This window comes from Myodes glareolus, chromosome 13 (assembly GCF_982192425.1).
Source record: "Myodes glareolus chromosome 13, mMyoGla1.1, whole genome shotgun sequence".
In the NCBI taxonomy this organism is placed as follows: Eukaryota; Metazoa; Chordata; class Mammalia; order Rodentia; family Cricetidae; genus Myodes; species Myodes glareolus.
This window is the reverse complement of record NC_142038.1, coordinates 77,604,234-77,748,412: the sequence shown is the minus strand read 5'-3', so window position 1 is coordinate 77,748,412 and position 144,179 is coordinate 77,604,234. Positions and strand designations below refer to the sequence as shown.

At 39.6% G+C, this 144,179-nt stretch overlaps 1 protein-coding gene and 1 long non-coding RNA gene across 2 annotated transcripts; one reads left to right on the top strand and one right to left on the bottom strand.

Moving 5' to 3' along the window:
- Positions 1-22,979: 22,979 nt before the first annotated feature.
- Positions 22,980-125,083, bottom strand: LOC146891851 (uncharacterized). Its single transcript, XM_085676507.2, is given in 12 exon segments — positions 22,980-23,231; positions 25,951-26,406; positions 39,707-39,823; positions 42,253-42,429; positions 82,552-82,725; positions 83,438-83,552; positions 89,922-90,115; positions 96,677-96,841; positions 97,282-97,430; positions 100,078-100,137; positions 124,426-124,520; positions 124,995-125,083. Coding segments are annotated over 12 exon segments (2,043 nt in total).
- A 2,531-nt stretch (positions 125,084-127,614) lies between these two features.
- On the top strand, positions 127,615-134,837 carry LOC148120067 (uncharacterized). The gene is made up of 2 exons (XR_015734755.1): positions 127,615-132,808; positions 134,205-134,837. It is a non-coding gene; the product is annotated as an uncharacterized LOC148120067 (long non-coding RNA).
- Positions 134,838-144,179: the final 9,342 nt, after the last annotated feature.

Sequence of the window (144,179 nt, the reverse complement as noted above, 5' to 3'; positions counted from 1 at the left end):
TTCCCAGGCTTTCAGCACCAGTTGCGGCGCGCTTCCTGACCAGCAGGAATGAACGCCACGAAAAACGAGAATTCCTTCCCTGATCACGTCTTTATTCGGAGCACTTGATTGAGGAAAATTGGGGGAAGGGAAGAGAGAGTGAAGGGACGAGAGAAAGCTTAGAGAGAGGAAGCAGAGCCCAGAGGCAGCTGCTTTTAAACGGTGGAGAGGCTTGAATGCTGACCTGATTGGTTAATGCCATTCTGCTAGTCTGCGCATGTGCAGGCAAGGGTCCTCAGCCGCACGTGGCTAAGCCAGGTATTGACTTGTATACCTCCAAACTGCAGGACCACCTGTGCCTTCAGGTGGCTCCCTACACACCTTCTTATTTAGCTTCTCTAGGATCACGAATAATAGGCTCAAAGACCTTTAATTATGGCTAGAATCCACTTATGAGTGAATACATACCTTATTCCTCTTTTTGGGTCTGACTTACCTGACTCAGAAAAGCGTTTTCTTTTTCTTTTTTTTTATTTTTCTTTTTATTTATTTATTTATTTTTATTTAATTTTTACTGGGAACCCTTCAATAATAAAGTCTCTTGCAAACCCTAGAATGGCTCTCTTAGTTGTGATATAAACTTCCCCTCTCCCATAACCATCCTTCCTCCATCCCCCCTCCCATTCCCCCAAGCCGTCCCCAATTCTCGCCCTCTCCCCTCACCCTAACCATCTTCCCTTACTTCCACCCCCCTACCCCCACATGCACCCGACTTTGCTTGGCAACCTTGCCTAGTTCTATTATCCAGGAGGATAACTATATAAATTTCCGTCAGGTTCACCTTCTAATCTATCTTCTCTAGGATCACTAATTATAGACCCAAAGACCTTTAACTATGGCTAGAATCCACTTATGAGTGAGTACATACCATATTCCTCTTTTTGGGTCTGGGTTACCTCACTCAGTAAAGCGTTTTCTATTTCCATCCATTTGCATGCAAAATTCAAGATATCATTGTTCTTTACCGCTGAGTAAAACTCTAATGTATATATGTTCCACATCTTCTTTAACCATTCTTCTATTGAGGGGCACCTAGGTTGTTTCCAGGTTCTGGCGATTACAAATAGTGCAGCTATGAACATAGTTGAACAAATACTTTTGTAGTATGATAGGGCATCTCTTGGGTATATTCCCAAGAGTGGAATTGCTGGGTCCTGAGGGAGGTTGACTCCCAGTTTCCTGAGAAACCGCCACACTGATTTCCACAGTGGCTGCACAAGTTTGCATTCCCACCAACAATGGATGAGTGTTCCCCTCATTCCACATCCTCTCCTGCATAGGCTATCATTGGTGTTTTTGACTTTAGCTATTCTGACAGGTGTAAGATGGTATCTCAAAGTGGTTTTGATTTGCATTTCCCTGATTGCTAAGGAGGTTGAGCATGACCTTAAGTGTTTTCTGGCCATTCGAAGTTCATCTGTTGTGAATTCTCTGTTCAGATCAGTACCCCATTTTTTAATTGGGTTAATTAGAGTTTTAATGTCTAGTTTCTTGAGTTCTTTGTATATTTTGGAGATTAGACCTTTGTCTGATGAGGGGTTGGTGAAGATCTTCTCCCAGTCAGAAGGCAGCCTTTTTGTCTTACTGACAGTGTACTTTGCTTTACAGAAGCTTCTCAGTTTCAGCAGGTCCCATTTATTCATTGTTTCTCTTATTGTCTGTGCTACTGGGGTCCTACTTAGGAAGTGGCCTCCTGTGCCTATATCTTGTAGACTACTTCCCACTTTCTCTTCTATCAGGTTCAAAGTGGACAGATTGATGTTGATGTCTTTAATCCATTTGGACTTGAGTTTTGTGCATGGTGATAGATATGGATCTATTTTCATTCTTCTACAGGTTGACATCCAGTTATGCCAGCACCATTTGTTAAAGATGCTTTCCTTCTTCCATTGTATACCTTTAGCTCCCTTGTCGAAAATTAGGTGTTCATAGGATTGACGGTTAGTATCCGGGTCTTCTATTCGATTCCATAGGTCAACTTCTCTGTTCTTATGCCAATACCAAGCTGTTTTCAATACTGTTGCTCTGTAATAGAGTTTGAAGTCAGGGATAGTAATGCCTCCAGAAGTTCCTTTATTGTATAAGATTGTTTTGGCTATCCTGGGTTTTTTGCTTTTCCATATAATATTGATTATTGTTCTTTCAAGGTCTGTGAAGAAGTTTGATGGGATTTTGATGGGGATTGCATTGAATCTATAGATTGCTTTTGGTAGAATTGCCATTTTTACTATGTTGATTCTCCCAATCCAAGAGCAGGGGAGGTCTTTCCATTTTCTGGTATCCTCCTCAATTTCTCTTTTCAAAGGCTTAAAGTTCTTGTCAAATAGGTCTTTCACTTCCTTGGTTAGAGTAACCCCAAGATATTTTATGCTATTTGTCGTTATCGTGAAAGGTGATGTTTCTCTGATTTCCCTCTCCGCTTCTTTATCCTTTGTGTATAGGAGGGCCACTGATTTTTTGGAGTGGATCTTGTATCCTGCCACATTACTAAAGGTGTTTATCAGCTGTAGGAGTTCTTTGGTAGAGTTTTTGGGGTCACTTATGTTCACTATCATATCGTCAGCAAATAACTAACGTTTAACTTCATCCTTTCCAATTCGAATCCCCTTGATCTCCTTATGTTGTCTTATTGCTATTGCTAGAACTTCAAGCACTATATTGAAGAGGTATGGAGAGAGTGGACAGCCTTGTCGTGTTCCTGATTTTAGTGGAAAGGCTTTGAGTTTCTCTCCATTCAATTTGATGTTATCTGTCTGCTTGCTGTATATTGCTTTTATTATATTTAGGTATGATCCTTGTATCCCCAGTCTCTCCAACACCTTTATCATAAATGGGTGTTGAATTTTGTCAAATGCTTTTTCAGCATCCAATGAAATGTTCATATGGTTTTTTTCTTTCAGTTTATTTATATGATGGATTACATTGATAGATTTGCATATGTTGAACCATCCCTGCATCTCTGGGATGAAGCCTACTTGATCATAATAGATAATTTTTCTAATGTGTTCTTGGTTTCGGTTTGCTAGTATTTTATTGAGAATTTTCACATCGATGTTCATGAGTGAGATTGGCCTGTAATTCTCTTTCTTGGTTGTGTCTTTATGTGGTTTTGGTATTAGGGTAACTGTAGCTTCATAAAAGGAGTTTGGCAGTGACTCTTCTGTTTCTATATTGTGGAATACATTAAGGAGTATAGGTATTAGCTCTTCCTGGAAGTTCTGGTAGAATTCTGCATTGAAACCATCTGGTCCTGGACTTTCTTTGGTAGGGAGCTTTTTGATAACAGCTTCTAGTTCTTCACAACTGACAGGTCTATTTAAATTGTTCACCTGGTCTTGGTTCAACTTTGGTATATGGTACTTATCTGAAAAAATGTCCATTTCTTTTACATTTTCCAACTTTGTGGCATATAAACTTTTGTAGTAAGATCTAATGATTCTCTGAATTTCCTCTGTGTCTGTGGTTATGTCCCCCTTTTCATTTCTGATCCTATTAATTTGCAAGTTCTCTCTCTGCCGTTTGATTAGTTTGGATAGGGGATTGTCAATCTTGTTGATTTTCTCCAAGAACCAGCTTTTTGCTTCATTGATTCTTTGGATTGTTTTCTGTGTTTCTATTTTGTTGATTTCAGCCCTCAATTTGATTATTTCCAGTCTTCTACTCCTCCTGGGTAATTCAGCTTCTTTTTTTCCCTAGAGCTTTCAAGTGTGTTGTTAAGTCTCCAATGTGTGCTTTCTCTGTTTTCTTTAATTGGGTACTTAGTGCTATGAACTTTCCTCTTAGCACTGCTTTCATAGTGTCCCATAGGTTTGAATACGTTGTGTCTTTGTTTTCATTAAATTCAAGGAAGACTTTAATTTCTTTCTTTATTTCTTCCTTGACCCAGGGGTGATTTAGTAGTTGACTGTTCAACTTCCATGAGTTTGTTGGTTTTTTGGGGGTAGCATTGTTGTTGAATTCTAATTTTAATCCATGGTGATCTGACAAGACACAGGTGGTTACTAATATTTTTTTGTATCTGTGGAAGTTTGCTTTGTTACCAAGTATGTGGTCAATTTTCGAGAAGGTTCCATGAGCTGCAGAGAAGGTATATTCTTTCCTATTTGGGTGGAGTGTTCTATAGATGTCTGTTAAGTCCATTTGATTCAGTACCTCCAATAAATCTCTTATTTCTCTGTTAGGTTTCTGTCTGATTGACCTGTCCATTGGTGAGAGAGGAGTGTTGAAGTCTCCTACTATTAGTGTGTGTGGTTTGATGACTGCCTTGAGTTCTAGAAGAGTTTCTTTTACATATGTGGGTGCCTTTATATTAGGGGCATAGATATTCAAGATTGAGACTTCTTCCTGATGAATTGTTCTTGTTATGAGTATGAAATGTCCATCTCTATCTCTTCTGATTGATTTTAGTTTGAAGTCAATTTTGTTAGATATTAGAATGGCCACACCCGCTTGTTTCTTAGGTCCATTTGCTTGGAAAACCTTTTCCCAACCCTTTACTCTGAGTATGTGTCTGTCTTTGTGGTTGAGGTGTGTTTCTTGTAAACAGCAGAATGTTGGATCCTGTTTTCGTATCCAATCTCTAAGTCTGTGCCTCTTTATAGGTGAGTTGAGTCCATTGATATTAAGTGATATTAATGATCAGTGATTGATGACTCCAGTCATTTTTTTGGGTAGTAGAGTGTATGTGTTTTCCTTCTTTGAGTTGTGCTTGTGAAGGGTCGCTAGATGTCTGAGTTAATGTAGGCAGTGTTGGGAATGTTGGATTCCTTGGGTTGTGATTTTCCTTCTAATATTCTCTGTAAGGCTGGATTAGTAGCTACGTATTGTTTAAATTTGTTTTTATCCTGGAATATTTTGTTTTCTCCGTTGATAGTGAACACTAGCTTGGCTGGGTAAAGTAGTCTGGGCTTGCATCCATGGTCTCTTAGTTTCTGCAGTACCTCTATCCAGGACCTTCTGGCTTTCATGGTTTCCATAGAGAAGTCTGGTGTAAGTCTGATAGGTTTACCTTTATAAGTTACTTGACCTTTTTCCTTTGCAGCTCTCAATATCCTTTCTTTAGTCTGAATGCTTTGTGTTTTGATTATTATATGATGAGGGGATGGTTTTTTCTGATCCAGTCTATTCAGTGTTTTGTATGCTTCTTGAACCTTCATAGGAATATCGTTCTTTTTGATGGGAAAGTTTTCTTCTATAATTTTGTTGAGTATATTTTCTGGACCTTTGAAATGCAATTCTTCTCATTCTTCTACTCCTATTATTCTTAGATTTGGTTTTTTTATTGTGTCCCACAGTTCCTGAATGTTTTGTGAGGAGAATTTGTTGGATTTGCTTTTTTCTTTGGTCAGAGTGTTTAATTTCTCTATGGTGTCCTCAGAGTCTGTTATTCTTTCTTCTATCTCTTGTATTCTATTAGTTATGCTTATTTCTGAAGTCTCTGTTCATTTACCTAGATTTTCCATAGCCAGCCGGCCCTCAGTTTGTGATTTCTTCACTGACTCCATTTCAGTTTTCAAATCTTGAACTGTTTCTATTACCTGTTTGATTGTTTTTTCTTGGTTTCCCAGAATTTCATTTACGGATTTACTCATTTCTTCAAACTTTTTGGTATATTTCTCTTCCATTTCTTTACTCATTTCCTCAATCTTTTTGTTATACTTATCTTCCATTTCTTTACGGCAGATTTTCACCTCCTGTTTAAGTTCCTCTATTATTTTCATAAAGATCCTCTTAGAGTCGATTTCTTCCATTTCTTCTGGAGTAGGGTGTTCAATTCTTCTAGTTTCGAGCTCCCTGGATTCTGAAGATGTCATGTTGCCTTTCAGGTTGTTGGAGGAATTCTTGCATTGGCGCCTGCCCATCTCCTCCACTCTGGATGAAACTCCTCAGCACTTTCTGGATAGAATTCCTCAACACTCTCTGGGTAGGACTTCTCAGCACTCTCTGGATAGATCTCCTCAGCACTCTCTGGGAAGAGCTCCTCAGCAGTGCAACAGGGCTAGCTGGTCTTCCCAGTACCCGGGAGACAAAGGGCCTGCAGCAGTGGGGGGAGGGGAGGGGTCCCTTGGAACACTGAAGACCCTGCCGCAGAAGCTGAGGGGGGAGGGGCTGTGCTCTCTTCCCGGACAGGCAGGCTGCCCAGCTGAATTCTAGTTTTAAGCCATGGTGATCTGACAAGATACATGGAGTAATTCCAATTTTTTTGTATCTGTTGAGGTTTGTTTGGTTACCAAGTATGTGGTCAATCTTTGAGAAGGTTACATGAGGTTCTGAGAAGAAGAAGATATATTCTTTCCTGTTTGGATGGAATGTTCTATAGATGTCTATTAAGTTTATTTGAGTCATAACATCTGTTAGTTGCCTTATTTCTCTGTTCATTTTTTTCTGACTGACCTGTCCAGTGGTGAGAGTGGAGTGATGAAGTCTCCCACTATTAGTTTGTTGGGTTTAGTGTATGATTTAAGCTTTGGAAGTGTTTCTTTTACATACGAGGGTGCCCTTGTATTTGGGGTGTAGATGTTCAGTATTGACATTTCCTCTTGATGGATTTTTCCTGTGACTATTATAAAATGTCCTTCTTTGTGTCTTGACTGATTATAGTTTGAAGTCTATTTTGTTAGTTACACCAGCTTGTTTCTTAGGTCCATCCGATTGGAAAATTTTTTACCCAACCCTTTACTCTGAGGCAATTTTTGTTTTTGAGGTTAATGTGTATTTCTTATATGCAGCGGAAGGAAGAATTTTGTTTTTGTATCCCATCTGTTAGCCTGTGTCTCTTTATAGTGAATTGAGTTCATTTATATTAAGTGATATTAATCTATATCTTGTTAATTTAGTTTTTGTTTGTTGTGATGTTATTTTGGTGTTTTCCCTTTTGTGGCATTTGCTATAATGAGATCATCTATTGTCTTTTTTTTTCTTGATATAGTCAACTTCCTCAGGTTGGAGTTTTCCTTCTAGTACTTTGTATGGGGCTGGGTTTTTGGCTAGGTATTGATTAAATCTGGTTCTCTCATGGAATATCTTGTTTTGTCCTTTGCAGTAATTATATGTTTTCCCAGATATAGTAGTCTGGAATGGCATCCATGGTCTCTCTTAATGTCTTCACAACTGTTTCCATTGAGGCATCAGGTGTAAATCTGATAGGTCTGCCTTTATATGTTACTTGGGCTTTTCCCTTTGAAGCTCTTAATATTTTTTCTTTATTCTGCATATTTAATGTTTTGATTATTATGCAGCAAGGGGACTTTTTTAAAATCTAGTTCATTTGATGTTCTATAAACTTCTTGCATCTTCATAGGCATATCTTTCTTTAGTTTGGGAAAGTTTTACAATTATGTTAAATATATTTTCTATGCTATTAAGTAGAACTTCTCATTCTTCTATACCTATTATTCTTAGGTTTGATCTTTTCATGGAGTCTCATTTTTCCTTGATATTTTGTTTTAAGCTTTTGTTAGATTTAATATTTTCTTTGATGAGTCTATTTCCTCTATTGTAACTTCAGCACCTGAGATTCTTCCATCTCTGTGTTCTGCTGTTTATGTTTGCATTTGTGGTTCTTGATCATTTTTCATGATTTCTGTTTCTATAATTCCCTCATCTTGTTTTTTCTTTATTGTCTCTATTTCAGTTCAAGTCTTGAATAGTTTCTTTCATATGTTTGATGATTTTTCTTGGTTTTCTTTAAAGGATTTGCTGACGTCATCCAATTATTTGTTTGTCATTTCCTCCATTTCTTTGATGAAGTTTCTCATTTCCTCTTTAAGGGCCTCAAACATTCTCTTAAAGTTAGCTTTAGACCATTTTCTTCTGTTTTATCTATATTTAGTTGTTCAAGTCTTGCCATTATAGGGTCACTAGTTTTTAGTGATGCTGTGTTGCTCTTTGTGATGTTGTGTGTGTTCTTCCCTTGTCTACCCATCTTTTCCTCTGGTGTAGTTGGGGCTGTCTGTGATTCTGGTGATCAATCTTTCAGGTTCCGGATGGTTTCTCCTTGTGGTGCAGTCAGGGCCATAGTTCCATTCATCAAGTTGGCCACTTCATATTTCTGGAAGTCACTCAGCACTCCTGGAATTTGCTCTGCAGTAACAGGGATCATTCGGACCTGCAACTACAGAGATTGCTTCCTTGGTGTTATTTCTGCTGAGGTTGCTACCCTGAACCTGCTCTGGCAAAGGTCTTGGATCAGGCCTACTCTCTTGGTTGTTCTTGATTCATTCTCCAGACTCACAGAGGTCTCTGATTCTGGCCCATTCTCTCAAAGGTCCCAGACTTGTGTCTAGACCCACAGAGGTCTCTGGTTCCTGCCTACTACCCAAGATGTCCCAGATTCATGTATGAACCCACAGAGGTTCTGGCTCAGTCCAACTCCCTCAGTGATCCCAGACTCATGTCCAGACCTGCAGAAGTCTCTGGTTCCTGCCTACTCACTTGGATGTCCCGTACTCACACCTATACCCACAATGATCTCTGGTTCTGGCCTATTCTTCAGTGGTTGCTCCCTTGTACCTGCTCTTATGGAGTTTGCTGTCTCAAGCCTGTTCCAGCCTAGGTTGCTGGCTCAGTCCTGTTTCCATAAATGTCCCTGGTCTGGGTTCACCCCTTTGGGAGGTCTCTGGCTTGGGCTTGGTCCCAGAAAGGTCTCTGGCTCCGGTCTACTACCTCAGAGATCCCAGACATGGGAGCGGCCAGATCCACAGAGATCCTGTCTCAGGCCTACTCCTTCAGTGGTCTCAGACTCACACTTGGACCTGCAGAGGTCTCTGGTTCCTGTCTACTCCTTTGGAGGTCTCTGATTCATGCTCAGATCCACCATTAAAATGATTTCTAAACTGAACTCTTCGGTTGTAGATTTTTGAAGAACTCTAATACAAGATGAATGCTATACCTACCAGTAGGCTAACAGTCTGGGCATGTTTCTTCAAAATTGGAGATGTATCTTGAGGAAAGGAAGTAGATGTAATGACTCCAGGGTTATTAAATTAGTGATTCTGGTATATAAACAGATTTCAAACATGAGACTGGAACCATCAAGAGGCACTTCAGCAGAGTTTCTGTTCCAGAGGGAAGTGCAAATGGCAACTATGCCTACAACTAAGACAGGGTCTAACAAAGCAAAAAAAGCAATAATTGCAAATTCTGTGGCATTACGGGCTCTGAGGTTTAGGGACAATTTCTAAGCTCAGCTTTAGAAGTAGGAATTGATGCCCACATAGAAAAGTGGAACCAAAAAGACTTATTTACTGATACTAAGAAAACAAGAGTAATTCTAATTAAGGAACTGGGCACAGTCAGAAGACCAATTTGAATCTGGTATGTATATAAAGTTGTTAACACTGCTATTGAGGATAGTTCTGTGATTTTTCCATTTATAAATTCTTTTTATTTTATTTCTTATACTATAAGACACACTCAGCATTGTGAATTCCTAATGAAAAAAGCATTAAATAAATGATTACAGTCCCTCAGTTTAAAAATAACCACTGATAATTTGTATAATTTATCTTCACTCTATTTCTAGTCGTTTTTGTATCCTCCTTTGCTGGGAAACACCGTGGGTGCAATCATTAATTCATTTTTACTGAATTCTACGACATGAATACTGTCTTTGTGACCATTATTTCTTCCTGAAAAAACATGGCAGAACATATATCTAAAAGATATGAGTTAATTTAAGTTATACAAGCTAGTTGAGCCAAACCTTCATAATTTAAAATTTACATAACAAGATAAGTTCATGTCAATATAACTTTTCACTGATGCTTGCAGACATGTTCTTTCTAGGCATTCAATATTACAAGTGAGAATGTAAAAAGCTTCAGAAAAGAAACACTGTGTTTACATTCAGTGATCGCTAATGTTTACAGATGTAAAGTATCTAAGCAGAACATTTTGGAGCTATTTGTTCATTTTGTCAAAATCTTAAATTGAGATAACTTTTGTTTGCATCTTCTTAGATTCCACTGCTCATAGTTTTCACTGACTTGTAACTATAATTCTTTCAGTGGCACTCCTTGGCTTTGGTTTTCATTTCTATTGTTATTAGTGAGGGGGAACATCTTTCTGGATATGACCACCAGTTTCAAAAAGTTTTTTGTTGTGTGCTCATATCACTGATCCATTGTCTTCATAGAAATTTTAAACGAAGTCAGATATGCTTTTGTCAATGATGATATCAGCATATTCTTGTCTTCTTTATCTGTGTCACAGCTCATTCTTTATCTCTCTGTGGTATCATATAAATTTATAATAGCTAGCACATGGCATGTGTCTCATTGTGATACTTTTATGTACATAGGTCTCTGTGCATTCTCATACTCAGTTCTTGTTCAACTTTGTCACCCACCCTCCCTTACACTAGCCTGTCCCTCCTAAATAGTTCCCTTCTGCTTGTTGATGTGATCCTTGGTTCCCCATAGGAGAATAAGCACAAAAATTTGTCTTTCTCTCCATCTCATTGCTCTCTCTCTTATCCACCTTTTTATTATATATTCATATGACTTAGTTTTATATTGTATGTGTGCATATCAAAATATCTTATTCTTTGCAACTACTTTTCATGAGATGAGATTTAGACCAAAAGGCATTCTTTTTGTATGTTTGTTTTTGTATGTTTGTATGTTTCTCTGTGTAGCCATGGTTGTCCTGGAACTCCCTCTGCAGACAAGGTTGGCTTGAACTCAGAATTCTGCCTCTGTCTTTCAATTTGTTAGGATTAAAGGCATGTGCTGCCACCACCAAGTAGCTAAAAACGTTCTTTTTAATGTTTTGCATTTATTTACTGGGGGTAGGGGTGTTGGTACACATGCCAAGTCAGAGAACAACTTGTGGGGTTTGTTTCTCTCCTTCTATGATGGTAGATCTGGGGACTGAACTCAAGTCATCACACTTGGTAACAAGTGCCTTTAACTGCTGGGTCATCCCACTCACCCACAAATCCATTGTTATGTATAGGATTCTGTTACAAGGAGTGGGCCCTTGTTTGTGCCGCCACCCAGATAGCTTACACCCGAAATAACCACACAGAAACTTTATTCATTAAAGCACTGCTTGTCCCATTACCTCTAGTTTCTTATTGGCTAATTCTTACATCTTAATTTAACCCATTTCTATTCATCTGTGTATCACCATGTGACTGTGGCTTATTGGCAAGACTCTAACTGGTGTTCATCTCAGGTAGAAGAATCCATGGCTTCTCTCTCTCTGCCCTTCTTCCCAGCATCCAGTTCTGTCTTCTCCACCTACCTAAGTTCTGCGATATCAGGCCCAAAGCAGTTTCTTTATTCATTAGGCAATGAAAGCAACACATGAACAAAAGAACCCCCTACACCATTTCCCCTTTTCTGTTTAAACAAAATGGAAGGCTTTAACTTTAACATAGTAAAATTACATGTAACAAAACAGGTATCAAGCAAAAACTATATTTACAATATTTATATATTTTATCTTTTATCATTACTGAGAAAAACTATAATAATATCTATTCTTCAACTCCATCAAAGACTTCAGAAGGATATAATAGTACCTAAGTAAACAGGAAGTGCATTGTAAGCAGCTTCCAAAACTCTAGAATTGACAAAGACATCTCACTGACTATACAGTCACTCAAAGTTTTTCTGTATTCTTGGGGCATCCATCTTCAGTCTACAGGCCCATAGTATCCAGAAGACTTTTTCAGGAAGCTGGACAGTTCAGTCACTTTCTTCTGCGTCCTGAAGAATGTCTCACAGACACTTTAATGAAGCAGGAACCCTGAAGGACCATCTCATTTTTAAGCAAGTTCAGCAGTCATCTCTCTGTGGGTACTGCATGTCCAGTGAAGCAGTCCAGGCAAGAACAGATTCTTGACCAAATGGCTAAGGAACCTCTTTGATGACCATCTTCCTCTCAAAGTAGGTTGGTGCTGCCAAGAGCAGATATATCTCACTGTCATGAGAAGTCCTAAATTTTTTAAAACCTTTAAATGCCATATTCTGAAGATATCGGAAAGATTTGAAGAATATCTAACTGATATATACATATGTGTGTATATGTGTGTGTGTATATATATAGATATATAATCTAACTAACATGACTACAAACTTGACTATTAAAGATGACTCTTTATTAACCTATATTTCTTACTTATACATTACATTTTTAAATGAGCTACACAATCAAAATACCTTAATCAAGATCAGAAATACATATACATATAACAAAATTGACCTTAAATTCGTATCAATAAAGCAAGATCCATACCAATGCAAATTATTCATATCTATATCATATCCCCCTTTAAATATAAAAGAACATTTATAAACAAAATTTAGTAATGTGGGCATAGTTATTTCTCTCCAAAATTCTTCCTGCTGTATGGAGGCACTATTAATCAGGTCTTTTATGGTATATCCTATGTGTTAGGTTCATCTCAGTCCACCAATTGGGCAAAGTAACTTTGTTCACATTGACCTTTCAGGAGGCCTTGGTCCACAAAACCATATTCACCTGGAGGCAATCCACAGGTTCTCATTTTCTTTTTTAACAAAAGAAGAACCTCTTTTCCAAAGCATCATATCCTTAGACCCAAATTCTGAAGTCAAAATACCTTTATAATATACATGCTGGTTTAGCTTAACAGCACATACAAATGAAATGGCTCCTTCACAGGAGACATTTAGCTCTGTCACAGTCAAATTTCAAAGAAAATACAATATACACATAATCTAAACTCTCTGTGAATTTTCCATTTTTAAGTGGCTTATTTGTCTTTACTTCTTTTAATCTATGACTATTTATACTCAGTCTCTTTAAAGACTTTATCCTCTTTTTTGAAAGAATTAACTTTATTGTATGGTTCTTTATACTCTTTTTCTTCTCTCTCCCAAGCCTATGTACATTTATCCAACACTGTGACCCATTTAGAGGCCTTTTATGTCTGAATCTGTCCTATTGCATTGTCTGTAATTCTCTACTGTCTTTAAGAGCTTTTAAAATGGTAAGCAGTTTGGTTGCAGCTGCTCCAGATACTGACTCCACCTCTCTCCGTTTGAAAATGGTGGAAGCACCACCAAGTGTTAGCTCTGGGGTCACCAGGCAGGAGCTGTGCTCAGCAGTCCAACACCAAGAATGAGCATGCAGCACATAAACCCTTTTAATCTGAGTTAGAGCCAAATCTGTCACACGTGATGTACAGCCTGAAAACATCTCTGTGTATGGTGGCAGAAATCCACCATGGTCTTCTGCTTGTGCATGCCTAATAGACCTGATCCCACCACCTGTTCAGGCAGGGAGCACAAAGCCAGAGGCATAGTCTCAGCCACTTTCTTCCCAACCCTAGTGGGAAACACCCGGGGTGAAAAACTTCATTGAAGTGCTTTAGAGCCATAGTTTGTGCTGGCAGCACAGCCCAGGAAGCCAAGTTTTAAAACCATGCATCTTTTTTCCTGCTGTGGCTGCTGAGTGAGGAAAAGTTCCCTGTGGCACACAGCCAGTAAACAGGAAAAAGCTGTGTTAAACTCTATATTTGTGTCTAGAATTCCTTTTCAAGTCCTCTCAGGTATTACATGGAATTAGTTGACCACATTGAAGGCACCAATTGTTACAAGGAGCAGGCATTTATTTGTCCTGGCTACCTGACTAGCTTACACCTGAAATAAACACACAGAAACTGTATTCATTAAAACACTGCTTGTCCCATTACCTCTAGTTTCTTATCGGCTAATTCTTACATCTTAATTTAACCCATTTCCATTCATCTGTGTATTGCCACGTGACTGTGGCTTACTGGCAAGATTCTAACCAGTGACCATTTCAGGCAGGAGGATTCATGGCTTCTCTCACTCTGTCCCTCTTCCCATCATCCAGTTCTGTCTTCTCTGCCTACCTAAGTTCTGCGATATCAGGCCCAAAGCAGTTTCTTTATTCATTAGTCAATGAAAACAACACATGAACAGAAGAACCTCCTACCCCAGGGTTCTAATGTATTGATGGTAATTTGTTGAGTGAATAGATTGTTCTGAACTTAATAATGATACATGATATTTAAAAAGAACAATGAGCAACAGACATATATAGGGTATTAAACTTAATACTTGCAGATGAATGCAAAAATGCAAGGAGAATGTATTTCACTTGCATACTGAGCAGTTAAAAAACTCAAAATAAATGTCAATTGGATAAAATCAGAAATATCACATAAAATTCACTTAAAAGTCATAAGAAAATTTGCCTAGAAGGTCTGGGGAGATGGCTCCATCAGGAATGTGCTTTCATGAAGATTCCAATTTGGTCTCCCAGAACCCCTATTATTAAAAATACTTAGTACAAGAACATATAATTCCAGTGCTAGGGAGGAAGAGACAGGAAGATCCCTGAGGCTTGTTGGCCAGCCAAAGCAAGCTCCAGATTCAATGAGGGGAACTATGTCAGAAAGACAAGGTGGAGAGTAGCTGAGAAAAACAGTTGAGTTGACCTTCAGTCTCCACACACACATACATGAACACACACATAAATGTAATTAGAAATTCTCATATGTTTGGGAGTTGGAAACTGAGTAGGGATAATTATTATTTATTAGAAAATATTTTCAAAAGAATAAGTACCAATGTAAGGTTATTTATAATAAATTTATGACATGACAAATGTTAGAAATTAAAACGAGAGCTGTAAAATTATGAGCTAAGAACAATCTTAAAATATTATAGGAAAATGGATAAATTAGCTCAAGTACAATAAAAGGAGAAAAATAAAACACATAGCAACATAACATGAGGAAACAGAGTAGAACATGACAGAAAACACCAGAAGTACAGCCAGGCTCGTGCCAGTCATCCCATAAGAGTTTCTTGTACAGCAAGAAGGACAGGACATGATTGAAAAGAGATATGTTGTTTAATGACAATTTAACATCAATTCCCTCACAATTCAGTTTGAATAGTACATGATTCAATACATTAGGGTCTCAGTATGAAATCACCAAATCGCATCCTATCTTAGTTGTGAGGAATGGACATTAAATAATTTTGTAGACTTTGCTACATGTTTTGTATGAATGAGCTCAAACCCAGAACTTATGTAATGCACTAGACACACTTTCCACTATTGAATCACAACCTCAGAATCCATAAGCTATGTTTGTAACAGTAAATAGGTAAGTAAGTAAGTAAATAAATAAATAACCATATACAGTACCCATACCTCAAATAGAGGCTACACATTAATTAGTATTATCTCCAATACCCAAGGTCAAAAAAAGTAAGAAAGTTCTCTCTTTTCTATTCATTTTGCAGGTATTTATGATTCCTAATCAATTTCATTATTCACTTGTTACTTTCTGGAGCTTGCATATTTCATGCATGAGGACTCAACTCTGGTTCAAAATTGTGGCCTCTACAAAAAAGAAGACTCCACTCAGCATAAGAAATGGTCACGATGGCTCTTCCCCCTTCCCCCTGGGGCCACAAGATCTCCCCAGAGCAGCTCCCTTGCACGCTGGGCCTGGGCTGTGGGGGCAGCCCGGCAGGGTCAGTTGCTGTGCTTTGATAGCCTGCCTGAAGACAGGTGGGCCCTGTGTCAGCTCAGCCACATTCAGACCAGCAAGAGGCAGTGAACTTCTAGCAGACATCCATTGGAGGAGGGGTGAGTTTGCTTCTGGCCTAGGGGCTTCGGCTAGGAGGAATTCAGACTTTCCCCGCCCCCCTCGACTTCCTGGTCACCCTGCAGTGGTGGCTCCACCCTGCAGAGCTCTCCCGAATCCCATCCCAGCCTTCATCCAGGTACACCTTCCTCTCTTCCCCCCTTCCCCCTAGGGCCATAAGATCTCTCCAGAGCTTGTGCTCTCTCCTTGTGTGCTGGGCCTGGGCTGTGAGTGCAACAAGCAGGAGGGAGTGTCTGTGTTTCAGTAGACTGCCTGAGGAAAGGTAGGCCTTCTGTCAGTGAAGTCCCTGCCCTACAAGGGAACCTGACCCGGAACCAGAAGATCCAATAGAGAGCATTTCAAGGAAGAGATGGGCAGATGCCAAGGCAAGAACTCCTCCAACAATCTAAAAAAGAACATGAAAACACCAGATCCCAATGACCCTACAATAGAAGGACTTGAACCTCTTAATTCAGAAGAAGTAGAGAAAAGTGTCATTATGAAAGCAATAGAGTCCCTTAAACAGGATATGAATAACTCCCTTAAAGAACTGGATGAGAAATACAACAAAAAGATTGAAGAAATGAGTAAAGAAATGGATGAGAAGTATAACAAAAAGTTCGAAGAAATGAGTAAATCCGTGAATGATACACTGGGAAACCAAGAAAAAACAATCAAACAGGTAATGGAAACAGTTCAAGAAGTGAAAACTGAAATGGAGGAATGAAGAAAACACAAAACGAGGGCCGGCTGGATATGGAAAATCTAGGTAAATGAACAGAGACTACAGAATCAAGCATAACCAAAAGGATACAAGAGATGGAAGAACGAATCTCAGATTCTGAAGATACCATAGAGAAAATAAATGCTCTGGTCAAAGAAAACGGCAAATCCAACAAATTCTCTTCACAAAACATTCAGGAAATCTGGGACATAATAAAAAAAACCATATCTAAGAATGATAGGGATTGAAGAAGGAGAAGAACTGCAGATCAAAGGCCCAGAAAATATATCCAACAAAATTATAGAAGAAAACTTTCCCAATCTAAAGAACGCTATTCCTATGAAGGTTCAAGAAGCATACAGAACACCGAATAGACTTGATCAAAAAAAAACCATCCCCTCGCCATATAAAAAAACCATACAGATTAAAGAAAGAATACCAAGAGCTGCAAAGGCAAAAGGTCAAGTAACTTATAAAGGTAAACCTATCAGAGTTACACCGGACTTCTCTATGGAAACCATGAAAGCCAGAAGGTCCTGGATAGAGGTATTGCAGAAACTAAGAGACCATGGATGCAAACACAGACTACTATAGCCAGCCAAGCTATCATTCACTATCAATGGAGAAAACAAAATATTCCAGAATAAGAACAAATTTAAACATTTCGTAGCCACAAAACCCACCCTTACAGAAAGTAATAGAAGGAAAATCGCAACCGAAGGAATCCAACATTGTCAACACTGCCTACAATAACTCAGACATCTAGCGACCCTTCATGAGCTTAACTCAAAGAAGGGACACATACAAACTCTATTAAACAAACAAACAAAAAATAATAATAACCGGAGTCAACAACCACTGGTCATTAATATCACTTAATATTAATGGACTCAATTCACCTATAAAAAGGCACAGACTAAGAGATTGGATACAAAAACAGGATCCAACATTCTGCTGTTTACAAGAAACATATCGCAACCACAAAGACAGACATCTACTCAGAATAAAGCGTTGGGAAAAGGTTTTTCAAGCAAATGGACCTAAGAAACAAGCAGGTGTGGCCATTCTAATTTCCAACAAAATTGACTTCAAACTAAAATCAATCAGAAGTGATGGAGATGGACATTTTATACTCATAACAGGAACAATTCATCAGGAGGAAGTCTCAATCCTGAATATCTACGCCCCTAATATAAAGCCTCCTACTTATGTAAAAGAAACACTTCTAGAACTCAAGGCAGTCATCAAACCACACACACTAATAGTAGGAGACTTCAACACTCCTCTCTCACCAATGGACAGGTCAATCAGACAGAAACCTAACAGAGAAATAAGAGAATTATTGGAGGTATTGAATCAAAAGGACTTAACAGACATGTATAGAACATTCCAAACAAATAGGAAAGAATATACCTTCTTCTCTGCAGCTCATGGAACCTTCTCGAAAATTGACCACATACTTGGTAACAAAGCAAACTTCGACAGATACAAAAAAATATTAGTAACCACCTGTGTCTTGTCAGACCACCATGGAATAAAGTTAGAATTCAACAACAGTGCAACCCCAAAAAAACCAACAAACTCATGGAAGTTGAACAGTCAACTACTGAATCACCCCTGGGTCAAGGAAGAAATAAAGAAAGAAATTAAAGTCTTCTTTGAATTTAATGAAAATAAAGACACAACATACTCAAACCTATGGGACACTATGAAAGCAGTGCTAAGAGGAAAGTTCATAGCACTAAGTGCCCAATTAAAGAAAAGGGAGAAAGCACACATTGGAGACTTAACAGAACACTTCAAAGCCCTAGAAAAAAAGAAGCTGATTGACACAGGATGTCTGGAAGACTGGAAATAATCAAATTGAGGGCTGAAATCAACAAAATAGAAACACAGAAAACAATCCAAAGAATCAATGAAGCAAAAAGCTGGTTCTTGGAGAAAATCAACAAGATTGACAAACCCCTATCCAAATTAGTCAAACGGCAGAGAGAGAACATGCAAATTAATAAGATCAGAAATGAAAAGGGGGACATAACCACAGACAGAGAGGAAATTCAGAGAATCATTAGATCTTATTACGAAAGTTTATATGCCACAAAGTTGGAAAATGTTAAAGAAATGGACATTTTTTAGATAAGTAACATATACCAAAGTTGAACCAAGACCAGGTGAACAATCTAAATAGACCTGTCAGTTGTGAAGAATTAGAAGCTGTTATCAAAAATCTCCCTACCAAAGAAAGCCCAGGACCAGATGGTTTCAATGCAGAATTCTACCAGAACTTCCAGGAAGAGCTAATACCTATACTCCTTAATGTATTTCACAATATAGAAACAGAAGAATCATTGCCAAACTCTTTTTATGAAGCTACAGTTACCCTGATACCAATACCACACAAAGACACAAACAAGAAAGAGAATTACAGACCAATCTCACTCATAAACATTGATGCTAAAATACTCAATAAAATACTAGCAAACCAAATCCAAGAATACATTAGAAAAATTATCGATGATGATCAAGTGGGCTTCATCCCAGAGATGCAGGGCTGGTTCAACATATGCAAATCTATCAATGTAATCCATCATATAAATAAACTGAAAGAAAAAAACATATGATCATTTCATTGGATGCTGAAAAAGCATTTGACAAAATTCAACACCCATTTATGATAAAGGTGTTGGAGAGATTGGGTGTACGAGGATCATACCTAAATATAATAAAAGCAATATATAGCAAGTCTACAACTAACATCAAATTGAACGGAGAGAAACTCAAAGCCATTCCACTAAAATCAGGAACACGACAAGGCTGTCCACTCTCTCCATACCTCTTCAATATAGTGCTTGAAGTTCTAGCAATAGCAATAAGACAACATAAGGGGATCAAGGGGATTCAAATTGGAAACTATGAAGTTAAACTTTCGTTTATTTATTTCATTTATTTGCAGACGATATGATAGTGTACATAAGCGACCCCAAAAATTCTACCAAAGAACTCCTACAGTTGATAAACACCTTTAGCAATGTGGCAGGATACAAGATCAACTCCAAAAAAATCGGTTGCCCTCCTATACACAAAGGATAAAGAAGCAGAGAGGGAAATCAGAGAAACATCACCTTTCATGATAGCCACAAATAGCATAAAATATCTTGGGGTAACTCTAACCAAGGAAGTGAAAGACCTATTTGACAAGAACTTTAAGTCCTTGAAGAAAGAAATTGAGGAGGATACCAGAAAATGGAAAGACCTCCCCTGCTCTTGGATTGGGAGAATCAACATAGTAAAAAATGGCAATTCTACCAAAAGCAATCTATAGATTCAATGCAATTCCCATCAAAATCCCATCAGACTTCTTCACAGACCTTGAGAGAACAATAATCAAGTTTATATGGAAAAACAAAAAACCCAGGATAGCCAAAACAATCTTATACAATAAAGGAACTTCTGGAGGCATTACCATCCCTGACTTGAAACTCTATTACAGAGCAACAGTATTGAAAACAGCTTGGTATTGGCATAACAACAGATAAGTTGACCTATGGAATCGAATAGAAGACCCGGGTATTAACCCACAAACGTATGAACACCTGATATTTGACAAGGGAGCTAAAGGTATACAATGGAAGAAGGAAAGCATCTTCAACAAATGGTGCTGGCATAACTGGATGTCAACCTGTAGAAAAATGAAAATAGATCCATATCTATCACCATGCACAAAACTCAGGTCCAAATGGATTAAAGACATCAATATTAATCCGACCACTTTGAACCTGATAGAAGAGAAAGTGGGAAGTAGTCTACAAAATATAGGCACAGGAGACCACTTCCTAAGCAGAACCCCAGTAGCACAGACAATAAGAGAAAGAATGAATAAATGGGACCTCCTGAAACTGAGAAGCTTCTGTAAAGCAAAGGACACTGTCAGTAAGACAAAAAGGCTACCTTCTGACTGGGAGAAGACCTTCACAAACCCCTCATCAGACAAAGGTCTGATCTCCAAAATATACAAAGAACTCAAGAAACTATACACTAAAACTCTAATTAACCCAATTAAAAAATGGGGTACTGAACTGAACAGAGAATTCACAACAGATGAATTTTGAATGGCCAAAAGGCACTTAAGGTCATGCTCAACATCCTTAGCGATCAGGGAAATGCAAATCAAAACCACTTTGAGATATCATCTTACACCTGTCAGAATAGCCAAAATCAAAAACACTAATGATAGCCTATGCTGGAGAGGATGTGGAATGAGGGGAACTCTCATCCATTGTTGGTGGGAATGCAAGCTTGTGCAGCCACTGTGGAAATCAGTGTGGCGGTTTCTCAGGAAACTGGGAGTCAACCTCCCTCAGGACCCAGCAATTCCACTCTTGGGAATATCCCCAAGAGATGCTCTAACATACTACAAAAGCATTTGTTCAACTATGTTCATAGCAGCACTATTTGTAATAGTTAGAACATGGAAACAACCTAGGTGCCCCTCAATAGAAGAATGGTTAAAAAAAGGTGTGGAACATATACACATTAGAGTTTTACTCAATGGTAAAGAACAATGATATCTTGAATTTTGCATGCAAATGGATGGAAATAGAAAACGCTTTGCTGAGTGAGGTAAGCCAGACCCAAAAAGAGGAATATGGTATGTATTCACTCATATGTGGATTCTAACCATAATTAAAGGTCTTTGAGCCTATTTTTCATGATCCTAGAGAAGCTAAATAAGATGGTGAACCTGATGAAAATCATGTAGCTATCCGCCTGGAGATTGGAAATAGACAAGAGTCCCAGGTAACCTCGGGTGCATGGGGGGGGGGTGGGAGGGTTTTTGGAAGGGAGTAGGGGAGGAATGGGGAAAGCTCAGTGGACTGGGATGGGGGGAAGGAGGAAGGATGGATATGGGATCAGGGAAGAATATATTTCAACTAAGGGAGTCATTTTAGGGTTTACAGGAGACTTGATTATAAATGGGATCCCAGGTCCAAGGAGAGATCCCCAGATTGTTCTCTGGACAGAAGAGAGGGTGCCTGAAACGGCCTTGGCCCATAACCATATTGATGAATATTTTGCTTATCACCATAGAACCTTCATCTGGCGATGGATGGAGATAGAGACAGAGACCCACATCGGAACACTGGACTTAACTCCCTAGGTCCAAACGAGAAGCAGAAGGAAAGAGAACGTGAGCAAATAAGGCAAGACCAAAGGGAACCTTCATCAGATGATGGATGGCGATACAGATGGAGACCCACATTGGAGCACCGGACTGAGCCCTCCAAGGTCCAAATGAGGAGCAGAAGGATGAAGAAAATGAAAAAGGTAATAAGGACTGCGAGGGATGTGATCACCCACTGATACAAGGGGACGGATCTAATGAGAGTTTACCAAGGCCAGTTGGACTGGGACTGAACGAGGACGCGATCCAACCAGATTCTCTGAATGTGGCCGGATTCTCTGAATGTGGCTGGCCCGGAGTCTTTCTGAAAAGCCATTGACAATGACACTGGGACTTGTTTCGTCTGCATATACTGGATTTTGCGGATCCAGTCTGTTTGGATACTCACCTTCCTGGACTTGGAGGGAGCGGGGAGGAGCTTGAACTACCCACAGGGCAGGAAACCCTGACTGCTCTTAGGGATGGAGAGGGAGGAGGAGAGGAAGTGGCGGGAGTGGGAGGGTGGTGGGAGAAGGGGCGGAAATGGAAACTTTTATAATTTAATAAAATAACTTTCAAAAAAATAATAATGAAGAATAATAGAGGCAGAAAAGCCTGGGATCCAGTTACCTGATAAAATAAAACTGTCCATCAGAATCCCAGGCTGTTTTTAAAGTCACATGATTACTATCTTTGAGTTATGGGAACCACATCCCTTCTCATGATTTAGGCACATGTTTAACATTGAATTCCCAGGTCATTACATTTTGCTTGTGATGCTATTTGCAAAGAAATTATATTAGTACCTTTCATTCAACTAAAAATCTTGAAGAGGTCTTTATATTATTTTTCTATATTATTATTAAATAAGAAGTCTTATTATTTATTAAAGTCATATTTGTTATATTTGTTATAGTCTGATCTTTTCACTTAAGCACAAGAAGGTGAATAGGAAGGGTCCCTGGACCAAGGAAGAGCAGGGTATGTGAAAGGCTGGTATTCTGTTGTCTAGATGCTCCCTGCAGCCCAGCAGACAAGGGCTCACAGATGTATCTGCCTCCACACATGAAATACATTGCTTTTAAAATTCTGGAGGATCAAACATCAATTTGAGTGAGGCAATGCAGACACTGAAAGACAATTATCACACGTACTCATTCATAAGTGTTTTTTAAACATAAAGCAAAGAAAACCAGCCTACAAATCATAATCCCAGAGAACTTAGACAACAATGAGAACCCTAAGAGAAACATACACAGATCTAATCTACATGGGAAATAGAAAAAGACAAGAACTCCTGAGAAAATTGGGAGCATGGGTACCTTGGGGGAGGTTTGAAGAGGAGAGGAGAAACATGGAGGGGAGCAGAGAAAAATGTAGAGCTCAATAACAATCAATAAAAAAGTAAAAAAAAAATTCAAGGGGATTACCCTTAGCTATTTTCTTCCTTTAAAGATATGAGATAGTTCTTTCTTCATACATGTATCATATTTATATTTTTCAAGAATTTCACAAAATTTTTCTTTTAAGTCTTCTTTGATGAGCTCCTTTAGAGGCTTACAGTGGGAATCCTTCTGGCCATCCACACTTTCCTCATCTGTTTGCACCACAGGCTTTCCTGAATGTGAAGGGGCACTGTCATGGCCACCTTCATATTTTTTCTTTGTTTCTTGTTCAGGAGCAGTTCTCTGCAGGAGGGAAGGCAGAAGGTTCATTTGCTTGGTTTCCTAGCAGAAGTTTTCTTATCTTTAGGTGCTTATTTTTAATATTATCTTTACAAGTCACAAGTTATAGACCATGAGGAAGTAAAAAGTGTTCAATACTTAACAGTTAAACTTCTTCACATATGCCCATTTTGTCTCAAATCACTAGGCTATCACTAAGAACTGAAAATAAATCACTTTCTCCTAGAATTGACTATAAACCAGACACCCATGATTTTTGTCAGGGTTGATTAGAATACTTATGTCTTATTTCTTTGAATTAGATAAGATGTAGCAAGTAAAACCAAGTCTCATAGCTAAAGTTTTGACCTTGCATGCATATTTCTTCAGAGAGATTGTAATACTACTACCCAAGAGTGTTTAATAAACAATAATTCTCTTCCTCAAATTAATAATTAGTATATTTAAAATTATTGAATATCTATCTTAAACTATACATGTAAATGGAAGAAAATGATTCTTAAAGTATTATGAAGTACTTTTACTTCATTTAAATAATTATAATTAAAATTCTTTTAATTTTAGCATGTTTACTGGATTTTTTTCTCAAAAATAATGTCTTTAGGGGTAAAGTCATATATGATTTCTAATTGTATATATTAGATTTGACTTGAGATCACAGACAGTAGGAGCAGAGATATTTAGTGTGTCAACAGCCAGAGACACACAATTATATGAATTCAGCTGCATCTAAGGAAAATGAGAAGCAGACGCTAATAAAGCTATGGGGACAATAATTAATGAGCAAAGTTATAAATACCTATTGCACAGAGGAAGAAATCAAACAACAACAAAAATGAAGTGTAAGAAATATCAAATGTGCTAATCAAAAATAGTCTAGTATCATCGTGAAACATTTTCAAAAGGCTGGGAAGGAGGGTCAAGCAAATAAAATCCCCTGTCCAAAGGACAGCAAACAGCAGACACAATGAACAGAGTTTTCATTGGAAACTACATATTATGGACGTGTTGTGCATGTATATGGTCTAGCTGTGTACAACAGTTTCTAATGCATTCTACTGTCCTCTTGGGACAGGGAAATAAATAATAGAATAAAACCCTAATTTTAAATGTTCCATTCTGGTGAATGGTTCTCTTTCTAAACATTGGGGTTGATTAAGGAACCTGTTCTCTCTGTCAGCACAGAAAGATTAAAATCATAGAGCTTAGTTCCCAGCTAGTACTTTAAGGTATGGCTGGAGACCAGAACCTCTCCTGTGGAGGCCCAGAAATATGAGCATGTTCCACTTTGTCTGAAGGTCAGAGGGTTTCAGCTTGCTCAAAATTGTTGCCAATCCACCCTGACCAAAGGTCAGAGAGTAGGAACTTACATCTGTTCTTTCAAGGTTATCGTCTGTTTCTACCTCAAAAAAACAAAGGTCCCACCTAAATTTAGGTCAGAGAGTTCTGCTCTCCCAAGGTTATTGCCAGCAATTGTGGCTAATATTCAGACCTTCTATTTCAGGAATAAAGAAGTAGATATATTTCTACTACAAACAAATGTCCTAGGGTACTCAAAGTTCCTACTCCCTTAAGAAGATAATATGGATTCCACCCAGGGAGTGGTTTGCTTACAGAATGTTTTGTTCTAGGGTATGAGCATTACTTAACTTGTCCTAGCAACAGAATGTTTAACTAAGATCATAGCCCTCCCCACTTCAACTGGTATGTTCATTTCCTTGTATCATGTTAATGCACTTTTCCATCTTACTCCTATTCTTTGGGTCAGGTATTTAAGCAAATGGAAATTAAATGTGGGTGATTTGAGTATTCACTTGAACTCCCTCCCAGTAATATCATATGTTTTAAATTTTATTATTTTTACTCAAGTCATCATTCTCTTTGCTATTTTTATGATCCCCATAGTTCTACCCTGGTAAGTGACATTTTTGTCGAAGCTGGTCTCTGATACTCCCAACTTGAGGGTTTCTGCACTATCAAATGGACTGGAGAAAACAGCACATAACAGAGCAAAATGACAGCAGATAAGTTTCAGAGAATGAAAGAAATGATGTTGCCTAAAATTAACCCCCCCCCCGAGGGTTTGCTACACAGCACTCTATCCGTTCATTAGAAGAGGAGGTGGCCTAACTTGGAGAAGGCAAATAATTTAAGAAGATAAACATTTCGAACGTATGATAAACCTTTAATTATTGATGCAAATATACACAGAAGTCTGAAATAAGAGAGAAGAAATAGCTCTAATGCAACTCTATAGTCTGTCTATACCTGTTGACATGCAGAGTGGCCTTATTTTAGTCATGTGTTTTATTTCTTTGAAATATATAAAACAATGTCTTTTCTCTTCTAAGACATGCATTTATTACATAATTTCTCATTGTACTTTTGTTTATATACTTACCATGGCATATTATCTAACAGGTCTGTTCTTTTCTTGTCAACAGTAACTACTCTCTGGTTTGATATTTTGCTTTATTTATGTTCTATTTCAAGAATTGTGCTCATTTGTATTGACTGAACATTTACTTCCTTATTGTTAGTTTTTATACTCATTCACACTGGAACCTCCCACTGGATTCTTGGGATTGAGAATATGAGGGGTCAGGACATGATCAGGGGTGGGTTCCAGACAGGGAACAATCTGCAGCACTGCAGACTCAGACATGCAGATGCATCTTTCGCCTGTCAATCAAGCACAGTCCTTTCCAGTGAGGAGACCTACCTAGAAGTCTGTAGTTCCTTTAGAGGGGCCAGGTAGTGGCTCTTTAGGACAAATGATAATTTTAGAGTTTTTAATCTGTTCACAAACCATCTCTTTTAGGTCCCTTCTGAAGAGGTCTTTCAGCCATAAGTACTGCAGATTCCAGTGCTCCTGTTGTGTTTCCTTTGCCTGCTCCTTCAGCAGAGCCACCTGCTCCTTACATATTTGGCATAATTAATTCCTGAGCAGTCCCATAATTTCCTCTACATCCTTTCTGAAAAGGTTCCTCATCTTTGCATGTTCTACAGCCAATTCTTCCCTCAGTATTTCTTTTATATCATTTCTGAGGAGTTCCTTCCATCTTGTGTGATGCCAATCAGCTTGTTTCTTTATGTCCTTTTTCCTCTTGACTGAAGGAAGTCGTGAATGCACTTGTGCTTCTTTTCTATCACATTTCTTCTTTTCTTCAGTTATTTTCTGCTGATGAGAAATGGGATATTAGTTTGCTTGGCTTTCTTCACAGATTTATTGTTGTTGTTGTTGGTGGTGGTGGTGGTGGTGGTTGGGGATGATTTTTTCAAAGTAGCTTTGTCCTTGCAGGAATAGGGAACAGATTGGGAAAGTAGGGAGCACCTTTGTTTCTTCATATGTTTGGCTACTCAGATCACTAGGCTATAATCAATTATTGAAAATGATTTACCTTAGCCTGGAGTAGAAGTAAAACTATGAACCAACAAACTTAATCCATATTAATTGGTATAAATATATCTTATTGTATATTAAATTTGCCTAAAATAGTAAATTGCACTACTTTTAACATTACAAATCTATTCTTGAACAATAGACTTTGTATTTTTCACCTTTGATGTCTAGTTGGGTCATTGTTGCCCTGTTATAAATAACTCCATTTAACAATTCTTATGTCTGCATATGTATATGTATATAAGGAGTGTGTGTTTCCTCAGGTCTCTTTCTGCAGGGATCCCTGGCTAAGTATTGATTTTATCTCTCAGTTCAGGCACTAAAAACAATTAGAAACTGGGGCAGAACTAAATCCATAAACTTGGCATGAGTGTGAATGGTAATGGCACTACAATGGCATCCTGGAAAATGAACTCTTTTTAACTTATTCTAACATGCTGGTTTTTACAGACACATTGTTCATAATGTCGATCACATAATCAAGAGGCCTAAACTTATCATACATACATCATTAGGGGACATTATACAAGTGAGAGACAGCAAAGTTTTCAGAATAAAGTTTACCTCAAATGTAAAGACAGTTTAAGATAAGATTTCATGGAAAATCGCAAGATTCTAAGGGTGTATGTTTAGTTTAATTTGTTTATGTACACATGTGCCCAATAATTTGAACAAGCACCATGTGTGTGTTGATCTCATAGAGGCCTGTATCAGACATTAGATATATTGGAATTGGAAATGCAGGTGGTTGTATGTTACTGTGTGTGTTCTGGGAACTAAATTCAGGTTCTCTTGATGAAATATTAAGGGCTTTAAATTCTGAGCTTCTCTTCAGCCCTTTTTTAAAAGATTAGGCTTGTAGTTTATGTGTAAAGATTTTATGCCTTACAGAATATTTCTAGATAAATGTTAGCAAAATATTAGAAATGAAAAAACATGCAATGCTTTATGAAGAAAAATTCAGATATTACTGATATGCATTGCATGTAGAGTAATAAATTGACCAGGTTACATGCGCATTTCATTTAGTTACTTTTAGAGGGAGAGTAGATGAGACTTGCTTGAGATTGTGTATTCTAGGAAGGCTGAAGTAGTTACAATCATTGAGTCTTATCAACATGGCTGCCTAAACATGACCTGAACAAAGATGGCACCAATGGATGAACTAAGTCATGGAGCCTCACCTGTATATAAAGAACTATGGACAATGGGGATGGCTGAGGAATGGAGAGATGGTCTTCTCCAGGGACATGCCCCCCATAATGAATTATCTAATACTGAAGGTCCATCCTAAGATCATATACATATATGAAAAATTATACTGGTTTAAGAAGATGTACTCATACATTTAGGAGTGTGTATTTTTATGTGTGTGTGCATGTGTTTAACATCATAAAGAAAAAAGTCATAAATTTGAGAGCAAGGGGAGTCTATGGGAGGAGATGGGAGAACAGGGAAATGAAGTAATAATGTATATTATTATTTGAAAAATATTAATTAAGAATAAATCAAAAATTGGATCTTTAGCAAATCAATGAACAGGTGTGACTCAGACAGAAGGGGGACCTTCTGCATAGATCAGTTCAATGACATGGCTCAAAACACACTGGATTCAGTTCCTTACAGGTAACTGTAATCCAGCTTGTTGAAGAAATCTGGAATTTTGATGGCTTATTCAGGGTATATAAGTAACTATATATATATATATCATCTTGGGGCCACATGTCTCTTTTGGTGACTTGATTTTTTAATAGTGTGTATAAAGCAAATATGTGCATGTGAAATATTTTCATCTTTTAATATCCAGTTTTTTTTTAAAAAGCTGCAAGATGATACTGGGGTCATGGCTCAATGGATGTCTCAGTTTTCTTTCTGTTGCTGTGATAAAAATCATAATCAAAAGCAACATGAGAGGAAATGAATTATTTCAAAGGCCACAATGCACTGAGAGAAGTCAAGACAGAAACTCAAAGTAGGAACTCAAGGAGGAGTCATGGAGCATTAGCTGCTTACTGGTTAGGTCCTCATGACTTTCTCAGTCTGTTTAAGATACAACCCATGTCTGTATGCCCAGAGGCATCACTGTCCATCCTGAACTGAGCCCTCACAAATCAATCATTAAGCAAGAAAATGTCCCACACATTGCCTACAGGGAATTTGGTGGAGAAACTTTCACAAATAAAGTTACTCTTCAATGTCATAGTGCTATTTACTTGGATGAAGACAACAGCTAACAGAGCAGAGTGATGGGCATGTAAGAATCAGGAAGTGGTAAAAGTTAATGTCTTCAGTTTGGTACTTGAAATCTGAGGCACAACTGAGTCAATATACACATAGTGAAAGGTACTTGTTTGTATAGGTGCATACATATGGATTGAAGAAAGTAAATGTTTGTAAAAATCAACAAACTTATACACTTAAGATGCAAGCTTCTACAAATTCTGAAATATTTAATGTAAAAGCAAGGGAGAAACAAGCCAAAGTATTCAACTATTCAAGTAGGTGAGTCAACAGTAAAAAAACTATGGTGCCATTTTCATGTCAGTCACATGACCATAGAAGCCTGGGTGCTTTTGGTTTACTAGACTTTGTCATGTGTCTACTGGCTAATCACTGATTCCTTATAATGTGCTTTTTCTATTATCACTTGCAGAGACACCATGTTGGTTCTTTGCATGTCAACTGATTAACGACTCCTGGGCCTTTATGTTTACAATTATTTACTTTCAGTATTATTGCATGAATTTTTCATATGGTGTTAAAACCATGTTTAATTTTTAGTTTGTGATTTACAGAGTCTGGTTTATTTTTTAAAAATGTTAAATGATGACTGGGATAGTATATTCCTGGGCCTGGGAGCATGGACAAAATACAAGTTATTTTCATGATTTGGGATTTGCTATTGTTTGGAAAACCTCTACCCTACTTCAGACATGGGCAGTTCAGATGTTTCATTTCTTACACAGTCAAATATGCAATTTTTCAGATCAGAGAGAACAGAATTACCTTTAAGTGAGTTCTCACTTTAGGTTTATCAGGACTTGGCACTTTGTTAGAACAGATGGTACTTTCAGACTTTTTGTGCATTTTGCAGATTGTCTTCTTTAAATCTTTCCTGAGGAGTTTGTTAAGGTATGCATGTTGAACTTCACTCACCTGGACCCTCTCCTCCTCTTCACTCATTTTTGCAAAGAGATGTTCTGATGGTGGGTATTCTCTGCTATATTCATTCCTTAATCCTGGTTTTTGGAACATATTCTGCTGATGAGAAGATGGAAGATAAATCTGAATCATTTTTCTTACTGTTTTTTATTTATGGTGCTTGTGTTTTAAAATGACTATAACTTTTCAAGATAAAAGTTATAGATACAGAGAAAGCAGAAAGTAATAGGTAATTAACAGTAAAATGTATCCATATCTATGCTCAGCTACCCACAAATTATTCAGCTATCATTAAGAACTGAAATAATTTGCCTTAGCTAAGAGCCTATGAAACATTCAGTGTTTCAGTGATATTTAACAAGCACAATTTACTATCATGGAAAAAATGATAACAGAGCAGAATATTAGCCAGACAAGCATTAGGGAGCAGTAAAGTGCAATGTCTTCACATCCTTCCGTGAATTCCGAGGCACCCAAAGAACTTGTAAGGCACAATTCAATCACTACATGAGAGAATGATAGCTTTAATTGCAAAATGCATATGGTCTCCAGAAAGTATATTTGCAAGATACACTAAAGATAAACTCTGTGTGTGTGTGTGTGTGTGTGTGTGTGTGTGTGTGTGTGTGTGTGTAACCTATACTTGCACAGTTACCTGATTTTTGACAAAGAGACCAACAACACACCTTGTAAAGACAGTATCTTCAACAAATGGTACTGGTTAAATAAGGAAGTTACATGTAGAAGAATAAAACTTGATTCTTAGCATTTCACCTTGAACAAAACTCAAACCTATACTCATGAAGGACATTAATATAAGTTCTGGGCCAGGTAGTGGTGGTACACCCCTTTAATCCCAGCACTGGGGAAGTTGAGGCAGGAGGATCTCAAGTGAGTTTACAAAGTTTGTTGGTTTACAAAGTGAGCTATAGAACAGCCAGGAATGTTACAAAAGAAAGCTCTCTCTCAAAAAAAATAAATAATAAAAAAATAAGTAGAACATCTGGTACCGTGGATTTGGTAGAAAAAGAGTAGGGAATAGATTTGCATTTATGGGCACTAGAAATGGTTTTTTGAACAAGACCCTGATAGTACAAACATTAAGACCAATGGTTGAGAAATGGGAACACATGAAACAGAAGAGTTTCTATATAGCAAAAGAAACCAAAATTGGTAAAAAGAAGCAACCTACAGAATGTGAAAATCTTTACCAGCTCTCATTCTAACACAAGGATGCTGTCTAGAATATAAAGAGAACTAACAGGAATCTGGGACCTTTGAGGGAGTAAGCCTGAGCAAGGTGCTCTATAGTTCTAGGTGCACCCAGACCTGGGAACTCTGAGACAGTAGACCAGAGCCAAAGACCTTTGCAGAATGAACTCCAAGGCAGGGACCTCTGCAGGGGTGCATCCAGATGAGGTTTTACAGAAACAAGTCAAAGCCAGGAAACAAGGCCAAAATAGGCCTAAGGCAAGGAACTTCACCTTGGACTGGAGCAGGATTGAGGAAATAAATTCCAGGGTAGTGGAACTCAACCAGCTATCTAGGACAGAGGGGGCCTGAGGAAGCATGCTCCATGGGAGCAGAAGTTGGGAGCCAATCCAGTCCTTGGATACTGGCAGATCAGGATTGAGTCAGCAACCTGGTCTAGGGTCAGTGAACTCCACTGGAACAGGTACAAGGGAGTAACCGCTGAGTGACTCAGAACCAGAGACGACTGAGGGTCCAGATGTGTATTGGGGACCTTCAAGGGTGTAGACCTAAGCCAGAATTCCTGTGGGTCTGGGAATGAGTCTAGGACCTCCCAGGAACTAGGCCTGAGCCAAGACCTCTGTCAGTCTGGGATTGAATCTGGGACCTCTAAGGGAAGAGGCAAGAATCAGAGATCTCTGCGGGGCCAGGCATGAGTCTGGGACTATAGAGGGAGTAGGCCTGAGCCAGAACCTCTGTGGATCCAGGCATTCGTCTGGGATATCAAAGGGAATAAATAGTCAGGAACCTGGAACCTCTGCGGGTCCAAGTGTGAGTCTGTGACCTTTGAGGGAATAAGCCTGAGCCCATGTCCTCTGCAGTTCTGGGCACACCCAAGCCTAGGAACTCCGAGGCAGTAGACCAGAGCCAGAGACCTTTGCAGGGCTAACTCCAAGCCAGGGACTTCTGTAGTAGATATCCAGACCAGGATTTACAGAAACAAATCAAAGCCAGTAACCTAGGCCAAAGTAGGCCTGAGAGGAATCTCCAAGGGAGTGGAGCAAAGCACAGGAACACTGAGCTATCTCTGGGAACACAGAGTAACCAAGGGGGTAACTAGAACTGTGGCACTGACTGTACCATGAGAAACAACCATCTGAGCTTTGGATTCACTGGCCCCTAGAAGATTAATCAACATAATCTCAGACAGCCCCAACCACACCTATTAGAGGAAAAGAGTAGAAAAGGTAAGAACACATGAAACACCACAAAGACCAACACAACACTAGTAAAATCTAAAGACCCTACAACAGCAAGACCTAAACAAAAACATATAAATGAAGCAGAAGGAAATTACTTAAAAATAACTTTTAGAGAATGTGTGAAACTCTTAGAGAGGAAATAAGAAATTCTCTTAAAGAAATGGAGGAAGAGACAAACAAAAAAAATTGGAAGACATCAAAAAATCCTTTAAAGAAAAACCAAGAAAAAGACATCAAATATGTGAAAGAAACTAATCAAGGCTTGAAAATTGAAATAGAGACAATAAAAAAAGCACAAGCCAAGGGAATTATAAAATCAGAAGTGTTAAGAAAACAATCAGGAACCACAAACGCAAGCGTGAACATTACAATACATGATATGGAAGAAGGAATCTCAAGCACTGAAGAGAAAACAGAGGAAATAGACTCATCAGTTAAGGAAAACATTAAATCTAACAAAAGCTTAACCCAAAATATTCAGAAAAAATGGGACACCATGAAAATGTCAAATCTAAGAATAATAGATACAGAAGAAGGAGAAGTTCAACTCAAAAGCACAGAAAATATATTTACCAAATCACAGAATACTTTCCCAACCTAAAGAATAAGATGCCTATGAAGATCCAAGAAGCTTACAGAACACCAAATAAACTTGATTCAAAAAAATGTTCTCTTGCCACATAATAATCAAAACACTAAACATACAGAATAAAGAAAGAATATTAAGAGCTGCAAAAGAAAAAGGCCAAGTAACATATAAAGGTAGACCTATCAGAATTGCACTTGACTTCTCTTTGGAGATAATGAAAGCCAGAAAGTCGCGGGCAAGCATTATGCAGATGTTAAGAGACCATGGATGCCAGCCCAGACTACCCAGAAAAACTTTTAATCACCATAGAAGGACAAAATAAGATATTCCATGACAAATCTAGATTTCATCAATAACAACCACAAACCCAGGCTCCCCAAAATACTAGAAGGAAAATTCCAACCCAAGGAAGTTGGCTACATCAACTAAAACACAGACAATTGAAGGCCTCACAGCAGCAAATCCCAAAGAAGGGAAAGACTCATAAATTAGCATCACCAACAATGAAAACTAAATTAAGAGGAGATAGCAATCACTGCTCATTAATATCCCCTAATGTAAATGAACTCGACTCACCTATAAAAAGGCACAAAATAACAGATTGGATATAAAAACAGAATTCATCCTTCTTCTGCATAAAAGAAACACATCACAACCTCAAAGACAGACATTGTCTCAGAGTAAAGGGTCAGGAAAAAATATTCCACTCAAATGAACCTAAGAAGCAAGCAGGTGTAGCTATCCTAATATCTGAGAAAGTATACTTCAAGCCAAAATCAATCAAAAGGTCATTTCATATTACTTACAGGAAAAATCCATCAAGAGGAAATCTCAATACTGAATATCTATGCCCCAAATACAAGGGCATCCTCATATGTAAAAGAAACACTTCTAAAGCTTAAATCATACATTAAACCACAAACACTAATGGTGGGAGACATCAACACTGCCCTCTCACAACTGCACAGGTCAGTCAAACAAAAATTAAGAGAAAAATAAGAGAAGTAACAGATGTTATGACTCAAATGGACTTAACAGACATCTATAAAATATTCCATCCAGAAAGAAGAGAATATACCTTCCTCTCAGCACCTCATGGAATCTTCTCAAAAATTGACCACATTCTCAGTAACAAAACAAACCTCAACAAATACAAAAAAATGGAATAATCCTATGTACCTTATCAGATCACCATGGTTTAAAACTAGAAGTCAACAGCAATACTAATTCCAGAAAACCCATAAACACCTGGAAATTAAACAATGCTCACCTGAATCATCAACGGGTCAAGAAGAGAAATTAAAGACTTCCTAAAATTCAATAAAAATGACCACACAACATACCCAAATTTATGGGACACAATGAAAGCTGTGTTCAGAAAAAAATTCATAGCACTAAATGTATACATAAAGAAGCTGAGAAAATCCCACACTAGTGAATTAACAGAACATTTGAAATCTTTACAAAGAAAAGAAACAATCTCACCTAAGAGAACTAGATGGCAGGAAATAATCAAATTGAGAGCTGAAATCAACAAAATAGAAAGAAAGAAATAAAACAAAGAATCAATAAGATAAAGAGCTGGTTCTTCAAGAAAATCAACAGAATGGGCAAACCTTTATCCAAACTAACCAAAATGCAGAGAGAGAATATCCAAATTAACAAAATCAGAAATGAAAAGGGAGAGTTAACAATAGACACAGAGGAAATATAGAGAATCATCAGGTCATTTTTCAAAAACCTATGCTCCAGAAAATTGGAAAACTTAAAGAAAATGGACAACTTTCTAGATAAGTATCACATACCAAAATTAAATCAAGACCAGATAAGCAAATTAAACAGACCCATAACTTCTGAAGAAATAGAAACAATCATCAAATGTCTCCCCGCCAAAAAAAGCTCAGAATCTACAGGACTTTCAAAGAAGAACTAATACCAATACTCCTCAAATTATTCCACACAACAGAAACAGAGGGAACACTGCCAAAATCTTTTTATGAGGCTACAATTACCCTGATACCCAAACCACAGAGATATATTACTAAGAAAGAGAATTACAGACCATTGTCACTCATGAACATTGATGCAAAAATACTCAATAAAATACTGGCAAATTGAATCCAAAAATACATCAGAACCATCATTCAGCATGATCAAGTCAGGTTTATACCAGAGATGCAGGGATGGTTCAACATATGAAAATCTGTCAACATAATACACCACATAAACAAACTGAAAAATAAAATCCACATGATCTTCTCATTAGATGCCAAAAAGGTTTTGAGAAAATACAATATCCCTTCATAGTAAAGGTCTTGGAGAGAGCAGGGATACAAGGAACGTACCTAAACATAATAAAGGCAATACACAGCAAGCCAACATTAAACTAAATGGAGAGAAACTCCCAGAAATTCCACTGAAATCAGGACCAAGACAAGGTTTTCCACTCTCTCCACATCTATTCAATATAATTCTTGAGGTCCTAGCCATAGCAATAAGAAACCTAAAGGAAATCAAGATGATCTAAATAGGAAAAGAAGATGTCAAACTCTGACTGTTTGCTGATAGTTTACATAAGTAACCCCAAAATTCTACCAAGGAACTCCTATAACTCATAAACACTTTTAGTAATGTCACAGGATACAAGAGTAATTAAAAAAATCAGTAGCCCTCCTGTACACAGATGATAAAAGTGCTGGGGAGGAAATCAAAGAAACCTTCATTTGGTGATGGATGGAGATAGAAACAGAGACCCAAATTAGAGCACTGGACTGAGCTTCCAAGGCCTAGATGAAGAGCAAAAGGAGGGAGAACATGAGCAAGAAAGTCAGGACCACAAGGGATGCGTCCACCCATGGAGACGGTGTGACTGATCTAATGGGAGCTCACCAAGGCCAGCTGGACTGGGACTGAACGGAGCATGGGATCAAACCGGACTCTCTGAACGTGGCTGACAATGAGGGTGGACTGAGAAGCCAATGATAATGACACCAGGTTTTGATTCTACTGCATGTACTGGCTTTTTGGGAGCCTAGTCTGTTTGGATGCACACTTTCCTAGACCTGGATGGAGGGGGGAGAACGTTGGACTTCCCACAGGGCAGGGCACCCTGGCTTCTCTTAGGATTGGAGAGAGAAGGGATGGGGGAGTGGGGGCAATGGAAGAGAAATGGTGGGATGGGAGGAGGCAGAAATTTTTAATAAAAAAACAACCTTCACAATAGCCAAAAATAGCATAAAATATTTGAGGTAACACTAACCAAGCATTTGGAAGACTTGTATGACAAGAATTTTAAATCTTTGAAGAAAGCAATTGAAGAAGACACTAGAAAGTGGAAAGATTTCCCATTCTCTTGGGTAGGCAGAATTAACATAGTAAAAATGGCAATCTTTCCAAAAGCAATCTACAAATTCTATGCAATGTCCATCAAAATCCCAGCAAAATTCTTCACAGACCTCAAAAGAAAAGTACTCAACTTTGTAATGAAAAGAAAAAAACCTAGGATAGCCAAAACAATCCTGTACAATAAAAGAACTCCTGTAGGCATCACAATCTCTGACTTCAAACTCTTCTACAGAGCTACAGTACTGAAAACAACCTGGTATTAGCATAAGAACAGACAATAGGATGAATGGAACTGAATAGAAGACCCAGATATTAATTCTCACTTTTTCAAACATCTGTTTTTGACAAAAAAACAAAATAAAAATTAAATGAATTTAAATAAGGAAATATAACAATTGGTGCTGTCATAACTGGATATCAACATGTAGAAAAATGAAAATAGACCCATATCTATCACCATGCACAAAACTCAAGTACAAATGGATCAAAGACCTCAACATAAAACCAGCCACACTGAACCTTATAGAAGAGAGAGTGAGAAGTACACTTGAACATATCAGCACAGAAGACCACTTCCTAAATATAACCCCAGTAGCACAGACACTGAAACAATTAATAAATGGGACATCCTAAAATTTTAAAGAAAAGGACATGATCAACAAGACAGAATGACAACTTACAGAATGGAAAAAGATCTTCACTAACCCCACATCAGAAAGAGGTCTTATCTCCAAAATATACAAAGAACTTAAGAAATTGGCCATCAAAAGAACACATAATCCAATAAAGAAAATGGAGTCCAGACCTAAACAGAGAACTCTCAACAAATGAATCTAAAATGGCTGAAAGACACTTAAGGAAATATTAAACATGTTTAGTCATCAGAGAAAAGCAAATCAAAACAATTCTGAGATTCCATCTTACACCTGTAAGAATGGCCAAGATGACAACTTATGCTGGGGAGGTTGTGGGAAAAAGGGAACACTTCTGCATTGTTGGTGGGAATGCAAGCTGGTACAGTCCCTTTTGATATTAGTGTGGTGATTTCTCAGAAAATTAGGAAACAGCCTTCCTCATGACCCAGTAATACCACTTTTGGGTATATACCCAAAGGCTGCTCATTCAGGCCACAAAGACATGTGTTCAACTATGTTCATAGCAGCACTGTTTGCCATAGCATGAACCTGGAGACAACTTAAATGCCCCTTGACCAAAGAATGGATAAGGAAAATGTGTACATTTACACAATGGAGTACTACACAGAAGAAAAAAATAATAACATCTTGAATTTTTCAGGAAAATGGATGGAGCTAGAAAACATTATTTTGAGTGAGGTAACCCAGACACAGAAAGACAATTATCACATATGCTCACCCATCAGTGGGTTTTAAAGATAAAGCAAAGAACACCAGTCTACAACCCACAATCCCATAGAACTTAGGAACAATAAGGACACTAAGAAAGACTTACATAGATCTAATCTATATGGGAAGTAGAAAAAGACAAGATCTCTTGAGTAAATTGGGATCATGGGAACCTTGGGGGAGGCTTGAAGGGGGAGAGGGACAGAGGAGAGCAGAGAAAAAATGTATAGCTCACTAAGAATCAATAAAAAAGAAAAAAATTAACAAATAAATACATAAACACCAAGAAAACAAGCAAACCAATTTGAAAAAAAAAGAAGCATGGAACTAAGCAAATAGCTTCCAAAAGAGGAAGGCCAAAAGTCCAATATATTTTTTAAATGTTCAGTTTCCTTGGCCAGCAGAAAAATACAAATTAAAAACTACTTTGAGATTTCATCTCACCCCAGTCAGAATGAATAAGGTTCTAAAATGACAAAAATTGCTGGCTTGGATGGTGGGAAAGAGGAACAGGTTTTCACTGCTGGTGAGAGTGCAAAATGGTGTAGCCAAGTATAGAAATTAGTCAGATGTTCCTTGTGGACCTATAAATAAATCAACCACATATCCTGCTATTCCAGTCCTTAGGCATCTACCCAAGGAGTCTGCGAGATCCCTCTGCAGTGATACTTACTCGTTCATGTTCATTCCGTCTTATTCCCAACTTTCAGAAAAAGGAGAACAACCTGGATGTTCACCAACTGAAGAATAAAGAATGAAAATGTGGTGTATTTACACAATGGAATTTTATTAAGTTGATAAGGAAATAGGGTCATAAAACTCACAGGTAAATGGTTGAAGCTTGAGACAGCCATTCCAAGTGAGGCAACCCAGACCCAAAAGACATTGTAACTTTTCTTTCATTTGCAGAGATAAGGTTTGAAAATGTAGATGTGCATACTTCATTTGGAATATCCATAGAAGTCAGCATTAAACTGGCTCTTATCTATTTTATTAAGCCCACAGATAAATGCCCCTATAAACCCTCATCAGAGAAGCCACCTTTTGCAGTAGATGGTGATTGACAGAGACCTACAGTTGGACTCTGCAGAATGCTTAGTCCTAAATGAAACACCTACCTCATACCCTCTCCTAAAGCTCAGGCATCATTGGCGAAGAGGCACCAGAAAGACTTTCAGAGCCATTGTAAGGTGGATAACTATAAGAAAGCAGTGTTTTCTGGGCAAATATGGCAGTTGCATGAAGAGCTCCACAGCAGCTGTAACACAGTGTGTGCAAGGCCTGTGCAATCTCAAGTCAGAGAAAGGCACAGTGTGAAGAGGCGAGGTGAGCCCGAATTCCCGCCCCTGCTAAAGAGCTACTGGCAATAACTGCCACAAGGAGAAGAAGTAGTTTTCTGTAAGGGTTTTTGTAGTCCCTGGTAGGTGGACCATGCTCCAGTAGGTGGCAACACAAATCTGACTCGATGGAATTTCGAGAAAACCCCAAAGACAGAATTAGGTGAGTAGGGAAGGGGATGTAATCTGTGAGGAGCTGTGGGGTGAATGTGATCAAAATACATTCTGTGAAATTCTCAGTGACCTAAATCAGAAATGAAGCCTAGACTAATTTCTGAAACATTTAAAGTAAAAACAAGTTAGAAAAAAATGAGATTTCAACTATTATCATGAATGTATTTTTACAGAGATAAGGTGTCTTTTATTGCTATTAAATAAAAAATTCCTTGGAAATGCAAAATGGCTTACTTTGGATTTAATTTAGGAGCCATTTAAGTATATGTCTAATATCAAGTTTCCAATTACTTATGCTTTGGTTTACTTACATCAAATAATATTGCAACTCTAATGACTCCCAGTTCCCTTCTTCCTTGCATTGTGGATATTACCATTTATTTTTGTATCAGTGCCAGAATTCTCTTTTGTGTTTAAACCATGATAGGCTGAAGGTTTGATATTTTCATGACTTAAATTACTTGCATGTGAAGTTGGGGAGATTACTAACAAGCACATTTCTGGAACTAGGAGAACAGGAGGTGCAAGGAAGTGTTCAAAGCTGTGTTTTTTCATCTTGAAATCAATGCAGCACCACAGAGAGACCTTCTATATTCATCTTTCCCCTCATCATGAAATAGTGAACGTTTTAAATTTGCAGGAACTTCTTACCACTGAGTGTGTTCTTCCTCCAGAGGTACTATGTACTGGTTCTTCATCAGAAGCATCAGATTCAGAGGTTTCAGTACCTTCTCTCATCTTCTCCTTTAGTCTTACTCCAAGATATTGGTTAAGAAATGAATACTGTATTGCAACAAACTGGGCCCATCTTTCTTCATCTGAATCCTCAGAGGAAGGACTGGAATGGACAGGTGTGTATTCACTGTCACAGTTAATTTGTTCTTCACACTGAGTTATTTTCAGTAGATAGGAAAGTTGGAATACACATTTGCTTCATTATATACTCATTTTTTGATTTAGGGTGCATATCTTTAAACAACTCTTTTTTCTATTAGTAGTCACCATATATTGGTACAGAAAAAAATATGCACTACTAATCATTTACTAATTACATGTCTGAATAAATATTTAGCAGCTCACAATTATTGGCCTATCTTTAAGAAGTGAAAATAGTCATAGTTGCCATCTCAGCATCCAAATACCTACAGTGGACCCTCAGGATCAGACTTTAGCTCATGAGTCCTCCCTTACTCCCACCTCCTTCATCTGGCATATCCAAACCATAGGCATAGCTCCAAACAATGGCTCTCATTGGCTTTTCCTGGTGAAGGTCCTGTCAAGAAGCTCATGCACCATCTTTCCCTGGCCTAGTTCTGGCCTCCCAGCTCTGCCATTGGTCCTATCTAAGGCAGGCTAGAATCTGACATCAGACCCAACCAAAGAAGGAAGCCCACCTGCCCAGAGATTAATGAAACATAAACAAATAAAATGATAAGAAGAAGCAATGAATCTAAGAGCTGGTTCTTTTAGAAGATATATCCACAGACCTTTACCCAACAAACTAAAAGAAGGAAAGAAGTGAATGTTACAATAGACACCAAAAAGAATCAAAACATAATAGAAGAATGCTTCCAAAGCTTTTGCTCTGTGGAGGATGAGAAGGCACAGAAGGTTAGATTACTGGATGCTCTTCCAGAAGATCTGGGATTCAATCCCAGAACCTGCATGTTGGCTCACAACAGTCTGTGGCTTCACTCCCAGGGGATTCAGTGCCCTCTTCTAACCTCCATGGGTACTGTATGGGCATGATGCACAGATGCACATACAAGTAAAGCCCAATACACATGAAATAATTAAGAAATTGGTGCTCAAAATTTTTTTAGAAGCCTGTCCTCTATTAGGTCGAAAAACATAAAAGAAATGAATCAATTTCCAGCTTCATACAGACAACCAAAAATTAATTTAAAATGAGATCAACAACCTAAACAGACCCATAACTCATGAGAAAAATGAAAGGCTAATAAAAATTCTTCTGACCAGAAAAAGTCGAGGCCCAGAGTCCCACCACACTCTCAAAGATTTAGTCAGTCCAAGCCGGGCGGTGGTGGCGCACGCCTTTAATCCCAGCACTCGGGAGGCAGAGGCAGGCGGATCTCTGTGAGTTCGAGGCCAGCCTGGTCTACAAGAGCTAGCTCCAGGACAGGCACCAAAGCTACAGAGAAACCCTGTCTCGAAAAACCAAAACCAAAAAAAAAAAAAAAAAAAAAAGATTTAGTCAGTCCTTCTTAAATTACTAAAAATAACAAAAACCAGGTCCAGCAGAAGCCCTTCCAAATTCTTTTGTGAAGCCAGCAGTACTCATTATTAAAATTACAGAAAAGATGCACAAAAGATAAACTACAGTAATATAAAAATTATACTAATACAATAAATAATCTTGGAAAAGGAGCAGTATTTTATGTACTAATGACAAGCGTGCTGAGAAAGATTTCATGGGAACATTCCCATTCAAAATAGTTTCAAAAACATATGTAGGAATAAATATAACCAATATATCAAATGTTATGAAAGTGTAATATAACAAAGGAAAAAATTGAGGAAGATAACAGAACTTGCAAACACCTCTCATGGACATGGATTGGAAAATTTCAATATTGTGAGAAATACTTTTGTTTTTATTTTTGCTTTTTTTTATTCAGAAGCCACATAGGGATTCAATGCAATTACAGTTGGAATTCCAGTGGCATTCTTCACAGAAATGGCGGACAGAATTTTAAAATTCCTATAGGAGCACACAAGACCTTGGATAGTCAAACTAATCCCAAGTAAGAAGACCAATCCTGGGGGTGTCACCATATGCAATTTCAAGTTACACTGCAGAGCCATAGTAATGAAACCAGCAGCTACTGCCCAAGAAGCAAACACAGAGAACTGAATAGTGAACCTGGTTATAAGGTCATGCAACTAAAGTCACATGCTGTTCAACCAAGACACAAAAATTAACACATTGGTGTGAATATGGCCCAAAGGTTTAGGGTGTATATAACCAACCAGTTTTTGATTAGGTCAGAAGCCTGTTTCATAGGTGGGAATTCATGCCTGGTACTGTAAACCAGGCCAAAAGTCCATGGAAGTCACAGACTCTAAGGAACAAGTCAATAGTGTTGTCTTGCTAAATGGACATGATCACAAACTATTTTCTAAATATTTGTTTATTCACATAGATCAGCACTTTTCAAAGTAGTGGGAATTACCATGTAGTGTGGTTTTTCTTTGGAGACACTAGGCAGTGGCTTTTCCGCAAGGACAACATTAACTTGGGTTTTATCTAAAAGCCCACAGTCAATCTTTGTGGCTTCTTTTTCAGTAAGGCTGACGCCCTGTGTAGATACTCTTTCCATCACCAGATCCTCACTCCTTTCCTCAGGAGGATACTATTTTTGTTGCTTGGTCTGGTCATGCAGTCTGCAGATGAGAAAGTAGAAGATTAGTTTTCTTGATTTCATTGACAAACATTCTGTTGTTGTTTTTAGTTTGGAGTTTTTGTCTTTAAAATGATTTAATCCTTCAGAATTATGAGGCATGATCAAAGTAAAGATAGAATCAAATTGCTGTTAACAATTAAATATCTCTGTATATGATTTATCACTCACATGTGTTCTCATTTAGAAGTCAGAATAATTTATATTGACCTGGAATAGCAGTAAAACACAAACCAAAAACCAAAACCTGTTGGAATTGGATTAAACACATCAGTTTGAAAAAAAAAAGACTTATATGATTTATAACATGGCAAAGCAATCCTTGCATTAAGAGTTTTTACCTTAATCTATCTGAAATGTTGAAAACTGACTTAAAACAATTAAGAAAAATTGAAGTACAAAGTATAAGTAGCTCTTTGAATTTAGTTGGAGTTTCTTACAACATAAAACTACATGTGTAAGGCACCAGAAAATAACTCCTCTTCCTCGACTCTAACCCACTGACCATCATATCAAGTTGTTCATAACATCAACTATTGTGAATTATCATGTCTCAAAGTTGGCACACCGTCATCTTTTCAGGAGATTGGTCACATGACTAAAAAAAGTATATTCAGGAAAAGCTATTAATCTTGAATCTAAAGATGTTTCTAAAATTATTTACCTTGAAATTACCAAAAAATTTTAATGATTTACACTTATCAAATGTTGCTGTGCTATAGAGCTTTTTTACCTAAAATAAAAAAATCTTGAATTTAAATATTTGGAATTTTGAGATAAATGTTAAATTTGGTTTTAAAGGTGAAAATTAAATAAAAATATGTCTTCAATATTCACTTGCATTTTTAAGATTGATTTTTAAAAATTATGAGTATGGTATGTACAGATGAGTAAATGTGTCTAGATGGAGGCCTGGGGTGTAGCATTCTCTAAACCTGGAATTCTGAGCAGTTATGAGTCACCTGACATGGGTGCTAGAAACAGAACGTGGGTATTCTCCATGAGCAATAAGTGCTCAGACCCACTGAGCCACCACTCCAGCTTCACAGTAGAGTCTTTAAACAAGCTACATCCATTCTAAACTTTCCTTCTTCATTCATCATGAATTGAGGACAACATGCCTGCCAACAGACAGATCATCCATTCTGTCTTAACTGAGAAATCCTTGGTTCAGATGCTATTTTTGGTTTCCTTTCTTATCAATAGGACTTGAGATCAATAGAACTTGAGACTATCTCCCTGCTAAGTCCTCCGTTGAACAATATTACTGAATTTAACCACAGATTCTCTTAGTTAGGGTTTTATTGTTGTGATGAGTCACCATGGTCATGGCAGCTTTTATAAAGGAAAATATTTAACAGGGGATGTCTAAGAATTTCAGGGGCTTAGTCTGTTATTGTCGTGGCAGGAAGCATGGGATCACTCAATCAGACATGGTGCTGGAGAAGGGCTCAGAGTTCTACATCTGGATTGGCAGGCAGCAGAAAAAGAAAAAGACACTGGGCCTGACTAGAACTTCTTAAACCTCAAAACCCACTCCCAGTGACACACTTCCTCTAACAAGATCACAACTATTCCAACACACCTTCTAATAGTGCCACTGCCTTTGAGTCTATCAGGTCTATTTTCATTCAAACAACCACACATAAAATAGTTAATGTCAATTTGGAAACCAAATTGAATTGGGCTTAAAAGAAAGAGCATTTGGGCAGAAAGAGCATTTTTGACCATATTAGAGTCACAGTGAGTAATGCTTTTATTAGGTATAATGATGCCATCTAATTTTCCCCTTTTCTCTCTCCTAATATTGAAGTTAGACTCTTCAAGGCAATTACCTTGTTGCAGTGGAGATGAGTATTTGGTATAAGTGAGGTCTGCAAAATAGCTGTCTCTTGTCTTGATTTGGAGCTTTTGAGTGGGGTATTAAAAAAGAAAAGAGGACTGTTACTTATCTAGTTGTTTTGACAAGAATCAAAAAGAAATTAAATAATGTAGGAAGGCTTATGGCTGACAGGAATTTCAGTCCTGTAGTATAGAAAACAAGCAGGGTGGCTTGGTCTGTGGCAGTGGTCTGTTGCTTCTCACATTGTGATAAGAACAGGAAGCAGAGGATTCAGACCTGATTCCAGCAGTAGTGATGAGCTTTATAACTATTCTCAGGCAACCTTCTTCTGCTACCTAGACCATATCCTAATCTCTGCCCCCCCTTTCCATGTGTATGTGAGAATGCTAAAATATTTTTTAGCCAAATTCTAAATTTTTAGCCATGAAATGGCTAAGTGGATAAAGGCACTTGCCAGCAAGTTTGGCAAGAGAACTTGATCCCTGAGTCTAACATGGTGTGGGGAAGAGAACTAACTCCCACAGATTAACCCTTTTACCCCCATACTTCTGCTATGGCACACATGTTCTTTGCCTTCCACCATTCACCCAAATAAATTGAGACCAGGCTATGCTTGTACTCACAGAAACCTAACTGCCTCTGTCTCCTCAGGGTTGAGATTAAAGGTGTATGCCAACATGCCCTGACTCTTACTGCTGTTCTTCCTGCCTATATGTTCTCTGGATTTCAATACGTAAAACTGGCAGGTTGATGATGCCTGGGTTCCATGAAGTCAGCAAATATCTTAAGACTGGCTATTTAATTCCACTTATGATATCTTGGCTTATACTCGACTCATTTGCATATGAAACATATTTGTTCTGGAGGCTGGAGAGGTGGATCAGCAGTTTAGAATACTTTTTGCTCTTGCAGAGAATTAAGTTCAATTCGCAGCATCCACACGGTAGCTAACAACCAATTGTCATTCAGATTCTGGGCATCAGATGCCATCTATGTCCTCCATGGGCAGCACACACATGGTGCACAGACAGAATGCAGGAAAACATTCATATACACAAAATGAATAAATCTAAAGCACACAAACATTTTGATTACTTTCATGTTGATTGTAAATTAATTCGGGATTCTTTATTATTTATTTTCTGTATTTTGATGAGTTCTCCTGACTTAAGTTATTCTCCTGACTTAAGTGTGATCACTTTCTGACTTTTTTATTACCATCGTCTAACTTATTTTCACTTACACCTTAGAAAGTGACTGGCAAGGAATTCCTGGGAGTGAAGGTGGTTCAGAATCTGTTTGAGGCTCTTTTATGAAACCATCTTCAGACATAAGAACACAGATGCATTTTTCCCCTGACAAGCAAATATTTTAGTTTTGGAATTCATGGGAATTACCTTCATGGACATTTGTCCTTCAGAGCTAATATGTAATGACTCTCTCTGAGGACAAACAACTTTACGTATTCTTAAAAGTTTTTGAAATCTCCTCTTTGCCCTTCTTCTCTCTTGCTTGTTCCAAAGCCCTAAAAACGGTGATGAACTTTTCTCATGGATACATTCAGGATTGTGTCTTATCATTTCTGCCCTTTGATATAATTTCTGCAATAGAAAGGTATAGGTTCAACTTTCTTGGTTTGGTTCTGAAATTAACTATTTTTGTTGTAAGGGGAATATCTTCAAAACCACTTTATTCAGGGTATTGACACATAAATAGTTGCATCTAATTTTGGCAATGAAATATTTGCAAATACATTTACCTATTCACAAATTACTAGAACATCATTAAGAAGTAAAATATTTATGCTGGCCTAGAACGGCCTTGCTTTGGTTTGGGCTAAAGTTAATTCATTATGTTTTACAATATCTAAATCCTGTGTAAGATGATTGATTATTAATGCTAATAGTTCCACTTTCATCAGTCTTTCTCTTTTTTCATGGTTGGGAAGTAAAAATGCACATTAATTTCCATTCATATTCTTCTTTTAAAAATAAACAATGATTTAATTACTAGTGTTGTCCATATCATAGTACCTGTGAAACTGCCTTAGCAACTCATTTGTCCATTGTTCACTCTCAAAATCATTAAAATACAACCTATGATTCATATTAGCCCTTACTCTAATGCTCCAGGTTACACACACCTCTAGGAGCTCATAGTTGTGAAGCAGTTTTAATATGAATATTATGTATTTCAATAAAAACCTTCTATTTAGCCTTCTATTTCAAACCTTAGAATGTAAATGTATATTATTTTTAAATGAAAAACAAAAGAAAAAATTAAAATGTCACTGTACGGTATGAATCATCAGTTCCAAGACTGGTAGCTAATGGGGAAAATCACATTATTTGACTAAATGAGGAGTTGTGAACACATCCTCAGTGGAGTCCAACAGGAACAAGATGCAAACTGTGATGAATTGTTTGCATGTATCTAAATTTCTACAGCTTCTGGTTTGTCTAAAACACAAAAATCGAAGAGATGCTCTCATATATGATCAGAGAATAGGAGTGTCCAATGGAACATAAAGCCTACCTGCATTTATGTTAAAAGTAAAAGCACCTGGAAGGTTCCTGGATCGTTGAAATTACTACTTGGAACCACTCAAAAGTATATAGGTGGATTGTCGGAGTGATGCTTTAAAATCACTCTAATGTGCACTTGTTTCTGCAAACAATCCTTGGTCAAACATCAAACATCTTCTAATGTGGAAGAACTCATAATATGTTTCAAGGACATTCTCTTAATCGGTCACCACTTCCTGCTTACTTGAAAGTTAATAAAAGGAAGTTTCAGACCTGTAGATTGGTGTCCTCTGACCAGCTTCCCTAGGAAAATTGGATAGGGGGATACTGCTGCATTTTAACACAATTCATAAGAAAACGAATTTCACAAAGGAGCATTTTACCATAATAACATCGTGCTCTGTCATAGACAAAATAACATCAGGATCAGGTTTGTCTAAGAACCTTTAGGATAAAAACATGCAACAACGGGAGGATTTGGTCATTTGAGCAGCTCTGGAGAGAGATTAATTAATATAATTAAGTGACATTTCTGCATTTATGTAATTTGAAGTCAACCTATGTTTTAAAGCTTTCCTTTGTCTTTGTAGACTTAACTTATCTCAATCTATAAAACATTCAACCAAGACTCACTCAAGTTCCATTTTAAAAGGAAAAAGTCAGTAGCTTAGGAGATGGGTCAGAAAATAAGAGTGCTTGCTGCTCCAACAGAGTGACCAGACTCTGTATCTGCACCACACACATACAAAACTGGGCAGCACTCACAGCCCCAGTAGTACTGTAGGTGGCAGAGACAGGGGCATTATGGGGGCTTGTTGGCTGCAAGTCTAGGCCCACATTTGTGAGAGACATTATATCAAGTGGATAAGATAGAGAATGATAGGATAAGAAACCTATAACCTCCTTTTACTTCCAATCCTGCACACAGATATATGTCCACACACACACACACACATACACACACAGAGCAAAGCCCAAAGAGACCCAGAGAGAGAGAGAGAGAGAGAGAGAGAGAGAGAGAGAGAGAGATTAGTTGCCTTTGTATTGACTTTTGCCTGTACAAATTGCCTGTCTTAAAGTTGGAACTGATAAGTCCCTTAATTTGCTACCTTAACTAAAATAAATCCATTTCCTAAAACAAGACAGAAGATTCTGTATCTTCTGTGTCTTCTGCAAGGTCTAACTCTGATGAAGACTGGGCACTTCATGCCCTATACATTGTATAGGTATATATTATACCTGGGTAAATACTAATTACTTTATTTATGTAAATTGATGAATAATATCGAGTACCAAAAACATATCTGCTACAGAGATCTCTTTAAAGGATTCAAATTACCTTCACCCCCCTCTCTCTTCTGTGTGTGTGCGTGTGTGCGTGTGCGTGTGCGTGTGCGTGTGTGTGTGTGTGTGTGTGTGTGTGTTTATCTGTCTGTATGTGTGGAGGACAGTGTGTTTCCTCCTCTGGTGCCATCCATCATACAAAGGTGTCTGACTGTATCAGGGAACAATTCAATTCCTCTAGATCATTTTTTCAGCAAGTGCTAGGGATAATCATAAGTCTCCCTCTCCAGTAATGAAAGAACAAGCATGTGTATTCATGTCTCCTGGGATCAAACTCAGTGTCTCCTGTTTACAGAAATTCCACTTCAATTGATTAGGGCTATCTCCCCAGCCCCAAACTGGTACCTTCAACAGACACCTTGACATTTTCAGGTTCTCCAATTTGGCAGTCTAAACAGCAACAGCATTTTTATGACTCTTCAATTCCTGGTTTTAATGTGTTTTTGTGATAATTTTAAAATCTCTAAACTTGAATTTTCCCAGTATCATTGTCAAATCTGTCATAAACTCCATTATTTTCATCACTATTCTCAAACCCTCACTGTTACCCAAACTAATGTTTTTCATGCTCCTCTTTCTAGTGTGAACTCATTCCTATCCTTCCTTACAAGATTAACCAGCTATGTCCACAATTGCACTTGTCCATGGGTCTTATTTCCTGTGCTCTCCAATTTATTGCTAAACACCCACATGCCTGTGGATAAATAAGAAGACTATCAGCTTTACAACTAAGGAACTAGAGTACTAGTCTCATGGGTGACACGTGCTGTGTTACCATAAACTAAGTTCATGAGTTTGAACTTCAGGGCTCTCCAACAGAACAATCATTGTGGAAGGATATTAAATACAAGAAATACAAACACATATTTTGCTACATTTCTAAGAGTCTTTATAATCCTGAAATTCTGGGTGTTTTTAATCGTCCACTGAAAAATGAATATTTAATTCTCAAAAATGAAAAAAATAGAAGAAAGGGGGAAATTTTAAAAAAAAAATCAAGAAACTGTGTAGGGGAAATCTTTTATAAAAAACAAGAAACTGTGTAGTTCTATAAACAGAAATCTACTAGGACATTAGTAAGTAATCAATTATAAATTACCTCTAATTAGAAGTTAGTGCTTAGTGCCTTTAACCCCAGAACTCAGAAAGCAGAAGATGGTGTATCTCTGTGATTTCCAGGCCATCCTTGGCTACACAGTGAGTTCTATGCCTATCCAGAGATATTTAAGGGACCCTCTCTCAACAAAACTCCTCTAAGCAAATGTTAAACAGTATATGCAATGATCTATATATTGATACTCTTCATCTACAAATGTTACCTGATTCTGCCTGTTGAAACACTGAGAAATATGTCTGCTACATCTGAAATCTGCCTTAAAAACTTCAGTAATAAAAATGAAGGAGGAGATACAACTGCAGTTGACAAAATTCTTCACATAGGATATTGGGCTATATAACTTACCTTCTGAAGAAATCTCTAGATCACAGCCTAATCATACAACTTAACTTTCTGAATTGATATGAGGTGGTTCTGCACCTTGTCACATGTCAAATCAATCTCTACAAAAGGGCAAGAGCCGGACCATAATACAAATAGCTCTTGCAACAACGGTTGCCTAATAGTTGAAGGGAAAAGTAAAGCTGTCCAAGACATGAAAATTGAAATTGAAGCAACGTATAAACATAATAATATTATACATAATGAAAATTTTAGGAATTCAAACAAAAACTATCAACAGAATACAAGAGATGAAAGAGAGAACCTCAGGCATTAAAGACACAATATGAGAAATGGATAGACCAGTCAAAGACAATATTAAGCCTAATATATTTAAACTATACATCTGGGAAATATAGGACACTAATCCTTAGAACAATAGCAATACAGGAAGGAGAAGAATCCCAGATCAAAGCCCAGAAAATATTTTCAAAGAAATCATAGAAGAAAACTTCCTAATAATAAGGAGATGCTTATAAAAGTACAAAAAGCATACAGAACACCATATAGATTGCCATATAATAATCAAAACACTAAACATACAGAACAAAGAGAACATTGCAAACTGCAGGGGAAGAAACCAAATAAGACATAAGGGTGGAATTATTAAAGGAGTCTCTGAATTCTTAAAGGAGTCTCTAAAATTCAGAAGGTCTGGACACATGTCCTGCATTTTAGGAGTCAACAGATACTAGCCCAGACTAATATCATCAGCAAAAATTCATAAGATGGAGAAAATAAGATATTTTATGATAAAGACAATATCTATTTATAAATCCAGTATTACATAAAGTGCTACGAGGAAAACTACAAACTAAGAAGTTTAACTACACCCATAAAAACACAGAGAATAATTTCACACCAACAAACAAAAGAAGGAAAGCATACATACACATTCACACTCAAAGACACACACCACCAACAACAACAAATGACAGCAATCAACATCTCCCAATATCAATGTCCTCAATCCCATAATAAAAAAAAACAGATTAATAAAATGAATTCAAAAACATGATCCCTTGTTCTGTTGCATCCAGGAAACACACTTCAACATTAAAGATAGACGTTGCCTCAGTGTAAAAGATTTGGAAAATGTATTTCAATCAAATGAACCTAAGAAGGTAGCTAGTGTAACCATTTTAATATCTAACAAGATAGACTTCAAACCAGAACAAATTAAAGAATATGGAAATGGACACTACACACTCATAAAAGTGAAAATCCACCAAGAAAACATTTCAGTTCTTAACATCTATGGCCCAAACACAAGGCCTTCAACTTTGTAAAAGAAACATTGCTACAGCTTAAATTGCATACTGACCTCCACACACTGATAGTGGGTAAATACAGGTCATCCAAACAGAAAAGTAAACAGAGAAGCAATTGGAGCTAACAGACATAATAAACCAATGGATCTAAGAGATATTTATGGAACACTACACCAAATACAAAAAAATATATACTTTTTTATCAGCATTAATGCATCATTCTCCAAAGTGGACCACATTCTTGGACACAAAGCAAATATCAACAGATTGAAGCAAATTGAAATAACCCTATCACACCATCATGGATTAAACCTGGATATCAACAATAACAGAAAGAACAGAAAGCTAACAAAATCATGGAAACTGAGCAACTCTGTAATGAATGAAAAATGGGTCAAAGCAGAAATAACTGAAAGATATTAAAACTTTGTAGAAATCAATGAAAATGAATGTGCAGCATACACAAACTTATAGGACACAGTAAAGTGGTGCTGAGAGGAAAGTGCACAGTACTGAGTGCCTGCCTAAAAATTGGAGAAATCTCATAACAACTTAACAGCACACCCAAAAGCTCTAGAACAAAAAGAAGTACCCAAGAGGAGTAGACTACAAGAAATTATAAACTGGGGCCTGAAATCAATAAAATAGAAACAAAGTGAACAATACAAAAAGAATCAATGATACAAAGAATTTGTTCTTCAAGAAAATCAACAAGATAGACAAATCCAAACTTACCCAAACTGACTAAAAGATGGAGAGAAAAATATTTGAATTAACAAAATGAGAAGCAAAAATGAGGACATAACAAAAGATATCAAAGAAATCCAGAGAATCATAAGGAGACATACTTTAGGAACATGTGTGCCAAGAAATCAGAAAAATCAAAGGAAAGATAGTTTTGTTGATAAGTACTACTTATCAACATTAAATAAAGATCAGATAAACAATTTAAACAGACCTCTAACCCCTAGTAAAATAGTAGCAGCCATCAGCAGTCTCCCAACCAGAGAAGACCAGGCCAAACAGTTTCAGGGCAGAATTTTATTAGACTTTAAAGAAGAATTAATGCCAATGGTCCTTAAATTATTCCACAAAATGGACACAAACTGAACATTGTCAAATTTATTTTATGAGGCCACAATCACCCTGATACCCAGATCCCACAAAGATTATGGATGTCAGCATTTAGAGAGAAAGAAAAACATATTTTGTAACAAGCATAGAAAAATATAGCAGTAAAATGACAAGACTGGTGATTTCTTGATATGGATTGCATGAAGCTGTCCTCTAGCATATTCCTCAGAGAATATTCATGAATAGACAATTAGCACTTTTTGTATATTTATGGATTGAGATTCAATTTATCAATAAATAAATCAATAAATAAATTGAATCTCAATCCATAAAATAAACTACTATGCACAATAGCCATGACCCTAGCTGACTACACTCAGACCAACAGAAAGTGACAAATACTGATACCAGTATCTGATACTGATACCAGTATCAGTGTCAAAGCCTGACTGTATCAAAGAAACAGCATGTTTCTGTGGTAGTAATTGTGACTTAGCTCTGAACTCAGTAAGTGTTTTCAATTTGTAAAAAAAAAAAAAAAAAAAAAAAAAAAAACAAGCTTTTCCAAACACTGAGCTAAAATTATTCTATTAACACAATCCCAGAGAACCTAGAAAACAATGAGGACCCTAAGAGAGACATACATGTATCTAATCTACATGAGAAATAGAAAAAGACAAGATCTCCTGAGTAAATTGGGAGCATGGGGAACATGGGAGAAGGTTGAAGGGGAGGGGAGAGAAAGGGAGGAGAGCAGAGAAAATGTATTGCTCTATAAAATCAATACATAAAAAAATAAAATAAATTGTTCAGTTAAATTGAAACCTCTTTGGGATAAGGAAGTTAGACTGTTCTCATCAAGGAAAGAAACTAATAAACTCTTTGGATCTAACTCTAGTACCTGTCTTACATGTAGTATAAAGGATGATCTTGTCAGCTTCCACTGCTTCTCATGAACAGAACAATGGGAAAGGTCCCTCCCACAATAGTTATGTACTCTGAAGTGCACCTCTTAGTGAGAGAGAAGCAGAGAAGGAGCAGGGCAACAGTTTTTGTGAGAGTATTATCTGACCTGAATAAATGTATATGTTTACATATATAAACTATGGTCTCACTAACTCTTTCCTCATAAGTCAACTGTTGTTCTCCACAAAAAGACACCAACAATTCCTGTATATTTCATTCAAATGATTTAATCATTTTATTAGGCATAAAATAATAAAAATGATTAAATATTTTACCTTTGGGTTGTGACATAATAGTATTTTAGAAACAGTATCTGTATAATGATATGGATACACAATACAGTGTGTTTATTGTTAAAAGCTAAAAGAAATATCTGTTTTTATAAAAAGTCAACTTGTTATTGTGTGACTATAAGGAACCAATTTTGTATAATAGGGATTTTTCCTTATTTTTACAGTTGCTAAAATGAAAAACACCAACATTTTTTTAGATAATATCTTTTCAGATCTAAAATTTTTCTTAAGTTTATCTACCTTCAAAAATGCAGACTTCCTGCATTCAAAAAGACAAAGAATCTTTTTAACTGCAATTTTCACGTGATTTCCTTAACTCGCTATTTGAACTGTTCACATTTTTATTTTTATTTTGTGCTAAGACCGCTTAGCATGAGTCATTTTCAAACTTTTACTTGGGAATGAAGAGATGACTCAACAGCTAAGAGGACAGCTTGTCTTAAAGAGAATCCAGGTCCAGTTTGCAGCCACCACACAGTGGCTCACAATCACCAGGTGCAAGTGTCCAACCCCATCCTCTTGTCTCTATAGGCACCAAGCCCACATGTGGTGATGCATACACATGTGCAGAAAATACACATTCTTTAAGAGGTTTAGTCTTACCATCTCTGATCTGTGCAGATGCACATGTTTGAAATACCGACATCATCTGCTCCAGAGATACAGCTTCACTGTGAAATAATAATGGCAAATCAATCCCACACCAGTTATGTTTTAAAGGGGTATTTATTTTGGGGGGTAAAAGTTACATGTACCATAAACCATCAGGAAGGGAGCCTAGTTGCTGGAGCAGGAGCCGGGAGCAGAAGCCAGAACCAAGCGCCGGAACCAAGAGGCCCGAGACGAGACTTGCGGCTCCTTTTCTTTCTTTTTTTTAAGTAATTTTATTAAATTATAGAAGTTTCCATTTCCGTCCCTCCTCCCACCACCCTCCCACTCACCCCAATCCCTCTCCTCCTCCCTCTCCATCCCTAAGAGCAGTCAGGGTTTCCTGCCCTGTGGGAAGTTCAAGTTCCTCCCCACTCCCTCCAGGTCCAGGAAGGTGAGTATCCAGACAGACTGGATCCGCAAAATCCAGTATATGCAGAGGAAACAAGTCCCAGTGTCATTGTCAATGGCTTTTCAGAAAGACTCCGGGCCAGCCATATTCAGAGAATCTGGTTGGATTGTGTCCTCGTTCAGTCCCAGTCCAACTGCCAACACTGTGGCTCATTTTAAAAGAGAAATATACCACGCCCCAGTGGGCTGGTATTTCAGCGGCAATTGGCTGAAGGAGCAGGAAGGTACCCCTGCAGCACCTCCCCCTTTTGTTTAAGTAAGAGAGTTCTAAGCCTACTACGAAATTAAATACAGTAAGTACAAACCTACACAATTAAATACAATAAGTACAAATATCCTATTCTAACTAGCTAAAGTCTTGTATAATAAGTAACTTGGCCAAGTCATGAGAGGAAAGTAGCTACATTTATCTAGTCTTCAACCCCATAGAAGATCCAAGAAGGGAAATAATGTTACCTGAGTAATTAGGAAGTGCAATCAAAGAACTTCCAAAACATGCAACAAATCACAGAGACAACTGGCTATCTGGGCAATCACCAAAGACCTGTTTGCAGCATTGAAGCAACAAACTTTGACTAAGGCCTAGAATAACTGACAGATTATTTTTAACAGGCAAGAGATTTTTCAAAACCATATTACCCTGTCTTGGCAAGATTTAACAGTTCTGTTTATCCATTTCCAGATACTGTGTATTTGTCAGTAGTTGAGGTATGGGCAGTTCCTTACCCAGAGGCCAGTTTTGTCAAGAAGACAAGCTCCAAGTGAAGTGTCTTTGGTGCTCAACAATCTCTTGGGAATAGGTTGGTGTTGCCCGGAATGATTGTGTCTCACTACACAGAACTCTAAGATTAAATTAAATGCCATTTTCTACAGCTCTTTGAAGAGGTTGAAGACTATTTATATATAATCTCTATGTATCTAAAGAACCTGATTAGTCTAACCATAAATACAACAGACATAGATGACTATTGATCTACAATTCTTAACATGTATCTAACTTAAAGACTAAGAGAATAAAACTGTGCAATAAATGAATACAATGACCTCCAAATGTAAACAATAAATATCAATACATAAATATGAGTATCTTAATCAGAGGTAGAAATGTATACTACAATATGGTATACATATATCAATACTATATATATATATCAATACATAAAAAATGTTTTAAACAGGTAGAAGCATGCATACATACAATATTCAATATATGCCGATGTAATTATCTATAAACAGTAACTCACAAATACCATTATTATCTATCCAATTATCCTTTTTTTTTCAAAAAGATCCTTGAGCTTATAAAATTCCTTTCCCAACTCTCAACCGTATACTAATTATAATCAATCCCTAAATATTGTTCCTAAACCTGCGGACAAACTTTGCTGAGAGAGGGGACATCATCCTCTAGAATTACTTCCAGCTGTCATGGGGGTGAGATTTTATCTGGAGGATCCTGTGAAAGTAAAATGATGATTAAATTTCAAGATCAATGTCTTTTAAAATTGCAAAAAGTCTCTGAGTATTTTGTGAAGGTCTGGCCAGAATGTTGTTCAAGATGTGCACCATTTCATCTAACCAAGTTGGAATCATCTGTGCAGCTGATGCCCAGAACAGGACTTGTAGTAGCACTATCAGTATCATGATGTCATATCAACCGAGTGGAGTTGTTGTTATGGGGGTCCCATCTTCTTCCTGGAAACTTCAAAAGTCAGTGCACGAAAAACTCATTGTTCTTTGTGGAAAACTTAAACATTAATTATATAGACATATACAAACATATATTCAATGATAGGTATGATAGACATATTCAATGAAAAGTATGATAGATATGAAGAAAAGCAAAGATGTTTTCTAAACTCATATTTCTTTCTGTCTCATATCATGGCTCTTGACATAAGACAGAAACTCCAGAAACTCTGGGTTTTTCTCCTAACAACAGGCTTGGAATTAGAGAGGGACCGAGTCAAGAGTCCAACTCCAAAGCCAGCTCTATAAATTCAGAAATATGATTTAGTATATTCCAGAGCTTCATATTCACAGAACCTATTCAGTTTTCTTGATAATCCATATTGGGTAGTTATTTTTCCATCTGTCAGTATTCAGCATCCAGGGTCCTTTGAATTTTTCAAAGACAAGTGTTTTCCTGTGGAGACAAGAACAGAACCCTGCCACCATTTTATGTTCTTCTTACCACCTGTATGGTCATCATAATTGTAGATGCTGTCATTTCTCCTTTGCAAGAGGTTTCTTCTTTTCAGAACTAACCTTTATTAATTTTGATGGTATCCACAATTTTTCTTCTCCTGTGGAAACAAGAGCAAAACCCCGTCCTCAACGCAGCACATCTCCTGGCTTCCACTGTGAGGTCAGCACATCATTGAAATAAATTGATTGATTTAATTCAACAGACTTTTCCAATATCCAATGTCTTTCTGCAGTCGTTGTCCCCTTCTCATTAGCTTTGAGAAAATTCAAGGTTAATAAAGCATTATGTAACCTATTCCTGGGGGTATATTCCACCCCTTTCTGTTTGTTCAACATATCTTTTATAGTTCGATTTGAACTTTCTATAACTGCTTGACCTCTAGGATTGTATGGTATACCTGTAATATGCTTAATATTATAATAAGCAAAAAATTGTGTCATTTTCCTAGAAACATAAGCTGGACCATTATCCGTCATTATCTGTGTAGGTATACCAATGATGGCCATAACTTCTAATAAATGAGTGATTACTGAATCAGTTTTTTCTGAGCTTAAAGCAGTTGCCCATTGGAAACCTGAGTACTTGTCAATGGTGTGATGTACATATTTTAATTTGCCAAATTCTGAAAAGTGAAACATATCCATTTGCCAAATTTCATCCCTTTTAATACCCTTTGGATTAGTCCCTGCAGGCAATGGTGTTTGGTTATAAAAAGAGCAAGTAGGACATTTCTTTACAATCTCCTTAGATTGTTGCCATGTAATAGAAAACTCTTTTTTCAAGCCTTTGCTGTTGACATGATGTTTTTTTATTAAATTCAGATGACTGCAGCACACTACCAATCAATAATTGATCAATATCTGCATTACTTTGTGCTAGAGGATCTGGCAGACCTGTATGGGATCGGATATGCATTATATACATAGGGCAGAGCCTGTTCCTGATCATGTCTTCTACCTATGTAAAAAATGAGGTCAGTTATGTATCATCAGGTATAAATTCAGCAGTTTCAATATACAAAATAACTCTTTCTGCATATTGTGAGTCAGTAATTATATTAAGAGGTTCTTTAAGATCCCTAAGCACCATAAGGATGACATATAATTCTGCCTTCTGGACAGAATCATAAGGACTTTGTTCCACTTTACTCAATTCTTATGATTTGTAACCTGCTTTCCCTGATTTATTAGCATCGGTATAAATATATGGGCTCTGGTTATTGGAGCATCATGGACAATTCGAGGGAGGATCTAAGACGTTCTCTTGCTTTTTGGGTAATTGTTATTGATTTCTCCCAAAAAATTAGCACAAGCTCTTTGCCATGGTTCATTGTCTTCCCACAACTTTTTTATCTCATCAACAGTGAAAGGCACTATAATTTCTGCTGGGTCTATACCTGCTAATTGACAAAGTCTCAATTTTCCTTTTATACTCAATTCAGAGACTTTTTCCACATAAGTTTTTAATTTTTTACTTGTTTTGTGTGGTAAAAAGATCCATTCTAAAATAGTATCTTCCATCTGCATTAAAATTCCCGTAGGAGACATTCTGGAAGGCAATATGACTAGAATGCAACTAAGATTTGGATCCACCCTATCTACATGTGCCTCCTGTAATTTTTCCTCAGCCATTGTCAGTTCCTTTTATGCTTCATTTGTTAATTCTCTGGGACTATTGAAATCTTTGTCACCATCTAAGGTTTTTTTAAATGAATTATTAGATCAGGTGTTATCCCAACAGCTGGTCAGAGACTGGAAATGTCTCCTAATAATCTTTGAAAGTCATTAGGAGTTCGTAACCAGTCTCTCCTGATTTGTGCCTTTTGAGTCTTAATTCTTTGTAAACCTATTTTATAACCTAAATAATTAACAGAATCTCCTCTCTGAATTTTTTCAGGAGCAATTTGCAATCCCCATTTAGGTAATACTATTTTTACTTCATCAAACAGCCTTTCTAAGGTGTCTTTGTTTTGATCAGATATCAGGATATCATCCATATAGTGGTATATTATGGACTTAGGAGATTGTTTGTGTATAATTTTCAATGATTGGCTTACAAGATATTTGCACAGGATGGGAGAGTTTAACATTCCCTGTGGAAGGACGGTCCACTGGTACCTCCTTGCAGGCTGAGAGTTATTATAAGTAGGCACTGTGAAGGCAAACTTTTTTCTATCTTTTTCTTGTAATGGTATAGTGAAGAAACAATCTTTCAGATCAATAACTATAAGAGGCCATCCCTTTGGTAACAGGGAGGGCAGAGGAATTCCAGATTGCAGAGGGCCCATAGGTTGAATAACCTTGTTGATAGCTCTAAGATCTGTCACCATTCTCCATTTACCAGATTTTTTCTTAACAACAAATACAGGAGAGTTCCAAGGGCTGGTAGATTCTTCTATATGTCCAGCATCTAATTGCTCTTGTACCAGCTGTTCTGAAGCCTGTAACTTTTCCTCAGCTAAAGGCCACTGTTTAGTCCATATTGGTTTCTCAGTCAACCATTGTAGAGGCATGGCTGTTGGTACCTCTGAAGGGCCATCAATTGTGTTGTGTTCTTGTATGGCTCTAATGGCTGGTTTCCACCATCTGTAATATCTTTTAATATTGTCCTCAGATATATAGGCTCTGGAAGCAGCAGGAATGTTAATTTGGGTATTCCATTGCTGCAATAGGTCACGGCCCCATAAATTCACTGCAATATTTGCTACATGTGGCCTTAGTTTTCCTATTTGTCCATCTGGACCTATACAATTGACCCATCTCATGCTTTGTCTTACTCGAGATAGGGTTCCAATTCCTAAGAACTGAATATCTACCTCCTGAAGAGGCCAATGTGGAAGCCAAGATTCTGGAGTAATGATACTTACATCCGCACCTGTGTTCAGTAAGCCAGTAATAAATTTGCCATTTATACACACTCTTAGTTTTGGTCTTTGTTCATTTATAGAAGTCTGCCAGAATATATACGTTTACTTTGTCCTCTTAGATTTCTTGATTCATTCACCACATTTAACTCATCCTTCAGGCCATTATTGCTTTTAACAGCAGGCATGGGGCATTCTAATTTCCCTAAAGAGTCATGTTCTCTGCAGTGAGCGGAAATGACTGGACCACATTTGCCATGGGATTCCTTCGAGAGGCCCTCTATTGAGTTTCCCGATGGCAATGGGTTGCCCTGTTTATCTCTTGTTGACCTACACTCATTCGTCCAATGCCTTCCCTTTCCACATCTCCTACATAAACCTGAAGGCGGAGTCCTCCTATTCCTGTTATTCCTAGAAGAGGCATTATTCCTGGAATTCCATTGTCTGCAGTCCCTTTTCATGTGTCCCATTTTGCCACAATGAAAGCATTTTGTAATCTGATGTAAACTTTTACCTTTGGAAATTGCTTCTTGCACCCATGTTTCATTGCCATAATCAAATGTATCAACATTCATTGTATGTAAAACCCATTCATCCAAAGGCACTGATCTGATCTTTAAAGGCCCCAGGATCCTTTTGCATTCTACATTGGCATTCTCATAAGCCAAAGACTCAATTACTATATTTCTTGCTTATGGATCAGGTATCCCTATTTGTACAGCCTTAGTTAGTCATTGTAAAAAGTCACTAAAGGGTTCTCTCTGACCCTGTTTGACCCTGATATATGATTCTACTCTCTGACCTGAGTCTTGAACCCTGTCTCAGGCCCTTAGAGCTGCTGTGGCACATATGGATAAAATGTTTTCATCATAAAGAGCTTGCTCCTGAGGATCAGAGTAAAGTTCTTCCCCTAGAATTTGATCTAGAGAAACCTCAATTCCTTTCACTGATTCTTGTTGTTGTAAAAGTCTGGCCTCTTGCTTGAATAGGCATTTGAAATGCCATAAAGGTCCATTCTCAAGGACAGCTGACGTTAATTGATTCCAATCTTGAGAGGTGGCCCTGCTGCTCAGAGCCCAGGATTTTAACATCTCCCTAACAAAGGATGAATGTAGTCCATAATTCACAATTGCTTGTTTAAATTCTTTCAGATCATTCATACGTATAGGCTCCCATGTATGTTCTTTAATGACCTTAGGGTTTTTGGAGCTGGTTATCTTTTCTGATGTTATTACTGGAAAGGCAGGTATAACTCTATGTAGACTGAGAGTTTTTTGAGGTGAATGCTGCCTTTCTACCTTTTGCTCCTGTTCATCAGCGTCTATGATTTCCTCAATCTTAGTAAATCTGCTCACCATTGCCTTCTGTAAGTCCTGAATCTCCTGTCCAGTATTATGCTCCAAAGCCTTCATTAATGATTCTAAGGCATGGAGCTTGTCCGTCAGAGATACCATTTCCTCCTTGGACACAATCGCCTTCATTGATAATTCTAAGGCATGGAGCTTGTCCGTTAGAGATACCATATCCTCCTTGGACATAATCCTCATGGCATGTACTGTGCCTTCTTGTATGGAAATACTGTCAATTCATACCCTTTTGATAAAGTCCGATTTTCACATTCAATGGTTATAATCTTTTCAGCTAATGTTTCCGCACTTACAGTCATGGACTGGAGGTTACAAGTCATTTTGGTTGTCCCCTCCTCCAGAGCAGTGAAGCTTCCTTCTAAAGAAGCAATATCAGACTGTACCTTCTTGATATTTTGGTCAGTCAACTGAGTCATATCAGACAAAGATCTAGTCTCCTCCTTGAGAACTCCAAACTCTGATCTAGTCTCCTGCCTGAAAACTCCAAACTCTGATCTAGTCTCCTGCTTGAAAACTCCAAACTCTTTTTTGAGGAGGTTGGTGTCAGTCTGAATTGTCCTTAAGGTTTTAATCTCTGCCCTCAGCATTGCTGGTTCAATCTTGAAGGACTGCATCGTCCTTATAAAATATCCAAACACCAGAAAAGCAACAAGTCCCAGAAATAACCAAGTAAGAGGAATATCAGAAACCTCATGGAGGATATCCTCCATGGCGCAATTAAAAAGGCCATTGAATTTTTGGATAGTAATATTTTCTGACATGTTCAATCAAAAGAAATTGTATTTATTTATTTGTTTTCAATGGAAAAGAAAAATCTTACCTGTAATGACCCTTGCCTGCCAGTAAGTGGTGGGGGCACACCTGAATCCATGTGGCAATGGCGCCAACCCGGAAAGATTCTGAAATATATATACACTCAAATCCAGAGGTTACTTTCAGGCTAGCAGCACAAGCCAAACTCAGCCAGGGCTGCAGGGAATACACTGCCTGAGTGGGGGTAGAGTTGCCACTTGCCCGACTTCCGCTGTGTTTGCAGAAGCAGGAAAGTCCCCGGCCTGATTCTATTGAACGAAGCTGGGATCCAGTGCAGGCTTTACTGAAAAGGCCGTGGGGCCGCAAAGGTGCTGTGTGTGCTCAGGCTGCTAGGCCCGCGCCACGAGGTGGAAAAAAGGGCCCAGGTTCGGGCGCCAAATAATAGCGAATTAATCCCACACCAGTTATGTTTTAAAGGGGTATTTACTTTGGGGGGTAAAACTTACAGATACCATAAACTGTCAGGAAGGGAGCCTAGTCACTGGAGCAGGAGCCAGGAGCAGGAGCTGGAACCAAGCACCAGAACCAAGAGGCCCGAGCCGACACTTGCGGCTCTTTTTAAAAGAGAAATATACCACATCCCAGTGGGCTGGTATTTCAGCAGCTATTGGCTGATGGAGCGGAAGGCACTCCCGCAGCACTGTGGGCTCGTGCTCCAGCGACTATTTGCTGAAGCAGCGGAAGGTACTAATTAATAATTAAAATTCACATGAAAAACATTTACCGAATGCTCTTAATTCTTTGTTTTCTTGATTTCCAAATATATCTTACATTAGGCAGTTACAAAAAATTAATTTGTACTTCCATGGTTAACTATGATTAGTGAATGGTTTCCTTACAGTTTTTTTTTCATGTTGAAGACAGGGGAATAATTTACTCCCTGATTAAAACAAGACATATACTAGTGTGTTATTCAGTCTCCATAAGTTTGTGTATATTCCATGCATAGCTAAGAATAATGTATATTCTAAAGTGTTTGGATAGGATGGTCTATAGATGTCAGTTAGGTCCATTTGATGGTGTGTCATTTAACTCAGATGTCTCTACCTTTGAGAAATGATTTATCCACCACAAAATTTAAGAAAAGTTTATATGAGTGAAAATGGGAGGGAGTTCCTTTGTTTTAATAGCTTGCCACAGCAAGGTAAGACTGCAGGCAGGGAGATTTCTGACCAGCAAGTGGCACCGATCCTGTAGCAGAAGATACAATGGAGGGGTAAGTGTGTTCCTGATCCACCACACAAGCCCGGTAAGGGAACATACAATTTTCCGGCCACCCTTATCTCTCTGGGTATTCTGAAGGGGCTGCTTCCCCCAGCTAAAACCTCTCTCCTCCTACCCCATCCACGCTTTCAGCCAGGAACCCCTTCCCTTCCTCTCTCCCTTTTTTGAGGGAAAATCCTCCAATTCAGCCTTTGTGGGCACTGATGGGATGGGGCAGTGAGTGCAAATGGGAGGGAGTTCCTTTGTTTTAATAGCCTGCCTGCAGAAAGGTAGGACTGCAGGCAAAGTGATTCCTGGCCAGCAAGGGGCACTAATCCTGTACCAGAAGACAGAGTGGAGGGAAGAGCCATTGGAGAGCATCTGAAGGAAGAGATAGGCAGGCGCCAAGGCAAGAATTCGTCCAACAACCTGAAAAACAACATGAAAACACCAGATCCCAGTGATCTTATGAAAGAAGGACTTAAACACCCTATTCGGGAAGAAAAGGAAAACAGTGTCATTATGAAAGCAATAGAGTCTCTTAAACAGGATATGAATAACTCACTTAAAAAAATAGAAGAGAAATATAACAAAGAGATTGAAGAAATGAGTAAAGAAAAAGAAGAGAAATAAAATAAAAAGTTTGAAGAAATGAGTAAATTCGTAAAAGATACCTTGGGAAACCAAGAAAAAAAAACAATCAAACAGGCAATGGAATCAGTTCAAGAATTGAAAACTGAAATGGAGGCAATGAAGAAAACACAAACCAAGGGCTGGCTGGATGTGGAAAATCTGGGTAAACAAACAGAGCTTTCAGGAACAAGCAAAAAAAATAGAATACAAGAGATAGAAGAACGAATCTTAGATTATGAAGACATCATAGAGAAAATAAACGCTCTGATCAAAGAAAACAGAAAATCCAAAAAATTCTCATCACAAAACATTCAGGAAATCTGGGACATAATAAAAAAAACAAATCTAAGAATAATAGGGGTAGAAGAAGAAGAATAATTGCAGATCAAAGGCCCAGAAAATATATCCAACAAAATTATAGAAAAAAAAACTTTCCCAACCTAAAGAACGATATTCCTATGAAGGTTGAAGAAGCATACAGAACACCGAATAGACTGGATCAGAAAAAACATTACCTCACCATATAATAATCAAAACACAAACCATTTAGATTAAAGAAAGGATATTAAGAGCTGCAAAGAAAAAGGGTCAAGTAACTTATAAAGGTAAACCCATCCGACTTACACCAGATTTCTCTATGGAAACCATGAAAGCCAGAAGGTCCTGGATAGAGGTACTACAGAAACTAAGAGACCATAGATACAAGCCCAGACTACTATACCCAGCCAAGCTATTGTTCACTATCAACGGAGAAAACAAAATATTCCAGGATAAAAACAAATTTAAACAATACATAGCTACAAATCCAGCCTTACAGAGAATATTAGAAGGAAAATCACAACCCAAGAAATCCAACATTGCCAACACTGCCTACAATAACTCAGACATCTAGAGACCCTTCACAAGCACAGCTCAAAGAATGAAAACACATACACTCTACTACCCAAAAAAAAATGACCGGAGTCAACAACCACTGGTCATTAATATCACTTAATATCAGTGGAATCAACTCAACTATAAAAATGCAAAGACTTAGAGATTGGATACGAAAACAGGATCCAACATTCTGCTGTTTACAAAAACACACCTCAAACACAAAGACAGACACCTACTCAGAGTAAAGGGTTGGGAAAAGGTTTTTCAAGCAAACGGACCTAAGAAACAAGCGGGTGTGGCCATTCTAATATCTAACAAAATCGACTTCAAACTAAAAGCAATCAGAAGAGATGGAGATGGACATTTCATACTCATAACAGGAACAATTCATCAGGAAGAAGTCTCAATCCTGGATATCTATGCCCCTAATACAAAGGCACCCATGTATGTAAAAGAAACACTTCTAGAACTCAAGTCAATCATCAAGCCACACACACTAATAGTAGGAGACGTCAACACACCTCTCTCTCCAATGGACAGGTCAATCAGACAGAAACCTAACAGAGAAATAAGAGAATTATTGGAGGAATTGAATCAAATGGACTTAACAGACATCTATAGAACACTACACCCAAATAGGAAAGAATATACCTTCTTCTCTGCAGCTCATGGAACCTTCTTGTAAATTGAGCACATAATCGGTAACAAAGCAAACTTCCACAGATACAAAAAAATATTAGTAACCACCTGTGTCTTGTCAGATCACCATGGATTACAGTTAGAATTCAACAACAGTGCTACCCCCAAAAAACCAACAAACTCATGGAAGTTGAACAGTCAACTACTAAATCACCCCTGGGTCAAGGAAGAAATAAAGAAAGAAATTAAAATCTCCCTTGAATTTAATGAAAATAAAGACACAACATACTCAAACGTATGGGACAATATGAAAGCAGTGCTAAGAGGAAAGTTCATAGCACTAAGTGCCCAATTAAAGAAAACGGAGAAAGCACACATTGGAGACTTAACAGAACACTTGAAAGCTCTAGAAAAAAAAAGAAGCTGAGTCACCCAGGAGGTCTAGAAGACTGGAAATAATCAAACTGAGGGCTGAAATCAACAAAATAGAAACACAGAAAACAATCCAAAGAATCAATGAAACAAAAAGCTGGTTCTTAGAGAAAATCAACAAGATAGACAAACCCCTATCCAAACTAATCAAGCAGTAGATAGAGAACATGCAAATTAATAAGATCAGAAATAAAAAGGGGGACATAACCACAGACACAGAGGAAATTCAGAGAATCATTAGATCTTACTATGAAAGTTTATATGCCACAAAGTTGGACAATGTAAAAGAAATGGACATTTTTTTAGATAAGTACCATATACCAAATTTGAACCAAGAACAGGTGAACAATCTAAATAGACTTGTTAGTCGCAAAGAATTAGAAGCTGTTATCAAAAATCTCCCTGCCAAAAAAAGCCCAGGACCAGATGGTTTCAATGCAGAATTCTACCAGAACTTCCAAGAAGAGCTAATACCTATACTCCTTAATGTATTCCACAATATAGAAACAGAAGAGTCATTGTCAAACTCCTTTTATGAAGCTACAGTTACCCTGACACCAAAACCACACAAAGACACAACCAAGAAAGAGAATTACAGATCAATCTCACTCATGAACATCGACACGAAAATTCTCAATAAAATAGTGGCAAACCGAATCCAAGAACACATTAGAAAAATTATCCATTATGATCAAGTAGGCTTCATCCCAGAGATGCAGGGCTTGTTCAACATATGCAAATCTATCAATGTAATCCATCATATAAATAAACTGAAAGAAAAAAAACCATATGATCATTTCATTGGATGCTGAAAATGCATTTGACAAAATTCAACACCCATTTATGATATAGGTGTTGGAGAGACTGGGGATACAAGGATCATACCTAAATATAATAAAAGCAATATACAGCGAGCCAACAGTTAACAGCAAATTAAATGGAGAGAAACTCAAAGCCTTTCCACTAAAATCAGGAACACGACAAGGCTGTCCACTCTCTCCATACCTCTTCAATATAGTGCTTGAAGTTCTAGCAATAGCAATAAGACAACATAAGGAAATCAAGGGGATTCGAATTGAAAAGGATTAAGTTAAACTTTCGTTACTTGCAGACAATAGGATAGTGTATATAAGTGACCCCAAAAACTCTACCAAAATCTTCTACAGTTGATAAACACCTTTAGTAATGTGGCAGGATACAAGATCAACTCCAAAAAATCGTTTGCCCTCCTATACACAAAGGATAATGAAGCAGAGAGGGAAATCAGAGAAATATCACCTTTCATGATAGCCACAAACAGCATAAAATATCTTGGGGTTACTCTAACCAAGGAAGTGAAAGACCTATTTGACAAGAACTTTAAGTCTTTGAAGAAAGAAATTGAGGAGGATACCAGAAAATGGAAAGACCTCCCCTGCTCTTGGATTGGGAGAATCAACATAGTAAAAATGGCAAAAGCAATCTATAGATTCAATGCAATCCCCATCAAAATCCCATCAAACTTCTTCACAGACCTTGAGAGAAAAATGATCAAGTTTATATGGAAAAACAAAAAACCCAGGATAGCCAAAACAATCTTATACAATAAAGGAACTTCTGGAGGCATTACCATCCCTGACTTCAAACTCTATTACAGAGCTACAGTATTGAAAACAGCTTGGTATTGGCATAAGAACTGAGAAGTCGACCTATGGAATCAAACAGAAGACCTGGATATTAACCCACAAACTTATAAACACCTGATTATATACCTAAATTAGGAATTAGCTCAAGAAAAACATGCTCAAGAAAAAAAGCTCAAGAAAGCTGTACACCAACTTTTTTTTCCATAAATGAAAGTTTCTTGTCTATTTTCTTGTCCCAAGAAAAACTTATTGGATCTTCTTAACATTCACCATGACTCATTAAGGGGATTTGTACCACTACTAAATGGGATTGTGGCTCAATGGTAAAGCTTAAGTAAATCATGTGATAGCTCTCAGCAAGTCCTCATCACTATAAATGCAAAGAACAACAAAATTCACAATAGCATGATACAAGAACCTTACATGTATTACCATAATACCAACTATTTTCATGTTATCTCCTAAGAGAAGAAGGTCATTTGGATTTACTCCCTTGTGTGGTTGCCATAGCAAGTTAGGTACAAAAAACTCTGTGATGACAGTTGCTCAAAGAACAAAATCTACAGTGTTCCTTCTACTGTCACAGAGTCTCTCTAGACTCTGTAGAGATGCAGCTAATACTTTGGAATACATAATGATGTCATTTGTCCAACTCTCCTCATCACTCTGACTGTTGTAACATGGTATCTCAGAGTCCTTTTGATTTGCATTTCCTGATGGCTGAGAATACTAAACATTTCCCTAAATGTCTTTTGGCCATTTGAAATTCATCTGTTGGGAATTCTCCGTTTAGATCTATAACTCATTTTTAATTGGATTATTTGGAATTTTAATGTTTAATTTCTTGATTTCCTCATATATTTTGTATCTCAGTCCTCTTTCCGTTGTGGGGTTACTGAAGACCTTTCCCCATTCTATAGACTGTCTTAAACTTTTGCTATTTGCAGATGATATGATAGCATATAAGGAATGCCAAAAATCTCTACCAGGGGCCTCCTACACCTGATAAATACTTTCAGTAATGTGGCAATATACAAGATAACTCAAAAAAATCAATGGCCATCTTATATACAAATGATAGAGAAGCTGAGAAAAAATCAGAGAAACATCAGTATTCATAATAAACATAAATAACAAAAAATATCCTGGGGTAACACTAACCAAAGAAATGAAAGATCCATTAACAAGAACTTTAAGTCTTTGAAGGAAGAAGATCTAGAGCACAGCCCCCCTCAGCTTCTGTGGCAGGGTCTTCGGTGTTCCACCAGACTTTACCTGCCCCCACGGTCACCCTTTTGTCTCCTGTGTCCTTGGAATACCAGCTACCCCTATTGCAGTGCTGAGGAGTTCCATCCAGAGGGCTGTCCCTATTTCAGTGCTGAGGAGTTCCACCCAGAGGGTGCTGATGAATTCCATCCAGAGGGCTATTCCTCTCTCTGTGCTTAAGAGTTCCATCCAGAGGGTACTGAGAAGTACCATCTAGAGGGACAGGAACAGTTTCTGCCCCTGCACTGAGGAGATCCACCCAGAGAGTCAGTAACAGCAAATACTGAACTAAGACTCTCCTGGCTCCATTTGACGGAAGAGATGGGCAGGTGCCAATACAAGAATTCCTCCAACAACCTGAAAGGCAACATGCCATCACCAGAATTCAGGGATCATGAAACTAGAAGAATTGAACACCCTACTCCATAAGAAATAGAAGAAATCGACTCTAAGGGAAGCTATATGAAAATAATAGAGGAACTTAAATAGAAGGGGAAAATCTGTCAAAAAGAAATCGAAGAGAAGTATAACAAAAAGTTTGAAGAAATGAGTAAATCTGTAAATGAAACCCTGGGAAACCAAGAAAAAACAATCAAACAGGTAATGAAAACAGTTCAAGAATTGAAAACTGAAATGGAGGCAATGAAGAAAACACAAACCGAGGGCCGGCTGGATATGAAAAATCTAGGTAAACGAACAGAGACTTCAGAAACAAGCATAACCAATAGAATACAAGAGATAGAAGACCGAATCGCAGATTATACACCATAGAGAAAATAAATGCTCTGACCAAAGAAAACAGCAAATCCAACAAATTCTCATCATAAAACATTCAGGAAATCTGGGACACAATAAAAAAAAAAACAAAGCTAAGAATAATTGGGGTAGAAGAAGGAGAATTGCAGATGAAAGGCCCAGAAAATATATTCAACAAAATTATAGAAGAAAACTTTCTCAACCTAAAGAACGATATCCCTATGAAGGTTCAAGAAGCATACAGAACACCGAATAGACTGGATCAAAAAATAACATTCCCTCACCATATAATAATCAAAACACAAAACGTTCAGATTAAGGAAAGAATATTAAGAGCTGCAAAGGAAAAAGGTCATGTAACTTATAAAGGTAAACCAATCAGACTTACACCGGACTTCTCTATGGAAACCATGAAAGCCAGAAGGTCCTGGATAGAGGTACTACAGAAACTAAGAGACCATCGATGCAAGCCCAGATTACTATCCCCAGACAAGCTATCATTCACTCTCAATGGAGCAAACAAAATATTTCAGGATAAAAACAAAATTTAAAGAATACGTAGCCACAAATCCAGCCTTACAGAAAATATTAGAAGGAAAATCACAACCAAAGGAATCCAACATTGCCAACACTGCCTATAATATCTCAGACATCTAGAGACTCTTCACAAGCAAAACTCAAAGAAGGGAAGCACACACACTCTATTACCCCCCCCCAAAAAAAAGGAAAATAACCAGAGTCAACAACCGCTGGTCATTAATATCACTTATTATCAATGGACTTAATTCACCTATAAAACGGCACAGATTTAGATGCTGGAGAAAATGTGGAGTGAGGGGGAACACTAATTCATTGTTGGTGGGAATGCAAATTTGTGCAGTCACTGTGGAAATCAGTGTGGAGGTTTCTCAGGAAACTGGGAGTCAACCTACCTCAGGACTCAGCAATTCCACTCTTGGGAATATACCCAAGAGATGCCCTATCATACTACAAAAGCATTTGTTCAACTGTTCATAGCTGCACTATTTGTAATAGCCAGAACCTGGAAACAACCTGGGTGCCCCTCAATAGAAGAATGGTTAAAAAGGTGTGGAACATATACACATTAGAGTTTTACTCAGTGGTAAGAAACAATGACATCTTGAATTTTGCATGCAAATGGATGGAAATAGAAAACACTTTACTGAGTGAGGTAACCCAGACCTAAAAAGAGGAATATGGTATGTACTCACTCATAAGTGGATTCTAACCATAATTAAAGGTCTTTGAGCCTATAATTCGTGATCCTAGAGAAGCTAAATAAGAAAGTGAACCTGAAGAAAATCGTATAGTTATCCTCCTGGATATTGGAAGTAGACAAGATTGCCAGGCAAATTCAGGGGCACAGGGGGTGTGGGTTGCAGGGTTGGGGTGGATGTAAGGGGAGATGGGTAGAGAGAAGGGAGAAGGGGCAGATTCGGGATAGTTTGGGGAATGGGATGGGTAGGATGGAGGAAGGAATGATATGGGAGCAGGGAAGTAAATATCTCAACTAAGGGAGCCATTTTAGGGTTTGTAAGAGACTTGATTCTAGAGGCAGTCCCAGGTCCAAGGAGAGATCCCCAGATTGTTCCCTGGGCAGCAGAGAAGAGGGTGAATGAATTGGCCTCATCGTATAACCATACTGATGATATTTTGCATATCACCATAGAACCTTCATCGGGCGATGGATGGAGATAGAGACAGAGTCCCACATTGGAGCACTGAACTTAGCTCCCTAGGTCCAAATGAGGAGCAGAAGAAGGGAGAATGTGAGCAAGGAAGTCAGGATCACAAGGGGTGCGTCCACCCACTGAGACGGTGGGACTGATCTAATTGGAGCTCACCAAGGCCAGCTGGACTGGGAGCGATGGAGCATATGATCAAAATGGACACTCTGAACGTGGCTGGCAATGAAGGCTGACTAAGAAGCCAAGGACAATGGCATTGGGATTTAATTCTACTGCATGGTCTGACGTTGCGGGAGCCTGGTTTGTTTGGATGTTCACTTTTAAAGACCTGTATGGATGGGGGTGCCACGGACTGGCTCAGGGGAGCCACTCAGACCATGGGAGAATCAGGGCAAAGGCTCAGGAGAATTCAGGAATCGGCGGGACAAATGGCAGACAGACACATTCAATGTGGTTGAATATGCTGCTGTAATTTTACGTTTTTCAGTGCAAGATTTTATATTCTTTTACAATCAGAAAACTTGGCAAAGGCATACATCATCAGATCATAGAATAGAAAAGAACAGCATAAAACAGTTTACAAAGAGAATCTTTGAAGATGCTTTGGCATGGGTACAAGGACTTTTGCTCTCTCATATTTTGTTAAATAAACTCTTTTTCTTGCTATCAGAGAGGCCATTGCCCTTGAGCTACACCATCTTTATCAGCCTGTACCAGGTGGCTGGCTGGTTTGAGCTAAGTGACCTTGTGCTCAGACTATCCTGGGTGGGAAAGAAGAAGGCCACTATCTTCCTGGGTAAATTTTCTGCTAGAAAATTTCAAAGATATGGTCTCGAACCTTTCTGAAACCCACTCCACATCGCTAACTCTCCTCCCTTCTTAATTCTCAGGCTCAGATGTTGTCAGCTTAGGTTAGGTCTTTTTCTGTCCACAAGAAAGGCTTCATAGGCCTTCTGTTTGCAACTGCACTTATTTCCCAGCCAAATGCCTAATACTGTTTTCCTGTAGAAGGCTTCTAAGGTTTTTCCTAGTAAGATTAACTCCTTTTGCTCCACATCATTAAGGAATTATCCTAATGATGACCCCCCAATTCCCAGAACTGGCTACTTCTTTTAAGGCTTTAATGAATGGTGGGGCAGAGCTCAAAATGTCCTCAGCAGTCTTGTTTGTATTCATAACTGCCTGGAATAGTCTAATCTGTTGGTAATATGCAAGAATCACAGAAAGACAAGAAAAGGACAGACATATCGGTGCCAAAGACAGCAAGGTCTAGTCAGTGCAGGTTGCAACTTCAGGTGGCATCATAACCACAGCTGATTGCCAAGGGACAGCCTGGGGCAACAACTCCACGGAGCACAGACCCCAATCCTATGGCAACAGGCCGTCCAGTCAGCATTTCTGCTACACTGGCGTGACAGCCGGGGATGTAGCCAAGGGGCAGGGAACCCTGACTGCTCTTAAGACTAGAGAGGAGGGGGAAGTGGTGAGGGGTAGGTGGTGAGGGGGAGGGAAAAGGGAGGTGGGGAAGAGGTGGAAATTGTTAAGAAAGAAAGAAAGAAAGAAAGAAAGAAAGAAAGAAAGAAAGAAAGAAAGAAAGAAAGGAAAGAAAGAAAGAAAGGAAAAGAAAAGAAAAGAAAAGAAAAGAAAAGAAAGAAGATCGATCAGAAGAAGGCTATCAGAAAATGAAAATAACTCCCATGCTCTTGGATAGGAAGTACCAACATAGTAAAAATGACAATACTACAAAAAATAATCTACAGATTCCATGCAATCCCCATCAAAATCCCAACACAATTCTCAACAGACCTTTAAACAACAATACTGAATTTCATATTGAAAAAAAAAAATAGCCAAAACAATTCTGTACAATAAAGAAACTTCTGGAGGCATCACCATCCCTGACATCAAGCTCTACAGTAATGAAAACAGCTTGGTATTGGCATAAATATAGACAAGTAGAACAATGGAATCAAATCAAAGACCTGGATATTAATCTACACATCTATGAACACCCAATTTTAGACAAAGAAGCTAAAATCATTCAATAGAAAAAGGAAAACATCTTCAATAAATGGTACTGGCATAACTGGATGCCATCATGCAGAAGAATGCAAATAGATTCATAATTATCCCCATATACAAAAGTCAAGTCCAAATGTATTAAAGACACCAGTATAAATCTGACCACACTGAACCTGAGATTAGAGAAAGTGTGAAGTAGCCTTCAAAGCATGGGCCCAAGAGACCACTTCCTAAATATAATACCATTATCACATACACTTAGAGAAACAGTAGATAAATGGGAACTCATGAAATGGGAAGCTTCTGTAAAGTTAAGGGCATAGTCAATAAAGATAACCTTAACAGAGCTAGTGAAAACTGTCTCAAGTGAGAAATTGCCAAGTAATTTAAAAACCCAGATGTTTTGCACTACCACATTAGGTAAGACATTAATGAAAGGTATTGGTTATTAAGTTTTGTTTGTGACATAATTGCATTTTAGTAACACACAAATTTTTAATTATAGGCATTACAAAAGGACAAAGCATTTGTTATAAAAATTGAAAGAAAAATCCATTTTTTCTAGCATTGCAAATTGCTACAGTATGATTATGTAGGTCCCCATAGTCTCATTTACATGAACACAACACATTTATCAGTGTCAAAATCAAATATGTCACATATTTGACAGTATATTTTCATAGTTGAAAGTGTTTTAAAATAATTTTATTAAGTTTGATTTTCCTGAATATTAGTAAACAAATTTTAAAAGAAAATAACTGCATTTATACTTGATTTCCTTGACTATTTAGAAGTGCTAAAAATTTTATCCCTATTTATTTTATTTAGGGTAGAAAGGAACAGATCGAGTATTTCACTATAAAAGTTTGACCTTCATTAAACCTGATATGCTTCTTACTTCTCTGTTCTGGTTCTTTGAAAGATGTTCCTAGGTTGTGACAAAAGTTAAAAGTTGTCACTGATTTACTGTTTATATAGAAAACATTTGTTAAGTGTTCTAAATCCTCTATTTTTGAATCCCTATATGATACAAGATCTCACTATGTAGCCCAACTGTCCTGAAATCTAGTATGTTCACCATGTAAGTCTTTTCCTCCTGAATTCTGGAACTAAAGTCATGTGCAAACTCCTGGCAAAACAACGTTGAATCCATTCTTCAGCAGATGATTATGATTGATAACTGCTGTCCTTACCATATATCTTCATGTAGAAGAAATAACAAAAATTTGAAACTTTAGCTCTTCACTATAACATACACATATATGTGCACACACCAACAGCAAAAAAAAATTACATTTTTTTAGGTCTTTGTGTTTATTTTATACAACTGCTAACTGACTTAGGATAGCAACAAAAGTGAATGAACAACAACAAGGGGAATTGTTTTTAATGCTGTACTCACTTAGAATACCAAGTAAACCCTAACATGTGATTTTTGCAAGATGTAGCCTTGAAATGTTGCAAGTATCAGAAAATTATGAATCTCCACCTTGGGTATTAGTTGTTATATACCTTTGGGATCATTTAATTTGCAGTATATTGGGAATTTCATAATGTGAAACAAATTTATATTGATACATAGCTCCATTTAATTGGGTCACATAATTTTCCTTGACTTTGGAAGTAATCAATCAATGAGGACTGAAAACTAATTCATGTAAAGACCTCAATTTTCCTACTTCTCTTAACTCCTCACATGGCCAATTGATGTGAGCATGAACATCATGAAGAGGAATAGCCCTTTACTTCAACATCTTTTTCCAGTTGACATTAAAGATAAAACCTTTACACAGATGATGAAGAGTCAAGATATGGTTTGACTCTTAAATCCAAAGAATATACTTGTATTCATAGAATTCACTACTGTACAAAACAGACTACTTGTGGGTGCAAAGGGAAGTAGGTACCTATCTGCAAAGGTATGTGTGGAGGACCGCAACAACATACTCCATTACAAGATGGCGTTGGCATCTGGTTTCACCGCCAGGTGAACAAGATAACGCACATGTGCTTGGTAGCTTCCCACTGCTGTCCCTGCCTACTCCCGAGGCATCATCTGGGATAAAGGGCAGCGGACCAATCCAAGAGTGACATGTCTGAAGCGAGGACTGTTTCCTATATAAGGGATGGGTTCCCTCATTCTGGGTCTCCGCTTTGGAAGCTTATGCTCTCTTTCTCAAGACACATTAAAGCTTTTCTGCAGAAGGATCCTAAGTGTCCCGCGTCATTCCTGCCTCCACCGACTTCCTATTGATGCCCCAAATGGGGATACAGCCCGTCCCTATGCAGCTGCCTAAGCCCCTACCCCCTGGAAGCATGGGCCTGCTTTTAGGGCATGGCTCGCTTACCTTACAGGGACTAATTGTCGACCCAGGCCTTGTTGATAATCAGCACACTGCTAAAATACAAGCCCTATGCTCTTGCCCTAATGGAGTTTTTTCCATCAATAAAGGAGACAGGATAGCTCAGTTACTGTTTCTCCCGGCAGACATCCACCAGAGGCCAAAAAATAAATTAATGGGGTCAACAGGACAAGATTCGGCCTACTTGGTTGTTAGCCTTCAAGATCGACCCAAACTGCCCCTTTGGGTTAATGGTAAATGCTTCGAAGGCATTTTGGACACCGGCGCAGACAAAAATATTATCTCATCGTGCTGGTGGCCACAGTCCTGGCCCGTTACCGAGTTGTCTCATGCCCTACAGGGCTTGGGCTACAGTGCAAACCCCACCATTAGCTCCACCAGATTAACCTGGAAAACAGATGAAGGGCAGTCAGGATATTTTACACCATATGTCCTCCCCCTGCCAGTCAACTTATGGGAAAGAGACATGATGCAGGGTATGGGATTGACCTTATCTAATATATATTCATCTCAGGCCCAAGATATAATGATAAAAATGGGCCATAGGCCAGGAAAGGGCTTGGGTCACTCCAAGCAAGGAATACGGGAGCCAATAAATCCTAAACCTAATATCAACAAACAGAGCTTGGGTTTTTCATAGGCGCCACTGGGGCAGCACGGCCCATACCATAAAAAACAGAGACCCCAATATGGGTTCCCCAATGGCCACTTACCTCTAAAAAATTAAAAGCAGTAAATCAGCCAGTTAATGAACAATTGGTTCTGGGACACATAGAACCATCCACCTCTCCATGGAATACACCCATTTTTGTCATTAAAAAGAAATCAAAAAGATGACGCTTGTTACATGACTTGAGCCATTAATGAACAAATACACCTTTTTTACTTAAACAAAAAGGGGAAATAATGAAGGAGTTGCCCCCGACGCCAAAAATGGCCATTGCCATGGCTCTGTTCACTATAAATTTTTTAAATTTGGATGATAATGGCCAAAATGCGACAACACAACATTGTTCAGATCCACAACGGCCCAAGGATTTGGTTAAATGAAAAAATGTGCTTTCTAATGAATGGAAAGGCCCGAATTCCATTCTATTGAGATCCAGGGGAGCTGTTTGTATGTTCCCACAGGATCAGGAAAACCCATTCTGGGTGCCAGAGAGACTGACCCAAATGGTAAAAAATGACCCACAACATGCAGACTCGCCTAAAGATTTGGCTTCTGTTCCTCCTGCCATTTTGTGGATGGATGACAACGGTTATGATGGAGCAGCAATGGGGGATACTCTCAGCCTTCCCGAAGCCGACACCAGTCAGCCATAGAATGGCGGTGTTTCCTCGGTTTTTTACAACCAATAAGACTCTGGGGCTCCCCTACCTTCCTAGAAATGATTTATAAGCTTAGCCGAAGGATTCCAGTCCTAGGTCGTGTCCTTCATCTCCTACTTCAAAAAACGGGTGGGGATGGGAATGTTTGGAGCAGCCCTATACTATGAAATAATGTTTCTCCTCTGGATGGTCTGCTAACTCAAATCCCAAAGTCGTAGGGACAAAATGGTTATTGCACAAACACTGGCTGCCCTAAAACATGGAACCTCTACTGACATGTGGCTATCTATGTTAAAGCAGTAAGGTTTATGCCAACCAGCTCCTACACCCCTAGGACAATGGTCCATTGCACAGGGTAAAATGCTTGGCTTAGCTAGCCCTAAAGGTTATCGAGCTAAAGAACATCACACAGAGAATGGCCCTCTCTGAGAGATATGTCGCCCTGCATAAGGGTTTCCTGCCACATATTCCCTTTCCCAAAAAAATGACAGAGGGCAGGCCAGATAAGTTCCAGATGTCATAAACCTAGGGGCAGATTCTGTGCAAGCCCATTATAATGTTTCCGCTTTGGGAAATGCGACCTCTATCTTTGCCTTCTGAGGGAGTTGCCTTTCTGCAAAGAAGTAAAAGAGGGGGAGATGTGGAGGACTGCAACCACATACTCCATTACAAGATGGCGCTGGCATCCGGTTTCACTGCCAGGTGAACAAGATAACGCACATGTGCTTGGTAACTTCCCACTGCTGTCCCTGCCTACTCCCGAGGCATCATCTGGGATAATGGGCAGCGGACCAATCCAAGAGTGACACGTCTGAAGCGAGGACTGTTTCCTATATAAGGGATGGGTTCCCTCATTCTGGGTCTCCGCTTTGGAAGCTTATGCTCTCTCTCTCAAGATGCATTAAAGCTTTTCTACAAAAGGATCCTAAGTGTCCCACGTCATTCTTACGGGCGAGACAATAACGCGGGACAGGTATGAGGTCTACCACGACATCAGCAAAGATGCTGAATAAAATATAAAGAACCATCTCATAAATTTCTCGTATGAGAGAAAGTAACTCTAGTGTCTTTCTATTACTTGATGCAGTAGTAATGAGAGCAGGCTGCGTCCCGCCGCCCAGCTAGCTTACACCCAAAATAATTGCACAGAAACTGTATTCATTTAAACACTGCCTGGCCCATTAGTTCTAGCCTCTTATTGGCTAACTCTCACATATTGATTCAACCCATTTCTAATAATCTATATCACCACTTGACTGTGGCTTACCGGCATGAGTCTAACCAGTGTCCGGACGTCTTGGAGAGAAGAGCCATGGCATCTGCCACACTGCCTTCTTCCCAGCATTCTGTTCTGTCTGCTCCATTCACCTAAGGGCTGCCTATCAAAAGGCCAAGACAATCTCTTTATTTAACCAATAAAGTTAACAGAAATACAGAAGGACTTCCTACACCAATTTGATGTGGTAACTAAGAACAGTACCATCTTAAGTCTTCTGCCAGATAAGACAAGCAAATGACTGAGGTTATCACCTCCCTATGAAGATCAAGATAACGTGGACTCCACAGAAGGTTTTGAATATGATGCTGGAGCAATGGCTCAGTAGCGAAGACAGCTTGCTGTTCTTGCAGAGGACTCCACTTCATTTCAAGATGGCTCACAGCACCCAAGTGAGACAACTCATTAACTTCTGTAACTTGACAAGATATGATGCCCTCTACTGTACACCTCAGTTACCACATTCTTGGGTACAGAATAATACACACAAAGTTTTTAAATAAATTAAGGTTTTGAATAGGTAAGGAGAGTTAGTTAGACAGCAATGAGAGTGACAAGCACTAAACTCTCATCTTCAAACAGAGAGCTATTACTTTGGAAATAATGGCTAAACATATTATATGTAGATGGATAATGAAAAGAACTTTTCAGCCTTAAGAATGTATTCCATTGTTTGTGACATATGACTCTGTAAGTAAAACCTGCTTCATAGCTAAACATGAACAGAATTCAGCACAAGTTTTAAAATGCAAAAAGAACAGAACTGCTTGTGTAGTCACTTTAAAAGCTCCATCTAAAATGTGGAAGAAAATTATCTGTCATGGACTACCCAAACACCAAAGATTCTGGGTAATTCTAGAATGATGGTGTGAAGGACACATCTCAGTGAAAGGTAATTTTCTGCCAAGTGACCATTTCAAGAGTCAAATAGATAATTCGGAAGTCCTATTTGTTGCGTATATATATTTACCATATATTTCAAAAGAAATGGATATTCTGTGGTCCTTAGAGACAGAGGTGGTGGAGGTGGTGGAGGTGGTAGTGATGTTGGTGGTGGAGGTGGTAGTGGTGGTGATGGTGGATGTGGTGATGGTGGTGGTAATGGTGGAGGTGGAAGTGATGGTGGTGGTATTGACTGGTGGTCCTAGGAAGAGTTTTAAAAGGCATTTATTTTGCTAATATTCCAATAATTTTTCTTTACTTGGTCAACTGAAATTGTTCTTTTTGGACAGAAAGGTTGTCTACAAGATAGATGCATTTATGGTGACTCTCCTTTGCAGCATGGCATAATACATAGTACAGAAAGAGACCAGAGACAAAGATCTTTGCAAAAGATCCCATTTATGAGCACAGCAAAGCTCAGGGTTCTCATACAACCTTAGCCACACATGCACTTCTGGAAAAGATGCTAAGAGGCTCCTGAGCTCTAGTTCTGCTCTTTCTGTTCTGAATAGTGTAAGGAAGTTTAGGATCAGCTCCCATCACCTACCATGACTAGAAGTATTGGAAAAACATCTTAGTTCACAGTTGTGTTCCCTGTGCTACATGTACAGTGAGAGAGAAGAAAAGCAGTAACTCTGGAGACAGATCAGCAAGCTCCTGCAGGACTACTGTGTGATATGAAGGTATCTTTACGTGCCTAAAACTATTCATTTACTCAAGTTATCACTAAATACTTTCAATTGACTCTCCTTAGATGATATAAAAGAATTCTTTATTTCACCTCATTTAACATATGTGAAAACCAAGTGGGAACTTCTTAGCATATCCCATGACCAAGATAAAGTACTTGAATCCTTCAAATGAATGTACTGGGACTGTGGTTTAGTGACAAAGCACATGCTGGGCATGTGGGACTTCTTGATTCAGTCCTCATGTACACAAATAAAATCCAACAATTTTCATGCAGAAATCACGAAAAGAATCTCCCCCATGTTGTTGCAATTCTGACTCTGCTCATCTCATCACTAAGGGAAGAGGGCAATTTAGATTCATTTACAGATTTTGCTCCCTGGTGTGATTTCCAAGATCAGGCTGTGATGACAGCTGCTTGAAGCACAACTCATAGTTTCATTGTTAACAGAAGTGACAGAGACTCAGTGGAGGAGGACAGGACAGTCCTATGTGTCACAGAGCAGGGTCAGTGGAGGAAGATAGGGCAGTTGGTGCTCTGTGTCACAAAGCAGTGTGTCCAGTGGGAGAGGGCAGGGCAGTTGGTGCTCTGTGTCACAGAGCAGTGTTGTCCAGTTGGGGAGGACAGGACAGCTGGGGCTGTGTGTCACAGAGCAGTGTTGTCCAGTGGGGGAGGACAGGACAGTTGATGCTGTGTGCCACAGAACAGGGTCATTTGTTCATTTTCCTTTTAGTGTAAGGAATTGCTGTGGAAATCATGCTTTGGAACATGGAAACCATGGATAAGCATATCCTGTAATATTCATAAACAATAGGAAATGAGGGGCTAGAAGTATGATTAGAATGGAGAGTGCTTGACTAGAATGCTCACAAAGCCCCATTTTCAAACCTTAGTACTGCCAAAAACAAAAAGAGAGAAAAAGAAAATGCAAAGGTTGTCTTTAATCATCTTTAGAGAATCTATTGTGATATATTATGATGACAGAATCGCCTTTAAATGAGGGATGCATAAAGATAACCATGAGAAGTTATGGAAAACTATCTAAACAGAAATTTTAGAAAGATGATCTAGTTCGATATTAAGCAAGAAATTAATGAAAATGATTGAACATTATATATTATCTTGTGATGTACCTAAATTTTAGTGAACTATGCAATAATATGTAGATACAACATATAAAGTATTTGTTATACAGACTGTAAGAGAATGGGCTGGAAAGATTTCATTACAAGCCAAATGTGCTGTAATGTATAGAGGATACATACAATGTGCAAGCTTAGAACCCTTCTTTTTGTGCATTGATAGCCCATATGTCAGGGCCCCAAAATAAAGAAACCCATATTTTTTAGACAATATGTCTATTATCTGAAATTTCTTAGAAATTATCTCTGCATTTACACTGTATTTACATACTTCATTCTGGGGGAGTTAAACTTTTTACTCTTCTTTACAATGTATTTACTTAAGGTAAACCACTTACAGCAACAGTTCTCGACCCTCCTAATGCTGCCACCTTTTAATATAGTTCTTCATGTTGCACTGATCCCAGCAATAACATTCTTTGTTGCTACTTTATAACTGTAATTTTACTACTTATATGAATTGTAATGTAAATTCCAATATGCAGGATAGTCTTGGGTGACCATAAAAAGGGCATTTGAACTCCAAAAAGGTCATAATCCACAGTTGAGAATCAGTGACTTAGAGGAATGTAGTATGAAAAAACCTTACCTGAATTAATCTGTGCAGATGTTTTGAGCACTGATTATGACTCTTCCTCAAGTGGAACGTCTCTGTGATGTAGTTAGAAAGTGATAATTATTTCAATATTCATATAAAAACATTTGTAAAAATTCTCTGAATTCTCTATTCTTGCATTCCTATTATAAATTGCATTAGGCATTTATTTATGAATAACTTTAAACTGTGTTTCAACACTTAACTATGAGTTTGATGCTCCTCCCAAGAGATGTCCTTAGTGAGACATGAACCAACCATAACCTTTAAGCATCCATCGCAGTGCCAGCACTCCCATAAGTCACCATATTTTTGACACCATACATGTTACTGATTTTGTTACTTACCTGTTTGCTAGTAGATGCCAAACCATCAGCAAATATTGCTCTGTGACACTGAGTCACATCCCATTCCAAAACTCAAAGGAGGGGAATGCAGTTGCTCCATCCTCATTCTTTTGCATCTGCGGCTAAGCTCAAGATTCCTGAAGCAGAATCTTCAGATTTTCCCTGCTTCCATGTTGAACTTCACCATTGTTGTGTGGACCTGTTCTTCAAGAACCATGTCCAATGGTCACTGCGAATGGGATCCCAGCAAAGCCATAAAACTTGAGTATTAGTTCTTTGTACTCATCATCGATAATTGTTCCTAACCATATTAGCTGTTTCAGGAGTTTGGGTACACAGTTCACTAAGACAACATCAAAACAATTCAGATAGGATTGGAACAAAAGTATACCATATGATTATAGCATTTAATTGTTATGATAGATAATCTAATGTATTTGACTATTCAAAAGCCACTTTGCAGCAATGTGTGATCAAAGAGATAAGATGACTGCTTAAATGTATTTATGTTAAACAAAGCTTTTTAAAAGAAAATATATAAAAAGAGTGGAAGTACTAAAAGTGATTATAAGTTTCATTGATAATAAAAATTAAACTAAGTCAATAGTTTTCAAAATAGTAAACATTAATGTGAAGTTACCTAAATTAACATACAATCACTAGTAAATTCAGATTATTAACAAACTCAATCCTGGTACAGCATACTATTCTTCCGTTGTGGTCTGAACGGATCCTTTCCATTTGCACCTCCTGCTTAATCTCTGAAAGACAAATCACCCTAATACCCTCCTTGCTGTAACAGCTATTTATTTTAAAAAGCATTTATCTTTAAAAATTATTTGTTTTTATTGTTTGTGTGTATGTGATTTGTGTATAAGGTTAAATTTATTATTTTTTGAGTTGTAAAATGAAGCACAATTTGAGATGAGATGTGTGTGCTGTGTTCTTTTTCACCAACTACCAAAAATATGAAAACCATATCTGTGGGAAAATGTTGTAATCTTAACAGATTCAGTGAGAATGCTTGAGTTTTGGCATGTAGAAAATGGATCTTAGTGTAATTGTTGGAAGCAAGTTCAGAATAAAGTTAAAAAATACTTCACCTCTGTTTTGGCATTAATATCTGCTTTGTGCTCAAGTAGTTTACTGACAATTGTTTTGTTTCCACTATAGACAATATAGTGAAGGGCGGTATTCCCACTGAAATCTTTCATGTGTGGATCAGCACTGTGCTTCAATAATATGGAAACACATTTCAGGTTGTTCTGCTCTGTCACCTGTGGGTATTGTACAAGGAAATAGACAAGGAAGTCAAAATAAACACTACTACAATTGTATTGAATGGTTACGCTTAGAACTCAAATTGTTTAGGTTATGCAAATTGTTAGGTTTGCTTTTAAGTCAGGGTCTCTTAAATGCCCCAGACTTGCCTTAATTCAATCTTCTTGCCTTGGTTTTCAAGTATTAGAAATTCAAGGGTGTGCCACCAGACCTAGATAGTCTAAGCATTTAGATCTGTGCTATTTGGTTATTGTTGGAAAGGGAGAGTTGTTTGTTTGTTTGTTGTGGTTTTGCTAATTTGAAACAGACTCCAGGAAATGAATAAAGGGATACTTACTGGAAGAGTTGCTTTTATCAGATTGCACTATTGGCAAGGCTTTGAGCATTTTTTTGATATAGAATGATGTGGGGGCTCAAATTACTTGGGGGTTGGCAGGGCTGGGAAAAGGGTCCAGAGTTGTACAAGAAAGCAAGTTGAGCGAGCCATGGAAAACCAACCTTCCCCATGGTCTCAATTTCAGTTCTTGCCTTCAGGTTCCAATTTTGAGCTCCTGCTTTGGTCTTCCTCAATGGTGGACTGTGATGTGGAATTGTAAGCCAAAGAAACATTTGCTTCCCTCAATGGGTCTGTGTTTTATCACAGCAACGGAAATGAAACAAGGACAAGACAAAATCTATTTCATAATAAAACTGCTAGTCAAAAGATACCTTAATCAAGGGTGTGTATCCTTTGTCATCCTGGACATTAACATTACAGTTCTTTCCGATTAACAGTGCTACCACATCTGAGTGATTATAAAAACATGCGTAGTACAGTGAAGTCCTATAAATTGAAAGGATATTTTAGGAAATCACAGAATACTATGTCAAAGTACATTATATTATAACTACTACATAGTATGTAATTCATTTCCTCCCAATATAAGAGCAGCACTTGGAATTTCCTCATTTCTTTCTTTTTCTACTCAAGTGTTCATTTGCAGAACTAGGGATATAGTACATGGTTTCTCCATTCAAGCAAGTGCTCTATCAGGAGCTACATGCTTGATCAGAGCAGCCTGTCTGAGCAAAAAGACAACAGTCAGTAGGTTAAACTCCATTTGGATTCAAATCCTACTCTAATAGCTAATTCTTGGACTTTTTATGAGCTCCATAACTCGATTTTCTAATTCCTGTGTGGAGGATGAAACAACAGCTGTCTTACACAGTGACACTACTGTGAGGCTTCAATCTGCACAAAGCATGTACAAGTATTCCTAGCCCCTGGCAGCTCAGTGGGTCATGGATAATGATGATGATTACTCTTCCTACTGCTATCAAGGTAGCATTTCAATGAAGAGGGAGAGTAGAATTCTACCTACTGCACACATGCAAATTTTCATTCAAATCAGCTAATATTTTTTTGAATTATATTGCCCAGGCTAACCTTGAATTTTGTAATTCCCCAATTCATCCTCCCTGTAAGTAGGGCTGCAAGCTAATGTGACTTTATTAATATTTCAGCATCTCTGACCTGAAAATGTCACTTACAACTCATGATATTGTATACTGAAGAGCTACTTCAGTGGGAGTTCAGGTTCTAAAGAGGATGTGTGGAGTCAGTGTCGGAGTCGAAGGTGGAGGGAGACAGACAAACTGAGGGAGAGTTTGAATAGCTGTCAGTGTGCTAATTGAAAAATAATACACCTTTTAAATTCTATAGTTGCACACAGGATTAAATGGGAGAAAGGAGGCATGTGAGTAAAGATTCCAAGAATATGAATATAGAAATGTAGATTCCAGAAATAAGAATGTAGAAATAAAAAAACACAAAACTGTAAGCCAAGGAGAATGAGAGCAAACAGTCAGCAGCTTTCTGAGTGGCTTACAGATTAACGGTGGGTTACTTTGCTTTACAATCAATAGCTCTGTCTACATGGCTGAAGAGACTTCTGCAAACTGAAGGTCAGCTTTTTGATAACCTCCCCCGGCCACTCATGACCAGAAATTGATGTGAACTGAGTTAACCTTTAAATGATGGGGTATACCTGATTCTTAGGTTGTGAATTATCCCATACCCTTCCTTGCTACATAAAACTGGGACTTTGGTAAACACCATCAGAGAGCACCAGAGAAAAACAATGAACTAAATACAAATACTAGTTTAAATGAAAAACTCTGTTAATAGAAATTGTAAAAAACAAACAAAATGCTTTTGTAGTATGTTTGGACATTTCTTGGGTATTGCAATACCCAATACCCAAGAGTGATGCTGTATACATAGTTGAGCATATGTCCTTGTGGCACGATTGAGCATCCTTTGATATATACCCAAAAGTGGTATTACTGGGTCTTGAGGAAGGGTATTTCTTAATGTTCTGAGAAACTGCCACACTGACGTCCAAAGGACATGTGCTCAACTATGTACACAGCATCATTGTTTGTTATAGCCAGAAATTGGGAACAACCTAAATGTCCCTCAACCGAAGAGAAAATAAGGAAAATGTGGGACATTTACACAATGGAGTACTACACAGCAGAAAAAAAACAACTTCTTGAATTTTGAAGGAAAATGAATGGAACTAGAAAACATTATTTTAGTGAGGTAACCCAGACCCAGAAAGACAATTATCAAATGTAATCACTCATAAGTGGATTTAAAAATAAAGAAAAACAGCCCACAAATCTTAGAGAACCTAGACAACAAAGAGGACCCTAAGATAGATAGATATCTTATATGTATATATATATATATATATATATATATATATATATATATATATATATATATATAAATCTAATCTACATGGGAAGTAGAAAAAGACAAGATTTCCTGAGTAAATTGAGAACATGGGGACCTTGCAAGAGGGTTGAAGGGGAGGGGAGAGGCAGGGAGGGGAGCAGAGAAAAATAAAATTCAATAAAACATGGGGGGAGTTCAGAAACCATCCTTGACCACAGCCTTACAAGTCCAACTTTGGCTATTGTCTCTGCTAGATGATAAGCTTTTTGCCCCATGGAGATGTTTTTTTATTTTTTTCCAAGAATAAAGTTTGCTTCTGTTTTTAGTAGACTTTGGTGGTCTGTCCCCCATCTTTGCATGACCCCCATGGACACAACATGAGTTGGGGTTGAGAAAGCATTGACCTTGATAATAGGTACCAGTCATATGTTAAAAGGAGGGCCACAAGTTCTCCTGCTAGGTATAGTCCCCCTTTTTAGCAAACAGGAACTTTCTTCAAGCCCCTGAGGAAAAGATAATTTGATCAAATTGACCAACGAAGCAAGTCGGTGTAGCTATCCTAATATCTAACAAAAACAAATTTCAAAGTAAAATTAGTAAAAAAAGATGGAGAAGGACATTTCATATTCATCACAGGAAGAAAATCTATCAAGATGAAGTCTTCATTCTGAATATTTATGCCCCAAATACAAGTGCACCCACATTTGTAAAAGAATATTATGAATGTTTAAATCACATACCAGACCATAAACATTGATAGGAGCAGACTTCAGCACCCCACTCTCACCAGTGGACAGGTCTGCCAGACAACAGCTTAATGGAAATAACAGTTATTACCACTCAAATGGGCTTAACAGTTATCTACAGAATATTTCACTCGAACACAAAAGAATATACCTTCTTCTCAGCAACTCATGAAAATTTCTCTAAAATCGACCACATACTGGGTCACAAAGCAAATCTCAACAGATACAAAAAATGGAATAACATCCTGTTATCTTATCAGATCACCATGGATTGATATTAGAAATCAACAACAACAATTACAGAAAGTCTTCGAACTCACGGAAATGAGCAATACTCAACTTGACCCACCACTGGGTCAAGAAAGAAATAAGAAAGAAATTAAAGATTTCCTAGAATTCAATGAAAATGAATGCACAAAAATACTCAAACTTATCAGACACTGTGAAAACAGTGCTAAGAGGAAAGTTCATAGAACTAAGTGCCTACATAAAGAATTTGAAGAAATTCTCACACTAGTAACTTAAAAGCACACCTGAAAGCTCTAGAACAAAAAGAAACAAGCTCACCTAAAAGGAGCAGAATTGCAGGAAATAATCACACTCCAGGCTGAAATCAATAAAATAGTAAGCAAGAGAACAAAACAATGAATCAAAGAAGCAAAGAGTTGGTTCTTTAAGAAAATCAACCAGAGAGACAAATCCTTATACAAACTAACCAAAAAGCAGAGAGAATATCCAAACTAACAAAATCAATAATGAAAAGAGGGACATTACAACAGACACTGAGGAAATCCAGAGACTCATTAGGTCATAAAAGCCTGTACTCCACAAAATTGGAAAATCTAAAAGAAATGAATAAAATTAAAATTAAATCAAAACCACATAAAAATTTAAATAGCTCTATTACCCCTACAGAAATACAATCAGTGATTAAAAGAGTCCCATTCCCCCCTCCAAAAAAAATAGCCTTGGGCCAGATGGTTTCGGTGCAGAATTCAACTAGAATTTCAAAGAAGAGCTAATACCAATACTCCTCAAATTATTCTGTACAATAGAAACTGGAGGAGCATTGTTAAATTCTTTTTATGAGGTGACAGTTACCCTAATACACACACCACACATCATGCACTCTAGAAAGGGAATTATAGACAAATCTCTTTTATTACCTTTGATGCAAAAATAACAAAATGATGGCAAAACTAATCCAAGGATATATCAAAAAAATCACTTGAACTAATGGGGGCTCACTAACTCCAGCCTGACAGCAGGGAACCAGCATAGAACTAAACTAGGCCCTCTTAACCTTGGTGACTATTGTATGACTGGGACAGACTGTGGAGACACTGGAAGTGAGACCAGGATATGTCCCTACTGCTTGTGCTGGCTTTTTGGAACCCATTCTCTTTGGAGAGATACCTTGCTCAGCATAGATTCAGTGGGGAGAGCCTTGGTCCTGCCTCAAAGCAATGTGCTAGACTTTGTTGACATCTCATAGGAAACCCTACATTCTCTGAGGAGTGGATGGGGTGGGCTAGGATAGAGGCAAAGTGGAGAGAGTGGGAGGAGGGAAGAAAATGGGAACTGGGATTGATATATAAAATGAGAAAAGATAGTTTTTTAATAAATAAATTTTAAAACATCATCCTCCATGATCAAGTGGGCTTCATCCCAGAGATGCAGAGATGGGAGGCTCTTGTGAGACAGTAGAATGTGTATGGTGTATAGTAGATATTTGAATAGAATTCCTCTTTGTCTCCTAGCAACGAGGATGCATGCATGCTCGCTTGCGAGTGCAGGTACTCACAACTGAATAGAATGCCTGTCTGTGCCTGGCTCGGACTCCAGAAGCAGTAACCTGGCCTGCCATGCACAGCTCACCTGCAAACCGCTGCTAATTGCAGCTCTGAAACTGATCTACCTGTCTGACCTCCAAAGGCCAAACACTGACGGGAACTGTGTGATGGTTCAGATCCTTCCCAGCCCTGCTGTGCTCATGAGCTCAATAGGCCTAGTGATTCCCTCTCCTCAGGCCCTGAGCCTGGAACCTGTGAGAGGTCCTGATGGATGTGGACCCATTATTCAGACCACTTGCTTTCTATTCTTGCAATTCTTTAGCATTTTGTAGGCCTTGCTCCCCAGTCTTTCATTTCATTCCGATCATACCCTAAAGCTAAAATGCGTCAGGGCCTCCTTTTTATTTTATTTGTTTGAATTCATAGAAAGACAAAGAAAACAAGAACATGCTTTTTCTCTTTGTAATCTTTTCTACTGCATTGTTAAAAATTTCTTTTCCTTATCTCTTGACTGTATCCACAATTTTTAAAATTCAGCAAGCACAGACCATATAAGAAGGCTGTGACATTTCTGCCCTAAGATTCTCCCTTAATGTTTTCTTTCTTTGGGGATGATATTTAGAATGATGTTTTAAGATTAAGTAGTGTCTAAAAGTCACTTATGAATGAGTATGTATGATATTTGTCTTTCTGGGTCTAGGTTACCTCACTCAATATAAAAAAAAAAAAACCAGCCTACACTTCACAATCCCAGAGAACCGAGACAAAAAATGAGGACCCTGAGAGAGACATACGTGAATCTAACCTACATGGGAAGTAGAAAAAGACAAGATCTCCTGAATAAATTGGGAACATGGGTGAGATTTGAAGGGGTGGGGAGAGGTAGGAAGTGGAGCAGAGAAAAATATATAGCACAATAAAATCAATAAAAAACTAGATACTGTACAGAAATACAATTGATATATCTGCCTTGATTTTATATTCTACAACTGCTGAATAAGGTTCTTAAGAGAAGGTTCAAAGTTCAATCTGCCAGATCCTCTGCAGTAGTGACCCAAAGTGGAAGAGAGGAAAATGTTCTTGTTGTCTTGGAATTTACTAAGCACAACTTCTGGAAACTGCAGTTCTTAGCTGTAGTCAGGAAGGCACAAAGCTAATGGAAAATATTATTCTCTGTGAGTTTTGGCTGAGGTTGTGAGTTCTAAGGACTCAGCATTACACACCAATGTTTGTTTAGCACAAAACCATCCAACATTTATTCACAAATGAATTATTTAAAAAGCAGAGTGAAAAGTTGAAAACTTTAGTGGCTTCTGAGAGTACTGAAATGGATACTTAGAATCAGGAACAAATTCACCAACCACTTGTGAGAGAATATCAGTCTCAAAGAAATGCCAGCAAACTGTCATGATAGAGACAAGGTTGGATTTCTCTAGTGGCATGGAGGACAATTGAAACAGGAATCCTAGCCTTGTGAATATGAACTAGGAAACGATCAGTCACTGCTATCATTGGAACAAAGCATGTGGAAGGTCTACCATGCACCATCTCCCTTTGTATATTTGTATATGAACATGGGGTTGCTGCTGTTTTAACCAGGGTTAAACTTTCCCCCATGTCTTCAACATAAGAAAAACTGTAAGGAGAGCAGGTGTCAGTCATAGATCGTGAAACATAAATTTTATCTTTCTGAAAGTTTCTATGCAGGATCCATTAGAAAGTTAGAATGAGAACTCAGAATATTTAGCAAATGGATCTTCACACAAATGTTAGAAAGATTTTATATTTCACAGTGACACAGTATCTTAAAAGAGTCAACACCAACAGCTAAGAGTCTGAACAAGGCATTGCAGTGAGAAGTGGATGGGTGTGTATATCAGGTGAGGACTGGATGGGTGTATACAACAGGTGAGAACTGGATGGGTGTGTACAACAGGTGAGAACTGGGTAGGTGTGCACTGCAGGTGAGATGTGTATAGAAGTGTGCTGCTGGTGAGATGTGAACAGGTTGCATTGCAGGTGAGATGTGGACAGGTGTGCACTGCAGGTAAGATGTGGACTGGTGTGCACTGCAGGTGAGATATGAATGGGTGTGCACTGCAGGTGAGAAGTGGACAGGTGTGCACTGTACGTGAGATATAGACAGGTGTGCACTGCAAATGAGATATGGATGGGTGTGCACTTCAGGTGTTCCTTTCTAAGTAATCCAAGAAAATTAAGATGTTGCTTTATATCAAAATAGTTATTAACCAGATCAATAGTAAATTACAGCTATATTCTTTCTCAATTTGTTTATTAATATATCTGGAATGAAGACTTAACAAACTTCAAATCTGAAACTACATGGTCTGAAAAGACTTGGGCTTATTTAATTTTGGCCTTATGTATATGTGATGCATTTGCAAAAAATAAAGAAAGATCTTTTGTCTCCCATCTTATGCGTATCCTCTGTCGTTGCAAAGGGCACTTGCTATAGAATGGATTTTCTTTCGATTTTATAACAAGACAACATGTTTTGCATGTAAATATCATATAGTAAAATGTCACTAATGTGTGTTGTGTCACTAAAGTGATATAATACCATTCACTTCCATTTTTATTTTATTCTTAATTATCAATCAACACCTTTCTACCTTTTGTCCAAGCTGACTGTATCTTCACACTCAGTCACCTCTCTCCTTAATCATCTTCTAGGTTAAGGTATCTATGTTGGGCCACAATATTTTATGCTAGACTCACCCAATATTTTCTGAATAATTAATCCTCTTTCCTTCAGTGTTCCTAGGGACTAAACACAGAGCTTTTTGAGCATTCTATATAATTGCTCTCTCCCTATTAGTTGTATCTCCAACACCAATTTTAACTTTATTTTTTTAATTAGCATGGGATATGATGATACAGTGTTTAAATTCTACAAAAGTGATTTTCAGAGCAATATGTAACAGCAAGAAGATGGTTGAGAAAATAATAACTTTCTATTGTACATAGAACTGACCCTACCATCCTGGTCCACTGAGTCCCAGTAGGTTTTGTAACAATGGAAATAACACTCTTGAGAGTTCACACTGTAAACAGCTCTCATCACCGTGTCTTTCATACAGACCTTGCCACTGACAAGCAGACAAAGCAAAGAATACTCTGGAGTCTAGATGAAACCAAATGAGAATATGGCATTTAAAATGTTTTAAGAACTTAGACTTTTCTCAACAGTGAGACATGTCTGCTTCTGGTAGCAACAATTAATTCAGGGAGTTTGATAGGCATTGAAGAAACTTTTTATAGAATTTGCCTTCATTGTGGCAAGGCTAGCCATTTGGGCAAGAAACTGCTCTTGCCTGAACTGCTTGATGGTATGCTGTATGAACTGGACATGCAGGAGCCCCATAAAAGTAATTGCTTAACTTTCCAAAAGATGGGATAGTCCTTCAGGGTTCTTGCTTCACAAAAGAAGCAAACAGATATTCTGCAGGAAGCAGAAGACAGCAACTGATGAACTTTACTAGTACAAGGCAGAACAGATCTTCAAATTTCGTGATTCACTGAAAAGTTCACCAGATATTATGTGCCTAAAGGTTGAAGATGGAAGCCCCAACATTACAAAAAATTATGGATGACTGTCCAGGAAGCAAGATGTCTCTGTTAATTCTAGAACGTTGGAAGTTGCTTACAATGCACTTCCTGTTTACTTAGGTAATATTATATATTTCTAGGGTCTTTGATGGAGTTGAAGACAGATAATTATAGTCATAGCTTTCCTCAGTTATAATAAAAGATAAATTAGATATAAAACTTTATACTCATTGGATACGAAAAGAGGATCCAACATTCTGCTGTTTACAAGAAACACATCTCAACCACAAAGACAGACACCTACTCAGAGTAAAGGGATGGGAAAAGGTTTTCCAAGCAAATGGACCTAAGAAACAAGCGGGTGTGGCCATTCTAATATCTAACAAAATCAACTTCAAACTAAAATCAATCAGAAGAAATGGAGATGGACATTTCATACTCATAACTGGAACAATTCATCAGGAGGAAGTCTCAATCCTGAATATCTATGCTCCTAATATAAAGGCACCCACATATGTAAAAGAAACTCTTCTAGAACTCAAGGCAGTCATCAAACCACACACACTAATAGTAGGAAACTTCAACACTCCTCTCTCACCAATGGACAGGTCAATCAGACAGAAACCAAACAGAGAATTAAGAGATTTATTGGAGTTATTGAATCAAATGGACTTAACAGACATCTATAGAACACTCAACCCAAACAGGAAAGAATATATCTTTTTCTCTGCAGCTCATGGAACCTTCTCGAAAATTGACCACATACTCGGTAACAAAGCAAACTTCCACAGATACAAAAAAAATATTAGTAACCACCTGTGTCTTGTCAGATCACCATGGACTAAAATTAGAATTCAACAAAAATGCTTCCCTCAGGAAGCCAACAAACTCATGGAAGTTGAACAGTCAACTACTAAATCACCCCTGGGTCAAGGAAGAAATAAAGAAAGAAATTAAATTCTTCCTTGAATTTAATGAAAACAAAGACACAACATACTCAAACCTATGGGACACTATGAAAGCAGTGCTAAGAGGAAAGTTCATAGCACTAAGTGCCCAATTAAAGAAAATGGAGAAAGCACACATTGGAGACTTAACAGCACACTTGAAAGCTCTAGAAAAAAAAGAAGCTGATTCACCCAGGAGGTCTAGAAGACTGGAAATAATCAAACTGAGGGCTGAAATCAACAAAATAGAAACACAGAAAACAATCCAAAGAATCAATGAAGTAAAAAGCTGGTTCTTGGAGAAAATCAACAAGATTGACAAACCCTTATCCAAACTAATCAAACGGCAGAGAGAGAACTTGCAAATTAATAGGATCAGAAATGAAAAGGGGGACATAACCACAGACACAGAGGAAATTCAGAGAATCATTAGATCTTACTACGAAAGTTTATATGCCACAAAGTTGGAAAATGTTAAAGAAATGGACATTTTTTAGATAAGTAACATATACCAAAGTTGAACCAAGACCAGGTGAACAATCTAAATAGACCTGTTAGTCGTGAAGAATTAGAAGCTGTTATCAAAAATCTCCCTACCAAAAAAAGCCCAGGACCAGATGGTTTCAATGCAGAATTCTACCAGAACTTCCAGGAAGAGCTAATACCTATACTCCTTAATGTATTCCACAATATAGAAACAGAAGAGTCACTGCCAAACTCCTTTTATGAAGCTACAGTCACCCTAATACCAAAACCACACAAAGACACAACCAAGAAAGAGAACTACAGGCCAATCTCACTCATGAACATCAATGCGAAAATTCTCAATAAAATACTGGCAAACCGAATCCAAGAACACATTAGAAAAATTATCCATTATGATCAAGTAGGCTTCATCCCAGAGATGCAGGGATGGTTCAACATACACAAATCTATCAATGTAATCCATCATATAAATAAACTGAAAGAAAAAAACCATATGATCATTTCATTGGATGCTGAAAAAGCATTTGACAAAATTCAACACCCATTTATGATAAAGGTGTTGGAGAGACTGGAGATACAAGGATCATACCTAAATATAATAAAAGCAATATACAGCAAGCCGACAGCTAACATCAAATTGAATGGAGAGAAACTCAAAGCCTTTCCACTAAAATCAGGAACACGACAAGGCTGTCCACTCTCTCCATACCTCTTCAATATAGTGCTTGAAGTTCTAGCAATAGCAATAAGACAACATAAGGAAATCAAGGGGATTCGAATTGGAAAGGATGAAGTTAAACTTTTGTTATTTGCTGACGATATGATAGTGTACATAAGCGACCCCAAAAGCTCTACCAAAGAACTCCTACAGCTGATAAACACCTTTAGTAATGTGGCAGGATACAAGATCAACTCCAAAAAATCAGTGGCACTCCTATACACAAAGGATAAAGAAGCGGAGAGGGAAATCAGAGAAACATCACCTTTCACGATAGCCACAAATAGCATAAAATATCTTGGGGTTACTCTAACCAAGGAAGTGAAAGACCTATTTGACAAGAACTTTAAGCCTTTGAAAAGAGAAATTGAGGAGGATACCAGAAAATGGAAAGACCTCCCCTGCTCTTGGATTGGGAGAATCAACATAGTAAAAAATGGCAATTCTACCAAAAGCAATCTATAGATTCAATGCAATCCACATCAAAATCCCATCAAACTTCTTCACAGACCTTGAGAGAACAATAATCAAGTTTATATGGAAGAACAAAATACCCAGGATAGCCAAAACAATCTTATACAATAAAGGAACTTCGGGAGGCATTACTATCCCTGACTTCAAACTCTATTACAGAGCTACAGTATTGAAAACAGCTTGGTATTGGCATAACAACAGAGAAGTCGACCTATGGAATCGAATAGAAGACCCAGATACTAACCCTCAAACTTATGAACACCTAATTTTTGACAAGGGAGCTAAAGGTATACAATGGAAGAAGGAGAGCGTCTTTAACAAATGGTGCTGGCATAACTGGATGTCAACCTGTAGAAGAATGAAAATAGATCCATATCTATCACCATGCACAAAACTCAAGTCCAAATGGATTAAAGACATCAACATCAATCTTTCCACTTTGAACCTGATAGAAGAGAAAGTGGGAAGTAGTCTACAAGATATAGGCACAGGAGGCCACTTCCTAAGTAGGACCCCAGTAGCACAGACAATAAGAGAAACAATGAATAAATGGGACCTGCTGAAACTGAGAAGCTTCTGTAAAGCAAAGGACACTGTCAGTAAGACAAAAAGACTGCCTTCTGACTGAGAGAAGATCTTCACCAACCCCTCATCAGACAAAGGTCTGATCTCCACAATATACAAAGAACTCAAGAAACTAGACATTAAAACTCTAATTAACCCAATTAAAAAATGGGGTACTGATCTGAACAGAGAATTCACAACAGATGAACTTCTAATGGCCAGGAAACACTTAAGGTCATGCTCAACCTCCTTAGCGATCAGGGAAATGCAAATCAAAACCACTTTGAGATACCATTTTACACCTGTCAGAATAGCTAAAGTCAAAAACACCAATGATAGCCTATTTTGGAGAGGATGTGGAATGAGGGGAACACTCATCCATTGTTGGTGGGAATGCAAACTTGTGCAGCCACTGTGGAAATCAGTGTGGCGGTTTCTCAGGAAACTGGGAGTCAACCTCCCTCAGGACCCAGCAATTCCTCTCTTGGGAATATACCCTAGAGATTCCCGAACATACTACAAAAGCATTTGTTCAACTATGTTCATAGCAGCACTATTTGTAATAGCCAGAACCTGGAAACAGCCTAGGTGCCCCTCAATAGAAGAATGGTTAAAAAAGGTGTGGAACATATACACATTAGAGTTTTACTCAGCGGTAAAAAACAATGACATCTTGAATTTTGCATGCAAATGGATGGAAATAGAAACCGCTTTACTGAGTGAGGTAAGCCAGACCCAAGAAGAGGAACACGGTATGTATTCACTCATAAGTGGATTCTAACCATAATTAAAGGTCTTTGAGCCTATTATTCGTGATCCTAGAGAAGCTAAATAAGAAGATGAACCTGATGAAGATTATTTAGCTATCCGCCAGGAGGTAGGAAAGAGACAAGAGTCCCAGGTAACCTCGGGTGCATGGGGTGGGGTGGGAGGGTTGTTGGAAGGGGAGAGGGTTAGAGAGAAGGGAGTAGGGGAGGAATGGGGAAAGCTCGGTGGACTGGGATGGAGGGGAGGGAGGAAGGATGAATATGGGATCAGGGAAGAATATATTTCAACTAAGGGAGTCATTTTAGGGTTTACAGGAGACTTGATTATATATGGGATCCCAGGTCCAAGGAGAGATCCCCAGATGGTTCTCTGGACCGAGGAGAGGGTGCCTGAACCGGCCTTGGCCCATAACCATACTGATGAATATTTTGCTTATCACCATAGATCCTTCATCTGGCGATGGATGGCGATACAGACGGAGACCCACATTGGAGCACCGGACTGAGCCCCCCAAGGTCCAAATGAGGAGCAGAAGGAGGAAGAACATGAAAAAGCAAATCAGAACCGCAAGGGGAGCGATCACCCACTGATACAAGGCGACTGATCTAATGAGAGTTCACCAAGGCCAGTTGACTGGGACTGAAGGAGCGCTTGATCCAAACAGATTCTCTGGAGGAGGCTGGATTCTCTGAATGTGGCTGGCCCGAAGTCTTTCTAAAAAGCCATTGACAATGACTCTGGGACTTGTTTCCTCTGCATATTCTGGATTTTTGGGGATCCAGTGTGACTAGATACTCACCTTCCTGGTCCTGGAGGGAGCGGGGAGGAACTTGAACTACCCACAGGGCAGGAAACCCTGACTGCTCTTAGGGATGGAGAGGGAAGAGGAGAGGGAGTGGGAGGAGTGGGAGGGTGTTGGGAGGAGTGGGAGGGTGTTGGGAGGAGGGGCGAAAATGGAAACTTTTATATTTTAATAAACTTTGAAGAAAAGAAAAAGAAAAAAAAGAAATCCTAACTAAAACACATATATCTTACCCAAACGTGAGCTCTCTCTCTCTCACACACACACACACACAAAGCATGAAAGCAAGCCCAAGAATCGAGGACTTGTCCAGAGCCGCACTGCCAATTAACTGAAGTCCTGGCCCTGGGAGAGTACCTTGTTCTTCAGTAGGCCCAAGGGACGAACCACCTTCTCGAAGATGTGCTTCCCAACAGGAACATCCACAACCGAGAGGTCGTTGAAGATGTCGATGTCAGAGTTACAGTACACAGCTCGGGTCAGGTTCACATGCTGCTTCTGGCCCCCTGACAGGTTCACACCCTAGGAAGACAGTGAGGAGGGTGGGCATCTTGGGATCCCTGAACAATCCTGAAGGACCCCAGAACCATACAAAACAAGAGTGGAGAGATAAGAGGTGTGAGTGGGGTGCCTGACCCCCAACAAGTGCTCAGAAAAGGGAAGCAGACAGTTGGGTCTGCTGGCATCAGCCCAGCTACTCAGATGCTGAGACAGGAGGATGGCAAGTTCAAGACCAACCTAAGCAACATCTCAAGTGAAACATAAAAAGAGCGCTGAGGATGCAGCTCAGACCAAGTGTCCGGCTGCACAATGGTCTGGGTCTGGTCTCCAGTGCCACAAGAAAGAGGAGGTGGTGGCAGCTCATGACAGCTCCAGACCCACCAGCCTACAGAAGCATCTGTAGAAGACACAGTGGGTGTGGCAAAGATACTATTTTCTGTACACCTATTATATTATTGTACTGCAACTGACATCACTGCTGTTGCTGTTCGCAGCCACAGTCTGTGGTGAGCTTCACTCTGAGCTGCTATTCCTATTGCAGCCACACAGAGAAGCTGGCTGTAGCCAGAGTGCTGAGACGCAGCCAGTAGCGTGGAGGCAGCGTTCAGCACTGAGCAGCAGCAGCCCACAACAGGTGACCGGCACCATGGCCATGTGACACCTACTGAATAAACTGCCCAAACCTGTAAAGATGGACTCTCCCTTCCTGTGTAGAGGCTAGCCCTGGGCCTGCCCAGACACACTCTCTTCCTGTGCTGAGGCTGTGCTAGGGATGAAGCTCAGGGCCTTTGCACACACTAAACAAGGGCTTTACCACTAAGCCACACTGCTAGCCATTTTTTGTATTTTATTTTCAGATGAGGTCTTGCTAAGCTGGCCTCAAACTCATGATTCTCCTGCCTTAGATTCCTGCATGTTGGGATGATGGGTCCAGCTACAAAGGTCCCTTCCAGTGCCCTCTAGACACAGCTTACTGACCTGAAGACAGATGTAGTACCCAAGATTAGTCAATTCTTCACGCCTTCCATACTTTATCACTAGAGCTGGAAGGGAACTGTGGCAGAAATTACTGCCGGCCTGGCACCAGAGGGTTAGCAAGGAACTCCCATTGATCCATAATCTGGTCTAGCTCTGGAGTAGGCACACAGCTCTAATCCATCCTAAATGTTACAGACACCTTTTGTTGTCCTATGTGAATCTTGACTGAGAGTTTCCAATGGATACAAAGTCAAGGCAAAACTTGGTTTAGAAGGGACCCAGAAAACCGTGGTACCTCATGAATCAGGTACTTGTACCTAGCATTGTATTTTTGGAAACTTCATTCAGTTTTTTTAAGATATGGAAATCTACTAGCTAAAGTATAAATATATAGAAAAGATAAAGATGCCAAGAGGCAAAGGTTAAGGCTTCAGTTCACAGAGACTGAGCCCGCTGCAGCCACAGAGGCTAAGTTCCTTCTCATGTGTCTCTGACCCCCATGAACCCGTGCACCACACTGAGTTCATTCTCATGTGTCTCTCATGGACCCCTATGAACTCACACACCACACTGAGCTATCCAAGACAGAACACTCAGGCGTTCCATTTATAAAATGGAAGAAGGCTGATGAGCAGGCTGCCTACCCACCCAGCCTTTCCTGGATACCTTGGCAATTCTGCCTTAGATGCCACACAATACTTAGACCCTTCAGCTTAGTTAACACCTCCAACCTATATCAACTCAAGGGCCCATCGACCCAAAGAATCTCCAGATTTACAGCAAGTAAAAGACATCATGCATCAAATAAACAAGTTGGTGGATGGATCCTTGGCTGGAGACTGGGAGCACACAAATTCAGCTCTCCCAAGAGGTCCCTGTCACTATGAGTGACTGCAATCCTAGCACATACACAAGACAACCACCTGCACAGGAACTGGGAGACACACCTAAGGCCCTCTTCAAAAGTGACAGTGGAACAGGTGACAAGAGACTTAAGAAGCTCTGTCTCTGCTATGTGACTCAGTCACAGGCAAGTTCCCTAGCCTTTCTGAGTCTCCCTTTCGTCAGCCATCAGATGACTTAAAAATGTGCAGATGACTTAAGTTAAAAATGTTAGCATGGCAGCAGAGTGAAGAAGTGGGTGTCAGCTAGTCCAGAGCTTTCTGCATTATCACTCACAGACACACCTCCGAGGTGCACTGTATGACTGACAAGGGAGTCACTACTAGTGTCTTGTGCTGTGGTGGCACAGTATGTGGCAAAAGAACAGCACACTTTTTTTATTCTCTTGGACTCTGAATCACCATTTGAGAGGCTCCCACTTGGGTGGTCACTGACACCTCAACTCAGACCACAGCACCAAGAGCCAGATGGTATAGACCCTTACCAAAACCACAGAGCTTGACAAAAGGAGCAGAATCACAGGCCAGAGACAGCAGGTCCCTGACAGTTCACTTGCAGGAGGACAGAATTTTATGTGAAAGGCTCTGACAAAGCTGACAAAGTGCAAACCTATTTGTTACACAACAGCAACTGACAGTTACATACTGTACCCATGCCATAACTCACCTTCTCAACAATCTCTGTCAGGTCCCCATTGGGCAAGATTTCCAGATCTGGGAGGAGGACAGGCTTCCAACACTACCTTGTAGTAGCGTTCATCCTTCAGGGGATGTCCAAACAAGATGTTCTCTCAGAGAGAGTCATTCTGAATCCAAGCCTGCTGGGGCACATAGGCCACAGAGCCCTCCATGGCAGGTAGTGGAGAAAAAAGACAAACAGACTTGATGAAAAGATAATAGCTAGCATACACCTGACTGCAAAAAGAGTCGGTCTCCCAAAACACACAGCAAGGGCAAGAAGAGAAGGGCACTGACCCAGGGGAAATCACAGACAAGGAAAAAATTGAATCCAGTTCTTTCAAGGGACAGAAAGGCCAGCTTGACTGGACATGCATGACTCAGATGAGAGCAGGGTAGGCAGGAAGACAGGTGAAGGGAACCAGTTCACAAAGAGCTGATTTCATGCTCACCTTTATCAAAAAAGGCGATGATATGCCACAGAGGATTCTAAAGTAAGGGAACAGAAATCAGGAACCTAAATTTTGATCTAAAAATCTCAGAAAAAAAATGATTCAATTGCTATTCAAACATTCCAGTTCCTATGCGCCCTAATTGTCAGGACATCCCAGTTGTAAACCTCACAAGATATTCAGCTGCAGGCCACATCTTCCAAAACATGGGGACAACTAATGTTTTCAATACACTTTCTGAAATTACCAGCTACAAATAGTTCTTGGACTCGAAACATCAATGTCTGGGATGATAGGAACCCAGGAACTAGGAAACAGAACACAACATAAATATCTAAACATGACGAGCAATTTTCCTTTGTCAAACTTGTTCATGTTGTCTGTCTACTACTCGGAAGAAAAACAGGATACATCTATAAGCAACAGGTATTTGCCTGGACCAAGACACTGTCCACTTACGTCTAAAAGGGCACTGAATCAGCAAGGGAAGGATCTGAATTGAAAGCAGTGATCTAAGTCCACATCCCCAAATTTGAGTTCCCAGAAGAGGATGCAGGGGACAGACAGGCCCAGGCACACACACCTGGCACAGGCTGGAAGAAGTAAAATAGTTGGTATTTTGGTTTTTGTTTTGTTTTTCCTCTCTGGCCTCTCCAGAGGCTGCTGGCAACCCGGTAAGGAACTGACTTGCACAGCAGGCAAAGGCTTCAGAGTAAACAAGGTACACATGGAAAGGGCTCAAGGGAATTATTCTTTTAGCAGCCTGTAATGCTTCAAAGTTCAGCTCAGCACGAAGTGTACTGCACCTCAAACCTCTAATTCCACACTCTTCCCCTCCAGGCCCATATTAAGAATTCAACTGACACTAAGGATTCAAATTGTGTATCGTAGACCAGGTTCTGAGAATATTATGATCACATCAGTCAGCACTGGCTACATCCTATTACAGGGACCAGCTCTTTGTCTCATTGGTTCTTTGTATTGTTTTCTTTGTTTATATTTTGTTGATTTCAGCTCTCAATTTGATTATTTACGGCTGTCTAGTTATCTTAGGTGAGTTTGCTTCCTTTTGTTCTAAAGTTTTCAAATGTTTTGTTAATTCACTAGTGTGGGATTTTTCCAGCTTCTCTATGTAGGCATTTAGTGTTTTGAACTTGCCTCTTAACACTGCTTTCATTGTGTCCCATAAATTTGGGTATGTTGTATGGTCATTTTCACTGAATTTTAGGAAGTCTTTAATTTCTCCCTTTATTTCTTCCTTTACCCATTGATGATTCAGGTGAGCATTTTTTAATTTCCATGTGTTTGTGGGTTTTCTGAAATTGGTATTGCTGTTGGCTTCTAGTTTAAGACCATGGTAATCTGATAAAGTACATTGGATTATTTCAAATTTTTTGTATTTGTTGAGGCTTGTCTTGTTGCCAAGTATGTGGTCAATTTTTGAGAAGGTTCGATGAGATGCTGAGAAGAAGTTATATTCTTTTCTGTTTGGATGGAATATTCTATAGATGTCTATTAAGTCCATTTGAGTCATAACATATGTTAGTTCTCTTATTTCTCTGTTCATTTTTTTGTCTGATTGACCTGTCCAGTGGTGAGAGGGGAGTGTTGAAGTCTCTCACTATTGGTGTGTGGGGTTTAATGTATGATTTAAGCTTTAGAGGTGTTTCTTTGACATATGAGCGTGTCCATGTATTTGTTCAATATTAAACTTTGCTCTCAATGGATTTTTCCTGTGACTAATAGGAATGACATTCTTTGTCTTTTTTTTTTACGGACTTTAGCTTGAAGTCTATTTTGTTAGATATTAGGATAGCAACACCCACTTGTCCATTTGATTGGTATATTTTTTTCCCAACCCTTTACTCTGTCTTTGAGGTTGAGATGTGTTTCTTGTATGTAGAAGAAGGATGGATTATGCCTTTTTATAGGTGAGTTGTGTCCATTTACATTAAGGGATATTAAATGACCAGTGGTTGCTATCTCCTGTTAATTTAGTTTTCATTGTTGGTGATGTTAATTTGTGTGTTATTTTCTTCTTTGGAATTTGCTGTAATGAGATCATCAATTGTCTTTGCCTTTGTTGGTTGGGTTTTTTTTTGTCTCTTTGGGTTGGAGATTTCCTTTTAGTATTTTGTGTAGGGCTGGGTTTGTGGCTAGGTATTGGTTAAATCTAGATTTGTCATGAAATATCTTGTTTTGTCCTTCTATGGTGATTGACAGTTTTGCTGGGTATAGTAGTCTGGGCTGGCATCTGTGGTCTCTTAATGTCTGCATAATGCTTGACCATGACCGTCTGGCTTTCATCATCTCCAATGAGAAGTCACGTGTAATTTCTATATGTCTACCTTTATATGTTACTTGGTCTTTTTCCTTTGCAGCTCTTAATATTCTTTCTTTACTCTATATGTTTAGTGTTTTGATTATTATGTTGTGAGAGGACTTTTTTTTTGATCCAGTCTATTTGGTGTTCTGTAAGTTTCTTGTATCTTCATAGGCATATCTTTCTTTAGGTAGGGAAAGTTTTCTTCTATGATTTTGTTAAATAAATTTTCTGTGCCTTTGAGTTGAACTTCTTCTCCTTCTTCTATACCTATTATTCTAGAATGTTGTTTTTTATTGGTGTCCCATATTTCATGGATATTTTGGGTTAAGCTTTTGTTAGATTTAATGTTTTCTTTAACTGATGAGTCTGTTTCCTCTATTGTATCTTCAGCGCTTACGATTCTCTCTTGCATCTCTTGTATTCTGCTGTTCACGCTTGCTTTTGTGGTTCCTGCTCTTTTCTTCATGATTTCTGTTTCTATAATTCCTTTGGCTTGTGTTTTCTTTATTGTTTCTATTTCAGTTTTCAAGACCTGAATAGTTTCTTCTATATGTTTGATTTCTTTTTCTTGGTTTTCTTTAAGTGATTTGCTGATATCTTCCAATTTTTTTTTTGGTTGTCTTTTCCTCAATTTCTTTAATGGAATTTCTCATTTCCTCTTTAAGAATTTCAAACATTCTCTTGAAGTTATTTTTTAGATCATTTTCTTCTGGTTCATCCATTTTTGATTGTTCAGGTCTTGCTGTTGTAGGGTCTTTAGGTTTTATTGGTGTTGTGTTGCTCATTGCAGTGTTACATGTGATTTTACCTTTTCTATTCATCTTTTCCTCTAATTGGTGTGTTTGGGGCTAGATGCCAGTGAATCCAAAGCTCAGAAGGTTATTCCTCGTGGTACAGTCAGTGCCACAGTTCTAGTTACCCCATTGGTTACTCAGTGTTCCTGGAGATTGCTCAGTGCTCCTGTGCCTTGCCCTGCTCACTTGCAGTTTGCTGTCTTAGGCCTACTTTGGCCTAGGTTGCCAGCTTTACCCTGTTTCTGTAAAAAATCCTGGTCTGGATCCCCTCCTGCAGAAGTCCATGACTTGGGGTTGAACCTGTTCTGGTGGAGATCACTGACTCTTGATCTAATCACTGGCTCAATCCTGATCTGCCAGTGTCCTGGGACTGAGTTGGCTCCCAGGACTGGATTTGCTCCTAGCTTCTGCTCCCGTTGGAGCTTGTTCACTCTCTCTCCTGGATAGCTGGTTCTGTCCCACTCTGGCTCTGGTGGAAATCGCAGACTCTGAGTCAGGACACTGGCTCAATCCTGATCTGCAGTGTCCCGGGACTAGGTTCACTTCTGGGACTGGATTTGCCCATGGCTTCTGCTCCAGGTGGAGCTTGTTTCTTCAGGCCCTCTTGTCCTAGGTGGCTTGTTCAGAGCCACTCCTGTGGAATTGGTTGTTCAAGATTGAGTTCTTTGCCTCAGTTCTTTGGCCTAAGTTACTGGCTTTGACCTGTATCTGTAAATCCTGGTCTGGATTCCTTCCTCCAGAAGTCCCTGGATTGGAGTTGGACCTGGAAAGGTTTCTGGTGCCAGTCTACTGCCTCAGAGGTCCCAGGATCAGGTGCACCCAAACCCACAGAGGACCTGCTTACTCCCTCAGAGGTCCCAGACTCACGCTTGGACCCACAGAGGTTACAGGTTCCTGTCTATTCTCTTTGATGTCCCAGACCAATGCCCGGACCCACAGAGGTCCTGGGTCAGGCCTACACCCTCTGAGGACCCAGACTCATGCCTGGCCCTGCCAAGATGTCTGATTCCTGCCTATTCCCTTACAGGCCCAGGTTCACTCACGCCCAGACTGGCAGATGTCCTGGCTCAGGCCCAGTTCCTAGGAGGTCCTAGACTCACACCCAGACCCACTAGAGACCCAGCTTAGGTCTACTCCCTTGAAGGTCCCAGAATCATGTCTGGACCCTCAACAGTCTCTGGCTTTGGCTCACTTGCTCAGCGGTTATTCCCCTGTACCTGTTCCATTGGAGATCACTGACTCTGGATCTGGTTGCTGGCTCAATCCTGATCTGCCTATGTCCTGGGACTGGGTTGGCTGCCTGAACTGAATTTGCTCCTGGCTTCAGCTCCCTGTGGAGCTTGCTTCCTTTTCCAGCTTCTTTATGTAGGCATTTAGTGCCATGAACTTTCCTCTTAACACTGCTTTTATTGTGTCCCCACATAAATCTGGGTATGTTGTATAGTCATTTACATTGAATTTTAGTCTTTAATTTCTTCCTTTATTTCTTTCTTGATCCATTGATGATTCAGGTGAGCATTGTTTAATTTCCATGTGGTTGTGGGCTTTCTGAAATTAGTGTTGCTGTTGAATTCTAAATTTAAGCCATGGTGATCCTTTAAGATACATGGAAGATACATGGGGTTATATCAATTCTTTTGTATCTGTTGAGGTTTGCTTTCTTACCTAGTATGTGGTCAGTTTTTGAGAAGGTTCCATGAGGTGTTGAGAAGGTGTATTCTTTTTTGTTTGGACAGAATGTCCTGTAGGTGTCTGTTAAGTCCATCTGAGTCATAACTTGTTAGTTCTCTTATTTCTGTTCATGCCCAGTGATAAAGTGGGATGTTAAAGTCTATAACTATTTGTGTGTAAAGTTTAAGGTGTAATTTAAACTTTAGTAGTGTTTCTTTTACATATGAGGGTGCCCTTGCATTTGGGGCATAGTTGTTCAGTATAGAGATTTCCTCTTGATTAATATTTCCTGTGACTAGTATGAAATGTCCTTCTTTGTCTCTTTTGATTGGTTTTACTTTGCAGTTTATTTTGTTAGATATTAGGATAGCTACATCAGTTTGTTTCTTAGGTCCATTTGATTGGAAAAATTTTTTCCAACCCTTTACTCTGAGGCAATGTCTGTCTTTGAGGCTGAGGTATGTGTTTTGCATGCAGCTGAAGGATGGATTCTGTTTTTGTGTTCCGTCTGTTAGCCAGTGCCTTTTTAAAGGTGAGTTGAGTCCATTTATATTAAAAGGTATTAATGACCAGTGATTGCTAGATCCTGTTATTTTAGTTTTTGCTCTTGGTTGTGTTATTGTGTGTTTTTCCCTTCTTTGGGAGTTGAAGCTGTGAGATCATCTATTGTCCATGTTTTTGTGGATGTAGCTAATATCCTTGGGTTGGAGTTTTCCTTCTAGTACCTTGTGTAGGACTGGGTTTGTGGCTAGGTTTGGTTAAATCTGGTTCTGTCATGGAATATCTTGTTTTGTCCTTCTATGGTGATTGAAAGTTTTACTGTAGTCTGGGCTGGCATCCATAGTCTCTTAATGTCTGCATAACGCATGACCAGGACCTTCTGGCTTTCATTGTTTCCACTGAGAAATCAAGTGTAATAGGTCTGTTTTTATATGTGACTTGGCCTTTTTTCTTTGCAGTTCTTAATATTTTTCTTCATTATTCTGTATGTTTAGTGTTTTGATTATTATGTGATGAGAGGACTTTTTTTGAATCCAGTCTATTTGGAGTTCTGTAAGCTTCTTGTATCTTCATATGAATATCTCTCTTTAGATTGGGAAAGTTTTCTTCTATAATTTTGTTAAATATATTTTCTGTGCTTTTGAGTTGGACTTCTCCTTCTTCTATCCCTATTATTCTTAGTTTTGATCTTTTTTGGTGTTCCATTTTTCCTGGCTATTTTGTATTAAACTGTTGTTAGATTGAATGTTTTCCTTGACTGATGAGTTTATTTTCTCTAATGTATCTTCAGTGCTTTAAATTCTCTCTTCCATCACTTGTATTCTACTACTTATGCTTGCATTTGTGGTTCCTGATTGTTTTCTCATAATTTCCATTTCCATAATTCCCTTGGTTTGTATTTTCTTTATTGTCTCTATTTCAGTTTTCAAGTCTTGCATCATTTATTTCATCTATTTGATTGCTTTTTCTTGTTTTTCTTTAAGAGATTTGTCGATGTTTTCCAATTTTTTGTTTGTCTTTTCTTCCATTTTTTGAGGAAATTTTTCATTTCCTCTTTAAAAGCTTCAAACATTCTCCTAAAGTTATTTTTTAGATCATTTTCTTCTGCTTCATCTATATTTGGGTGTTCAAATCTTGCAGTTATAGGGCCACTAGTTTTTGTTGGTGTTGTGTTGCTCTTTATGGTATTGATTGTGTTCTTACCTTGTCTACCCATCTTTTCCTCTGATTAGTGTAGCTGGGGCTGTGTCTCTGGTATCACTCTTCCAGGTGCCAGTGGATCCAAGTTTCAGATGGTTGCTCCTCCTGGTGCAGTCAGGGCCATGGCTCCAGTCACCCTGTAGGTTACTCAGTGTTCCCCGAGGTGGCTTAGCACTCCTGAGGGTCACTCTGTAATCCTGGGGGTCATTCATGCCTGCTCCCATAGAGGTTACTTGCTTGGGGCTGCTCCCACGGAAGTCGTGGCCTTGGGTCTGCTCTGGCAGATGTCACTGGCTCAGGGCTGCTCTAGCATAAGTTGCTGGCTTATGCCTGTTCCCTCAGAGGTCACTGATTCCCACCAGGTCACACAGAGGTCTCTGATGTAGGTGGGCCTTCTGTTATGTGTTATTTTCATTGGTTAATAAAGAGATTGCCTTGGCCCTCTGATAGGACAGAAAATTAGGTAGGCAGAGTAAACAGAACAGAATGCTGGGAAGAGAAAAATGAGGCAGACGCCATGGAGCCAGCCACCAGCTCAGACATGCTGAATCTTTCCTGATAAGCCACTACCTCGTGGTGCTACACAGATTATTAGAAATGGGTTAATCAAGATGTGAGAGCTAGCCAGTAACTAACTCTCTAGAGATAATGGGCCAGGCAGTGTTTAAATGAATACAATTTGTGTGATGTTATTTCCGGGGCTAAGCTAGCCGTGCCAGAGCCGGGCTGGATGAAAAGCAGGGCTGCCCGCAGCTCCTCACTACAGACTACAGATGGTGCCCATGTGGATAACTGCATCCACAGAACGCTTGAGAAAGCTTGGAAAAGAATAGAGTAAAGCATGTTTTCTTAGTAGCAGCAATTTCTCGGGTCTGCTATGCTTGCTAGAGGTAAGCAGGCGCGCTCATCTAGGAGAGGCTTCCTGACTCAGCTTTGGCTGTAGGGCCCTGCAGCTCTTTTAAGAGGTCCTGCCATTTGGATGGTGTTGATGAAGGGCTGAGGGCATGCTTTTCGGTTTTCTGCCATAGCAGGAAAAAAGCTGTGCTGTTTTAAAATGTTGACTTTCTGGGCCGTCCTGCCAGGGCAAACTCTGACTCTTTCAGGCAGGCAGTCAAACTGAGTGTGATCGGTGAGCAGAATGATGCAGCTTGCTTGCTGGCAGGGATCTTGAAATGCCACAGGAGTTGTGGCAATAGGAATGGCTCCAGTGGTCCTCTGCCATGAGGTTGGAGGACTAAGGAGTGGGCTGGATCTAGCTGTCAAAGCCACGGCTTTATCCTCTCCTTAAAGACTCATGTGATTAGAAGAAGAAAGATATACAGTAAAGAGAGATTCAAAGACAAAGAAAACCTCTAAATGGTTTACAGTGTGTTAAAAATATATGCAAGCTAAAAGTTAAAGTTCTTAAAGTTAAAAAGAAAGAAACAGAGTAGTTGGGTGTGGTGGTACACACCTTTAATCCCAACACAAGGGAGGCAGAGGTAGATTGACCTCTGTGACTTCAAGGGGCAGAGGTATATTGACCTCTGTGACTTCACGGTGTGGTAGTACACACCTTTAATCATAGCACTGGTGAGGTAGAGACAGAGGGATCTCTGTGAGTTCAAGGGCAGCCTGGTCTACAGAGTTATTCCGGGACAATGATACACAGAGAACCTCTCTCAAAAAGTAAAAGTAAAAATAAAAGAAATAGAGGTTAAAATAAAGTCGCATAAAGATGGAAAATACACAGAGACTCTTGATACTGTATGCTATTTTGCTCTCTTTGAATTGCTTGAATACTGAGGAGGGAGCAACAGCTGCTAAAAGATATTTGTTTATAAATGCTGCTGAACTAATCTAAGGTAGATATTTTGAAAATACCTTGGCTTCAAAATTTGGATCTAAGGCTATGATGCTTTGGAAAAGTCCTTCTTTTATTTTCATAGAGAATGAGACCCTGTGGATTGTTTCTATCCCAATATGGTATGATAGATCATACCCTGAAAGGTTGCTATAAACACGCTCAAGAAATTACTTTGCTCAACTGTCAACAGAGATTAATCTAGCACACAGTTTATACCATGAAAGACCTGATTAACAGCGCCCCTACACAGCAGGAAGAAGTTTGGAGAGAAATAACTACGTCCATATTCCCAAATATTGCTTATAAATGTTCTTTTAAATTTAAAGGGGGATATGATATAGATATAAATAATTTGTATTTGTATGGATTTTAAGGTCAATTTTGTTATATGTATATATGTTTCTGATCTTGATTGAGGTATTGTGATTGTGTAGTTCATTTAAAAATGCAATGTATAATTAAAAATATAGGTTGTTAATGGATAATCATCGATAATAGTCAAGCTTGTAGTAATGTTAGTTTGATTTTCTAGATGTGCATAGATATATTTCAGATAGGCATTCTTTATATCTTTCAAAGACTACAGAACATGGCATTTAATGTTTTAGTAACTTAGGGCTTTTCATGACAATGAGACACGTCTGCTCCTGGCAGCACCAATCTACTTCAAGAGGAAGATGGGCATCGAAGAGGCTACTTATGGAGTTGGTTAGCCATTTTGGGCAAGAAACTGCTCTTGCCTGGACTGTTGTATAAACTGGACACAGAGAACCCGCAGAGAGAGGACTGCTGAACTTGCCTACAGGCAAGATTATCTTTTGGGGTTCCTGATTCATGAAAGAGTCTGCAAGACATTCTGCAGGACACAGCAGATAGTGACTGAACTGCCTTTGAAATTTCATGCTTCATGGAAATGTCTCTGGATACTATGGGCCTGTAGGGTGAAGATGAATGCCCCAATGGTACAGAGGAACTTTGGGTGACTGTCCAGGCAGCAAGATGTCTCTGTTATTTCTAGAGTTTTGGAAGTTGCTTACTTCTTGTTTACTTAGGTAATATTATATCCTTCTGGAGTCTTTGATGGAGTTGAAGAATGGTTAGTTATAGTTATAGTTTTTCTTAGTTATGTGTAAAGTTATGATAAAGGAACAAACTATTATCAATGATTACCCATTAACAACCTATATTTTTAATTATACATTGCATTTTTAAATGAACTACACAATCACAATACCTCAATCAAGATCAGAAATATATATACATATAATAAAATTGACCTTAAAATCCATAACAAAGGAAATTATTCATATCAATATCATATCCCCCTTTAAATGTAAAAGAACATTTATAAGCAATATTTGGGAATATGGACATAGTTATTTCTCTCCAAACTTCTTCCTGTTGTATAGGGACGCTGTTAATTAGGTCTTTTATGGTGTATCCTGTGTGAAGTAATTTTTTGAGGGTGTTCACAGCAATCTTTCAGGAGGGCGTGGTCTGTCATACCATATTGGGATAGAAGCAATCCACAGGGTCTCATCCTCTGTGAAAACAAAAGAAGAATCTCTTTTCCAAAGTATCATATCCTTAGATCCAAATTTTGAAGTCAAGGTATCTTCAAAATATCTATCTTGGATTAGTACAGCAGCATTTATAAACAAATATCTTTTAGCAGCTGTTGCTCCTTTCTCAGCATTCAAATAATTCAAAGAGAGCATAATAGCATACAGTATCAAGAATCTCTGTGTATTTTCCATCTTTATGCGACTTTATTTCAACCTCTATTTCTTTTATTTTTACTTTTAACTTTTGGCTTTTTGAGACAGGTTCTCTGTATATATCTTTGTCCTGGAATAATTCTGTAGACCAGGCTGTCCTTGAACTCACAGAGATCCACTTGCCTCTGCCTCCCCAGTGCTGAGATTAAAGGTGTGTGCTGCAATACCTTGAACTCACAGAGATCTGTCTGACTTTGCCTCCCAGGCATTAGGAATAAAGGTGTGTACCACCACACCCAACTACTCTCTTTCTTTTTTTTCACTTTAAGAACTTTAAACTTTGGCCTGCATATATTTTTAACGCACTGTAAACCATTTAAAGGTTTTCTTCATCTTTGAATCTCTCTTTACTGTATATCTCTCTTTTTCTGACTACATGAGCCTTTAATTTACTAAGCAATATGGAGAGCCTTGGCTTTGATGGCTAGATCCAGCCCATTTCTTAGCTTTCCAGCCTCAGGGCAGAGAATCGCAAGAGCCATTTTTATTGCCACAACTCTGTGGCGGTTCAAGGTCCCTGCCAGCAAGCAAGCTGCATCATTCTGCTCACAGACCACACTCAGTTTGATTGCCTGCCTGAAAGAGTCAGAGTTTGCACTGGCTGGACAGCCCAGAAAGCCGGCATTTTAAAACGGCACAATTTTTTCCTGCTACAACTAAAACCAAAAAGCATGCATTCAGCTTTTCATCAACACTGTTTAAGTGTTTTGTGGCAGGACCTCTTAAAGAGCTGCAGGGTTTTGCAGCTAAAGCTGAGACAGGAAGCCTCTCTTAGATGAGAGCATTTGCTTGCCTCTAGCAAGAAGAGCAGACCTGAGAAACTGCTGCTACCAAGAAAACATGCTTTGCTCTATTCTTTCCCAAACTTTCTCAAGCTTTCTGTGGATTCAGTTATACACGTGGGCGCCATCTGTGGTGTGGGAGAATTATCTGTATTCTGTCAATCATGTATTTCAATAAAACGCTGATTGGCCAGGCAGGAAGTATAGGCAGGTCAGCCAGATAGGAAGTAGAGGCAGGGCAAGGAGAACAGGAGAAGGATAGGAAACAGGAAGCTCCCTCCACCATTCCTGCCCAGACCACCAAAGAAGCAACATGTGAGCTGACAGCTGAAAAAGGTACCAAGCCATATGACTAACACAGAGTAGAATTATGGGTTACCGTAAGATGTAAGAATTAGTTAATAAGAAGACTGAGCTAATGGTCCAATCAGTTTATAATCCTATGGAGTCTTGTGAGTGATTTTCTTTGGGACTTGCCAACTGTGGGGTACCAGGTGGGACAGAAGTCCCAACAAGCCGGCCTTCATGTTACACTTCCCTGTCATTCACTAAGTTGATATTCAATCTTTGGGTGGCAGGGGATAGGGGGATGAGTGTGATACATATATCAGAAGGATTTCCAAGTCACCATAGTGATTTCCACCTGAGCCATAGGAAGTCAGACAACACTTTACTTCACAGGAGTGATATGACTGCCAGGTGCCAGGCTCTTACGACAGGGACCTCTGCCTTAGGATCACCACACTGATAGATCTGTCTCCCCACCGGCAAGTCACCCAAAGGTGGTCAAATAGAGCACACTGGGACCAAGGTGATGGAGAGAAAGATGACAGAGGCCCCCTTGTTGTCTTCTTGGTTTCCAGTTTTCAGAGACTCATGAAATCTGCCTGCAAATCCTTGCTCTAGACAACCCCACATTCTCCCAACTTTGGATTCAGGAGGTTTCTGTGTCTTGTAGGTGGTTACAACTCAGATGGCAGCTAAATGAAACTGGGGAAGGTGAAGGAAGTGGGCCACAAGTCTGATCCTGCACATGGCAGGACCACCCAGGAAGTAAAAAGGAAGTAGAAAGTTAGGCAAGAGGTCTTACTTCAAGATCTCCGGGTCAGCAAACATCAGATCTTGAAAGGCCTTGAACAGGAAGCTCATGAGGAAGTAGGGCCCAAAGGTAATGTATAACACCTTGAACAGAGTGGGTCCTAGTCCTTCTAGAGGGACTTGACAATCGGCGCCTCGACCTCCTCATTCATATCCAACTGGGAATTTCCCTTTAGGCTTGTTGGGATCTTTTGGAGATGGATGCACAATCTGCACAGGCTGCCTATAAAACAAGGAGGGCAAAGAAGTTATTGGGTCCACCAGAGAGGCAACCCACAGTCAAGAAAGTAAAGAGTAGAACCCAAGACAAGTCACCATAGAGAGGCAACTTAATGCAGTAGGTGTGACCCTGGACTCAGGAGCCCCGAATCCTGCCTGGGCCATTGGCTGGCTGCAGCTGCAAGTACACTAAAGCTCACTTCCTCTGTTGCAAAACAGGGTTCATAGTAGGACAGGTATGGCAGTGCATGACTGTAACCCTAGTGCTGGGGGAGGCTGAGACAGAGGATCACAAGCTTGATGGGAAAAAAAGAGCAATATAGTGAGTGGGGCTCTGTCAAAATAAATTAGAAGTCGTGCCTACCTGTAAACAGAGACTAAGCTTTCATTTTCCAGCTACCCAGACCCAAATAATCAAATGGAAAACTATATTAATTACAACTCTGTTTGGCCAATGACTCAGGTGTATGCCTAGTTAGCTCTTAAATTTAAAATTAACCCATTTCTATTCATTTCCCACCTTGATTTACTCTAAGTCATTGAACAAAATAGCTTTATTCATCAATCAAGAAAAGCAACACATATACAGAAGCACATCCGACATCACCTACCACATGGGGTGGATGTGCAAACTGAATGAGAGAACATAACTGAAAGGCTTGGCAGACCCAAGCTCATCTCCAGACACACAATTCTTATTAGACACTCAACTGGCTGCCTTATAGGAAGGGATGGATCAGTTCTAAAATCTGTAGTGGGAACTCAAGAGACCCAGATGAGCTAAAAATCATCCTGAAAGAAAAGAATGAAGGTGAATGTCATACTACTCAATTTCAAATTTTACTGTGAAACAACAGATGTCAAAAAAGGCACAAGGAAGTTACATAGGGACCAGTGTAGTAGAAGTAAAGGCCCAAAATTAAAGAACCAGAAGCAGGCTGGGGTGGTGGTAGTACATGCCTTTAGTATCAGCACTCAGAAGGGAGAGGCAGGCAGATCTCTGTGAGTTCAAGGCCAACTTGGTCTATAGAGTATGTTCCAGGAAAGCCAGGGCTACACAGAAAAACTCTGTCTGGAAAAAACAAGGAGAAAAAATCCAGAAACAGGTGATTTCTGTCAAGCTCATTAATTGGCGATAAAAGAGTCTTTTCAACTACAGGTGATAGGCCAGGCAAAGTGGGTCATGCCTACAAAAAAACAAAGCAAAACCAAAAAAAACAGTAGTAGGAAACTAGATAGCCACATGCACAGAATAAGCTAAACCATGACCTCACATTATGTACAGAAATTAAAGATTTTTATTTATGTGTATGTGCATTTGCCTACATGAGTGTATGTACACTATATGAGCATTGGCACCTGTAGAAGCCAGAAATGGGTGTTGGATCCCTAGAAACTAGAGTCACAGGTAGTTGTGAGTCACCTGATGCAGGTGCTGGAAACCAAATCTTGGTCCTCTATAATAGCAGTATGAGTCATCTCTCCAGTCACACAGAAATGCACTTAAGATGGATCCAGCTTCTACACATTTGTAACTAAGAACTACAAATCCTGCTGAGCATGCTTTGCACACACAGTCCTAGTACTTGGCAAATGGAGGCAGGAGAATCTTGAAGTTCAAGCTCATCCTCAGCTATACAGGAAGGAAAATGACAGCCTAGGCATAGTGATATGCCAAAAGTTTATCTCAAAAGTGAAACAAAATAAGACAACACCACCTCCAGCACCACAAAACAAATCGTCATGGCTACACAAGCTTTCAAACAGCCTTGTTTCATAAATCTAAGGCCTCAGGTGACCTAGCACAGTGACCATCCTCCTGTGTGGTTCTGTAGTTCGGCCCTGTCCTACATAGGCCAGTCCTGAATAAAGAAGACAAATACCCCAGCAGGATCCACACACGTGAAATGCCAGTCTGAAGTCACCTAAGTCTAGACTCTCTCCTACATCTACAGACACAAGTCTATACAGACTGCGTTCTTAACACATTTAAACATGCAGTGTCCCCTCTTATCCATGGATATTATTGGCTATGTCTTCTTACAAATACCTGTAAATACCTGTGGCAAAAGTTTAATCTACAAGTCAACCAAAAATTTAAAAAGAGACATTTACAATAAAAATGACATGATATCAGCACGTTTGGTTACTCCCAAAGCATCTTTTATTCTGTCCTCATCCTTCTTGTGATACTAAGAGATGACAGACGAAGTAAAGCAAATGGCAGGCTCTGTGATGAAGCTTTAGGCTGACACCTAAGGATCACTCACCCATAAGCACAACCAATCTATTACTGGCAGGTGGGTAGTGTGTAAAGTGTGGACACAGTAGACAAAAGGACAATTCATACCCAGGGTGACAGAATATGACAGAACAAGAATAGTGTATAATTTAAACCTTAAGAATGGAATTTTAGATTTAATATTTTTAGATGATGTTTGATCACAGTTAACTAAAACTATAGGTATGAGAAGATCATACCTCAGTCTTTTAAACCATCACCTGTTAAAGTAATTAATAGCTACTTCATTTTGTTTTACACTACCTACTTTTAGATATGCCATCCTTTACAGATTTTTCCCTGGTAAAAATACTGTGTTTCCTTTTACATGGTGCCATGACTTCTAAACCAGCAGCAACAATAAAAACCTTATGACGGCTGACACATGTCAGCCATGTCAATAGTTGACACATGTCAACTATTACAGGAAGAAGGGGCAAAAAAGAACGACCACTGGTCCCCAAACCTCCTAAAAGAATGTTTCTCATTTGTCAGAACATGGAGTAGCAGTGCTCTTTAAATCAGACCACAGTGTAGGATAAGAACTTGCTCATCTGTTCTTAAAAAAAAATCACTTGCCTAAAAATAATGTGTTCACCTAAATAATTAGAAACTGACTCAGGAGGCAAGGTCATTGATACAGGGAATGTTCTAATTGAGAGGAAGGTAAACATCTCCTAAATAACAAGTATGGTCATCAAGCCTAGATGTGGAGCTCAGTCCCTCTCTCTAAGAGCTCTTTGATGGGCTGGAGAGATGGCTCAGAGGTTAAGAACACTGGCTGCTCTTCCAGAGGTTCTGAGTCCAATTCCCAACAACCACATGGTGGCTCACAACCTCCTGTAATTAAATCTGGTGCCCTCTTCTGGTCTGCAAGCATATATATAGTCAGAATACTGTATACATAATAAATAAATAAATCTTTGGTTGTTTTTTTTTTTAAAAAAAAAAAAAAGCTCTTGAGCCATGATTTCCCGAAGATGGAGCTTGGAGACTGACAGTTCTTCCATCTCCTCAAGATGTCCTGAATAAACTTGAAACCCTATGAGTTGCCCAGCGTGGGTGCCAGGAACCAAACTAGAATCCTTTGGAAGAGCATCAGGTACTTTCACTGAGCTATCTCTCCAGCTCCACTTTTCTTTTTTTTTTTATTAAATTATAAAAGTTTCCATTTCAGCCCCTCCTCCCCCCACCCCCCACCCCCCCCCACTCCCTCTCCTCCTCCCTCTCCATCCCCCAGAGCAGTCAGGGTTTCCTGCCCTGTGGGAAGCCCAAGCTCCTCCCCCCTCCCTCCAGGTCCAGGGAAGGTGAGAGTCCAAACAGACTGGAGCGCCAAAATCCAGTATATGCAGAGGAAGCAAGTCCCAGTGTCATTGTCAACGGCCCTTCAAAAAGGCTCCGGGCCAGCCACATTCAGAGAATCTGGCTGGATCACGTCCTCGCTCAGTCCCAGTCCAACAGGCCTTGATGAACTCCCATTATATCAGTCCCCCTGTATCAGTGGGTGCTCGCATCCCTCGCAGTCCTGATTACTTTTTTTATTTTCTTCATCATTCTGTTCCCCATTTGGACTGTGGAGTGCTCAGTTCGGTGTTCCAATATGGGTCTCCATCCGTATCGCCATCCAACGTCGGATGAAGGTTTCCTGTGCCCGTGCCTTCTTTGCTCACGATCTCCTTCCCTCTGCCTCTCATTTGGACCTAGGGAGCTAGGTCCAGTGTTCCAACGTGGTTCTCCGCCTCCATCTCCATCCATCGCCAGATGAGGGTTCTATGGTGACATGCAAAATATTCATCAGTATGGTTGTGGGCCAAGGCCGGTTCAGGCACCCTCTCCTCTGTCCAGAGAACCATCTGGGGATCTCTCCTTGGACCGGGGATCCCCTTTATAATCAAGTCTCTTGTAAACCCTAAAATGATTCCCTTAGTTGAGGTATATACTTGCCTGATCCCATATCCATCCTTCCTCCCTCCCCCCATCCCAGTACCCTGATCTTTCCCCAATCCTCCCCTACTCCCTTCTCTCTAACCATCTCCCTCTCCGACAACCCTCCCACCCCCCCATGCACCCGAGGTTACCTGGGACTCTTGTCTATTTCCTACCTCCTGGCGGATAGCTAAATAATCTTCATCAGGTTCATCTTCTTATTTAGCTTCTCTAGGATCACGAATAATAGGCTCAAAGACCTTTAATTATGGTTAGAATCCACTTATGAGTGAATACATACCGTGTTCCTCTTTTTGGGTCTGGCTTACCTCACTCAGTAAAGCGTTTTCTATTTCCATCCATTTGCATGCAAAATTCAAGATGTCATTGTTTTTTACCGCTGAGTAAAACTCTAATGTGTATATGTTCCACACCTTTTTTAACCATTCTTCTATTGAGGGGCACCTAGGCTGTTTCCAGGTTCTGGCTATTACAAATAGTGCTGCTATGAACATAGTAGAACAAATGCTTTTGTAGTATGTTAGGGAATCTCTAGGGTATATTCCCAAGAGTGGAATTGCTGGGTCCTGAGGGAGGTTGACTCCCAGTTTCCTGAGAAACCGCCACACTGATTTCCACAGTGGCTGCACAAGTTTGCATTCCCACCAACAATGGATGAGTGTTCCCCTCATTCCACATCCTCTCCAGCATAGGCTATCATTGGTGTTTTTGAGTTTGGCTATTCTGACAGGTGTAAGATGATATCTCAAAGTTGTTTTGATTTGCATTTCCCTGATCGCTAAGGAGGTTGAGCATGACCTTAAGTGCTTTTTAGCCATTCGAAGTTCATCTGTTGTGAATTCTCTGTTAAGTTCAGTACCCAATTTTTTAATTGGGTTAATTAGAGTTTTAATGTCTAGTTTCTTGAGTTCTTTGTATATTTTGGAGATCAGACATTTATCTGTTGAAGGGTTTGTGAAGATCTTTTCCCAGTCAGAAGGTAGCCTTTTTGTCTTACTGACAGTGTCCTTTGCTTTACAGAAGCTTCTCAGTTTCAGTAGGTCCCATTTATTCATTGTTTCTCTTATTGTCTGCGCTCCTGGGGTTCTGCTTAGGAAGTGGTCTCCTGTGCCTATATCTTGTAGACTACTTCCCACTTTCTCTTCTATCAGGTTCAAAGTGGAAAGATTGATGTTGATGTCTTTTATCCATTTGGACCTGAGTTTTGTGCATGGTGATAGATATGGATCTATTTTCATTCTTCTACAGCTTGACATCCAGTTATGCCAGCACCATTTGTTAAAGATGCTATCTTTCTTCCATTGTATACCTTTAGCTCCCTTGTCAAAAATCAGGTGTTCATAAGTTTGTGGGTTAATACCCGGGTCTTCTATTCGATTCCATAGGTCGACTTCTCTGTTGTTATGCCAATAACAAGCTGTTTTCAATACTGTTGCTCTGTAATAGAGTTTGAAGTCAGGGATGGTAATGCCTCCAGAGGTTCCTTTATTGTATAAGATTGTTTTGGCTATCCTGGGTTTTTTGTTTTGCCATATAAACTTGATTATTGTTCTCTCAAGGTCTGTGAAGAAGTTTGATGGGATTTTGATGGGAATTGCATTGAATCTATAGATTGCTTTTGGTAGAATTGCCATTTTTTACTATGTTGATTCTCCCAATCCAAGAGCAGGGAAGGTTTTTCCATTTTCTGGTATCCTCCTCAATTTCTTTCTTCAAAGACTTAAAGTTCTTGTCAAATAGGTCTTTCACTTCCTTGGTTAGAGTTACCCCAAGATATTTTATGCTATTTGTGGCTATCATGAAAGGTGATGTGTCTCTGATTTCCCTCTCTGCTTCTTTATCCTTTGTGTAAAGGAGGGCTACTGATTTTTTGGAGTTGATCTTGTATCCTGCCACATTACTAAAGGTGTTTATCAACTGTAGGAGTTCTTTGGTAGAGTTTTTGGGGTCGCTGATGTACACTATCATATCGTCAGCAAATAACGAAAGTTTAACTTCATCTTTTCCAATTCGAATCCCCTTGATCCCCTTATGTTGTCTTATTGCTATTGCTAGAACTTCAAGCACTATATTGAAGAGGAATGGTGAGAGTGGACAGCCTTGACGTGTTCCTGATTTTAGTGGAAAGGCTTTGAGTTTCTCTCCATTCAATTTGATGTTAGCTGACGGCTTGCTGTATATTGCTTTTATTATATTTAGGTATGATCCTTGTATCCCTAGTCTCTCCAACACCTTTATCATAAATGGGTGTTGAATTTTGTCAAATGCTTTTTCAGCATCCAATGCAATGATCATATGGTTTTTATCTTTCAGTTTATTTATATGATGGATTACATTGATAGATTTGCGTATGTTGAACCAACCCTGCATCTCTGGGATGAAGCCCACTTGATCATAATGGATGATTTTTCTAATGTATTCTTGGATTCGGTTTGCCAGTATTTTATTGAGTATTTTTGCGTCAATGTTCATGAGTGAGATTGGTCTGTAATTCTCTTTCTTGGTTGTGTCTTTGTGTGGTTTTGGTATCAGGGTAACTGTAGCTTCATAAAAAGAGTTTGGCAATGGGTCTTCTGTTTCTGTATTGTGAAATACATTAAGGAGTATAGGTATTAGCTCTTCCTGGAAGTTCTGGTAGAATTCTGCATTGAAACCATCTGGTCCAGGACTTTTTTTGGTAGGGAGATTTTTGATAACAGCTTCTAATTCTTCATGACTGACAGGTCTATTTAGATTGTTCAGCTGGTCTTGGTTCAACTTTGGTATATGGTACTTATCTAAAAAAATGTCCATTTCTTTTACATTTTCCAACTTTGTGGCATATAAACTTTCGTAGTAAGATCTAATGATTCTCTGAATTTCCTCTATGTCTGTGGTTATGTCCCCCTTTTCATTTCTGACCTTATTAATTTGCAAGTTCTCTCTCTGCCGTTTGATTAGTTTGGATAAGGGTTTGTCAATCTTGTTGATTTTCTCCAAGAACCAGCTTTTTACTTCATTGATTGTTTGGATTGTTTTTTGTGTTTCTATTTTGTTGATTTCAGCCCTCAGTTTGATTATTTCCAGTCGTCTAGACCTCCTGGGTGAATCAGCTTCTCTTTTTTCTAGAGCTTTCAAGTGTGCTGTTAAGTCTCCAATGTGTGCTTTCTCCATTTGCTTTAATTGGGCACTTAGTGCTATGAACTTTCCTCTTAGCACTGCTTTCATAGTGTCCCATAGGTTTGAGTATGTTGTGTCTTTATTTTCGTTAAATTCAAGGAAGAATTTAATTTCTTTCTTTATTTCTTCCTTGACCCAGGGGTGATTCAGTAGTTGACTGTTCAACTTCCATGAATTTGTTGACATCCTGGGGGTAGCACTGTTGTTGAATTCTAACTTTAATCCATGGTGGTCTAATAAGACACAGGTGGTTACTAATATTTTTTTGTATCTGTGGAAGTTTGCTTTGTTACCCAGTATGTGGTCAATTTTCGAGAAGGTTCCATGAGCTGCAGAGAAGAAGGTATATTCTTTCCTATTTTGGTGGAATGTTCTATAGATGTCTGTTAAGTCCATTTGATTCAATACCTCCAATAATTCTCTTATTCCTCTGTTAGGTTTCTGTCTGATTGACCTGTCCATTGGTGAGAGAGGAGTGTTGAAGTTTCCTACTATTAGTGTGTGTGGTTTGATGACTGCCTTGAGTTCTAGAAGTGTTTCTTTTACATAAGTAGGAGGCTTTATATTAGGGGCGTAGATATTCAGGATTGAGACTTCCTCCTGATGAATTGTTCCTGTTATGAGTATAAAATGTCCATCTCCATCTCTTCTGATTGATTTTAGTTTGAAGTCAATTTTGTTGGAGATTAGAATGGCCACACCTGCTTGTTTCTTAGGTCCGTTTGCTTGAAAAACCTTTTCCCATCCCTTTACTCTGAGTAGGTGTCTGTCTTTGTGGTTGAGGTGTGTTTCTTGTAAACAGCAGAATGTTGGATCCTGTTTTCGTATCCAATCTCTTAGTCTGTGCCTTTTTATAGGTGAATTGAGTCCATTAATATTAAGTGATATTAATGACCAGTGGTTGTTGACTCCGGTTATTATTACTTTTTGTTTGTTTGATTAATAGAGTTTGTATGTGTCCCTTCTTTGAGTTAAGCTCGTGAAGGGTCGCTAGATGTCTGAGTTATTGTAAGCAGTGCTGGCAATGTTGGACTCCTTGTGTTGCGATTTTCCTTCTATTACTTTCTGTAAGGCTGGGTTTGTGGCTGCGGATTGTTTAAATTTGTTCTTATCCTGGAATATTTTGTTTTCTCCATTGATAGTGAATGATAGCTTGGCTGTGTATATTAGTCTGGGCTTGCATCCATGGTCTCTTAGTTTCTGCAGTACCTCTATCCAGGACCTTCTGGCTTTCATGGTTTCCATAGAGAAGTCCGGTGTAAGTCTGATAGGTTTACCTTTATAAGTTACTTGCCCTTTTTCCTTTGCAGCTCTTAATATTCTTTCTTTAATCTGTATGTTTTGTGTTTTGATTATTATATGGCGAGGGGATGTTTTTTTTTGATCAAGCCTATTCGGTGTTCTGTATGCTTCTTGAACCTTCATAGGGATATCTTTCTTTAGATTGGGAAAGTTTTCTTCTATAATTTTGTTGAATATATTTTCTGGTCCTTTGATCTGCAGTTCTTCTCCTTCTTCAATTCCTATTATTCTTAGATTTGGTTTTTTTATTGTGTCCCAGATTTCTTGAATGTTTTGTGATGAGAATTTGTTGGATTTGCTGTTTTCTTTGATCAGAGCATTTATTTTCTCTATGGTATCTTCAGACTCTGAGATTCATTCTTCCATCTCTTGTATCCTGTTGGTTATGCTTGATTCTGTGGTCTCTGTTCGTCTACCTAGATTTTCCATATCCAGCCGGCCCTCATTTTGTGTTTTCTTCATTGCCTCCATTTCAGTTTTCAATTCTTGAACTGTTTCCATTACCTGTTTGATTGTTTTTTCTTGGTTTCCCAGTATATCATTCATGGATTTACTCATTTCTTCGATGTTTTTTTTATATTTTTCATCCATTTCTTTACTCATTTCTTCAATCTTTTTGTTATACTTCTCATCCAGTTCTTTAAGGGAGTTATTCATATCCTGTTTAAGGGACTCTATTGCTTTCATAAGGGCATTTTTTCCCGCTTCTTCTGAATTAAGAGGTTCAAGTCCTTCTATTGTAGGGTCATTGGGTTCTGGTGATTTCATGTTGCTTTTTAGATTGTTGGAGGAGTTCTTGCCTTGGCGTCTGCCCATCTCTTCCTTCAAATGCTCTCTACTGGATCTTCTAGTACCAGGTCAGGTTCCCTTGTTGGGCAGGGAATTCACTGACAGAAGGCCTACCTTTCCTCAGGCAGTCTATTGAAACACAGGCACTCCCTACTACCGGGTTGCACTCACAACCCAGGCCCAGCGAGCAAGGGAGTTGCTCTGGGGAGATCTTGTGGTCCCAGAGGGAAGGGGGGAAGAGAGGAAGGTGTACCTGGATAAAGGCTGGGACAGGATTCAGGAGAGCTCTGCAGGGAGGAGTCGCCTCTGCCTGGTGACCAGATTGTCGAGGGGGGCGGGGAAAGGCTGAATTCCTCCTAGAGGAAGCCCTCTGGCCAGGAGAAAACTCACCCCTCCTCCAATGGGAGTCTGCTAGAAGTTCACTCTCTCCTGGATAAAGGCTGGGACTGGATTCAGGAGAGCTCCGCAGGGAGGAGTCGCCTCTGCCTGGTGACCAGATTGTCGAGGGGGGCGGGGAAAGGCTGAATTCCTCCTAGAGGAAGCCCTCTGGCCAGGAGAAAACTCACCCCTCCTCCAATGGGAGTCTGCTAGAAGTTCACTCTCTCCTGGATAAAGGCTGGGACTGGATTCAGGAGAGCTCCGCAGGGAGGAATCGCCTCTGCCACTCCTCCAATGGAAGTTCACTCTCTCTTGCTGGCCAGGAATGTGATTGACTCTACTTTTCTTTTAATTAGATACACTGGACATTAAGGCATTGAATACTGGAGGGATGACGACCTGTCTACTTTCCACTTAGCTTTGTGCTTCCTCCCTCTGCTCTGAGCAGTGATTCCAACTTCTACTTACATTCTAATGGGTGTTTGGGTTTGATTCTGTTTTGGACTATCACAGACAAGGCAGCTACAAGTCTGTACAAGTCTTTGGGAACCTAAGTTTCCAGTTCTTTTGGGTATCTGCCTAGGGACAGAATGACAACAGGTAAGTAACTCCATTTAATTCAAAAACAACAAAAACACCTCCAATCTCTTTTTTAACAGCTACTGAACCACTAGATAGTCATGTCAACAGGAAACATGATCCAAAAATGCCTTACATAAGGGGAGCACAGGTTGAGGAGAACACAAAATACTATCACAAACCAAGGAAGAACTGGGCCAGAAACAAAGACAGGAGCAGGAGGCAGGGTAGACCAGATAGATTTCTCTACAGAAATCTTAGGGCCAACAATCTAAGGCAGACTTCCCAGCCCACGCCTCTCTCATCACTTCCCTGGACAAGCAGAACTCCCAGCAGCCCAGAATCTATCTCAGCTTACACCTTTTCTCTGAATAAGTAACCCTGCCAAGTTCTGGCCCAACAAGATTTGTTCCCTACCCTTCCCTATCCACAGGTATGAAATGTGTTCACACCTTTGGAAAAAAAGAACAAGTGATTCCTCACTAAGATGAGCATCCCTGAAGGTCTGGGTCATGTTGGGGTTTGGTGGCTAGCTGGGACCCTTAATTATTTCTTTACCAGACCCCAACATAAACTATCTCTCTCTGGACCGGCGTGGAGGAGACACAATTCTCATGGTTTCATTGGGAGGGAAATTCTCAGAGATACCTCATGATATTCTGAGTTTACATCCTGAAAAATTCCTCCTCATTATTCTCCAGTCTTTAAACCAAAACTTAACTCAAAGGGAAATACATTAGCATTCTGTCTCCTAGGTAATCAGGTAAATGATGCTTTGTCAAGTTTGCATCTACCTGTCTGCTGTGTATGCTAACTGTCACATATGTTTGAATTAGCATCTCTATCAGGCATCCTCCAAATTATAAAGAAAGGGGCAAAACCACATCCTGATCTTTTGTTAGGGCAGTGACAGCCTATCTGCATGGCTATGTGACCACTTCAGGTGGGGCCTATGGCTTCAGAACTTGACTGCCACACCAAGTAGAAATATGGGCCTACAAGGTTATAGAATCAGTCTTTGGGTGGCGGCTTTCAAGCCTAGAGGGTCAGTTCCTGCCATACCCTCTCCAGCAAAATGGAAGTGCCCAGGCCAAATCTGCTCCAGATGAGTAAATACAACTTGTCTAGAAAAGTTACAAGGATTGATCTAGAACTGATCAGATCAATGTCATCAGATGACATTTATCTCACGAGCAGCTAAGAAAATCCAGAGAAGAAGAATGGAGGCTCAGAGCCAGTGAGATGGCTCAGTGGCTCAGTGGTACCTGCTGTCCAGCCTGACAACCTGAGTTCAATCCCCAGGACTCACATGGTAAAGGGCGAGAACCAACTCCCCTAAGTTGTCCTTTGGCCTCCAGACAAGCATGCTATGGCAAATGCACACCCATAGATGTGCGCATATATATATATATATATATATATATATATATATATATATATATATATATATATATACACATATATAACAAAAACACCTATTTAATCCAGCAAGAACACTCAAGAAACAATCAAGACACCAGAAAGATGTTCAGAGAGGGAGAGGCTAAAAAGACAGACCGAGTAAGGAGGGTAAGCCCTAGCACACACAGCAGCTGAGGGCTGTGAGTAGCAGAACCAAGTTTAAGCCTGGCAGATGGCCCCCTCTCTCCTTCTGGAGAACTCATCAATCACTGATGTCAAGATGTAACTTACAGACAATACAGGAGGGAGTTTCTGGGAGTTCCCTTTGGTGTTAAACACTTCCACTCCACCCCCATCTGATGAAGGAGAAACTGCAGTCTATGGAGGTGATTCAGTTTCCCCAGAACAAGAAATTTAAGAGGATTTAGGGCACAGTGGCTAAAGGAAGGTAACAGGTCAGCATAGGCAACATCTGCCCGAGAGAACACAGAAACATGACACTCGCTTTCTTGACTTAGCACGTTTCTTCTTCCAGTTATTTTACCAGCACAGGTACGACTTCTTCTGATGTGTGTTCCCTTATTCAGTGACCAGAGGTCACTGCTCTCCAGGGGCTGGCAGTAGCCCTGCACCATCATCCTGGGAGCAGAGCACAAAGGGAGACACAATGAGCATTGAGAGTACCGTGGGCTCCCCTCACATTCCTGCTATCACTGTCAGCCATGACTGGGGAAACCTGAGGATGAGTGGACATGAATGCATATTAACTAATTATGATTAAGTCTACTAGGTTTTTTAGGGAAATGGGTCCATCTTGACAGACAGGTGAACAGTGTGAAAGAAAGAAGTACCTGGGTGTTTCTAAATATTGTTCTGTTTTGCAAATTCTAATTTTAATTATTTTATTTTCAAACAGGGCCTCATGTAGCCCAGACTGGCCCCAAGCTTTCTATGTAGCCAAAGATGACCTTGAACATGTTTTTCTTGCTTACTGTGAAAATATCGGCAAATTCTAGGTGTTTTATTGTTGTCGATCATGTATATTTGTCCTATGATGTACATATATGGCTTTACTGTAAACTAGGGAACAATAATAATAACAGCAGTTACTACTCTGTATCTGTGGGTTTGGAAAAGTTATGTCTCACGCTATTCCTCAAGCAGAAGAGCATGGCAGCTATTTCGGCTGCATTCGGGGTCATGCGGCATCTAGAGATGATACAGAATACAAGGCAGTTGTGGTTAAATATACGTTACTCTGCTTTATATGGGATACTGAGCAATCAGAAAGTGTACTATCTGTATGAACTTCTGGAACCAAGCCTGCTAGGATATCACATCAAATAGTTATGAAACCCATCATCACAAAGGCAACCCTATGCCAAAGGCTAAAGGTGCTCACAGCCCATGAGCTTTATCACACTGAGTTCATAAAATTGGAGTTTATAAAATTTGAGGCTAGTTGGTGACCTTGCGGACTGTACAGGTGTTATGCCCAGATCTGCGAAGTCACCCCCAAAACCAAAAAGGATACCGAGTCCCATATGTAAAAGTGAAGAGCCTTTATTTCATGCAAGTTTGCAAACTCGTTCTCTCTGCATGTCCAACATATTGGAATAAATGGAGATCCCCAAGCTCGGTTAGAGTTGGGTTTTTAAAGTAGTAAAGGTGGGGGTGAGGGATTTCTAAGGTTCAGCACCTCTGATTGGCTGGCATTTGTCTAGGGGTGTCCTGGTGGGTGTGTACTGGCAGGTGATCCTATCTACATCAGTTGGAATGTTAGGCATTTCCTTTGGATGGTCTGTTCTTGGGTGGTGCTCTGGTAATCTGTTTGTGGTTCTTCCTGCAACCAGGTATTGCTTCAGAGTAAACTACTAAGACTCAGACCTCCATTAAACTTATCAATGGCTGAGTCCAACTTTGGCAAGTGATAATGGTTGGAAGTAAAGAACTTCCTTTGGGTGGTGTTTCTATTTAACTTATCATAGCTGGCTCTTGCAACAGAAAGGAACTAGAGGGAGCTGAGCTGTGTGGAAGCATTCATTCACCTATTGCATTCATGCCCCACTACCTACCCCATCAGGAAGTCAAGCCTGTAATATCCCAAAAAGTGATCTAAAGAGGCCAGTTCTGCAGCGTCGAGCCTGGAGAGAAGTTTCCTGTTCCAAATGCGCTATTTCCGGTTGCAAAAGAAAGTGTTTCTGCCACCATTGCTACGGCCGAAGTCTGGGAAGGGCTTCCGGTGGTCGACCAGAGATCAGAACCGGAGCAGCGACCTTTGGTGTTGCCTCCACCGTTGCTGCTGTCTGGGCTCTTGGTCGCGGAGACGTCCCAGAAGATGTCGTTGAGGTGTGCAGCCTTCAAGTAAAAATAAATGATTTTTAAAAACATAATGGGTGGTGGTCCATAAAATAAAATATAAAATAATAAAAATAGTAAAAATAATGGGCGGTCCTGAAGACAGTGGAACAGATCTCTCTGGTCTTCAGGAGCCAGCGTGTCACAGTTATCCAGCCAGTGATGGGGTCCCCATACTAAAGAATCACCATCCTAGTCCCCTTCACTGCCCTCTATGGACTAAAACACATATTAGAAACACACAGGACCCTGTGTCAAAACGAATCTCTGTGTATACCAAATTGTTTTAGGTCTTCAAGTGTTCTGCCAAATGATCCTAATTTATCTGTTGACTTATTATAACGTTCCTGAGCCTTTTTATTTATTTTTTCCTCTTTTTTACATACTATTCCTAGTTCGCCCCTCCCTTGTCTCCCGCTCCCCACACCTCTTCACCCCACCCGCAATCTGCTCCTCAAAGAGGGTAAGTGGGGGAGTCAACGAAATGTGTCACATCACCATATTGAGACAGAACCAAGGCCCTCCTGCTCCTGTCTAGGCTGAGCAAGGTTTCTCTTCATTGGAAATGGACTCCAAACTGCCAGATCACCAAATCATCAGAAGGGATTTGATAGCTCAGTCGTAGGTCTTCGATAGCTCGGTTGGTAGAGCAGAGTACAGTAGTGGATGAACCGTGGCAATCCTTAGAACCTTTTTATTTTAACAGCTCCTGTGGTTACACATCTGCAATTTCTATAGATACTTATCTGCATGTATTCCTATGAATGCTCATTTGCATACCTTCACATGAGCTGTCTCATTTGCACATATTCATGAGGGTGTTCATTTGCAATGTGTTCCTATGGGTGAGCGCTCGTTTGCATATTTCCATATGGCTGTCCTTGAGCGTGAATTCGTATGGAAGGATGTTCATCTGCATATGTTCATACGGATGATCATTTGCATACATTCATGTGATTGACTGTTCATTTGTATATGTCCCTATTGGTGCTTGTTTGCATGTGCTTACAAGGATTAGTGTACATTTGTATGTATTAATGTTGATAGAGCTCATTTGCGGATATTCATCAGATCAAGTGTGTCCTTGTGGAAAAGAGCATGTCCTTGAAGGGAGGGTGTCCTTGTAACAGGAAGTGTGTCCTCATTGGAGGGGATCTCCAGAAGTCGTTATTGGAGGGTGAGTATCCATCCTGTCCTAGGAGGCCAGTACTTGAGGGAGAGGCAGTGTCCTAGTGGGAGGAGCAGTGTCCGTGTGGGAGGGGACTTAGCAAGAAGAGGCAGGATTTGATGGAGGAGACATGTCTTTGCAGGAGGTGTTCTTGTGGGAGGGATGCATCCTTCTTAGAGGGAGCGTTTCCTTGTGGGATGAGACTTGTCCAGTGAGTGGGCTTGTCTGGGTAGTGAGCACGTCCTTATTACAAGGGGCAAGTCATTGTGAGAGGGACGTGTGCTTGAGGTTGTGGGCATGACCTTGTGGGAGGGGCCTGTCCTTGTGGTAGGGAGCGTGTCCTTGAGAGAAGAAGCGTGTCTCGTGTCTCGTGAGAGTAGAATTGTTCTTGTGCTAGTGTGTGTGGCGCGCAGTGGGAAGGGTGTGTCCTTGAGAGAGGGGGAGTGTTCCTGTGAGAGGGGTCGTGTCTTTTTGGGAGCGGGTAGGCACGTACTAAGAGGAGGCCCGTCCTTCAGGGAGGCACAATGTCACTGGAGGAGGTGTATTTTTGTTTGAGGGGGTGTGTCTCTGTGAGAGGGAGCTTGTCGGTGAGTGAGGACACCTGTCGTTGCAGGAGGCGTGTCCTTTGGGTGAGTGTTCTTTATTGTGGGGCGTGTTGTTTGAGGGGCGTGTCCTTTAGGTATGGGGCCTGTCCTTGGGTATGGGGCGTGAGCTTGTCATCCCTGGCGCAAACACGGTTGCCCCTGCCATGACGCCGGTTCGTCTCATATGAGAGCACGGCGAAGTCTAGGATATTGAGGAAGAGCAGCGAGGCGCCCACCGCGATCGTGACGCTCAGTTCAATCGTTTGAGTAGTCGTGCTCAGCCTCGATAGGCCTCGTGACATCTTCAGGACTCGCTCTCCCAGGGTCCTTCGCGGCTCCGGGATTGGAGTTTCCGTTTCCTAAGGACGCTATTTCAGCTTCCAAATGAAAGTGTTTCCGCCTGAACGGCTACTGTTTCCGGCTCCTGCGGTTGCGACGGCGGAAGTTACGGAAGGAATTTGGTGGTTGGCGAGAGATCCGACGGAGATGGACTACTTCCGGTGTCGCCGCAGCCGTAAGGAACGTCGTGTGTAGGGACAGGCCCTCGGTGGCAGCAGAGACATCCCGGAAGATGTCCCTGAGTTTGTGTGGGTCAGGCTCGACCTCGAACCGGAAGGCCACCTCGGTGGCGAGGTCGTGGCCTACAAGTAAAGATGGTTGTTGGGGGAGAGTGAATGTAGCAGGATGGAACAGCTATTTGTGAGTGTCAGTACGAATGCTAGCGAGGCTGTTTTAGCACAGCAGCTGGAAGGGGCATATCCAGCTGCTGTGCTAAAGTAGGATCTTGACTCCTACTGCTATGTGGTTGGTGAGGAGGCCTCCTGAACTGACACCTTGTAATGTATGTGGACATAAATATATGAGTGTGGGGGTAAAGAATACCGTCAGATAAGGCCTAATATCTAAATGTATATGTGGTATGTGGCCTTGCAGGTTTCCATAGGACCTAAAACCTAGCAGTGTTGTGGTATGTGGGGTGTCCAGCACAACGTGGTACCTTGAAGTCATTGTTAGGCAACAGGAGGATGGTGGGTTCTGCGTGGCTTGATATCTAACAGTGTATGTGGAGCAGGTGTTATTCCCAAATCCACGAAGTCCCCGCAAAAACCAACAAGGAGACCGAGTCTCATATGTAAAAGCAAAGAGCCTTTATTTCAAGCAAGTTTGCAAACTCGGTCTCTTCGCATGGCCAGCGTATTGGAATAATCGGAGAGCCCCGAGCTCACTTACAATGGGGTTTTATAGTAGAAAAGGTGGGGGTGAGGGGTTTCTGAGGCTTAGGACCCCTGATTGACTGACATTTGTCTAGGGGTGTCCTGGTTGGAATGTTAGGCTGAGTTCTACTCTGGCAGGTGATAATGGTTAGAAGTAAAGAACTTCCTTTGGGTGACCTTCCCTTACTTAGCTTATCATGGCTGGCTCCCACAGCAGGGATGGGAAGTCTGCAACTCTAGGCATCCTGGGCCCCCAGAAGCAGCTGCATGGAGACTCGGTAGCTTTAACAAGTCATATACTTCTGCTACCTTCAACATCCTCCTTCTACTGGGCTGGAAGTGAACCCCCAGCATTGGACAGTGTTCATTCCGCTACTTTTCCACATTTTCATGCAGTAATCTTGGGATCACACGGGTGTAAGAGTGGTCAGGAGAACACATCTGCTTGTCATCCTGGACACTCCTTCCTGCTGCCTAGTACTGAACTACCATCTTGGCTTAGAACAGGGGTTTGTTGTTTCCTGGGGAGATAGGGCCAGGTTTCCACTAGAAGCACTAGAAGTCCTAGGATGTGAACTCCTCTAGCCATGCTCCAGCTTCTGTTTGGTTTTTGTTTGTTTGTTTTTTGTTTTGTTTTTGGGGGGACTTTTTGCTGATGGATGCAGAGCTCCCAAGTCCACAGTTCCTCTTCTGTGTTATTTCTCATCTCCTTTCTTATGAAGCAGAAACTTACGAAGGTCTCTTTGGGAACTGTTATGTGAACATTGTAGTGTTTGGATCTGGGGTCTCCTGTAATATTGAGACTGTGTTCAGTTTTCTAATGTGTTCCTTATGGTTTCTTTTTCCATACTTGTCCTTCAGACCCTTCTGAACAGACCATTTTTTCTACCTTGATTTCCCTGGGGTGCCTGTGACAAAATAAGCTGATATGATGTAGGCGAGTCTGCTGCTGTTGTAATGGAAAAATTAAGCAGAAATGCTACAGGTCCCCAAGCGGTGGCAGTGGGCCATGTGGCGGCAGGCAGCGGGCACTGAGAGCAGCCAGTCCCAGGCAGGAATGGCTGCAGGTCCCCAATTCGTGGCTGGTCCAGGGCAGGGAGACACGCGGTGGCAGGCAAGAGACAGAGACATTGATAGGCATGCCATGCAGAGTGAGGTTGGATATCTATTCAGTAGGTTATGGAGGGGGAAGGGAGAAGAAGAGAAGAGCAGAGAGAGGGAGAGAGAAGGGAGAGACGGAAGGGTGGAAAGGGAGAAGTGGGGAGAAGCAGAAGCTGCCTCTTTGAGAGGGAGATGGAAAAGGGGGAGAACTCAGGCTGTAAGCTGAAGATCAGCCTGTCTCAGCAGACAGTGGCGGGGGGGCGCGTGGCTTGTCTCTTAAAGAGACAGAACAGATCATTACAACTGGGGTTTGTGTTGGATTCAATATATCCAGACTCCATTACTTCCCTGTTGGACTTTCTGGATCTCTGGATGCTTTGTGGGAAGTGCTGAGGCCAGAATTGCAGGGTCTAGAGGAATTTTTTACCCTCTGCCATCTCTTCTAGGATTAGACTCAGTTGATTCCTACATTTGGTGTAGGAACATCATTTTATATGATGTAGGGCATCATTTTATTGAGTCAATCTGTGAAAAAAATGTTCTATAACAACAGTGACTGCTGCTGAGGAGCAGGGGTATCTGAGAGTTTATGTTCCTTTTGCATTCTTCTCAGACATTCTAAAGTGTTCTGAATGCCAACTAGAGTAAACTCTGTTGGAATTTTCCCTCAGTACATCAGTATTTGTTTGTACGTTGTCTCTATCCAATACCAGTGAGATACAACTGCACCATCTTCATGATTATTGGTGGCCTGAAAAATAGGGTCCCTGGACCTTCTCAGACAGTTCAGTCTAGAGGCCATGCTGAGATGCACATTCACATCCAATGGCTCTGCTGAGGCACTTTCTTTATTTACTCAGGTAGGTTTCCTAGGTCATCTGTGAGGACAGAGAGGCTTGGGGAACTTTCTGTACTGTCAAAATATACACATCTATGAAGTAGGAAAGGGATTCCACAACAACACATCCACTGGAAGGCTTTCACAAGGGAATCTTCCTGTTGTCCCCAGATCTTGCTAAGAACTGGTAGTGGTGGTCTGCAGTTGGATGTTGGAACATAAACCATTTGATTGCCCTACACACATTCTGAAGTTGTATGGAGCCTCTGAGCTGCTCTAAAACTCAGGAAGTGACCTGCTGGTTTGTCAGAGAATGGGGAGGCTAGAAGTGTTCTCCTCCATCATTGGCATTAGTGCTGAGTGTGCATGTCCTCAGGTCAGGAATTCCCTGGGTATATGTTTCAGGGTGTGGCCTGGCACCTACAAAAAAAAAGAGTTATTATTGACCAATGAAGAAACTGGGTGAGAGTTTCTTCCGTAAACCCCAAGCACAAGACCTTGGCAGGTTTACTTTTTCTCTCTCTCTCTCTTTTTTTTTTTTTTGAGACATAGCTGTCCTAGAATTAATAATGGAGATCCGACTGCCTCTACCCCCTGAGGTAGATTAAATGGATTAAAGCCATTTGCCACCACCACCCAGAAAGGCAGGTTTACTTTTAGAGGAATTCAGGGACTGATGAGGCAGGAATAATGCCCATTGTCTTCCAATGTGACCTTTCTCAGGCCAACGATCATTAGGGTCCCTCTTCAGGACCCTCTGACTACAGAGAATGATTTCTCATGACTGTCCTACTTTGCAGAAATCAGGCTCTGAGAACAAAGAAGGAAATGCAGTTTCCCACCAACATTGAAACATAGCACTCTATTTCCTGCACACCATGTCACAGTTGGCCACCAGACAAGTTATCCCAACATCTCTCTGAATCCATGCTTCTGTTGTCTTTCATTATACCTTTGCTCCTATGCATAACGAGCTCAGTAATTATTTTCCTTGGAATTGAAAAAAGGCTGACTTTGGTAGTCTCATGCTTATTTGTCTGCACGCCAGTATCAGGAATAAACAGATCACAGAAACATCTCTTATGCATACATCAGGAATAAACTTAGTGGTCTCAGTGCTCCCTTCACTGAATGCTTCACTGCGCATTCAGTCCTTATGAGTGGCCACTCTTCATTGCAGAGAGCAGTGAGCTGCCTGGAGGGTGTCTGTGGTATAATGTCCCCACTAGCCTGGCCCCAGAAGGATAGCAAGCAACCTCCACTAGCCATGAAACCCCACTGGGTTATACCTGGCCTAGCTCAGTTCTTCCTTTGTGTTGCAAATACCTTTTGTTGCCCTATGTGAATCTTGTCTGAGAGTTTCCTATGGATACAAAACCTATGCAAAACTTACTTTAGAGGAATCCCAGAAAACCATGCATAGTACCTTATGAATCAGGTATTTGTACCTGGCATTGTTGGTGTGGGAGAATTGTCTGTATTCTGCCAATCATGTATTTTAATAAAACGCTGATTGGCCAGGCAGGAAGTATAGGTGGGTCAACCAGACAGGAAGTAGAGGCGGGGCGATGAGAACAGGAATATTCCGGAAAGCAGGAAGCTCCCTCTGCCAGTTCTGCCCAGACCACCGGAGAGGAAAGATGTAAGCTGCCCAGCTGAGAAAGGTACCAAGCCGTGTGGCTAACATAGATAAGGATAATGGGGTAACATAAGTTATAAGAACTAATAAGTAGCCTGACCTAATGGGCCAATCAGCTCTATAACTTATAGAGATCTCTGTGTGATTGATTCTCTGGGACTTGCCGGCTGTGGGGTACTGGGTGAGTCAGAAACCCCAACAAGCCGGCCCTCACGCTACATATGGCGCCCAGACGTGGATAACTGAATCCACAGAACGCTTGGGAAAGAATAGAGTAAATCATGTTTTCTTGGTGGCAGCAATTTCTCAGATCTGCGCCGCTTGCTAGAGGCAAGCAAGCACTCTCATCTAAGAGAGGCTTCCTGACTCAGCTTTAGCTGCAAAACCTTGCAGCTCTTTTAAGAGGTCCTGCCATGAAAAACTTAATCAGTGTTGATGAAAATCTGAACGCATGCTTTTCAGTTTTCAGCCGTAGCAGGAAAAAAGCTGCGCTGTTTTAAAATGCCATCTTTCTGGGCCGTCCTGCCAGGGCAATCTCTGACTCTTTCAGGCAGGCTGTCCGACTGAGTGTGATCTGTGAGCAGAATGCTACAGCTTGCTTGCTGGCAGGGACCTTGAAACGCCTTCGAGTTGTGAGGATAAAAATGGCTCTGGTGGTACCCCTGCCATGAGGCTGGAAAGCTAAGGAATGGGCTGGATCTAGCCGTATAAGCCAAGGCTCTCCATATTGCTTAGTAAATTAAAGGCTCATGTGGTCAGAAAAAGAGAGATATACAGTAAAGAGAGATTCAATAAGACGAGAAAACCTCTAAATGGTTTACTATGTGTTAAAAATATATGCAGGCTGAAGGTTAAAGTTCTTAAAAGTAAAAAAGAAAAAAAGGAGTAGTTGGGTGTGGTGGTACACACCTTTAATCCCAACACAAGGGAGGCAGAGGTAGATTGACCTCTGTGACATCAAGGTGTGGTAGTACATGCCTTTAATCCCAATGCCTGGGAGGCAGAGACATATCTCTGTGAGTTCAAGGTGTTGTGGTACACACCTTTAATCCCAGCACTGGAGAGACAGAGACAGGTGGATCTCTGTGAGTTCAAGGACAGCCTGGTCTACAGAGTTATTCCAGGACAAAGATATACAGAGAACCTGTGTCAAAAAGTAAAAGTAAAAATAAAAGAAATAGAGGTTGAAATAAAGCCACATGGACAGATGGAAAATACACAGAGAATCTTGATACTGTATGCTATTATGCTCTCTTTGAATTGTTTGAATGCTGAGGAAGGAGCAACAGCTGCTAAAGGACTTTTATTTATAAATGCTGCTGAACTAACCCAAGATAGGTATTTTGAAAATACCTTGGCTTCAAAACTGAAGTCAAAAGGTATGTTACTTTGGAAAAGAGATTTTGCTTTTGTTTCCACAGAAAATGAGAGGCTATGGATTCATTCTGAGTTAAGAAAAATCAGCTTTGATCAAGGGAGGCCACCTGAGAAATCTCCGACAGGAACAGATGGCCCAGATGTCTAAGTTTTACATCCAGAACAGATTCAAGACTGCTGCCTGAGATGATCAAGACTCACAGGATACTCCAGTCAGGACTTGATTATAACTCTAAATTTTCTTTAGGTCCCCATAAGATCATCAGCGCCCCCAACCAGCAGGAAGTAGCCTGAAATACTACGCCCACATTCCCAACAAATGGACTATGGGTATTTTCCTTTGTTTTTAAAAAAAAAAAGAGGGAAATGGTGTGGGAGAATTGTCTGTATTCTGTCAATCATGTATTTTAATAAAACGCTGATTGGCCAGGCAGGAAGTATAGGTGGGTCAACCAGACAGGAAGTAGAGGTGGGGCGATGAGAACAGGAATATTCTGGAAAGCAGGAAACTCCCTCTGCCAGTTCTGCCCAGACCACCGGAGAGGAAAGATGTAAGCTGCCCAGCTGAGAAAGGTACCAAGCCGTGTGGCTAACATAGATAAGGATAATGGGGTAACATAAGTTATAAGAACTAATAAGTAGCCTGACCTAATGGGCCATTCAGCTTTATAATCTTATGGAGTCTTGTGTGTGATTTTCTTTGTTGCTTGCCGGCTGTGGGGTACTGGGCGGGACAGAAACTCCAACAAGTCGGCCCACATGTTATGCATTGTATTGCCTAAAATGTCATTGAGTTTATTTTGAGGTATGGAAATCACTAGCTAAAGTGTAAATACAGGGAAAAGATGCCAAGAGGCAAAGGGAAAGCACTTCAGTTCACGGAATTGGAGCCCCCTCTGCAGCCACAGAAGCTAAGTTCATTCTGATGTGTCTCTGAGTCTGTATTTCACACAGTAACAAAAGCAAAACTGCTTCTCTAAAGCAATGCATCTCTTAAGTTACATTTTACAAATATATTTATTGACTTCTGTTTTAAAGCTAAGACATTTTTAAAATTTTTAAGTTGTTGTATTTTAGCAGCATCTCTTAATCTGATATTTGATCAGCATCTCTTTTAACCTCATGTCCTTTGTTTGTTAGCAACCGAAACATTTAAAATCAACACAATACTATACAGGATCCAGATTCCCTGTGAATTTTTTATCTGTGTGTGACTTTTTTTTATATTACTTTTACTGTCTCTTTAAAGACTTTGTTTTATTTTTTAATAAAAAATAAAAACTGTTATTATAACTTCCTATACCCATTCTCTTTCTTAAGTCTACATATATCTTTTTAAACACACTGTGACCCATTTAGAGGTTTCTTTTTGTCTGAATCTGTCTTTATTGTCTAACTGTAATTTTATTTATTTAATTTTTTTATTGTTTTTATTGAACTATATATTTTCTCCACTCACCTCCTTTCCTCCCCCTCTTCCCTGCTACCCTCTTCCTTGGTCCCCATGTGCACAATTTACTCAGAAGATCTTGTTTTTTTCTACTTCCTATGTAGATTAGATTTTTTGATAACTATTTTAAACTGGCAAGTGGACATGGCTGGGACCAAAGCACAGATTTTGGCTGTTGGCTCTACCCCATTCGGCTCCAACATGGTGAAACTACATTCACCACTAATTATGGTTGTTAAGAATATTTTCTAACACAAGCTCTGTGCCTATGCAAAAATCCCAATCAAGCCAAATCAAAATAAGCCAGATTAAAAGATAACCAGATTTAATTGGACTCCTGTGCTCTCAGGAACTGGAAAGCTGCAAAGCAACAGGAGGGGGGGCAACGACATGTGTTTATTTGGGGGGGGAGCAGTTTAAATAGCCTGGGGGAGTGGTCTTGACCTTTTTTGAGGAGGGGTCAAGGTTTGGCAGGCTACCTTGACCCTCTTCAGGGAGGGGGCAAGGGGCACATGGGTGGACTTCCAAAGATGGAGCCATGCTCACTGGCCCAATTCTAAGAGTCTATGGGTCAGTGCCACCAACAACTTGTAGTACGCTTCCCATAAACCTTTTTTCTGTATGAATAAAAACTAAATCCACTATGCAGTGTACTGTATGACTTGGAGATGCCTCCGTGTAATGTAATGTGACAGGAATCCAACATGCTATGCTCGAATCCTTTTTTTTTTTTGAGCTTTTTCAGGTTGTATGTGTAAACTCAAGAGTCCAACATTGGTACACTAAATGTAGCCAGAAACTTTTTTGTGTCTTGCCTGGTCCTACTGGACCACTTCTCCCCACCCACCCCAACCCCCACCAGTGTTGTTTCCACCCAGTCCCACAGCCATTTATAAAATAACCAATATTATTTGTAATATTAATTACAAACTGTTTGACCTATTATCTAAGGCTTATTAACTAGCTCTTACAACTTAAATCAACCCATTTCTATCCTATGTTTTACCACAAGGCTCATGACTTGTTACCTCACATCTTGCTTCCCTGATTGCTGGTGTTTTCTTGACTCAGCTTCCTTTCTCCCTGTATCTTTGCTTGGATTTTCCACCTACCTGTATTCTGCCTGGCTATTGGCCAAGTCAGCTTTTTTATTAACCAATGCTAATAAAGCTTCTTCACATCATCCAGAAGGACAGCCCACATCATTGTTCTTTTTAGGGGAGATCACAAGGGCAGGAGGTAGACATTAAAGGACTGGGAATTGAGTGTGATTAGGGTGTGTATGATGTGAAATTCCCAAAGCATCAAAAAAATATTGTTTTGAAAAAATAATTTTGCCTTTTAGGACTCCACTCTGAAGAACATGAAGTCAAAGGAAACAGGAATAGCCAGTTCAGAGAAACCTTTGTGGAAAACTAGAGGGGAATAGGAAAGGAGAGTGCCAGAGAGACAAGCGCATGGCATGTGTTGCAGACAGAGTAAGAATGACCTGAGCTTTGTGGCTTAAGAAACCCACTGCAGACACTGGACACGGGCCAGTGTTCATCCCTTAGTACTTGTTGAGTATCAGCTGTGTGTCAGGGTCTTTCCCAAATGCAGGATGCTCAGACTCCTTCCTGACCCCTATTCTATTCCACCCTCACGTATTTATACCCCAAGGATTTTGTCCTTAGCTGCTTTAGCAGTCTGTTCAGATTCTGCTATCTAGAACACAGACAAGCACAGCCAGCTTTCTACTAACTGACATCTGATCAGCACTATCCACAGGGACCTTAGGCCAACAGCTCAAATCCTGACTTTTCTCCTCACGTTCACACTGTCATATCTTCCTGTCACCAGATTCAGACATTTGGAATCACTTCAACTTTTCTCTCCCAGGAAATCCAGTTGCCAGCCCTAACCAACTACCAAATGCTTTACATCTAGGTCATACATGTAAGGACGTAAGTGAATCAAAGGCTTCACTGCTGAGAAGTAGCCATGATACTTAGAAACAAAGGCTTAGAGTTGAGTGTGGAATACAGTTGTAATCTCAGTACTTGGGAAGCTGAGGCAGGAGGATCACAAGTTTGAGGGCAGCCTGAGCTATGCAGTAAGACCACATCTTTATAGAAAAATGAGCTTTTTCTTAAGTTTGGGCTCTATCATCATGACCCTGGTGAATGTATTTTATTGTTTCTCAGGCTCCATGACTACAGGGTAAAATACTTCAAACAATTTGACAATTGTTGCTTCTCCCAATAACCTACAGAGAAATAAATTATTTTCTCAATTATGCAGTGACATGAGTCTTACCATCTGTTCCATGATTCTGTGAGCATTGAAAATTCAAATTAAACAGTGTAAACAGACACAGATATATCACATGACTTGAAAATTTATCCTGGGTAGCCATTGGGGGTGTGGGTCCTGGCTTGGAGGAAGTAGGTGAACCTTGAAGGTTACACTACTGGTTCTAGACTGTTCTTTCTGCCTCCTGATTGGGGCCATAGAACAAGTACAATGCTTGTTCTCTCTGATACGGACAAAGCATTCTAGCTTCCATGTCCTCATTATGATGGATTGCTATTAGCCTTTTCTGTCTTAGACTTATTATTGCCAACTATCTTTGTTAAAGTGATGAGAAAAGTAACAGTCTAAGACAATCTCCAGTCCTTTTTTAATTAAAATATCTTTAAATGTTTATTGTTTTTTCCTTTATGTGTATAAGTGTTTTGCCTACATGTGTACCTATGTATTACTTATGTGCCTTGAGTCCTCAGAGGTCAGAAAGAGGCATTGGATCCCCTGGACCTGGGGTTACACATGGTTCTAAGCCACCATATGATGATGGGAACTGAATTCAGGTCCTCTGTAAGTGCTCTTAAGAGTGGGTACATCTTTCCAGCACAACTTTAATATTTTTTTAAACCTCTAAGCCTTTGATAATATCTCTCAATTGGAAAAAGACTCCAGTAGACTTTGGCTACCACAAACAGAAGGCTGAACTGGTTGTGGTAGCACAGTCTACTCAACAGGCTAAGGCATGATATCAACAGTTGGTTGCTAGTTTGGCTACAGAGCAAAATCCTATCTCAAATAAGCAAACAAAACCACAAAGACTTAAAAGTAAGCATGTCTGTGAAAAATCCCAAGATGAAAAGCTACAGAGTGATCTCAGAAAAAAAAAACAAAACAAAAGGGCAGAGACTCAGAGCTGTGAGCCCTAAGAGCTTACAAAGGAGGATCATGAAGAAAGATCATGGTTGGAAGATCTTGTATTGTGAACAGTGATCTGGGCCAGAGTGGTTTCAATGCAGAATTCTACCAGAACTTCCAGGAAGAGCTAATACCTATACTCCTTTTTATGCCTTCTTTAAGGGAAACTGCCCATCGACTCTTCTTAGGCCCAGATCAACATTAGAAAAATTATCCATTATGATCAAGTCGGCTTCATTCCAGAGATGCAGGGCTGGTTCAACATACGCAAATCTATCAATGTAATCCATCATATAAATAAACTGAAAGAAAAAAACCATATGATCATCTCACTAGATGCTGAAAAAGCATTTGACAAAATTCAACACCCATTTATGATAAAGGTGTTGGAGAGACTGGGGATACAAGGATCATACCTAAATATAATAAAAACAATATACAGCAAGCCGACAGCTAACATCAAACTAAATGGAGAGAAACTCAAAGCCTTTCCACTAAAATCAGGAACGCGACAAAGCTGTCCACTCTCTCCATACCTCTTCAATATAGTGCTTGAAGTTCTAGCAATAGCAATAAGACAACATAAGGGGATCACGGGGATTCGAATTGGAAAGGATGAAGTTAAACTTTCGTTATTTGCTGACGATATGATAGTGTACATAAGCGACCCCAAAAACTCTACCAAAGAACTCCTACAGCTGATAAACACCTTGAGTAACGTGGCAGGATACAAGATCAACTCCAAAAAATCAGTGGCCCTCCTATACACAAAGGATAAAGAAGCAGAGAGGGAAATCAGAGAAGCATCACCTTTCATGATAGCCACAAATAGCATAAAATATCTTGGGGTTACTCTAACCAAGGAAGTGAAAGACCTATTTGACAAAAACTTTAAGTCTTTGAAGAAAGAAATTGAGGAGGATACCAGAAAATGGAAAGACCTCCCCTGCTCTTGGATTGGGAGAATCAACATAGTAAAAATGGCAATTCTACCAAAAGCAATCTATAGATTCAATGCAATCCACATCAAAATCCCATCAAACTTCTTCACAGACCTTGAGAGAACAATAATAAAGTTTATATGGCAAAACAAAAAACCCAGGATAGCCAAAACAATCTTATACAATAAAAGAACTTCTGGAGGCATTACCATCCCTGACTTCAAACTCTATTATAGAGCTACAGTATTGAAAACAGCTTGGTATTGGCATAAGAACAGAGAAGTCGACCTATGGAATCGAATAGAAGACCCAGATATTAACCCACAAACTTATGAACACCTAATTTTCGACAAGGGAGCTAAAGGTATACAATGGAAGAAGGAAAGCATCTTTAACAAATGGTGCTGGCATAACTGGATGTCAACCTGTAAAAAAATGAAAGTAGATCCATATCTATCACCATGCACAAAAATCAAGTACAAATGGATTAAAGACATCAACATTAATCCGTCCACTTTGAACCTGATAGAAGAGAAAGTGGGAAGTAGTCTACAAGATTTAGGCACAGGAGGCCTCTTCCTAAGTAGGACCCCAGCAGCACAGACAATAAGAGAAACAATGAATAAATGGGATCTACTGAAATTGGGAAGCTTCTGTAAAGCAAAGGACACTGTCAGTAGGACAAAAAGGCTGCCTTCTGACTGGGAGAAGATCTTCACCAACCCCTCATCAGACAAAGGTCTGATCTCCAAAATATACAAAGAACTCAAGAAACTAGGCACTAAAACTCTAATTAACCCAATTAAAAAATGGGGTACTGAACTTAACAGAGAATTCACAACAGATGAACTTCGAATGGCCAGAAGACACTTAAGGTCATGCTCAACCTCCTTAGCGATCAGGGAAATGCAAATCAAAACCACTTTGAGATACCATCTTACACCTGTCAGAATAGCTAAAGTCAAAAACACCAACGATAGCCTATGCTGGAGAGGATGTGGGGTGAGGGGAACACTCATCCATTGTTGGTGGGAATGCAAACTCGTGCAGCCACTGTGGAAATCAGTGTGGCGGTTTCTCAGGAAACTGGGAGTCAACCTCCCTCAGGACCCAGCAATACCACTCTTGGGAATATACCCTAAAGATTCCCTAACATACTACAAAAGCATTTGTTCAACTATGTTCATAGCTGCACTATTTGTAATAGCCAGAACATGGAAACAACCTAGGTGCCCCTCAATAGAAGAATGGTTAAAAAAGGTGTGGAACATATATACATTAGAGTTTTACTCGGCGGTAAAAAACAATGACATCTTGAATTTTGCATGCAAATGGATGGAAATAGAAAACGCTTTACTGAGTGAGGTAAGCCAGACCCAAAAAGAGGAACACGGTATGTATTCACTCATAAGTGGATTCTAACCATAATTAAAGGTCTTTGAGCCTATTATTCGTGATCCTAGAGAAGCTAAATAAGAAGATGAACCTGATGAAGATTATTTAGCTATCCGCCAGGAGGTAGGAAATAGACAAGAGTCCCAGGTAACCTCGGGTGCATGGGGGGGTGGGAGGGTCGATGGAGGGGGAGAGGGCTAGAGAGAAGGGAGTAGGGGAGAAACGGGGAAAGCTTGGTGGCCGGGGATGGGGGGGGGAGGGAGGTAGGATGAATATGGGATCAGGGAACAATATAATTCAACTAAGGGAGCCATTTTAGGGTTTACAGGAGACTTGATTATATATGGCATCCCAGGTCCAAGGAGAAATCCCCCAGATTGCTCTCTGGACAGAGGAGAGGGTGCCTGAATCGGCCGTGGCCCATGACCATACTGATGTATATTTTGCTTATCACCATAGATCCTTCGTCTGGCGAAGGACGGCTATGCAGTCGGAGGCCCACATTGGAGCACCGGATTGAGCCCCCCGAGGTCCGGAGGGGGAGCGGAAGGAGGAGGAACATGAAAGACGAATTCAGTACTGCGAGGGATGCTATCACCCACTGATACAAGGGAACGGATCTGATGAGAGTTTACCAGGGCCAGTCGGACTGGGACTGAACGAGGACGTGATCTAGCCAGATTCTTGGAATTTGGCCGGATTCTCTGACTGTGGCTGGCCCGGGGTCTTTCTGAAAAGCCATTGACTATGACACTGGGACCTGTTTCCTCTGCATATGCTGGATTTTGGGGATCCAGTCTGTTTGGACGCTCGCCTTCCTGGACCTGGAGGGAGGGGGACGGAGCTGGAGCTTCCCACAGGGCAGGAAACCCTGAGTGCCCGGGGGGACGGAGGGGAAGGAGAGGGGGAGTGGGGGGAGTGGGAGGGTGTTGGGAGGGGGGGCGGAAATGGAAACTTTTATAATTTAATAAAATTTACTAAAAAAAAAAAAAGAAGGCATAAAAAGTGGTACTATAACCTTTCTATGCTATATCCATTGAATCAAGCCCAGAAGTGTGGTGAGTTTCTTGCTTTCTTTTGTATCCTCCCTCCCTTTCTCTCTCTCTCTCTCTCTCTCTCTCTCTCTCTCTCTCTCTCTCTCTCTCTCTCTCTCTCTTCTTCCCTCCCTCTCCCTCTCTCGGTCTGTCTGTGTTTGTGTCTCTGTCTGTCTGCACATGCAGAATCGAAGTCAAATTTAAGTTCCAAGAGGATACTGATCTGAGAGCAGTTCACAGCCCAAGGCAATGCCAATTGTGGAAGCAACTGGCATCTCTGCCATCTACAAAGTAAGGGCTAAAATTACTCTTATTTGAATATTAAAGGAAAATATGAGCCTGGAGAACATTTGGGTACCATGTAAATACATTAAAACAAGGAAAAATAATAATAAAAACACTGTTGGATTAGATAAGATCAGATACATTCACAGGGGTGTGGAATTATTCTACTTATAGACAATAAAATTATGACAGTTTCCTGATGATAATTTTTATTTTTTACACTTTCCATGACTAGAATATTTATCTTTCATGCTAAAACTAAATTAAAAACTAGTTAAGGAACATTGTGGTGTTGTAATAGCTCTTAACAGCAGTTTTCAGAACAGGAGTTCATGCTAGTTATAGTGACCCATGCCTGTAATCCTAGCACTTGAGAAACTAAGACAGGAGACCTTCTATGAGCTCTCAAGGCTAGCCTCAGCCACATAATGAGTTTCAGCCAACCAGTGCTACAGAGTAGACCATAGAAAACAAAGCAAAGCAGGGCACTATAGTAGATACTGCAATTGCAGTACTTGGTGGTACAGATAGGGGATTAGGTTGGGGACCACAAAGTAAGTTTAAGTTCTGCCTGAGCTACATAAGACTGTGTCTCAAAACAACCAGACAATATGAACTGAATAAACAAACAAAACATAACTAGGTTTGGTGGTAGTACATATCCATAATACCAGTATTAAGGAAATAGAGGCAGGGGGATGGAGAGCCAAAGCCAAGTTCAAGGTTAGCCTGTGCTACATAAGACTCTGTCCTCCAAAAATAGCAAAACAAAATCTATGACATAAATGAACACAGACGCTTAGAATTGAGTATAATAGAGGGTTATTTGTTTAGGGGTAGACTCACAGATTACAGTTCTCAGCACTAATGGGGAACAGGAACCAAACCACATTGCTGGAAGAGAGAGGCCAGACATGCACTTTACATCGGCATACATAGTATAAGAGGTCACGCCCAAGTGGGCGGGTAACTTAAAGGCTACTGGCTGTAGGAATTCCTACAGCGCATAAGTATTTTTAAATGTGCAATAAATGCTATTTTAAATTTGATTAAGTATTTTAAAAGATTGAATTGGAAACTATTGTCTTGGGAGCAAGTCCTTGTGTCATGGCATTCCAAACTACATTTTGATTAGCAAGGATCTGAAGCATTCATCTAATTAATCTTAAAGCCAGGAGTCAGATATTGGGAAGTAAAGACCTGGAAGATCAGAAAACTGGGAGCAGCCATCAGTTGCTTTCTACCTGTCTCCTTCCTCCATCCGAAAGTTCTGAGATCCTTTCTCCATTCCACCTTATCACTTCCTGTCTCCATGTTCCAAGTGCTGAAATTAAAGGTATGAGCCACCACTGCCGGGCTTCCATGGTTAACTAGTAACTAGGTCTGCCCTCTGATCATCAGGCACTTTGTCAGAAAACAAATAAAATATCACACAAGGATCTTAGTACTTTCTTATTTGTTTGCACCCAAACTTAATCTTTTTAGTTGATTTTCATTGTCTACGGAATAAAGTTTGTCCAGAGTGTATCTCATTGGTTGGTCAGAAAGAAGTCTCCTGTGGCTCCCTCCTTGTGACCTCAGAGTAAGACTTCACAAAGGCCCACAGGCCCACTAACATCTTCACTATCCTGAAACTGATTTCATCTACTACTTTTTCCTTTTCCACTCCAGTTCTAGTTTTTCTGATTTTATTAATAATGATGATAAAATTCATCT